Source organism: Amblyomma mixtum, chromosome 1, assembly GCF_055824585.1.
Source record: "Amblyomma mixtum isolate Tamu chromosome 1, ASM5582458v1, whole genome shotgun sequence".
Classification (NCBI taxonomy): domain Eukaryota; kingdom Metazoa; phylum Arthropoda; class Arachnida; order Ixodida; family Ixodidae; genus Amblyomma; species Amblyomma mixtum.
Window position 1 is genome coordinate 215,936,965 of NC_143012.1, and position 134,107 is coordinate 216,071,071.

The following is a 134,107-nucleotide window of genomic DNA, read 5'->3' on the forward strand; positions in this document are numbered from 1 at the left end:
AAATTTTCCCTTTTCCATTTGTACCTTGCTTTCCCCACGATATGGGAACTTTCCTCCGATTCGGCAACACTGCCCAGATGTGAAAATATGGGACGTAATTTCAAATGCAATGTATATTTAAAACGCCGCAGTATACGTGTGCTGGAGTTACCTGTCTCAGAGCTGGGAACGATGCTTGAATAAGACATCTTTGATACCGATAACCGATGCCCTCAAAAATTTTATTGCCGATACCGGTGCAAGATACCGAACCAAAATTGATTCCTGAAGCAGATACTCGATACCATATCGTCCGTGCTTGGTGCACGATTGAAATCGGCAATATTAGTGAAGCTGGTATTATGATTTGCTAAGTTAGGAAGTCTTCGGAGCAATAGCGAAAACAGGACAAGGGACCAAGAACGAGTAGACACCAGTGTTGTAGGCGTTACCGAAAAAAAGTATCGCACGTTACTTTGCCGTTACTCCATGACCATAAATTTTAATCAGTGTGTCCTCGCTATAAGAACTCAATAAAACAATTTCATAAAGCTCATATTTCACATGATTTCAACTCCACAAAGAAAATATAGCTGAACTAAACAAATTTACAGTAATTCTGGTGTGCTTTTGCTTACGAAATTACGCAGAAATTGTGTAGCAATAAAGAAATGCTTAAATTGCGTAGTTCCGGAAAAAATATATTTGCGCACATAAACAATTTTTTTTGTTCACTTGAACCTGCATAATTATCGCAAAAATGCGAATGTTTATGTCAAGGTGTTCAAGGTCACCTTCGCTCGGTTTAGGAACGCAATAAGCATAAACATAGCCGCAGTTGCAGATATAAATAAGCAAACTTTATTGTGAAAACAATGTTGATGAAGGAAGAAAGTTGGAGCGACAGTGTTGTTGAGCAGAAAATTTTTAGAAAGTTTAGTTTGAGGTAGCTCACTACTGCCGGCACAGGAACAAAGGCCCATTTCCTTCTTTTTCCTCTACTTCGGTGCTACAGCCGGTTGACTCCAATCCCCTTTTCTGTGCTGTACCATTGTACTCTTTCGGCGCCTCTCTTGGGGCCATCTTGAAGTAAACTGGCGACATTCCTGAGTTTACTCAGAAGAGGGAACTGCTTCCACAAAGAATGCGAGAGTGTCGCCTGAGAAAGAGACCTTTTGGTTGGAAAACAAGCTTACGGAGAAACTGACTTACAGATTTCTGCAAATGGTCCATTGGTGGCTGGGCATGCGTCCACTCTTTAGAGCGTTGGGTGTGTGAGTGGTTTGGGGGTGAACAAGTGTGTGAATGCGTGTTCGTGCTTTTTTTTTTAGTTGAGTGCGTCGTCAAGGGCAGGTGTTTTCTGGCATGCATGCGAGCCGCAACAAGGGTCGTCGAGAGCACCTGGAGACTGTTTATTTGTAACGTCATTTACGGCGTTTTTTTTTCCGAAAAAGAGGCGGAGGGGGACAATTGAAATAAAAAGTAACTAGTAACGTCGAAAAATGTTAACGGAAGTACGTTACCCGTTACAGTTCCTAAATGGTAACGAGTACGTTACTAAGTTACCTAAAAAAGCAACGCGTTACCGGTAACGCCGTTACTTGTAACGCGTTACCGACAACACTCGTAGACACACACAGCGCTAACTTCCAACTTTATTAGTTGTTGCGCTGTTAGCGCTGTTTGTGTTTACTCGTGCTTGGTCCCTTGTCCTGTTCGCGCCCGAATTTCAATGTTGTAAGAAAATCTCTCCATGATTCATGGAATTTTTTGCGTATTTGCGCTGTATTTGAGAGAGTTCAGATGAATCCGTCCGTACGTTTTTCTTTTCAGCTCCAGTGTCTGCACCGCTGGTTTTGTTTAAACTTTAGCATTGGAATCAAGTCATGCTGACGCTGAAACGATCACTTCCATAAGCATCTCAGCAGAGCATTTTTTTTTAAAGCTTATGTTGTTCATGCGAACCGTTCTGTGAGCACTTCACTACATACGAATAAATCTGGCTTGCGCTAAAAGATGCTACCAGTGCTTTTGGGAAAGCCGAACAATTTTTTCCCCAGCACTATGTTTAACAAACGCGACGAGTTGAATGATTTCGCGTTAAATATAAAAACAGAAAATAAAGGAATGAATCCTGTATTAGACAAAATATATCTTGTTAATCCATGCTGTTGAATTACGTTTACTTGAAGTGCTAAGAAACAACACTTTCTCAAGCCGCCGGTTTGATACAGAGCGCCGTGATGCGGCTGCTCATGAAGCGAAGCAAATGAAAAAAAAGCCTCCCTCAAACAGAAGCAAGCATGCACATTGCCTTGTTGTATTTAATGAAATCGCCTTTTATCAACGGGCAAGAGTGAAGCATAGCTACATAGACTCGTGGAGTGCGAAAAAAGCTATGAAGCACAAGTCTCGCTAGCGCCTCTTGGGAACTACGGCTTGCTGTGGCGCTTCTTTCTCGAAAAAAAAAAAAAAAGAATGCGTCAGCTGATGCATTTTACGCGCCGGCGTTGATGACTGCATTTGTTCACGAGCAGAGGAATGCGTCACCTTTCTAGTTCTGACAAAATGTTCTTCAAGCTTCGGAGCATGAAGGAGAGAGACTTGCATTTGTGTTGAGAACTGCCGCAACTTGAAGTAGGAGTTTAGGGGTGAAGTTTTCACGGCCACTCGATCTACTACATGTCAGCTGTGTTGGCTCGAAAAGTAGTGCGGTAGTTAGGATGGGTGTAAATTGGGGCACATTCGGAACGCTCGCTTTTATGCATTTTTAGCTCATTACGTGTCCGGTCTTCCGTCATGACGATGCACGTGCCAGCCCAACTCTATCCGTTCTTGATTATGTCTATTTCTGTTTCTGTTAAGGCAACCGAAGTGTCACTGATACACTTTTCAGGATGTGCTTGGGAGATTGCATATGCCTCTCTAATGTCTACATTCTTTCATTTTCACTCATGTGACACCAATGGTTCCGCTGTTCAGAGCACTGGAACCTTGCCTCTTATCATGTTCCTATGACTTAACGCGTTCTACTTCACTTTTGTCCGCGTATCTTGCTTGGCGACGAAAAGGGCAGTGTTATTTTTTTTTTCTTTGGCAGTATTTAGGGCGGATAAGTTGTCATCTACACAAATGATAAGGTACTACGCTCACGTGGTGAACACTTCAAGTCTGATGCCGAATTTGCAGCACGGCCCGATAAGACACCCTGCGTGGAATGATAAGCAGCGGCTTTGGTGAGTTATTTCCTGGCAGTGTCATATCGGGAGCGAGAGCAAGAAGGACCCAGGAGATATTGCCTGTTTGTTGCGCTAAGAATGCGCGTTATAAATAGAACCATACCATGCACCGCGTATCTGCTGGCTGCAACTGCTTTAGCCGCACCGGGTTTGATGTCGGAAAGAGCACAGCGACCACACGCGAACATACTGCATTCGTTTTCAATGAGTTTTAATGTCTACTGTAGCAATGGCAACGCCCTCTGTTCAGCTAAGGCGAGCGACCGCGAGGAAATCCGGATTCAGTGAGTTGTGTCGACAAAAGTGGTATGAAGAGTGCGAACCTTGCCCTTCAGATCACGCTTAATAATTTATTTGCAATTAAGTGTAACACTGTTAAAACTTAATAGTGGGCGGGGGGAGGGGATGAATGGGTGTACGCTACACAAACCGCGAAGGAAGAAAAGAAAAGAGTGTCCTTACCGTATGTCGTGCACACTCGAAACGATACGTAATAAGGCAGATCTTTTCAGCATACAAAAAGCCGCAGTGGTGGCCTAGTAGTTTGAGCATCCGCTTCGCATGCCGGAGGTGCCGGGTTCGATCCCCAGTGCCGCAGGGTACCCCGAGGTAGTACAGTGGGTGTGCAAGCTTTGTCTTGGCCTGGTGCTCGGCTTCTTTCGGGTGAAAAGATTAGAAAATGAACCTTATACACACCCCCACCCCTTTGTGTAGACGAAAAATACTTTGTGTCATAACGCTTTTCGGTCAAAACTGCTTTTGCGCCTTTAAAATTCATCATCATGAACAGCATATAAATACAGATCTTCTCAGACCTGTCCAGCTAGTGCAACTGCAATAATGGTAAAATGCGGTGATTTACAATTATTAAAGAAAAGCGTATATCTCTCGAAAGAAAAAAAAAAGTGTGTTAATCGCAGTGATAATAGATTCATACCGATATTTGCCCAATTATCGGACAGTTTAACATTCAGAACAGTATTCCATCTCGACTAGTTCGATGGTCGACTGCATATGATGGTTGCACGAGTATTTTCATCTTCCACAGCCATGCTCAAGTGCAGAAGACTCGCCCCAGCCTTTCTCTTTAGTTTTGAACAGCGGTTGCGCACGAACTAGTATGTGTTGTTTCCTTTTAATATCTTATCCTCAGTGGTTACAGAGCTCAGAAGAAAGAGCGCAAATGACTTGTCATTACTGTCATTACCAGCCAGGGGTGAATGTATACTTTCCCGATTTAAGCTGCACTCGAAATATTCGGTGCCCATAAACTGGTTTGGTTTGGTTTATGGGGTTTAACGTCCCATAGCGACTCAGGCTATGAGAGACGCCGTAGTGGAGGGCTCCGGAAATTTCGACCACCTGGGGTTCTTTAACGTGCACTGACATCGCGCAGTACACGGGCCTCTAGAATTTCTCCTCCAAAGAAATTCTAGCCGCCGCGGCCGGGATCGAACCCGCGTCTTTCGGGTCAGCAGCCGAGCACCATAACCGCTGAGCCACCGCGGCGGCGGTGCCCATAAACTGTCGCCGCCGCAGTGGCTCATAGGTTACGGTGCTGCTGACCCAATAGACGCGGGTTCCATCCCGGCCGCGGCGGCTGAATTTCGATGGCGGCGAAATTATAGAGGCCCGTGTGCTTTGTGATGTCAGTGCACATTTAAGAACCGCAGGTGGTCGAAATTTCCGGAGACCTTCACTACGGCGTCCCTCATAGCCTGAGTCGCTTTGGGACGAGTTAAAATAAAAGGTCGGATATGGCCGGTTGGTCCGATCGTAGGTTGGTCAGCGGTACTTCGTTCGCTCGTCCGGCGACACGTTGCCGGTTGGGGCAGCAATTCCAAACTTCTTGAGACAAAACTGATTTATTGAAGACGGGACCGAATATAAGAACTTGAAAAAGGCTGTTAAAAAAAGGCTGCAGAAAAGCGGCCGAGACTGGGACTCGGCGCGCTCCTCCCTGCTCTTTGCTCGCAGCGGGTTTTAACCCTTCGATAATTGGGCGGAGCTTTATTGAATCCGCTCTCGCCCAATTCCGACCAATACCGCTGCGATGGCACTGTTGATACATGTGGGCGGAGCCCAGTGCTCGCCAGAGCCAGGGTTGCCAGTTCCGCTTAATATAAGCGAATTTGGGCTTCTTTTTTCACCGAGTCGCTTGTAAATTTTTACAGCCGCTTGTCGCGTTTTTTGGGGGCTTACTTGCACTGTTCCTACAAATATTGTTATTTTAATGCCCATCACGCGCGTTTGTCGTTAAATATACGCGATAGTAGCAGGAGTCACAAAGTACGAAACAGTCCCTCTCCATTCATCAATAATTTGACGCCTTGCCACATGCCTTGCCAGCACTCGTGGTTGTCTATGTCGTAGTGTGTTGCCGGTGTTTGTGCAAATTGGCTTCGAAGTGCCCGAAATATGGCAAAAGAGTTTTGAGGTGTTTGCTGCCGGGACTTTCAACCGACATTAAAAATGTTGCAGCTATTCAACTCTAAAAACATGTATGGTTCCGATGTGGATGCGGAGGATTTTCCTGATGGGTCGAACACTACCGACGATGACTGTGTGTAGTTGAGCCGTGAAATTAAACATACGTTGGAAGGAGTGAACAAGAAACTTCATTCATGTATACTGGCAAACGCGCAATGAACAGGGTGCAGGCTACCGTGGGGACAATGTTAAAAAGTACATGAGTGTTTTCGATCATTCTCGTGGATATCGTCGCTGTTCAAAATAAAGTAATTTGATCACCTTCCCTTCGTATTTCTGCGATTTTTGGATACTATAATTAAACGATTTTCAAGAATGAGAAAGTTTGTTATCGTCCGCTTCTTTTGGGCTTCTTAGCAAAAGTCGCGCCACTTTTTTTGGCCTTGTTTTGGGGTGGTTATTTGCTTATTTGCTCGGCGGCATCTGGCAACTCTGGCCAGAGCCCGACTCTAGAGGCGCCAGTAAGTCCACTGCTTCGGGGGTTTCAAAAGTCGCCGACCTTACTGTCCCCCACCCCCACTTGACAGGTCATCTCTCTTCAATGGGAGACGGTCGCCGACCCCTTGGTCCCCTACAAGGCGGTCGCGGTCTTTCCCGCAGCCTTGTACAGCATCCGAAGCGCGCGACCCGCTGTCGCCTTTCCTAACCCCTCCCGACTTCAGACGGACACGTAAGGGGGGGGGGGGGGGGAATTAGCCTACGGGTGCCGTATGCTAATCCTTTATTTCTTCCGTGACATTTCAACAGAGAGAGAGAGAAAAAAAAACAGCAGCACCTGTTTTTTGGCCACTCTGGAAGCTAAGCCATGCACGCGCAAAAACCCGCTGTCGCCATTCCTAACCCCTCCCGACTTCAGACGGACACGGTAGGGGGGGGGGGGGGGGATTAGCCTACGGGTGCCGTATGCTAATCCTTTATTTCTTCCGTGACATTTCAAGAGAGAGAGAGAGAAAAAAAAACAGCAGCACCTGTTTCTTGGCCACTCCGGAAGCTAAGCCATGCACGCGCAAAAACCCGCTGTCGCCATTCCTAACCCCTCCCGACTTCAGACGGACACGGTAGGGGGGGGGGGGGGGGGAATTAGCCTACGGGTGCCGTATGCTAATCCTTTATTTCTTCCGTGACATTTCAAGAGAGAGAGAGAGAAAAAAAAAACAGCAGCACCTGTTTTTTGGCCACTCCGGAAGCTAAGCCATGCACGCGCAAAAACGATGAAGGCAGTTGCGCGCGTTGAGCGCATTGGTCAGAAGACACCTTGAGCGGCGACTTCGCGCAGCAACGATGTTTATTCGCACATATGCGCGAGCTACGCCTTCCTGCGCTTCGCCGTCTTTTTTCGCTCTCTCAAGGATATAGAGGGAGTCACTTCGTTGCATGGCTATTTCACAATTCACTATCTAGCAATCTCTTGTTTACTCCTGCGGATACGTGTCGTCAGAACAAGTACCTAGCTTTCGAGAAAACACTCTGATCGCGGCTTTTTTTTATGTTCGTAAATTGTGCAATATTTACTTCCATTCTCGACTCGCTGGGCGAAGATATTTTCCGAACGCTTTTATCGGACACAAGTTGCGAGGTACCGTGGTGCTAAATAGTTTTCGGCGATGTTTCGCTTCGTACACGGAGCAAAAGGCCCCTCGATCAAGGCGAAATTCAGAAACGTCCTTGTACTGTGCGATGCAAGTGCCCGTTAAAGAACCGCAGACGGTCGAGGTTAACCCACGTCCCTCCACTACGGCTTCCCTCATAGCCGACGTGCAAAAGCTTGGGAGCGTTAAACTCCACATACCTTATAATTTTGCGTTTGGCGCATGATAGCCTAAGCTATTTATCTATTGTAAAACGCAGTCACAAACAGATATGACGCGTAATACATGCACTTCAATCTTGTCTTTACAATCCATGACAATGCAAAACTTCCTGGCACATGCGTATGTAATACGTCAAATGCGGCAGCCATGGTCCTAAGCTTGCCGTAAACGTATCTCAGTACATTGGTTCCTTATCGTGTATTGCTAACGCTGTTTTTTTTTTCTTTTGTAACTTCGTGTCCAGACGAAACAAAGCGTTTCTTCGCGACTCCGTGATGTGTAGAGTACTTCCTTTTTTTCTGGTTTTTGGAATACGTCAATACCTTTCATTTTCACTTTATTTCGAATCGCTGTCCTTCCTGTCTACTTTTCTTTCCCTTATGACTACCCGAAAGGATCAGCTTCCTCGGACCTCTGTGAGCAAGCAGAGTGGACGTGCGAAGCTCTCGCTACAAAAAACTGACCACTTTCTTCCCTTTTTGGAAGTAAGGGTCAGGTGGTCCGCGCCAAGTTCGCGGAAAATTTTCTCGGGAGAAGCGCCGGTTGTGGTTGGAGCCCTTGCCTAACAAGTTTTCTCCACGCCATTGTGCGGAAGCCACACATTCCGAGATTACCCGGGCTTACTTCCGGTGACTTTGGGCGCAGTCTAGGAAGGGAGGGGGGGGGGGGGGGGGGAGCGTCCGTTCTTACACCTGTACCGCCACGTGACCGTCGCCATCGCCCTCGGGGGTCTCGTGCCAACGGGGAAACGTGTCATTTCTTGACACGTGCCCGTGGTGCCGCCTATTGTCTCTCTCACTTTCTTTCTCTCGCGTCCGGGCCATGACGGCTAAGGACGGCAAAAAAAAAAAAAAGGGGGGGGGGGGGGGGCGTGCAAGAGGTGCGGAGTGGAAGGGCGTGCAATCTTCTTTCCTCCACTTTTCTCTCGCTCACGAAATCTCGCCGAGGCGCCGCAGCTGGCCGCCGCGGCCGGTTGGCTTTTCCCGGTACGACGGCAGGAAAGAAAGAAGTAGCAGCGGCCGGTACAGATACGCTCCATTCGCCTGCGCCGCTCCGCTCGAGCAGCCGGTGTTCACGTGCGCGCCGCCGCGACAGGGCCCCCGCCGCGTCACGTGACTGCTGGCTGCTCTCCTCCCGTGCTCTTCTCTCCTCGCCGGCTCGTCGAGGAAGCCAAAAGCGCGGCCGGCGCGCCGGTCGGGCTTTTGCCTTTGCCTTCACCGCCGTCGTCCTACTCAGTGCCAGCCTGCTATATACCTTCTCACTGCACTGCGGCCGCCCGGGAACATGACGTCGGCCGCCTCCATCTGGATAGGTGCCCGGATAGCGCGCTGCGCCAGCGACGACATGGGATTGTGACACCGGCTCCTGCCTTAGTCCCGGGAGTAGGACAATAGAGGACGGAGGAGGCACCTGTTCCGTGCCACCGCCGTTGAGGAACCGTCGACCATCTCGCTGCGTGGCCATCGGATACTTCTTGCAAGCAGATGGGTACCCGCAGGGTGGTGGGTAGCCGTCGGCTGGCGCAGTCCCTCGTGGACCTGCTGCGTCGGCCCGCCAAGCCGGCGTTCGCGCCGTCTTCGTCCGAACAGCTGTGGTCCAAGCCGAGCCAGAACTTGACGCCGTCGCTGCAACAACCGCGCGGCGCAGCATCTTCCGAGGACGATGAGGCCGCGTCCTCCGCCGCGCTCTGGGAGCTGTACAAGGCGCCGCTGCAACAGGGAGGCAGGTGAGGACATCGCGGCTGGATAGTACTGCAGCCACTTTCAGGGGAACGGAAAGGTGTTGTCAGAGAGGCCAGTTTAAACTGTCCCTTCGTTTTCGACGCGAACCACACGCGAAAAATTTTTCTGGAGTGTTCGCTTGGGCGGGTTCTCAGGGAACGACAGTAGGTGGAGCATAAAATAGAGCACCGCAGTTCCATGTTTCATGGACTTTTTTTGCCGTGCGATCTCACGAAGCAGACTTTTAGATTGCTATGTATTCGAACGAAGCATTTGACTGGTTTAACGGGCAAATGCTCTCTCCATCATGTAGTAGGGCATCATGGCAAGCATTATTTAGGCCTTGTTTCGTTTTCGCAATTGAATGAAAGCCATATGCATTGTGATGTCGTGAAGCGCATCTTCTGTTGGTTATAAGCTTCGAAGTTCTCCGCTACCTCTGCCGCAAACCACTGGTTGTTTCGCTCAAATAGCACCGCCTCTTCTTCCCATAGCAACAGCTGCTAACTTCGCTGCCAGAAAAGGAAGGTAACTGCGTCTTTTGTTTGCCTGCAGTCGAGCAGGTGGTCGTCATTTCTTTGTTTTGTGGCCAAACGCTGACGCTCGCATCCGGCGCGCAAGTTTCGGGTTCCGCAGTCTTGACGCGATCGCGAGACGTCTTATGCAACGCTTGCGTCAGCTCCGCTTTCCGTCGTCTTGCACGAACCGGTCGTTGCCACTGAGCAGACCAGAAAGTGGCGCCCGTGCCTTGCGTCGAGACAAGGTCAGCGCACTTTTGTCCCCTCTTGCATGCGACATATATTGCCCAGACCAGTTTGGACCGCATTCGAATGCACTTGGACTGTGCGTACTTTATCATAGTTCCTTTTTTCCTCTGTAAGACATTCTGACGCTTTCTTTCATCGCGTTGCTGAGTTCCCTCCCCTGTTCACGAGACATTACAGATATAAGTTTGGCCTCTCAATGGCTGGTCATGACAGGCGAAGCAGCAGTCGACCGTTGATCTCTATGCATTCGAAAGACTTTGTGTGTCTAATACCGTTCTTACTTGAACATATGGTATGGTATAGTATAGTTTAGCGTCCTAAAGCTGGACGTATCGCCCGAGCCACGCTAGTTGCGTATCACCAGAAACCTGCTTTAATGAGCGGCTGACCAAGGGTGGAAAACTCGGCAATCAGTTAATCTTATCGGGAAGAGTTAGTGTGCGCATGTCCCAAAAACGCATTGAAAATACTTTGTTCAATTTTGATTCGTACGTGTGCCGGCTTACAGTGCAGAACACTAGTAAGCTTTATCGTTGTTTTCTTTCGTTAAATTGCGAAAATTTTTCCGAGCGGTTTATTTTTCACTAGCGCCACTGCGTACATACAATCAGAAGCTCAAGTTTGTCGCCGTTGTCGCTAACCATGTAATGGTTACCGCTGTTTGTATAGACCGCAGTTGGTGCCATTATAGCTTTGCCGTCCGTTTGTAACCGATCTTTCAGATAAGCCGTTTTTATTTTTTATCTTTGTTTTATTCTTTTTTTTTAACAGCAAGTGCAGGATTGACCTTCGTTCTCCGAAGTGGTGTTTGTAGTACGCCGTGCTTTTTTTTTTTTTTTTTTGTCCACGCACCACGGAAAGCGAACGCAAGGTCACATGCATCCATATAGCTGCCTGCCGGAGTTCGGAGTTTTCCACGCAGCTTGTTCTGCTGTTAACTTGCTTAACCGTCCGCGTAGGAGGCATTAATGGAAAGAGCGTGGCCTGACCGCCAAGGTCAGCGTTACAGGGAGCAACCCTTCCGACACTGATAAGCTGGCTGCAGACTGACCTACTTCGCGGTCTATGCAAAGTGACGTAGAACACCCAGACATCCAGGTCACATCCGCTGAAACTGCCTTCGCGCGAAGGTAAAACGGGATAGCGGTGCTTTTTATGCTGGCAGAACGAGTGATATGATCGGGATGCTGCCATTGTCCGAGTAAAAACGAGAACGCTGGTTTTTTTCCCCCGCACGATGTGGCAGGAAAAAGAAAACGGGAAAGCTAGTGGTATTGCTAACGTTGTGAAGTTCAGCTTTGGCAAAACTTCAAAAACAAGTGAGCGTGTTACTGAATTCGATACCGGCATCAGCATAGTTCTGTGTGAGGAATTCCAGTCTCTCGTATCCCATTACGTGAGATAAGTTTTGATATTTAAGATGAGGCTCCTATCGGGATTTTTGGGTCGATGTTTCGTTTTGGCCTTATCTCAAACGTGAACTGTCAAAAAAAAAAAGCAGCCAAGCACCATGTTCTGCATGATTCCACAAGTGTTCTGTCTTAAAAATAAATAAATATTCTGCAGTTATTTCACTGTCTACGCCAGTATAACAGGTGTAAATAGTGCCGTTTTTGTTTTGACAACACAAGTGGTAACAGCAGCAAACATTTCTCCTTGAAACGCATCTTGACAACTCAAGAATAAATCGGCTTTTCCCTGTCAAAGGACCCGTTCCAGCCAACAGCGTCGGCCGATTCTTATGAGCTTTCTAGATTGACAATGCAGGGAGTGGCCAATGAAAGGATGGAGGGAGGAGACTCACGCTCACACCAGCAGGTTCATGAAAATTGGCCGACGCCATTGGCTGGGGGAGGGGGGGGGGGAAAGGGGGCACTGTGGAGAAAACTCTTTGTTCTTGAGTTGTATTGGACTGTGGAAAATTAAAGCAGAATTCTTAGATCGCTTTGTAATGATGCCTGGCAATATAAATTAGGTCACCAAACATATGAGATAAAATTAGTTTGTAACAGCTAGTTCACCTTTCTTATAATCTATGCAACAATTCAGTGCGCCATATATAAGAACGATAGACGAACCCTTCACGGGTCTTAGCTTTCGCTATCACTAAATTCAAGAAGCACAGAATAATGGACAAGCTTTGCGCCCTGGGACGACAAGATAAACTGCTCAGCGAATCTGTGCTTCTGACGCCGGCGTCTTGTTACTTGCCTCGTGGGCACTTTTGGCAACAACGTGTCTGTATGCTGCGCTAGTCGTAGTTTCTATTAGGACGGCCTGAAAATTCACGCGATGGGTTCGTTTTCCTCGTTCGAATCATTGAACGCTTGATGTAAGAAATGGTTTACTTTTAGGGGTCGTCGCATCCTGTAAAATTGGTCGCGACCACGTACGCGTTTCTCAGTGGAACCCTTCCCTGCGCATTCTTTTTTATTCAGTTCTGCCATAGACAACTTTTCCTGGTATAAAACAGATTTTACGTATAAAGAGAAAAAATAGCATTGAGACTGAGAGGAAAAATTCCAAATTCAAAGGCTCGTGTCGGTTTGGCTGTCCTTGAAAAGGTGGGGCGAGTGCGTTCCTTTGTGCGATTTCATATTTATTGCAACCACACGGCCGCGCTGGAACACTCGCACAAGCAACCGTGAAAGAACCCTTCTAGCCCTCGCACCGGCTCTTCTCTCGCGACGCGTGTCAAGGATTCTTTGAATGCGCGCCAGCTGAACGAAGCACGCTTCCGTCGCAAGAGTGTGACGTAGGCAGCGAGGGCGAAAAACAGTTGGCGCGCCGCCATGTTTGTTCTCCCTGACACGGTCGCAGCCGACTCTTGTCAAAGCCACGCTTCGCCCCGCTCTTGAAGAGGCATCAGAATCAAATTTTAATTTCGGCAGGGATTACACATTTCACTTACCTTGAGATTTCTGACAGTGGCTAGGATCGCCGCGAGTCTACACCGCCGTGTGTCCTCACCGCAACGTTCACGTGCGGCTTAATAACGATTCATTGCGGGATCTGTTTAATGGCGCCGGCCCTTCTACTCCGAGGAACGGCGGTGGTTCGCATTGCAGGCGGGTTATAAATAGCTCGCAGAACGTGAATGCGAGGACATTTTCGCAAATATGGCTGACCGCCGGCTCGGCCTCTTGCGGAATAATGCGCATATAATGAGCGCCTAGCGACTAGAGCTTTTTTTCTTGAAACTTGGAAAACACCACCTAGGCGCAAATAATTTCACAAGAACAAAAGAGACCAGGAGACAACGGACAAGCGCCAACTCTCTTCTCTCGCCAACTGCTCGTCTCTTTTGTCCTTGTGAAATTATTTGCGCCTAGGTGGTTTTTTTCAAGTTTCAAGATGCAAAACCAACTAGCCCGTCAACGTGCCTTACTGGACTAGAGCTTTGTTTTCACGCGAGAGCGTCGGTATCCCCATGTCGGAAAGAATTGTATGATGTCGGCGACCGTTTGAACCCGCGCGGCCGGAGCAATCGGCCGCTTCGACAACCTAGGTGAGCCAACTAGGTCACATGACCTTTTGGCGTCGTCACAACCTGCCCACCTGATTGTGAGCAAACTGACCACCGTGGCAGGTGGCAGTTCAATTAGTGATTGTTCGCTCCATAGAGTTTCTTACTATTACCTAGAGGGAAAGCTGGCGGCGCTGCACTTCAGCCACCATGGACGCCCAAAGCATCATGGGGCGGTGAGCTACTTGTTGCGGCACAGTCGTAATTTTTCGGGAACATGGAGTGGCACTACTAAGACGTTTCATTCTGAAAACGCTGTTCGTGTGTGCGCAGACGACTTTCGCGCGAACGCAGTGGGCAAAACTCATAGTAGTGAAACCGCGACGACACACGACGCCAATAAAGGTTTAACTTTTCTGAAATGCCATTAAAAAACCTCTTATAGCATTTAAGCAACAACATATTTTTTGAAAACATATTTACTTTTAAAAGTGCGCCTGTTAATTACGAAATATTAGTTTTTATAGTGTTGCACTGCTTGGCCAATAGGAGAGCGAGTCGTCTCTTATTTTGGGCAAACTTTGCACTTAAATGCTTTTATGCTCGTTTGTTGCAATCATTAGACAAGATATTGAATGTTAGGACGTTTGTAGTTATCAAACAGCTTAATTTTTCTATTATTTTTTGGCCAAAAGTTGCAGTTCCGCAACAAGTAGCTCACCGCCCCATGATGCTTTGAGCGCCCATGGTGGCTGAGGTGGTCACGTGGGGTCTCCATGCAAACTCCCATAGAGGGGTCGCCAGCTTTCCCTCTAGGTAATAGTAAGAAACTCTACGGTTCGCTCGGGAAGAGCAACATGGTTCTCACAAGCCCCACAGGTGGCAGCACCTGCCATCCCAGGGCGGTGGCGCATCGCTTCACCGCTGCACCACTGCTCCAGGAGTGGTATGAGGACTGCCAGCGATCTATGGATGTAAAGTAGAGACTGACAAATTCCGCATATATGGACATTAACCCATTAACTCTATGGTGTCATACCCTTAAAAGGCGGAGGCTTAGTGCCCCCTCCAGTTCTTTTTGTCTCAGTTCATCCTCTCACATACATGGCTTGCACCGCGATAACATACTTGCCGGAAAGAGTCCGACAGCGGCAAAAAAACCCTGCGTCACTTTGCAGGCCTTGCTTTTAAAAATACTGTGCGTGAAAAATCATCCGGCCGTCCTCGAAGCAAGGCAGAGCACAAGCTGCTTTGAGAGTTCTTTGACAGCTCATGTTTTGCTTGTCGGTTTTGGAATAGGATTTGAGCTCTCAATGGCAAAAACGTTGACCTCGATATGGGAATGCTATTTTTTTCCTCTCGCTTAGCTGTCGGATGCTTGCTGTGGACAGTGCGGGTCCCTGACCGCTGTTTTCCTCTTACCCTTGAAATGGTAAAAGAGGAAAAGCGTTGATTTTACTTTGAGCGAGAGTAAACTTTACAGAATAAACAGCAACAATTTAAAACAAGCCCTGTCGCATCGGACTATTCGCCACCATTTGGTCCGTCCGCCATCGGGGTGCCTAGGACGGCTGGGTACTCGGATGGAAAAATCACCTATTTTGAGCAGCCAGTCCGTGGGGCTGTGGAATTGCAGGAGTTAATTAGGAAGATCTTTTTTAAAGATCAGCTTCTTCTAACGCAACACAAGAGTTGCTGAAAGGGCCAGGTTAGCCATGGAATTATTCGCCAGTAGAAAGCAAACACACATGTTTCTGTCGTTTTAACTTGATGAACTTCGGTTATTTCCAGAAAGTGAGACTGTTTTATTATTCGAAACAAGTAGGTTAGTCGAAGAAAAATTATACTCACAAAAGCGGAGTCAGTGTTTGCGAAGGCAAACCAGACGAGACATTCACATGTCAGCTTCAGCCGTGGTCTTCCCTTCCTTTGCGTGCGCTGACTCGGCCAACCGTGACGAGCGCGCTCAAACCGGGAGAACGGAAAAGTCACGGTCCGCTTTCCTTCACTCGGTGTGGGTAAAGAAAACACAAAACAAGAGACGTACGTCTCGAAAATGTTTGAAACGCGCGGAAGCCGAAACAAAGCAGTCGTCGAAGTGCGTCATGAGTACGTCACTGTGACGTTGGAACGTTGCATCTGCTGACTACGTCGGAAGGACGTATGTGTGAATGTTATTTTAAGGGCGTTGGCGCGCTCTCTTCGGTGTGTAGACCTTTGTGCAGCCTTCTGTTCATTTTTTTTTTTTTGCAAGTCGTTCCTTGAGTGCTTTGTCCTCGGGTATTTGTGCAGTCGCGTATTTAACAGCGGTGCATTAGCACCTGTACAGAAAGCTCATTTAGGCTGGCTTTAAAGGTAGTTGGCAGTGAAAGAGGACGTTCTTGTTTTCTTTCGACAATGAAAAACACATGGTTGTAATACGATGCGGTGTCGTCGGCCTCGTTTGTCAAAAAAGAGATGATCCGTGTTTGTGCGACCTCGGCATGCCCGGTGCTGTCACTCTGTCCCAGAGTGTAGCGGAGACTGTGTACGATTCAAGGCAATGAGCTGTATTTTTGAAAAGTGAGGGGAACTCATCCGCTTTACGTTTGAGCAGTGTTGGATGCTTGTCATAGCAAGGGTGACAGTGGTCGCGTCACAACTTATCTGCTGCTGCCGCCGCGGTGGCTCAGCGGTTATGGTGCTCGGCTGCTGACCCAAAAGACGCGGGTTCGATCCCGGCCGCGGCGGCTAGAATTTCTTTGGAGGAGAAATTCTAGAGGCCCGTGTACTGTGCGATGTCAGTGCACGTTAAAGAACCCCAGGTGGTCGAAATTTCCGGAGCCCTCCACTACGGCGTCTCTCATAGCCTTAGTCGCTTTGGGACGTTAAACCCCATAAACCAAACCAAACCACAACTTATCTGCTGTGCACATGACAGACGAGGCCGGGACTTCCTTACTACTTGAATTATTGCGCGTCCTTGTCACCTCTCCTGACCGTTGCACTCGTGCGTGCGTACGACTGAATTTTGTGGTATTATTTCCTTGCCAAAACGATGTATGTAGAGAAAACAAATGGAAATTGGTTTTTTATTAAAAGTAATGGCGCAGTAAGTGTCTCGTATGTCTCGGTGGACACCTCAACCACGCGGTATGGCATGGGAGGAAGGTGGGAGAGAAAGAAGAAAGAGGTGCCGTAATGGAGGGATCCGGTAAAATTTCTACCACCTGGGGGTCTTTAACGTGTCATTTCGTTTCATTCGAGCTCCGTCACGTCAGTTTTATTATTATTGCACGTGTAGCACCTCATTGACATCTTAAAAGTATACACCTGCTATTGCTTTCCTTCTGTCTGACACGTATATATCGATAATGAACTGTGATCTAGTTACCACAAAATATAATCGCGATTGCATAATGCTAATGCAGCAAATGAGCGCTAGGTCCCACGCGATAACGTTTACGCACTGAATGATGCGGCTCGTGCAGAGTCCCTGACACCCCCATCCATAGTTGTCCCTTTTTACTGTGCTCCAGTATACCATATATGGTTTGTCTGCATTGTTTTTATTTGAAAAGTTCTGGACTCAACAGTTTCGGTGGCTTGGAGCTAACGGACGCGACTGATAAATATTTGTAAATGGTCTGCCACTCAGACGCTTCGCTCGATGTCTGCACCGAACAGCGACCGAGTTTATGACACCGGTTAGTCATAATAGTGCTGTCAAACATTGCGTGTGCCAGGCGTCGATAGCTTTGCACCCAGTGGGCAAACATGCTGACCTCAGAGAGCCGGAAAGCATTTCAGACCCGAACCAAAACTTGCGCTGCATTTGCTGACGTCGCGTTTCGTTTCCTTTGAAAGCGATTACACACGAGCTGACGCAGAGTCATGCAGTTTCTCCCCGGACCAGTTAGAGCGCTTGACGTAGCATCAGCGTCGACAGCGTCTGCTGCTTAGGACCGAGCTTCCTCTTAAACAGTGTAAGCAGGCTTAAAAGTGGAGCTGGAAATTACAAGCAGGAACAAAACGCAGACCATTGCCTCGAGTATTTCATAAAGAAAAATAAAAAAAAGGGCGAGACCGCAGCGGCATCCGTGAAACGTAAACCAGATGTCCGCTTACGACATTTTGCCACTGCCAGTCGCGCGGCTCTTACATTTTTCCCTGAGCTGGCGGCCGTTCATCAGATCCCCTCTCATTCCATACATGGCATATCGGAGACGGTCTGAGCTGTCCTCTTCGACGCAGTATTTACGAACGTGCGCGACGCTTACAGGGTCCGGCTGTGTTTCCTTGCAAACGTCATGGAAGGGGCGAATGCTTCGCATACCCGGGGCGGGAGTTGCGTGTACGGTCGGGGCACGTCGTCGGCGCGCTCGCGTGCAACCTTGGAAGTTGCCGTCGCCTACTCACCGCGCCTTCCTGCGACGTTACTCTCTGTCGGTGTGTTTGTGTGTGCGTGCGCGCTGTGACGTCACAGCGGGATGGAGGAGCCCCACGGAGCAGCCATGCATTCGGCGCAAGGTCGCCTTGCGGGGCATAACTTCCCGTCGTACTCAATGAATAGCAGGGCTTTCTCGTCGCTGTCAACACGCGCACCCCGGGGGAGAGAACGGGTCCGGCTCAGCCGCGAGCGCAACTACGCAGCATTCGAGTTGCGACGCCGAAACAGTGCACAGCGGCAGCACGCTGTACGGCTGGTGGTGCATCACGGACAGCACTGTGCGTTGCCTGGGGCAGACCTCGAACGAGAACCTCGGGTGCTCCACGTTACAGCCATTCTGTTAAGTGTAACGGCATCAAGTTGGCATCAAGTTGGCATCAAGTTGGCATCAAGTTGGCATCAAGTTGGCATCAAGTTGGCATCAAGTTGACGTTTCGCCTCTGAGCGCGTATTATGGAAGTTGAGTCTCAAGTGCAACTCTTTCTATGTGGAAAGACGAGGTACGTCCCGCAATTCATTCCTCTGGGTGGCCGCAAGCAGGTAGCGTTATCGCAGCATTTTAATTAGTAGCCATCCACCCCTTATTATCTAATGAGTATGTATCAACTACATCGGTGATGGAGCATTTCGAAAGCTCCGGAGTCCTCTTGACCAACGTCAAGGTCGCGGGTGCAGAACGGTTGCCTGCAGTCTATTCGTTGCTTCGACAGCCGATGTATTTCATTTTTCTTTAACGGCCGCCGCGACCCTGTAACACTTTCGCTCATTTGCATACGCCGGCGTTATGGCGCGCTTGTTGTCTTCTGGCTGTGCAGTGACTCCCCCTCTTTCTGGCTGTGCAGTGACTCCCCCTCTTTCTGCCCTTTTCTTTCCGCCCTCCTCCGAAAGGGGGCCGCTGGAAATAACCGCGCTCCTCAAGTCTCTAAATTTAGCCTCAGGCGTTGCCTCAAAACTCCCCCGCTTTCAGCGTGGTTCCCAGCCAGGGCTGGCGGTGTGTGCTACGAACGAGTCATGTCATAGTCATCCAGTCAGTCGTCCAGGTAGACAGTGTACTCGCTATATACCTATTGTGTGTAGTGGCTTGCGTTTGTATGTGTGAATTCTAGGAGACATTCGTGTATCGTTTATTGCTTCATTCGCTTGAATCGAATGGGAACGATGCGGCAACCACTGCAACTCGGAGCGGCTCTTCGCCTCGCACCAAGGTAGGATCTGGCTTCGGACAGCGATGCTCTTTTAACGGCTGTATCTCGGATACACACTTGCCTCGCGCACGGAAGTGGATCACTATATGAATTTGGAACCGTATTTTCTTGTACAGTGCGAAATATTCCCCCAGAGAGCGCATTCAGAGTTAATCTTTCGCATACACCAAGAATGACTGCGTTCCCGTGTAGGTGGTCGCTGGAGTGTTTCGTAACTGTGGAGGCAACTGGTTCTCAATCCTGTCTAGACACTGGTATAGCCTTCGTAAGCATGCCTGTTAGTCGACAAAGTGTACACACGAAATGTTTGGAGCCGGTTGCTTTTGGGGCTCATTATGTGGTGCCTTTTTCCCCTTTCCTTTTGGACTTCTGTTTGATGAGAATCGATCATTTCTTACACGAAGACCAGTAACTAGGCTCAGTCGCCGCCATTCTTCTAGCACTCAAGATTCTCCGTGTAGCCGCTTGAGTTTTGTGTGCCAAGCGGACTCTGTCCCGCTCCCACTCTGCCCTTTCAACATCCCGTCCCGTGACTTGCAACGTGCTGCACGAGAGGGGATGACAGTGCGCTTCGATAAGGCAGCCAGAGAGCAATCCTTATCTAACGCTCGACGAGAAAACTCGTTGGGCAACGCCTTCTGCCCGGTGGCTATCTTTGAATTCTGTCTTTTTCATTTTTTTATGTGCTCGGCGCGATTTGTAGCCGCGTGATCCTCCCATTCTGTGAAGTGAAGCGCAGGACGCGTGGTCATCCTCGTGGTACTAGAGTGTCACTATCTTCTCGCGACCGGCCTTTGAGCCTGCGTGAGCGAGAATAACGGATGCATGGAGCAAGTTGGGAGCAATCTGTCGCTATCGTGCCTACTTGTCGCAGAGTTAATCGGACACCTTGGCTTCTTTTTTTTGCTCGTGCTAGCATCTTTATCAAGTAGGAATGAGATACAGAAGCGAAAGATACCCGGAGGTCCCTGCGACCGGGATGGAACTTTTATGGAGTGTTCATGGTAGTTCTTGGATATCGCATATGCAAGGACTGGAAGGAAGTTATCGCTCACATCCTGTCCCGTCATAAGTGCTGCTCCAACCGATACGTGAACCTCGTTTCGTGTGAGAACAGCGTCGTTGATGCTTATTGAGCAACGTACAGATTCAGCTCTGCTTGAATAAATTATTGCGCTTAGCGCTCTTTGACACTGTAATGTATCTCGCTGCTACTACGCGGGACAAAAATAACTATTTGGTAGCATAGGCGTCATATATGCAATATATCAGCTGTCTCTGTCCATTACTATGTCAATGTAGTTTGCTTGCTCTGTATGTTTTACTGGAATTGGCTAGCTCGCTCTTCTGCTGTCAAGTGTCAAAAACAAAAAAAGTGGTTGGGGCTTAACGTAGTTAAACGGAGTACATGTGCGAAAGCAGGGGACGCTTAAGTTTTCCCTTAAGTTCTTTAGTGGGGTTATGACCATATATGCCGAGTGTTCATTCTATACTTAACATTAATAGACAGCGGCGAGTCCTCATACCACTAGCAGTGCCGTGGCGCGGCGGTTATAACATTAATAGACAGCGGCGAGTCCTCATACCACTAGCAGTGCCGTGGCGCGGCGGTTAAACGATGCGATTAATTCCTGGTTAATGACCAGTAATTAATTTAACTGCCAGGGCATGCTGTGTTGACGCCACAAGGTTACTTGACCTAGGTGGCGCGACGCTCCTCCGATTGTATCCGAGCTTCCTCCCATTCGCTGCAGCTTACACGGCACTCCTCTGAACCACGGTGGAAGAATATAGTCTGTTTCTTCCACCGTGCTCTGAACTAACTCGAGCTTACCCGAGTAACTCGCGTTAGTTCGGAGCAGATTCTCGCCCGGGGTTGGTACGCCTGGAACAGCGCTTTCGCACTAAAACAGATTCATTCCGCTGTCGCATGCTTGCGTAAGCGTTGGAAACATCTCTGAGCATCTGTATGTTCTCTGAACATTCTGAAAACAAGAAGCACTATTCATGGCCACGTCGGATACGAAACTCAACCAGTTTCAAACTACGTACTAGCTAAATTTTAGATTCACTGTTTATGTACCGTAATTTCTGGTATAAATTCAGCACCTGGTGTGTAGTTCGCACCCAGTACAGTGTTAACCTCCTTGCCTTTCTTATTCCTGTTTATTTCTCTCTCTCTCTCATGCTATATTTGGCGATAAAAATGCAGTACTGTATGCTTTTATTGACAGCCCACAAAGCTCAAAATGGTCATAGCATGTGTAGCCCGCGGTACAGATAGGCGACAAAGCTCAAAATGGCCGCTTATAACATGTATAGCTGCGAGCTGTGTACCGAAATTTACGGTATATATCACTAGCTTTAGTCAAGCCACTATCATTGTGCGGCAACTAGCTCGCGTGGTTTTTCGGAGCACGTAGCAGTGGCAACTGTATCAGGAATTCGAGCATACACAATGGCAAAATCGATTTCAGCATGATTGCCATGTGGTGCAACATAAACCTCACCGTAATATTAGTTGGAAAGAGCACGCATTTCATCTCGCAACGAAACGAGAAGAGATAGCGTGCGGGAAGCGTTATCTTATCTTTCTGCGCACGAGATGCAGCGTTATCGTCGCACACCTTTGGCCTGGCGAGTTGCACGTAGCGCATGACCGACGCGGAACTTGACGTCAGCGCGATCTTGGGGCAGTTGGCTGATGTGGATGTGGATGTGGAGTACGCCGCTGACGTGTACTGCGTTCCCCTTAGCGATAAGCGGGTCGGAAAGCGATAAGGGCCCAAAATAAACGCGCCGAACGTGTCATTCGAGTGGGTGCAGTTCGTGCACTATGGCCGGCACGAGTCTCCATGTTTTCCTGTCTCGGTACCCGCCGCCTGGGGACGTCGATCATGCCGAAAAGAACCGTGCATTATGGGCCAATTCTTCAAATCGCATGAGGCGTTGCCGTTTAATCGGAGGTAGCATTGAGTGCTTCGGCATAAATATGACAGCGTGGCAGTTTCCTGGTAATCTTCGAACATATAGGAAGATAAGCGGCAATACTTTGGCCGATCCTTCCACACTTGACAACGGCACTGATCTGAAGCATTTTGCCTCCAGCTTTGAAACTCATTGATACTCTGCTAGTTGATAAAACGATATAAAACTAGGGCTGTACTGAGTATTTCCTTGATTTCAACTTAATCGCCACGGGGTCATGTTGATGTCATTGCCAGGAAGGGGTTGTTCAAGTTTATGAAGCCGTGTATCATGGCCCGTTTGCAACTGTGTACACGCCATTTCGCAATAGTTCTGAAGTTCAAAAATGTGTGGAGCGCGGCTTGACTGGCTTTTTTCCCAGCATGATGATGCAGTTTGGAGGTAGTTTGTTGCCCCTGGGTTGTTGCCCTATTTCTCTATTGTTTTCCTTTCCCGAAAGAATGGCATCCAGATAATGTCGCGTGTGTATCGGCGGGAATGTCAACTGCGGCGGTTAAACGGACCGCCTTCCGCTATTTTCCTCGCACAGCGTTGTTTTTAACGAGAAACACGTACGGGCAGTCGTGATAGCGCGACCATTGTTGCGGAATGCATGCTGCCTGAACCAAGTTCACCGACACCGCTGTGCTGTTTTTACTGCAGGTCGGTGAACTCGTCGCTGACAAGGATCTCTCTTTTCTGCCTCTCTGGACTGCCTGTCCGCTAAATGTGTTTTGAACCTCGGAGCTGTTTTGTGCCTGAGCATGCAGGCTTTACAGTTGCTGATCATGGCAGGACTTTCTTCCTGTTTCGTGGTGTTTTCTTCCTTTTTCCTTTCTATTTTTGTCATGAAGGAACCAAGAGGCGTGCAAGGATTAGTAATACTGTTGCTGAACGTGGGATATAAACAAACTATAGCGATGCATCGGGACGCCAATGAAGCAGCAAAAAATGGATTCTTTTTGGGGTGTTCTTTCGTATTCCCGGGGTCAATTCTTTGATGTCACGTGTAATGTGGGCTATTTCACTTCGCAAGCTGATTTCGTTCACGTCAAAAGACCACTCGCAAATGGTAATCCCCGGCTTATTCCTGGGCTGAAGCATGCACGCCTGAGCAGCACCGTCCTGAACACCTTGACAAGGTTTACTATTCTACACGATATACTGCCGTTGTACTCACACCGGTGCCGCTGTCATAATATTGCTTTTGGTAGCGCTGGGATGTACACCCCCCGTCAAAAGTATACGGCCCAAGGGGTTTGCTTGTGAGGCCTGCTGCATGCCTCGTTACGCATGCTCAGCGACCGTAACCTCTCGAACGAGGAATGGCATTACGTCCTCAACCCTCCCAAGCTTTGGAGTGCTAGATATGCTAGGGAGCCCCACTAAACAGCTTAGAAGCAAACCCCATTGGGCCGTATACTTTTGACGGGGACTGTACATGATATATTTTCTTTGGGCGTGCAGGGATAATAGTATGCAATTAAATTTCTTGGGATCTATGTTACCCAAAACATTGTGACGCCCTTCGAATCCAGCGCAGCTCGTACACTATTTATCCATTCAGGAAGTTCAGTTACGGAAAAGCGCGTTTAGTATTTGTCCTTTGCCAGCCATGCTTAGAGTTTCTGTCGTATTTCAATGTGCGCAGAATGGGCAGCTTTACGTCGGCTCCCAAGATCGCCAACGAGGACCGCGCCGACTGCGACCTGGAGCTCGAACCACAGCATGACGTCACGCGAGAAGAGCTGCTTGACCGCTGCCGCAGGGAGCTGCAGTCGCTTCCTCCTCAACTGAAACGTAACTTCACGGGTCGCTACCAAGAACAGCCCGGACCTGAGACCGTGCGAGTGCTCCAGTGGAACCTGCTTTCACAGGGTGAGCCATGAACTGTGCCGGGCCTTAGCTCATGCTAGTATGAACCAGGGAAAAAAGGGCTGGAAGAACTTGCTCCTGAACAGGTCTTTTCTTGAAAATTCTCTGCCTGCGGCGATGTCGGTCACAACATCGACTTTAATAGCCGTAAGGTTATAGGCAAAGTGCTTACGCCTTTTTACCTGTGGTTGCTTCTGTTTTCGCTTTTACTGCGGCCAAGTATGAATCATCTAGACCAGCGGGTAGCATTGCCGTATATGCTTCTGACCAAAGCACCCATCTTACTGCTACTAAAGCTCCCTCCATGACGCTCATGCCGAAACGTTGTGGAGGGGCTTTAACTGCTACTAGCGTGCAAGAGCGATGCTGGCAGTTGGAGGGCGTGCATGCCCTGGAAGGCAAAAGAAATTCAATACGCATTCGGTTGATGATATTCCGTCAGGATTGACGCCGTAGCATGTGCGTTGGCTTTGTACAAAAATAAAAGGAGCAGGCTGCCTGCTTCCGCTTCATTTTACATTTTTACTGCGTATCTCGCCACGGTTCTTCGTATGTGTCCTTAACTGACGTTGACGTTTGTTGTCTCTGCCTGACGCAGCCCTGGCCGAGCAGGCGGACGGCTTCGCCTGCTGTCCGGAGGCGGCGCTCGACTGGAGCAAACGACGGTGGCGCATCCTCGAGGAGATCCTCAGCTACCAGCCGGACCTGGTCTGCCTGCAGGAGGTGGACCACTACAAGTTCCTCAGCGCCAGCCTGGGCAGCGTCGGCTTCGACGGCACCTTCTTCCCCAAGCCGGACTCGCCCTGCTGCTACGTGCGCGGCAACAACGGGCCCGACGGCTGCGCCATCTTCTACGACCGGACCAAGTTCGAGCTGGTCCGCTGCGAGAAGCGAGTGCTCGAGGTGTTCACCTGCCAGTCGAACCAGGTGACGCTGCTCTGCGTCTTCCGCCGCAAGATGGACGACGCCGAGCTCTGCCTGGTCACCACCCACCTGAAAGCCCGCCAGGGCGGCCTCCTGTCCAGCCTGCGAAACGAGCAGGGCAAGGACCTGCTCGACTTCGTCCGCAACAACCGCGGCCAGAGGCCCACCATCATCGCAGGCGACTTCAACGCCGAGCCCAGTGAGCCCGTGTACAGGACGCTCCTGGCGCAGCGCGACCTGCCGCTCGAGAGCAGTTACGCCGTCAAGCCAGGAAGCGGCGTCCGCGAGCAGGAGCCCCCGTACACCACGTGGAAGATCCGGCGCGAGGGCGAGGTCTGCCACACGATAGACTACATCTTCTACACCAAGAACGACTTCCAGCTCGAGGCCCGCCTGGACTTCCCCACCGAGGACCAGATCGGACCTGGTCGGGTGCCCTCGCTGGCCTACGCTTCCGACCACTTTTCGCTGGTGGCGGACCTGTCGCTGCCCTTCCGAATCTCCGACGAACAGGTCAACGAACTCCTGCGCGAAGAAGGCTCCTCCCACGGCGCTTCCTAGCGACACGACACGCGCCCCAGAGTGCGCGCCTCATCACACTTGTAAATAGCCCCCTTTCCTGCCGCAGTTTGTATGCCTTGCTAGTATCGACAATTCTCCGCACGACGTACGAGAGTAAAACGTTTCAACACATCGGGACTCTGTTGTACTGTGTTTATTGGCATTTCTCGGAGTTTTTTTTGGAGCTGCGCCGGTATTCATGAGGCGAGAGTTGTTGCTGCAGACAGCAAAGGACAGATTTCGCCAGTGGGTATCGCAGAGAAGTCGGCCTCAGCCAGGGTGTGCTATTTCGCTACCCTGCATTGAAACTATTTGTGGTGGGCCATAAAAGTGGCACGGTGATAGTAAGAACAAGATAGGTAAAGGTCGAAACGATGCATGGGCCACTGTTACCGCATAGAGTGCTGCTATTTCGTTATGTGGCACACACGTGTCAACATTCTTATAGCGGTGACACTTCCAAATCCTATTGCATCCTATGTGTGATCATAGTGCTAACCTTGTAGCCTTAACTGCTGAGAGTAACGATGCTAACAATGACTTCGCAATAACTTGTCACAGCACACGGGGCCGACGGTAGTCTCTTAAATCATTGCTGTGATGACTCTTCACTGCCGCCAGTACAGAATCCTTGTTTCTGCAAAAAGAAGTAGATAGGGCATTAGGTTTCTGTATTTGTCGTGACAGAACGTGTTTGACTAGTCTGTTAATAGCCGTGGAAACGTTTCATTTAATAATGAACCATTGAATTGTTCTCGACTCCTGGCCGTCAGACAAGTACACCAAAAGATTCATGATTCATTAATGCTTTGTATCCTAAAAAAAAAAGGCTGGTAAGCACTTATAAAACCGTTATATCGGACGCCTTGTGCGCAAGGAGTGTCATCACTATGACAATTATTAGCCTCGGCGGGGACGGGTGAAAGAATGGGAGTTTTACTTCTAAGTACTTCCATCTCCGATGAGCAGTGGCATATCCCAAAGCTTACGTTTGGAAGCGCCTGCCAAAGAAGCCGCCGTCTTCGTCCACGTGTTGCGGAACTGCGTATCCCAGGTAGAGGGGTCGCCTCGTTGGGGCAGGGCCGGCAACAGGGCCAGCGTAGTCCCTGGGGCTCGAGTACACCGTGCGGAAGAGGGGTGACCGCGACGGAGCTCGGCCCAGCACGGGGTACTCCCTGTCGCGCACCAGGAAGGACCACGGCTTACGGCTGCCGCCATGCTCGGCGACCTTTTCCTCCCGCGGGGGCGGGTACGTCCACTCGGCCTTGGCACGGGGCGAAGCAGGCCGCTTTTTGCCGCAGCCGAAGTAGCGATCGCAGAGGTGGTTCATCAGCGTCACGATGTGCTCCAGGAACTCGAATATGGTGATGGCCGACACACCGATGTAGAGGCCCAAGCAGCCGCCCAAGTCGGCAAACAACTGCGGTAACTGGGCATGCGTGTGAATGCGTCAGTGAGGGGAAGTTTGAAGAGCGAAGTTAGCGTTTAATGGATGTCGGATTATGCTGTACCCATTTCCACAATAGCTTGAGGTCATGCGTACTTGTGCGTGCCAAAGTCATGATCGTTTTACAGCGCAGCTGCTGGTGTGTCTCTCTAGGCGTGAGCGTCGGTGTAACACATCACGTGTCCAGAGCGGCTGACGTCACAGGCAGCGAGGAACCGTCTAAGCGCGCTCCGCTAAGGTGGTGGTGGAGTCTTTATTTAGTTACAACAGCACAGAGTTACTCTCCTCCAACGCATTAATGAGAACGCGTAATCGGGGAGCACCCTTTGCCCGCTGCTGCTAGGACCCCGCACCATGTGCACTGTAACCTATCTAACCACCACTTAGCGTCGTAAGTAGCATGATGGCACACCATGCACCACTTGTACGTAGGGCGCCGAAATGGATGCGCAGCGGAGCGGTATGCGTGCATCACGGACGCCCTATACTTCCATTGTGCATGTGGACATATGCAAACTAGACGAAAGCATAGATTTTCGCCTGGTTCTCCAGCATGGTTCTACTTCGATTCTTGTATCGCTCCAGCTGAGTGCTCTGGAAGCAATGTGGAGGGAAGACAGAATTCTCGGAACACAATCTTCAACTTCAATAGGTGGGAAGAAAGCCTGAGTCCGGTGACCAAGGTTTTAAAGTTCCATTTGTAGAAACGCTCGTCAGTGGGCTGGGGCCACAGTTGTGCTTCAGTTAATGAATACTCTGAGACCTTACGCCGCCTTCCGGGCGAAAGAAGCGGCAACGGTTGCTGTACCACATCCTCACGAACAAGCCACCTTACGTGACTCCCGTGAGTATGATAGTGGGCGTGCTCGTAGAGAGTGCTGTCGGAAAGTGCGAATTTTCCAGATTTTTGCATCCAGCGCAGGTATCATACAAATCCAGTTAAACCAGGATTCTAGCCGATTCTCAAACCGGCAGAAGCAGGCGAAGTTATACCGTTAACCTCCTTTTAAGAGAGGCTGTTTCTGTAAATACCTGTAATTACAAGTAATCTTAAGCCTATTTTAAAGGTGGTGATCGATAAGATACGGCTGCAATTGAGCATCAAAAATCACCACCTCGTAATGCCCAACATTGGTATCGCTGTATACAGCGCTTCCCCGCGCTCATAACGCCCAGCTCGAAGCCTCTGTGCCGTTGAAAGGACGTCTTACAGCCGAATGTGGCGCGCATGAATGGATAGAAAGCATGCACGCGCATATAGCAATCCTGAAACATGTGCCGAAGTTGCTATCACATTGTTTTGTTTTTTTTTTTGTTTTTATTTAAACTTACTGCGGTCTTGCTCAAAAACACGGCAGTTACGTGGGACATGCATATAACAGCATAAAGAAAAAGGAAAACAATAAGACTAAATTATATTAAGTGCTCTTCAAATTATCCTAATGAATTCTGGGTAACTGCGTTGTTAATGAGGTTATTCCAGTCAACCATAGCTCGTGGGAAATATGAATGCTTAAAGCAATTATTTCTTGAAGTTAGCGGCGATATGGTCCAAACTCGTCTTGCTTGCAATGTAAACGTCAAGCCTGTTTCACATGCAAGCGAAAACGCTAGCGATTCCTGCCGCCGCAGCTCAGAAACCTGTTTCGAGTCGCCGCGGTGGCTAGAGCCTCCAGAGCGACGAGGTTCTAACAAGTTGGAAATTTCCGCTGGGTCGCACCGCTCAGTCGCTTGCATGTGAACCAGCCTTTATCGAAGTCCTTCATCTTGGAGGAGCTCTGCCATTGCACCTAAACTCGTTCAATGCGTCGACGCTGGTGTGGCCTGTGTACGCGATAATGCACGCTCAATAATAAGCGCATTTATGCAGAGTCTTCTGTGCAGAAAGCGGCGGAGTTGTGCATACACTTACGGGGTACGCTGGCAGGTCCCGAACGGAGAGGTAGTTCATTTCCTGTATGTATATGTGCACCCTCATGAAATTTCCCCTGGAAAAATGAAAAATAAAAGAACAAACAATCATATATAAGATCTCCGCGGGATGAAATATTTTGCTCCTCATGTCAGCAGTGACAGAACAAAACGGCGCATTAGCTGGGGGCAGCGCTATGATAGGCATGACGCAAACCACAGGCACCCACGAGTTTACGTAGTAAGGAGCTCGGCAAAATTTCGGATACGTCCGAGAAGGTCGAAATGAGGTTGCCACGTGGCATAGCGGCTATGGTGCTCGGCTGCTGACCTGAAAGGCGCGGGTTCTATCTCGATTGAATTTCGTTGGAGGCGAAATCCTAGAGGCCCTGTACTGTGCGATGCCAGTGCACATTAAAGAAACCCAGGTGGTCGCAATTTTCTGAACCTCTTCAACAAGGCGCCCTATATATATATATATATATATATATATATATATATATATATATATGACAGAAGCCAACAGCCACAGAAACCAAGGGGCACAGGGGATTTTTTTAAGTTATTTATTTTGTGGTGTTGATCAGTTTAGAATATTACTGAATATGTTATCGTTTTTTAAAGATAACTGATTAGAAAAGCAGAAGAAAAAACAACCACCTGCCGCCGGTGGGATCCGAACCCACGACCTCCGAATATATATATATATAGCGCTAAGCGGGATCATAGACCGATCTTCCAAACATTTCATTCCTGAGAAGCCTCCCTGTACAACGAATAAAATGTCGAGGGAGAAGTTTAACTTCACACATCCCACACGAGCATAGCGTGTGGAGTAATTGCTGGCGACGCGACTGACTCAGCGAGCCCGAGAGTACGGAGAGGCGCATGGGCTAGCTTTAACTGAATTTAGCGATTCGCGCAGTGACAACGTGCCCGAGAGATGGAGTTAAGCGAAAAGATGAGGAAGAGGTTCGCGCAGGTGAGGTGGCCAATGCGCTTGCTTGGCGCCTCGCTTGCATTGCGAAGACAGCGGCGACGCGGGCAGATATATAATGTGAGCAGTATGCGCTAGCGCTCTATGACCCAAAGAGCGTGCACACAGGTTTTGAAGTCATACCGCCGTGATACCTTTACACCGATGGCGCGAGCTACTTTCCGTAGACGCGTGTAGAGGCGCTGGTGCACGCAGCGTGAACCAATGGGGAGGGGTGTGAATATGACAGATCAGTGACGACGCGACACGGATATGGTGTGAGACATCGTAAACACCAGGGGATGCTGTGCGCTAGCACCCTGTGAATTAAGCTTTTGCTGAGTTTAACGAGTTACGCAGCGATAGCGTAAATATTGAGTTTTTCTTTTCTTAGAGGACCATCCGTGCTTCCGCCCAGGTACAAGAGTGATGGCGTAGTTGTTCGAACGTCTGTCTCATGTGTGGTAGGTGGTGGGTACAATATTTCTGCCGGAAACCCACTCGTTTTCCTACAGGCACAAGCCTACCCTTGACGAAATGGCGTCCGGCACTGGGGCGAAACGCTTTGGAAACCGGGTCTTTGACCCCGCCTCGCGCAGACCAAAACACATGTCAGCAATGCATGATGTTGTTGGAGCAATCTCCTCCTGAGCGATCAAAATCGATCTACATCACTGACATAGCAAAAACAACGCGACTCCAACGATAGCGAAGACGATGTTCTATAAACTAGCCGAACCTTAGACCTTATCTCAGTAAGAACGTGAAATCCTTCGACGGTAGTTCGTCTGGTTTGATTTCTAACATGGAGGAGAGACTGGCACCGCCCTAGGGTTGGAAAACGAGGTAAAAACGTTTCGGAACTAAGTACTTTCTCCAGAGTCCGGAAACGTGGGGACCTCATTTTTCAATCCTTGATTGGTGTCAGTCGCTCCTCTATATTAAGGCAAAAGCCATTAATGCCTCATCGTTGTCGAGAGAAGGTTGTCAGCAGAAGGTTGTCAGCAGAGGTGTCACGCTTTTTCTAGTCAGACCAGAAAAAGAATCTTTGTGCACGATGAGATCCGAACTGCACACCTTCCGTTCCGAAGCCGAGCGTGCTAATGGCTACGCTACTTCCAGCCAGCGCATATGTAGTTCTCCTTGTCTAGGACGCTGGAGACTGTTTGCAGAAAGGCGTCGAATCAGACGGATTCCTCTCAAACGCCCTTCAGTGTCTCCAGCATTTAAGATTCGCAAACAGTTGTGTACTCAATTAACATCTTAACCACACATAAGTGACACAAGCAGCAACACCGCTCTTAAAGGGCAACTCCGGCGATTTTTCAGCCATTTTAAGTTAATGGCTGTTTTGTGTTCCTAAGAACCTCCTGTAATGTGTACGATACAAGGTTTTCAAAAGCAAACGTAAAATAATTTTTAAACAGCAAAAAACGCAAAACTCGAAACCGAAACCGCTAAACCGAAACCGGGGAGGTGCCTTCGTGCGGTATTGACTGTGACGTCACGAGCGGGTTCGCCGCGCTTTGAAGTCCCCGAAGATATCACAGCTACCCTGAGCCGCGCTGTCGACATGACTGAAAGCGCGAAGGACAGCTTTTCCGAGACCAGCGAGTCTTTATAAGACGACTCATTCGACGATTTTGGACTGGACGAGTCGCCTTTCAGGTATGATCCACCGCCGCGCGAGCCAGCCGAGTCACACTACAGGCCGCGTCACTTGCAGCACGGAGACGGTCTGAACTCGGAGAAGTGATTACTTGAGTCATTTCTCGTGCATGCATTTGTGACAGAGTCGTCAGAACAAAAGTTAATGAGATGCTCCCGCCGGCAGCTGTTCGTGTGGCCAGTGCCGGCCGACCCAGCCTGATGAAAGAATCTGCTGCCGGAACGTTGTCGCGGTGCACAACGTCCTTACAGGGGCATGCATCACCAACAGTCCTCTCTGCGAAGCTTTATCTCGACGGCGAGCTTTTGGAAGTGAGTTCACGCCAGCTACAGTTCTACAATCCAACATACCGCTTCTTCTTGACGGCCGCGCTTCGTTCAGCTGGCCGCTGCGATAGACGGTTGTACTAGAATAACGTTGGCACAGAATATGCCTTCAAGCGCCACTTGAACGAAGCCTTAGCGAGTCCAAAGCTCTCTTTGAAGTACACGCTGTCTTCATAGCATTTTGGCGCGAAATATTCCGAGCACAAGCGGGAATGCTTCCTCGGAGACCAGTTTACACGGCGGACAGCTCTCACACGCTTGTCGCGAAGGTTCTTATCGCTAGGAAACCTACGCTAGATCATGCCCGTTGTCACAGATCAAGAATTTGTGCACCCCACAGCACAACAGAAGTTGCCGTGACCCATCACTCTGCCGTACACATCACATCAGGCACGTTGAGATGAAATTGTGCGTGAAATTGCACAGGTGGTCGAAATAATTCCGGAGAGCTCCACTACGGACCTCTTTCTTCCTTTCTTCTTTCACTCCTACCTTACGTCGCGTTTCGGGTGTCCATTACTGCGTCATGTTTACTTTCCCCAAAACCAATTTTCAGTTTTCCCCTGCACTGCCAGCGCCAGCACGCGCCCAACCAGCTTGACACGCCGCCCCGCCAGTGACGTCACAGAACAGGGTGGCCTGTAGAAGTTGCTCGACCAGTGGGTGCCGCTCGCGTCGAGGAGCGCTTGTCTTGAAAATTCGCTTGCGGAAAAACTACGCCGGTTTCAGGTGCGAAATTTTACATTAGGTATCAGGCTATCATAAAAAATTCAGACTTAAAATTTCATTTCAATTGATGCACATCGAAAAATCGCCGGAGTTGCCCTTTAAGGCTTTCGCCTCACCGCCCTTTAGGTCAACAAAGTGCCCTCCTGAATTTTTTTTATAATCTGAGCCTATATGTGTGTTCAGATTTCGACGTCTCGTTCAGCCACGAAGCAGAGAGACAGAGCAGTTCCCCGCATCTCGGAGGCCGACGGACCTGAAGGCGACCAGCTCGTCCATGAAGGTCCGATCGTCGGTCGCGTTGAGCACGTCCTGCCAGTGGATGCCCGCATCTTGCATGCGCTTGTTGAGCAGCGGCCACCGCTTGATGGCCCACGACTGCTGGCGGAAGTTGGGCCACTCCGACTGGGAGGTGGTCAGGTCGTACCTCACCTCCCTGCGAGCGAGAACACTCCGGGCTGCGCGGCCTGACGCTTCTGTCGCATGCACATTTCAACTACGGAATGAGTTTGCATGTAGGACTGATAGAATATCTTTATATGTCGACCATGTGCTTCGCTCCCTGTGCTCGAAGGTGCCAGTTAAGAAAGTCTGCCGCAATGGCACCGCTTCTCCAGATACAAGCGACGCCATGAAGCACCGGAGATTCAAACCAGCTATCGCAAGCGGGACAGACGCGAAAGATCGTCAATGAAGAGCCATCTTTTTTTATATGAAGTATGCAATGCCCGGTCTTGGCCACTCTGCTTCCCCCCCCCCCCCCCCCCCCGCTTACTGCCGACAATTGCTTTTAGTCATTATTCTTTTTTCACCGGCTTCGACTTCGCTACATTCTGCCCGAACAATAGGACGATCTTCGCGGCACGATAATAGTACATTCAATGTGCGATAGCGTTTCTTTAATATTCTGGTACCACCTAAGTAACCTATAGCAGCCACCTCCACGTACTGTCTTGCGCAAAACCTCTTAGAGTATTAATTATTGAGTAAAGATGTTGGCATAACTTTAACAAGCAACTTAGACTGAAAATGTAAACTACACGTCGGCTTCATAGTGCAAGGGTGTCATCACAACAGTGAAGGTAGTCATACAGTAGACTGTGGCGGACAGAAGACGATAGTGAAGAAGGTACTAAAAAACAAAAAGAAAAAGGAAACAAGCGCATGTATACTTACACGCATTCAGGAAGGCACAGTGTCTTGCATTGCTGCCCTCCGCTGGACGAAGTGTAGCTGCGGAGGTAGCGAGTGCGGCAGCGAGCTGCAAGTGGCAGCCATGTGTACCAAGCTTACCGCTCTGACATCGAAACTCCCAAATAACTAAACTAACATGCGGCAATCACCGCTGCTCCACTGATTCTCTTGTGTTATTATATCCCGCGTTCTTCGTGTGTGATTGCGCGAAGGTAATGTAGCCATAAACCCATGAGTGTCTGCCAAGAAGGAGATGATGATATTTTTGGGGATGATACGGTTAAATGTTGAAAAAGCTTAGCACCTTTTTTGTTATTCCTGTTGAACGTTGTTGCCGCCTTTGCCATGATTGCTGTTTCGAAAAGCAAATGAAGAAGGAGAAAAGGAAGGGACACTAAGGCCGTCAACTGACACCTGAAGGAGCATATACACCATTCGCCTGTTTCGAGAAAAGAAACAGCGTATGAATGCGCGAACCTATGGTTACTGCATGCTACGACGCCGACTCTATTGGTGAATGTCTGCTTTGCCCCTACCTCTGCAAAACGTCTCTGTCGTGCCGCCTGTTGTAGCTATAGCCTAAAGAAAGATCATTATCGAACTACATCGCTCACAAAAGAGCTGCCACCGTACCCTGAGTGGCGTTGCAGAGGTCGCAGGAGGCCCGACTGGAACTAGAGAGCTCGTCGAGACATCCGCAGGTTCGAAGCAGAGCGGCCTCACGGCACAGCGTTTGGCAGAACTGCAAACCAACCAACAACAGTGAGTACAGAAGGCGTCGCAGGACAGCCATGCGAACAAGGAAGCCCACTTGGGGTATATAACAACAGTACGCCCTTTCGATCAATCATGGTCATTGTTGCGCATGCTTTGTTTTTTTTTTTGCAGATCTCAGAACGCGAGTAAGCCCGTACGCACAAAAGTGCACAACATTGCATGTGTGTAGACACTTTAACTGTTTACCACTTTAAAAAGCGCTCAAGCATTCTGGGCTTTGCTACGCATGCGCAGGAAGCGCCCACTTTGAAATCCTCCAATCGGATCGCTGCTGCCACAGCTCGGAATCAACACGGTAGTGCCCACAAAGGTAAAATTTGAAGGGGAAAAGGGACAAAAAATGCTTCCGAGTGAAGCAAGAACAACGCTTTACATACTCTTATCTTTGTCCACGCTTCAGAACGGTTTAAGGTGGGAGTAAGACCCACTAAACGGTGCATCATAGTATGCTCTGTGGAATGGAACTGAAGAAACTTATGTTGAAGGTATGAAATGTACTGAAGACATGAGAACTCTCCTAACCAATGCTCTAAAATCACCACCACTTAAGAAATTACGAGGGTGGATCAAACGTTAAGGCAACAGGAAATCTCATCGGTAGTGTCGTATTCCTTCTGTTGCCCTCTCCTTGACCGCAGCAGAAGGCCACAGCTTACCGCAAAGCTGCTAGAAATTGTGGGCAAGATGGCTGCGCTCGCAGAAATATGATCAAATTTAGAACAGCGCAGTGGTATCAGGTCGTTGAGTCTAAAGGGCACTCGACCAGCAAGCATACGATGTTAATGTCGCGAAGAAGAAACGTATCTGTGTGGGGTGGCTGCATATTGGCGAAACAGATCTCAAAAATGAGCAACGGTATCATTGCCCGAGCACACTTGTTGATGTGTTTGTGTGTATCGGAGCACCTATGAGAATCCTGCTCTAAATCAGTGCAAGATAAAGAAAACTCTCGTCCGTCCTGATCACCTTATAGACCATTTCGTATTTAGCGGTGCCCTAAAGGCTCACTAGTAACGGCTGAGAAGCAAACCGTGTTGCCTGGTTACTTTCGGCAAATATAGTGCTGGTGGTATATGCTATTTTGTACCAGTGTATACCTGCGGGATGAATTTTATAAGTACATAGCTCTTTTTTACCTTTTTGAATCACCCTCGTACTTCCTTTCTCGAAAGAGCCACTTACAGAATAATGGTTCTCTGTCGTGCGCCGAATGAAACCATAAATGAAGATTGCCGACGATTGTCCACAGAATTGTCACATGAGGGATCAAACATGATTAGTGCAGACGAAACCCTTATAGCAGTAGAGAAAACTGCTCGAAGACTTTTCGCCGAGTTCCGCGTGAAGAAGGTACAGCGGCAGCTGTATCTCGTCTTCCATGATAGTGGCCACTGTGAAGTTCAACTGGTCCACGTGACAACACGTAGCACATCCCTGAGACCACACTACCCAGACCTTGATGGTCGTTACTAGTATGAGCGACAGAAATGCATGTGACTCCAGAGTTGTGGTGGAACAATGCTACGCCTCCTCAGTGAATCGTTATCAGGCATTTGGGACAACTGTTAGCTAGCGCCGCTAAGCATTGCACCTTGTGCAGCTTCTATGGGAGAAGTGCGATTCTGGTATAACTAATCGTACAGATAACGGACTGGCGGGTTTTTCCACAGCATTTTAGTTCTACAGAGATCTTCAGCATACGTCAAAACCTGTGGCCTCTCGATGTCTCGCGCAAGGTTTATCCCAAAATCATTCGAAGTTTAACCTATGGGGTACGACGGAAAAGAAAAATACAGAGCCGTTTTGGGGCGAGAAAAACTCGATTTTTGACGAATTTACAATTCCGAAGTCTTTTTTTTCTTCAGCAGCTTCGAATAGAGCTTGGACTGGGCCTTCTATTGTTCAGAGCGGTGTTTGTCGAACCAAACAGGAAAATTGTCCAAAACTGACGTTATCACAGTAATAACGTGGTACCAATTCTGACGCTGCCAGGCAATAACCTACTTCGTCCGTACCAGTTCACACGCTCGTATATATCGCGCCATAGACGAATGATCTGACGCTATACATCGCGCAGATAAAGGCGTTCTCGGAGCTTACCTTCGCTACCACTGCGTATTTGTTTTTTTTTTTTTTGAAGAAAGAATGCAACCGTTAGCTTTCTGTCATAAGCCATGTGTCACAAATTAGGCCTCTGTCCTGGATTCCTGGTGGCAGCCTCGTGCCTACAGCCAAAAGAGAAAACCTGTGCTGTGCCCTAGAACACCTCGGCCATCGCCCGCGGTCGGAGAGCAATTTCCTCGGAGGCATCAGTGGTCAGTTCCGAAGTCATGCCAGGTACTGTTCCGGATCCTGAGGACGGCTTGTTTGAGCGACAGGATGTGATCATCTGATCCCTGGGGGAGGGTAGTCAACAGAAACATTATACCGGTTAACCTACCCACCTCCCGAATTCTTCCTCGCTATCCCCGTATAGCCCAGGCGGGCGTGAATAAGACTACCTGAGGGTGAAAGCTTCAGCTTAGGTTACAATAACATACGACACCAGTACCTTTCGGAGAAAGTCGCATACGCAGCTGTTGCTGCGGAGGTACAGACTGGCACCCTCCTACAGTTTGTGTGTTTGTTTGTCCGCTGGTCTGTACTTTTGGCTGAGCTCTAATGGATAGACTCCCCACTTCGTCCACTTCAACGCACCCGAGGTGCCATTTTTGCTTCATCCCACCCTGCATGCCAACTCCCGGTTCTTGAGCGTTTAATCCCCGTCTGTTCGCTTCTCTTCTTTCTATCCGATATCAGATTTTCTGCAGGTCACCCTTTTTTATTTCGGCCTAGCTCTTTGCACCTCGTTTTTCCACGACGTCTGAAACATCGATGGAAAGATACCATGCGCAAAAAAAAAAGAAAAGAAAAACAGGCATTCACAAGTGAGGACAAGAGAGGACGAGCCCAATCCAGTTCGCGCACATAGGCGCCGAGAATATCAGCCAGGCACCGTGCTTATTCTCAATTTTATTCAGGCTGTGTGTAATCCTGTGGACATAAGGAACTACTACTCGACTTTTGTTATCCGTATCGGCCTTTTGTTTAAGAGGCGCCTTTGACAGCGTTTCGACAACTGCCAGCACGACCATATCAGGAAAACCAGCCTCCCTCAGCCTTGAAATCTGCAGGTCGAAGCTCTACTGCGTGACATGTGTGCGGGATTATATGAGAGCATTCTCAAAAATCTGTTTAGCAATTGCCCTTTTAACTGTTTTCGAGCTGGCGGAATCATAGGGCAGCAGGTGATTTCTTGAATGGGTGCAGAAGCGCTTGACCCGTCTTGTACTCATTTGTGAATATCTTTTTCTGGCGCGACATATCTTTCCACATAGTGATGAAACAACTTGCCCCACAACGCATCCTGCTGAAACATCGATAACCGGCCTACGTGAAATTTCTAAATGAGGGAAAAAACAGCCACGAAATGTGACGAAATGAAGGAGACAACTTCGTTCCTTCTGTTTCACCTCGTATTTTTGTGTTTGGCGCCACCCCGCACTTCCTCCTCTCGTACCCCTTCCCCTCCATTGCATCTTCCACTTACGGACCACATAAATGCAAGGAGTGCACCCGCTGGTCCTGTGTTTTCGGGGCGTTGCGCAGCTTTTAGGGACCAAGCGCACCGCGCAGCGTTGGAGGCAACATCACTCCTCAGGAATCATCAGCGTGTCGGCGAACTTTTTAGGTGACGGATAAGATCAAAACCGTTCTTTTCCTGATATAAAGGACACGTTTCGTGAGGCGGTGCAATAATTTCCCCGTCGGGCCTGCCCCTATGCCACAGCTGGGAAATCTCGATTTTGTTTTTTGCTAAACAGTCTCAATACTAAGACACATTTTCGCGAGCACTGCTCACGTCGAACGTGTAGATGGAGCGCTGTATGAGGTCGTCCAGTCCCACTTCTTTAAGGTACGGCGTGATCTTGCTGTCGTTGAAGCTCATGCTGCATCCGCGGTATGGCTCGGGCAACCGCTCGATCTTGCGCTGCGTGGTAACCAGCGAAATAAAATACGACATCATTAGCAGCGGTTGTGCCTTTAGCGGAACTGACTTCATTTAATTCAGTTCATTTCATTTATTTGTCCCTTAAAGGCCCGAGGCACTACATGGGAGGAGGGGGGGGGGAGGGTTCAGGTTAGTGTGTTTGCAAAACAGAAGGAAAAAATGAAAGAAAAAGAACAAAAAAGTCAACACAATAACAGGCGATCTAAAAGCAGTGATAAAGAGAAACAATGCAAAGGCAGGCGCTCAAGATACGGGACAAGGTATTGCTGATACTTCAACGTCGTAGTACAATTTGGGCAGTTTCAAAGGGCGTGCAATGCACAGCGTCGGAAAACGGGTCAGTGACTATATATATGAACGGTGAGTGACCAGTTTTTCACGAAATATACTTGACGGTCAGAATATGTGATGATAATATCAGGGGCTGGCACTCAAGATACGGGACAAGGTATAGCTGATACTTCAATGTTATAGTACAGTTTGGGCAGTTTCAAAAGCATGCAATGCACAGCGTCGCAAAACGGGTGAGTAACTTTAAAAACGATGAGTGAGCAGTTTTTCACGAAATATACTTGATGGTCAGAACATGTGATGATACTATCAGGGGCAGGCACCCAAGATACGGGACAAGATATAGCTGATACTTCAACGTTATAGTACAGTTTGGGCAGTTTCAAAAGCATGCAATGCACAGCGTCGCAAAACGGGTCAGTGACTTTATGAACGGTGAGTGACCAGTTTTTCACGAAATATACTTGACGGTCAGAACATGTGATGATAATGTCAGGGGCAGGCACTTAAGATACGAGACAAGGTATAGCTGATACTTTAACGTCGTTGTACAGTTTGGGCAGTTTCAAAAGCATGCAATGCACAGCGTCGGAAAACGGGTCGTTGACTTTATGAACTTTATGAACGGTGAGTGACCAGTTTTTCACGGAATACTTTACGGTCAGAGCATGTGATGATACTATCAGGCAGGCTGTTCCAAAGTGTTATAGCGTCGGAGAAAAACAAGCTACTCATGGCGGAGGTACGCGTCTTAACGCGTGCGACGGGATGACGGTGGCTTAGGTGCGATGGCGTTCTTAAGGGTACTTTAAGCAAGGGATGTGTTTGTCTAATGACATCACTTCCTTCCATCCAATGGGAACGCTGTGGTCTAATGACGTCACTTCCTTCCAGCCAATGGGAATGTTTGGGCCTAATGATGTCACTTCCGTCCAGGCAATGGGCGAACTTTTTACACTACGCAATTCGACACCATGGTGCTTCTAATGGTATCTCATTAATAAAGGAGGAACGCAACGAGCAGGATTAGATTTTTCCAGTAGCAGTGAAACGAGGCGATAGAGAAGGAAGAGCAAACGCAGTGCACCATTCTGATGCTGATGTAGCTCTTGCTTCCAGGCGTAAGAGTGATTCCGCCCCGCTCCAGGCTGGGAAGAGTGCCCAGCGGGTGGATGAGAATCCGCGCACCGAATTCCGGAGAGATGATGTCCAGGTACTCGCTCCGCTCGATGTTCAGCGTCAGGCGCATTCCTGCAGCGAATGTTGCGGGCATTTAGCCTTATTCCGGCAAGCAGGCGGCACACGTAGGGTTGAGAATACAACTGTGCCAAGCTTCATGAGGCGTTTCGGTATAGTGAGGGAAAAGAATCATTTCTGCGCAGCTTGAAGAACGATGCAAGCTGGCACATCCGCGAAGAGCGAAGAGCCTCTTTCCCCAAAGGAAACGGATATTATTGCCTTATTTGGTTCCACCAAATGACCGGAGTGCATAGCGCTCTGGTACACAGTGATAATCCTGCAGAGCACGATGTGCTGCTTAGTGTAAACGTGCTATATACATGTATGTGCAGGTGGCACGCGGAAAGGGGCTCAGTATAGTGTGGCAGATACACGAAGTCACACTGTCTTTCATATAATCACGTTCCCAGTACCGCCGCTTCACTCCAGTTTCCCTATACGCATCTGATTGACGAAAGGCTATCACCCGACTTCCAACGCTTCGGGGTGCGCCGGACGCTCTGCAGATTGCAGCTGCTGGTCAAAGGCTGCTAAGCTTGCTCAAGACTCGAACAGCAGTGACCATAATAGCGTCCAAAATGTGTCTTACCCAGGGTGGGCCCCGTCTTGCGCACCTTCAGCATGGATTGGTTGGCCAAGCGGATCGTCTGGCAGAGTCCATATCGTGGCGAAGGGTACGCCTCCACACGGAGGATGGAATGGCTGAAAAAGTTGGAACACCACTCAGTCACTTACCGCTGCCTGAACGTATTCGTGTACGAACAAGCGCATCTGCAATTCTTATTTAGAAATTTTCTCCCAGCGTGAGGAGAAAAGCCAAAGCCGATCTAAATCATATGATCTGGAACTGCCCGCAGTCCCTACCCGCGAGTCGCTTCATTACCGACTCTGATCATTGGGAGGCTCTATTGCTCAGCCCCGACCCGGGGACACAGATCAAGCTCCTCCAGCTGGCTGAAGACGCCGCCGCTGCCCAAGGGATAGCGGCCGCCGTTTAAGCGGGGGGCGACTTCGGGTCGCTCCTCTATATCCGCTGGAAATAAAGTTCCACCACCACCACCCAGCGTGCATGTCATTCTACGAGTGCTGTATCTTTAACTCAAACACTTTCCTTGGTTATTCGACGAGTGCACCATGACCTACAGGTCTAGAAAGAACGGGGGAGAGGGATGCAGGAAAAAATAAAAGGAAGGAATGGGCACTGCAACACTCCCAAAGCGAGTCTTAGGGAGGTCTCTAGTGTCCACGCCCACTTAAAGGGAAGCTGTTTTTTTGATAGAATTCCAGGTTATTCAAGAGGTTATTGTGTGAAGCTCCTATAGATGTAGCACGCCAAGTAATTTTGCGCTGGCATTCAGAATGGCGGCGCAATCGCCCATTAAAACCACGACGATGTTCGGGCTTCTCCTCACTTTATTGGAGAACTACGGGGAAACTCGTGATGACGTCACTGTTGCCTAAATTTAAGATGTCCGGTGCCTTCACATACATGCATCGTCCAATGCCGCCAAACAATGTTTCGTGGGGTTCACCTTCCTTAGCTTTATTATTTATTTATTTGTGGCGCGAAGCGTGCCGCGCGGCATAAAACGGGGTGTTAGTCACGAACGGTAGAATACGTTACAAAAACGCATGAAGCCCGGTTGCGTGTAAAAAGTAACATAAGCTTCGGGCGTAAATGTTTTTCGTTACCCACACGTTCAAACTAGAGTCATTGTTTGCAGACAGGCCTGCCTCTTGAAGAACTTGAGCGCGCACCAGTGAAGTTCCTGGTCATGTGGTGTACATTGGTGTCGGAAGCGGGTGCTTTGCAGTGTGGGTTTCTACGTGGACACAGGCCACCACCCACCGCGGGTTCGAGCTTCGCGCGAGCCAAGGGCCCCGATCAGCCGTCACCACACACACACACTGGGACACCGATGCGGTGCACTCAACCTCCGCTGGGAGGAGAGCGATTCGCCGCAAAGAAATAGGCCTCCAAGTTCACAAAGGAGACGTTTATTCACATCGTCCTCCAGCTGATACACACACACTCAATAGTCACCCCGTCCCGGGGGCGCGCGAGGAGCAAGGCTCCGCTGCGCGCACGAAGCGACTCGAGTAATGCGCACCGCTAGCACGCCGCTGCAGGAGAATGTCCCCGCGGCAGTGCTGTGATCTCTCTCTCGTGTCGACCGTTGGGCCGGTTGCGAGAGAGAGTGGGCATTCAACGCAAGGTACGCCTGTCAGAGGTCGCTGGACCCCGCTGGACAGGCTCGAGCCGCTGCAGGTCAGAGGACACGTGCGGGCGAGCTCGAGTAAGCACTGGTCCGAACGGCAAAGGCCGGCACGGACAAACAGTAACGTACGCACCTTACGCTGTCTCGGAGGGATCTCTCTCTCTGGGCCCCGCTCAGACGGTCGCGCGGCGCGCGGCCGCCCAAAGCGGGGTCCCGAATTCCCGCCAAAAGGCGCCAATGGCAAAGGCCCTTGGGGAGCCGGGGCGGAGCTGTGGCTAAATGACAGTGATTAGTCACCCAGCCGCCTCTCCACCGCCTGAGGCGGGAGCAAGGGAAAGAGGAGAAACAACGCGGGAGGCCGGCTAGCCGCGCAAAGGCGACGGCAGAAAGCCAGGATTCCCACATCCCCCTCTCCTTAAATGCCCTCCTACCCATCGGCAAAGCACGCGGCCAAAATAAAGAAATCAATACACAAAAAAATAAGCTACACTTCAGTTCCAAAATAAAGAAATGAATACACAAAAAAATAGATACACTTCAGTTCCAGCCAGAACAATGTAAAAAAACAAAGGAAAAACAAGGCAAACAACACTTGCATACGCTTCAGTAAATCAAAACAGCTTGCAGATTATATACACGGTACACAAGAAGATGTGACTACAACTGTACAACTATGTTACAGGTGGATGCCAGCCTCAAAGTTCGGTGGCGCGGCCCAGTGGGCCTGTCGGCGACTCACCGCTCGCAGACTTGAAGTTGAACGGGTTGGGAGGGCCGACGACTGATGGCGGTCTTCTTTCCGTTGATGTAGGGTGCGTTGATGACGACGGGGCCGCGGCAGAGCACTGACCTCGCGCCCTTGGACACGACATCACGTTCGGGCACAAGAAAGTTAGTGCACCCCTTTCACGCCGGCTGAAACGGGCGAGGACGTTCGGCGGCGTCCAGATGTGTAACCTTGTCCACAGCGAGGGGTCCTTCTCATCCTCGCGCTCACGCAGAAGGACACAACGGCACAACTCACAGGCGTCGCCTTGGCTCATGGTTACGCTCGCACACAGTCACAGCCACAACCACGCATACACCGGCAAGTGCGCGGACGCCGGTCGGCGACAACGATCCCCTCATCAGAAGCGTCCAGAGGCGCCGCGGCGAGGGTCAAAGGGTGCACTTTCCGCCCCCCATCGCCCCAAACGCCCCGCCAACTTCCCCTCCATGCGGGCCGCACAAAACTCGCACCGCGACACACGGCTCCTTAACGAGCCAACCACCCACAGTCGGGCCGGAAATGAGAAAAGGCGCGCTGTACAAACGACACCTAATCCAATCTATTCCTTCTCGACGATAAGAGCAAGCACGAGCGGGCTGAAGTTTGCCTATGTACATCTGGGTACGTTAGAACAAAAACAGACGAGCCAGCAGGAAACGAAAGTGGCTAGAAAACTGATTAAAACAAAACAAATAAATAAATAGATAAACACACAAGGCTGGAACTGAGCATGATGCAAAAACAAAAAAATAACACACCGTGCTTCGCCTAGGTAGGGCCTGACGAGAAAGCTCGCCAGCTAGCTGAGGCTGCGTGCCTTCGGTTGCGGAAGAGTCCGCCGTCCGGCATCAATCACACCGGTGACCGTCGCCTCAGATTGTACCGGTGCTCCGTACGCTTGCGTTCCGCAGCACCAGTTGTGCCTTTGCGCTTGTCTTTGATACCAATGGGTACCGGCGCAAGCTCGTCAGACCGTGACGCGTAGGCCTTCAGGTCTGCGATGTGGGCACGGCTGGTTTTTCCCGTAAGGGGATCCTCCAGCAGGTACGCGAGTGGCGACCAGACTCTGACCACTCGGTACGGACCAAGCCACTTAGGAGCGAGCGAGGCTGAGAACCCCTTGCTCGCATCACTAAGAACGTGGTTGCGCTTCAGGACAAGAGCACCCACCTGGAAAGTCAGGCGGCGGTGCTTGCGGTAATATTGAGCCTTCTGTTGGGCTCTGGCTGCCGCCAAACTCTGCCTTGCTCTGTTGAGAGCCCGACCAAGCCGGTCCCGAAGCGTCGACGCATAAGCAGAGCAGTCTGCCCGCGTCTGCTCATCCCCGAGCTGGCTCTGCACGACGTTTGACATCGGATTCGCCAGCTCCCTCCCGAAATTGAGGAAAGCGGGAGAGAAACCAGTTGAGCGATTCTCAGCTGTTCGGATGGCGAACGCAAACTCGCTCAAATGGTGTCACAACTATCGCCCACCAACCGGCTGCCTGGTGCAAGCCGTCGAGGCACAGGGGCCGCTTTACGCTCCCCTGTGGCCTAAAAGCGAACGTTGTGCAACATTTATTTTTTTGAGGTCGGTCAGCCCGTGCGTGGTGCACGTGTGTCGGTGCGTCAGTACTCCAAAGGAACTCAGGGGCTGCGGGTGTAAAACAAATATTTAATCGCATGCAGGGAAACACAAAAACAGGTAAAAACAAACAGAGGAGTAGCCGAAAAACTATACAAAACGCGACAAGCAAGAGAGACAGACAATACAAAGAACACACAAATCCAATTACAGAGAACAAGAAGGCGTACAGGGCATGAAAAGAAGTAATATACAAAAAGTTAAATAGGAAAAAGAACAGAAAGTCCGACGGACAATTCACATACGGGGGCTGCGGCGATGACTCTGGTTCGGGTGGTTGTGGATGCGACAATGGCTCGACGGCGGCGGGCCTTGTGCGATGGAACGCGTGCCTCGGCGCGGTAACTCGGCCCTCCACGCCCGCAAACAAACCACCCAACCTCTTCAACTGCCTATTTCCTCCCGACTGTGCCAACCACTCTCCGCAACCTGGACGGGCCGGCCGCTAGCATACCTCCTCCCTTTCCCTCATCATTGTGGCGCTTTTGTCAACGCGTTGACGACGGGGCAGAGGGGACGCATGAACCAGCTCAGCTCCCTCAGAGCGCCGCGCGGGAGAGCAGGAGGGAACGCAAAAGGTCAGTCTTCCGTGACAGGCGTCGTCGAGTCGGCTATGCCTGCATTCTCCACCTTAAAAAAAACAGCGCGCCTGTACCACCGCTCTAGAACATACCACTCCTGGAATTCCAGTGTCGGCTTCGTTCCCCGATGGCTGAGCCCCGAGAGAATTCCTGACCAGAAACATTCCACTGGTCTGTGACACAGCCCCCCACTAAAGAATATTATACCATAATATTTTGCTAGGCACAGACCAACGCCAAATTGCTATCAACAACGAGAACATGGAAAAAAGGTTTTAACCGTTCCGCGTCACAAACACACACAAAAAGCAATGAGCACTCAAAAGTGGCGTACATGTTACAACCTACAGCCATACAAGCGGCTATTCAATCATTTGACCACCGCACAGTCATGACAGTCTCTTCACACACGCAAGAGTATCTGCACTCGATCTCGCGGACGCTTGTCAGTTCACGCGCACCGCACTGCACTCACTGTCGACGTCCTCATGAAGTCCAATTCGGGCATCACATGACACGTGTCGCATCGTAACAGCATACGGCTGAGCTTACATTTATATTATGACACAACGTCATCACAGTGGACACAGTCAAGGGTATACAAAAGATCACTGCATGTAATCAAGACAGCGGACACACACACACACACAAAAAAAACTGACACTAGAAGGGTGTGACAGCAATCTAAACAACCCGCCTGGGCCCATTAGTCTACCCGACTCATGTAGTCTGCCCCGACGTTATCACTCTCTGAAAGCCTTCGTGTGTGGCCTCTGGGAGTGGTCCGCTGGCAGGAGCCGCAGGACATGACAAAACGTTTCGCGTCGGCCTGCAGTCCCGGCCAGAAAAATTCACTTCGAACTTTGCGCACTGTTTTTCTGGGGCCCTGATGTCCTCCCATTACATTGCCGTGAGCGTGTTCGAGCACTGATGTCCGAAATTTCTTGGGAATGACCACTTGAATGTTTTCCCCTCCTAATTTAGACGTGAATTTGCGTTGGAGAACTCCGCCTTGGAGGAAAAACTGGTAGCTGTCTCCTTTTCTGCTGTGTACCACCCGATCCACTCGGTCAAAGCATGCCCGCAGCGTGGGGTCACGCTTCTGCTCTTGGCATAGGACTTCGCTGCTTACGTTTTCAGAGTTGACCGACACTCTCAGTCCCCTTAGTTTTCCGTTCTCCCGGGCCTGCCCCCTCATCACCACGGCGTTTGCCTGGTCATCATCTCTGTCTGCGGAAGCTGCTCTCCCCTTTTTCTCGGTGGCGTCCGCCTCCGCAGCGCTACCACTCCCTCGTGGCTCTAACCCTTTTGAGGACGGCATCTTCGCAGCCATTGCTTCTAGGTTCCAACATGGATCTGGGTCGGCGGCATGTCTGGCTCCTTCAACGTTGCCTAATACGAGGTCATAAAGGGGATCCTCCATACACTTCGCACGGAGCCGTCCCTTGATGTATGGGGTGTCAACGTCGACCCAAGCCTCCGGAAGCATGAGAACCGACCGATCGAGGAGGTATACGGGAGATTTGAATCCTGTGAGATCGGCATCTTCGACAAGGCTCCTCCTCACTATCACCGTGTTGCACCCGGTGTCTCTAAGTACGCGAACCTTTTGGTTGCCAACCAAACCGGTGACTACAGGAAGCTCCTTACTCATAGTTAAAGCCTTATCAGTCAGACCGACGCTAACAACGGGAACCTTTGTCCCATCTTTTAACTCGATGTATCCATCCTCGATACATAACGATGCCGATTCTCCAGCGGCGTCTTTTGGCTTCGTCGAGCTCTTCTGCCAACACTTCCAGCTAGTGTGGCCTGTTCGCCCGCACTTGAAACACTTCGGAGGTGGTCTGTTGCCCTCCATTCTGCCAACGCGGCAATTTTCGGGTCGGTGGCCGAGGCGTGAGCAAATGAAACATTTCTGGATTTTCAAATCATTCGGCTTCGCAGCCGACTTGCTCTCGTATTTCATTTCGCCCCTTTTATCAGAGCTGGCTCTAACTGACGGCTCTTTCTTTGGCGCTTCAAGTTTTGAAAAATTTTCCCATGCGTGAGCGTCCACGTACTGCTCCGCTCTTTCCACCAGTTCTTCGAGGGTAGGGTCCTTTTTCTCTTTAAGAAAGAGCTCCAGCGGTGTCGCACAGCTTGAAAGGAACTGGTCCTTCACCATCAGCTCAAACAAAGCCTTATACTCCTTCTTGGTGCTGGAAAGCTCTACCCACCGCTCGAGGAAGTTCCTCAGCCGAGTCACAAACTGGGAGCATGTTTCTCCATTCATGGGCGATGCCCCCTTAAACTTCTCTCGGAATCCTTCCTCCGTCAGCCGAAATCGCAGCATCAGAGCTTGCTTCAGCTTGTCGTAGCTCGTACAATCGGGCGCGGACATTCGGCTAAAAACGTTTAGAGCCTCGCCGCTCAAACACAGGCTCAAATAAGTGGCCCATTCATCCCGTGGCCAACCTTGACTCTCTGCCACGCGCTCAAAACGCCTCAAATAGGCATCGAGGTCATCGCGCTGCTCATTAAAAATAGGCATAACTTTGTTCCCTTTAACCGCCCCTCTCTCTTCCGAGCCGGACCTGGAGTCCGTTTCAGAGACACTAGCGGGTTCCCGCCTCAACAACAACACCTCCTTTTCCTTTTCTAGCAAAGCCATTCTTATATTGGATTCTTCTCGTTGCCTCTCCAACTCCTCATCTCTCATACGTGCTTCGCGTTCGGTTTCCTCCTTGCGCCAAGTGCGTTCTGCATTTCTCTCCTCTCGGCGCCTAGCACGCTCCTGTTCAATCCACGAGAACAGTTCTTTCCCGTCGAAGCCGAAGCTTCTTCCCTGCTCGACCAATTTGTCAAACTCGACCTCTGCCATCGTGCTCAGGAAACAGTGGATATCTAACCACTAGCACGACCCTCTCCTTAGTCCCTTCGGAGCCTCAGCCCCGACACGCGGCTGACCGGTCCTGTCGCGGACGCCAATTATTGTCACAACTATCGCCCACCAACCGGCTGCCTGGTGCAAGCCGTCGAGGCACAGGGGCCGCTTTACGCTCCCCTGTGGCCTAAAAGCGAACGTTGTGCAACATTTATTTTTTTGAGGTCGGTCAGCCCGTGCGTGGTGCACGTGTGTCGGTGCGTCAGTACTCCAAAGGAACTCAGGGGCTGCGGGTGTAAAACAAATATTTAATCGCATGCAGGGAAACACAAAAACAGGTAAAAACAAACAGAGGAGTAGCCGAAAAACTATACAAAACGCGACAAGCAAGAGAGACAGACAATACAAAGAACACACAAATCCAATTACAGAGAACAAGAAGGCGTACAGGGCATGAAAAGAAGTAATATACAAAAAGTTAAATAGGAAAAAGAACAGAAAGTCCGACGGACAATTCACATACGGGGGCTGCGGCGATGACTCTGGTTCGGGTGGTTGTGGATGCGACAATGGCTCGACGGCGGCGGGCCTTGTGCGATGGAACGCGTGCCTCGGCGCGGTAACTCGGCCCTCCACGCCCGCAAACAAACCACCCAACCTCTTCAACTGCCTATTTCCTCCCGACTGTGCCAACCACTCTCCGCAACCTGGACGGGCCGGCCGCTAGCATACCTCCTCCCTTTCCCTCATCATTGTGGCGCTTTTGTCAACGCGTTGACGACGGGGCAGAGGGGACGCATGAACCAGCTCAGCTCCCTCAGAGCGCCGCGCGGGAGAGCAGGAGGGAACGCAAAAGGTCAGTCTTCCGTGACAGGCGTCGTCGAGTCGGCTATGCCTGCATTCTCCACCTTAAAAAAAACAGCGCGCCTGTACCACCGCTCTAGAACATACCACTCCTGGAATTCCAGTGTCGGCTTCGTTCCCCGATGGCTGAGCCCCGAGAGAATTCCTGACCAGAAACATTCCACTGGTCTGTGACAAATGGTCTGCCCAATCCTTTTGACACTCGGCAAAGGCCGCCAGCATTGGCTTGAGCGTTCGGTTGATTCGCTCGGTCAAATTGGACTGGGGGTGGTAGGGTGAAGTGGTGTAGTGCTCGATTCCGAGGGAACGGCACGTGTTACCGAACACCCGAGCGGTGAAATAGGACGCATTGTCCGTGATCAGTCTTTCCGGAAAGCCGAACACGACAGAACACATCCTGGAGTTTATCCAGCACCGCTCGTGCTGACACTTTCCGAAGGGGGTACAACTCAACCCATTTGGAAAAGTGGTCAGCGACTACCATCAGGTAAATGAACCCCTGCTTGCTCCTGGGGAAAGGCCCCATCAAATCGCAGGTGGCCATCTGCCACGGACGCACACTGTCAATTGGTTTCATCATTCCAGGCGGCTTGCCGCCCCTTGACTTCACCGCTTGACAGACATGGCAGGAACGGCAATAGCGGAAAATGTCACGCTTCATGCCGGGCCACGTCACCGATTGACTCAGTTTTGCAAAACCTTTGGAGCCACTCAGATGACCGGCCAGTGGTTCGTCATGAGAGAATCGCAAAAGTGCGCCTCTCAGACTTTTGGGGATAACCACCTTGAACGGGTCGATGGACTCGTCATCGGTGGCTATGTACTTCAGCACGAGCCCGTCATTGTCCAGCAAATATGAATCCCCGGGGTTCGCCGCGACGCACGCTGGCTTCTGCCCCCCTGCGCCCGCTACAATACCAGTAGCGTCACGGCGCTCCGTCTCCCTGAGACCGTCGCTCATTACGCGACAAAAGGGGTCATTTTGCTGGGCTTTCAGTAGCTCTTTACGGCTGAAAACGATTCCAGTCATCCCAGAGGGGAGCGTGGTCTCGTCCCCACTCAGGTTTGCAGCCAAAATTTCCGTTCGCGTCGGCAACTCCGAGGCGCTCACGAAGAGCTTCGCCTCTCGTCCTCTTTGCGAAGCGCTGCTTGCCTGGTTAGCGGAATGGGTTAACCCGTTTCCGGGCTCCCCCTCCTTGCCGCCCGGCGGCTCGTCCGCTGTTTCGCCCCCTCCGCCTACAGGCGTCAAAGCGCCGCTGGCGAGTGGGGCACGGGATAGCGCGTCAGCTACCACGTTTGTGCTCCCCTTTCGATACTGCACCGAAAAGTCGTAATGCTGTATCAGGAGAGCCCAGCGCGCCAGCCGACCCGCAGGCTCGCGGAGCCGCATCAGCCAACTGAGCGCACTGTGGTCTGTCTGCACCACGAATTGCGTTCCATCAAGGTAGACGTCAAATTTGCGCAGTGCAAACACGATGGCGAGGCACTCCTTCTCGGTCACGGAATAATTCCTCTCCGAGGGCAGCAAGGAGCGGCTGGCAAAGGCCAGCGGTTGCAACACGCCATCGAATTCCTGTAGGAGAACTGCTCCTAAACCCAGATCGCTCGCGTCAGTCTGGACTACGAACTGTCTGGTCAGGTCGGGTAGCCTGAGCTGCGCTGTCTCGGCAATGGCACTAGACAGGAGGCGAAAGGATCGCTCTTGCTCGGGCCCCCATCGCCACGCTGCAGTCTTTCCCAAGAGCTTGGTCAAGGGTGCCTGCACGCGGGCACAGGACGGTGTTGCGACGCAAGGTAGCAGATCCCACCGCTGCCACCAGTTGTTGCGACGCAAGGTAGCAGATCCCACCGCTGCCACCAGTTGTTACGGCTCGAGGTAGCGTGGCCGGGATGAGGGAACAGTCTGAACTTCTAAGTTGGCGATTACAAAAACAAGCAGATTTAATGACAAGAAACTGAGACACTTATTTACAAAAATTTACAAAAAGAAGAACAAGGAATCAAAAGTTAAGAGTTCATAGCGTCGAGCGTCTGGATGAGCCTGTTACCCAAGGCTCAGAGCCAATGGATGAACCTATAACCCAAGGTTCAGAGCCACACTGGATGAACCTATTACCGAAGGTCCAGAGCGTTCGTGCCCACTTTGGTCGCAGTTTATATAGCCCAAGGCTCCGCCCTTTCACCAGGCGACATTCCATCGTGGCACAAAAGATCGCCACCACACGTCACAGACGCAGCTGGCCAAGACACCTGTTGAGAGCCCGCACGTGGAAACTGGCAAGGAAGAGGCTAAGTCCGCATTCCTAAGTCCGCATTCCGCATTCCTATAGCATTGTGTCGTGTTGACGTCACAGCCGCAGCTGCGCAGGCTTCCTCTGATTCGTTCCGGGTTTTTTTTTTTTTTTTCAAGATGAGGGACACCCTTTCTTCTCCTGTCGTCGGTTGCTTCTCGAAGGGGAGGTCGTTTTCGCCGAGCAGAGTGTGGGAAGAGCCTCGTCGGCCACTTCCCAGAAAGTCGCCCTTTTCTGTGAGGTCATCGAGGGGTCAAGTTGAAGTCAAACGACCCGTCAAAATTGCCGCTACGTTTCATCTCGGGTCTCAAGATGAATCGTAACAGCTACCTCCCCCGCCAGACGAGTCTCGGCGAGTAGCAGTCATCGCTGCTGCATGAAGAGACGACCTGCAGAAGCGTGCCAGAAGTATGCCGGAAGCCCTCTGCCGCTCGCAACGTGGTCTTCTATTACGCCGGCCAAATTCTTTGAGGCGTCTCTGAAACTTCAACCACATGCGCAAGCAAGCACTCAACTTCCCTCCGAGCAAACCAGTTCCAAAAGAGGGTGCTATAATCCGGTTAGTATAGCCGTTGTGAATAGCCCACACTGAAAACTCCCAGGACCCACGCAAGCTGAGAAAAACCGAACCTGCTACTGTACACCCTCACTTTCAAAAACGCACGAATAAAACTATTAGTAGCAATTTTGGTTCATAAAGAGCATTCCGGAGTGCTAAAAAAAAGAACAGCTAAGTCCGCGTCCCTTCCGGCATGTACTTAAACAAAAGTAAACAGCTCCAAAAGCTGCATAACTGAGTGAAATTCACAAACTTTACAAAGACCACTCAGCATTACCACTAAAAACTGGAAACTCGTTTGCCTTCACCCCTGTCGAATTTTTTTCAGTAAGTCAATGCACAAAAAAAAAAAAGAGGCAAACACTTATTCCCCGAATTGGACATTCTTTAGCCGCGCCCTGCGAGGTCGTGGTCGGATGGCCGGTCTACAAGCAGGTGCTTCAAGAAAACTGCGAAGTTGATTGGTTCCGCCTCTGCTCGACCTACTGCGGAGAGGGTGCCTCCTCCATTTCCTTGTCCCTGCTTGCCGCGACTCCCTCCGACTCACGCGCTCTCTGCGGCGACCCTTTGTGTGGCTGTGGAGCCCTATTCTTCGTAACGCAAAGCATGCGTCTCGTGTCCAACGACCACGCCGTCTGTCGCTCTTTCGGCCCGCAAGGGCAGTCACCTGGGCTTTCATCGTGCCCATCCGCCTTCGGGAAAATGACACTGTGGGTTTTCCCTTTCCCTCAACAGTTCTCGCGGTGCTGTCCCGCGTTAATTTGCCGGCCCTCGCATCAGCATCAACACCTGCACTGGCACTTCTCAATTGCTTGTCGCGTTCGCGATGTTTCTTCGATGGACAATGGTGCTTTCGGCCTGCAAGGGCAGTCACCTTGGCTTTCCTCGGGCCCAGCCGCCTTCGGGAAAATGACGCTGTTGGTTTTCCCTTTTCTTTCACAGTTCTCGCGGTGCTGTCCCGAGTTAATTTGCCGGCCCTCGCATCACCATTAACACCTGCCCTAGCATTCCTCATTCGCTTGTCGCGGTTTTTCCTGCGTAGCGACGCTACTTGGGCTTCGCTCACAGTGCCAGGCGGCGGCTCAACTGACGAATCGTCCACTCCTGTGGTTTCGTCTGAGCACCCAAGCTCATTTTCCGGCTGTCTCCCTATCGGAGCAGCATCCTCCTCATTCAGGGCAACATAAACAATCTCGTCTGTACGGCACTTTTCCGGGAACGTTGCGCTCTTCCCTGGCGCTTCACGGCTGCCGTCGGGCGATTCCCGTTCACTCTTTGTGTCGCTTAGTACAGCCTCAACTTTCTGACCGCTAGTGCTCGCCAGCTGCACCAGCGGTGTCCCTTGTCTGGTTCTGTCATCGCGTGCACACCGAACCTCACTGCATTCTTTCTGGCGCGGGACCTCAGTCTTATCTGCCAAAGCGCTTTCTGTCTCAGGGTTAACAGTAAGCGCGTCACACCTTTCGTTTTCCTCGCGAAGCTTTCGCCTTTCTTGTTCTTTCTCCACACGGAGGCTTTTCTGCGGAATAGCCTCACACCTCTCGCCTGCCTCCTTGTTGAGAAGAGGTACCACTTGCTGGGGACAACCGCCCGACCTCTTGCTCAACTCCATTTCTAACTTACTGAGCTCAGCCTTTAGCTTCAGTAGTTTTGCTTCATTCTCACGTTCGCGCTGACGCCACTTTTCCTCTCTTTCTCGCTCTTCCTGCTGTCTGAGCTGCTCTTTTTCCTGCTCTTTCTTTTTTTGTTCGATGAGACTCCACTCTTCAATGAGCTCCTCATCATCTGCCCCCAAATCAGTAATGGCCTGAATTATCATGGGTTTTCGTGCCAAACCCCTTGTCTCAATCCCCAATTCCTCACACAACAGCAACAGGTCCGACTCCTGCAGTTTCTGTAGGTCCATGATAGTTCTGAGTCTGAGCTATTTCCAAAACAACTATGCAAAAATACCAAACCTGTAAGATTTAAGCACAGGTGTCTACCAGTTCTAAATTTTAACCCTCTCTTAGAACCTGGTCCACATCAAAGGAAAAGCCAAGAACTCACCCACACACGTGATCATGACCCAAGACAGCTGCACTCTCGCTGGCCGACCGTTGTTGTCGCTTGTGGCTTCAGATTCTCATCGCTGATCCACAGTTGTTGGGTCTTCGTATCTCACCACTCTTTGTTCCACAGATGTCGGGACTTCCAGGCCTCGAATCCCAAGGCTTCGGATCCCACCGCTGTTCACCAGTTGTTGCGACGCAAGGTAGCAGATCCCACCGCTGCCACCAGTTGTTGCGACGCAAGGTAGCAGATCCCACCGCTGCCACCAGTTGTTACGGCTCGAGGTAGCGTGGCCGGGATGAGGGAACAGTCTGAACTTCTAAGTTGGCGATTACAAAAACAAGCAGATTTAATGACAAGAAACTGAGACACTTATTTACAAAAATTTACAAAAAGAAGAACAAGGAATCAAAAGTTAAGAGTTCATAGCGTCGAGCGTCTGGATGAGCCTGTTACCCAAGGCTCAGAGCCAATGGATGAACCTATAACCCAAGGTTCAGAGCCACACTGGATGAACCTATTACCGAAGGTCCAGAGCGTTCGTGCCCACTTTGGTCGCAGTTTATATAGCCCAAGGCTCCGCCCTTTCACCAGGCGACATTCCATCGTGGCACAAAAGATCGCCACCACACGTCACAGACGCAGCTGGCCAAGACACCTGTTGAGAGCCCGCACGTGGAAACTGGCAAGGAAGAGGCTAAGTCCGCATTCCGCATTCCTATAGCATTGTGTCGTGTTGACGTCACAGCCGCAGCTGCGCAGGCTTCCTCTGATTCGTTCCGGGTTTTTTTTTTTTTTTTCAAGATGAGGGACACCCTTTCTTCTCCTGTCGTCGGTTGCTTCTCGAAGGGGAGGTCGTTTTCGCCGAGCAGAGTGTGGGAAGAGCCTCGTCGGCCACTTCCCAGAAAGTCGCCCTTTTCTGTGAGGTCATCGAGGGGTCAAGTTGAAGTCAAACGACCCGTCAAAATTGCCGCTACGTTTCATCTCGGGTCTCAAGATGAATCGTAACAACGGGATGAACGACCGATAAAAATTGGCCATTCCCAGAAAACGGCGCAGGCCGCGTACGTCCTTGGGCGCGGGAAATTCGAGTATGGCTCGAAGTTTCTCCGCATCAGGCTCAATGGAGCCCTCGCCCAGCGTGAACCCTAGTAACTGAACCCGGGTCCGCGCTATTTGGGCTTTCGCAGGATTCAAAGTCATCCCAGCAGCCCGTACCCTCTCGAGCACGTCGGCAATGTGGCCTAAGTGCTCATCGAAGGTTCGTGAATAAATCACGATATCGTCCAGGTAGCACATGGCGTGGGACCATTTCGCTTCCCCCAGGACGCGGTCCATGAGCCTCTGAAAAGTCGCAGGACCATTGCAGAGACCAAAGGGCATACGAGTGAACTCAAACAGCCCTCTGTGGCACGTGAACGCGGTCTTGGACCGGTCAGTGTCAGCCATCTGGACCTGTAGGTAACCTTTGGAGGCATCTAGCGTGGAAAAGTACCGCGCGCTGCCCAGGTTTCCTACGATTGAGCTGATCGTCGGGAGCGGATAGGCATCCTTGCGAGTCAGCGCATTCAGACGGCGATAATCCACACACAAACGGTGGCTGCCATCTTTCTTAGGCACCAACACCACCGGAGACGCCCAGGCGCTGGACGAGCGGCGGATAATGTCCGCCGACAGCATCTCATCCAGCAACCCATCAATCACCTGCCTTTTCGCAAGGCTGACGGGTCTAGGGTTGCACTTCAAAGGAAGCGCGTCTCCAGTGTGGATCTTGTGGCTCACTAAAGTGGTACAGCCAGGTTGATCCGTGAAGAGCTCATCGTACTGACGCAATAGCGCTGTCAAACGAGCCTTCTGTGTGTCATCCAATGTTACCGCACTGGCGGCCAGCGGATGTGGTGCCTGGTCGTGCCGCGCCGCTCGGTCCCAATGGGGAGGCTGAACGACGGAACGCTCGACACAAGGGCGTGGCCCTGTCCGCTGAGCGTGGCACTCTCCGAACGCCTTCACTGCGCAGGCAGATACTGACGCCGGTGGGCTAATGAACGGCTTAAGCTGGGAAAATGGTCCGTCGCGATAGCCGCCATTCGCAATGTCCACCACGATCCCGGTTTTCAGGAGAAAGTCCCGTCCGAGAATCATGGGCACACTGAGCCCTGGGAGATGGATGAAACGCGTGCGTCTCGTCCGCTCTCCCCACCTGACAGTCAGCCTCGCGGCGCCAGCCGAATGGGCTACGCCTTTCGCAAGGTTGAATGCCGTACGGCAGTCCCGCAAGCGCACAGAGTGCTTTTGCAAGTGGGACAACACCTCTTCACCGAATAAGGAAGCGCTGGCTCCCGTATCCAGTAACGCCGAAAATTCGCGGCCAGCAATGGTGACCGGAATAAACGGCGCGTGCGCATTAGCAAGGCAGCTTGCTCTGTACGCAGAGGGAATTAGCAGAGATTGGGCCGGTGGTCCCTTTACGACCGACCCCCGCCGCCGTTTCCCTGCCTCGCAGGAGGCCTGGCTACGGTGCATTCTCTTGCTAAGTGGCCCCTCTCTTGGCAGCGGAAACAGCGCACACCGCCGCGAGCTTGGTCGCGGGACAATGGCGCTTCTCCCTGCCTGGGTCCGCCCGCTGCACGACCAAAGGGTCGGCCGAGTCGGGTTTCCCCCTCCGCTGTGCGTTGGAGCGCTTGGCGCCCATCAGCACGCGGCTCGGAAAACGGTGCAGCGCAGGCTGCCCGTCTCCCGTACGAGTAGGGATCGAGAGCTCTGTCGCTCAACTCCCATGCCTCGTTTTGCCCGCTAACAGCTGCACAGGCAGGTTGTGCGGGTGGTCGCCGGTTGGGTAAGGGCAAGGCCCCTCTCCATGCACAGCGTAGCTCAAGTGCCTCGCTTGCCGGCGGTGGCGGACGATAGGCGCGCGCGGCGAGAATGTCGCCTTGAATGCGCTTTGCCTCGGCGGCCAGCTCCTCCAAATCTCGGAATCGGCCGCCGCGCAGGTAAGCCGAAAAGGTCGGATGTGCCTGCCTGATCGTCCTTTCGACACGCTCCTCGTTCGAGGCTCTGGGCTCGGCGATTGAGAAAAGGTCTTCCATCGCACGAACATACTCTTGCAGCGACTCATCCGGAGCCTGAGTACGGAGCTCCAGCTCTCGCCGCATCCTACGCTCGTAGTCAGCGGGCAGGAATTCGCGCAGGAATGCTGCACGGAACTCCTCGAGAGACGCTGCCCGGTGGCCGGAAAGCCGATGCCACCGAGCTGCCGTGTCAGTCAGCGCTGCGGGGATGATGTGTGCAAGCACCACCTGCTCAGTGAGACCCATAGTTCTCTGATAATGGGTGAGGGACTCAAGGAAATCCCGGGCACTGAGTAGGTCATCATACCCGCGGTATGTTGGCATGGGCAACTTGACCGCGGGGTGAGACAACTTCGGCGTGGCCAAAAGTGTCCCAACAGCCTCTGACAGCGACTGGATCATCTGGGCAGCACTGGCTAGCAGCGCCTGCGCCCCGGCCTCGGTGGAGGTTTGGGCGGGCTGCACGAACGAGGGAGGCAAGGCTCCTAGTTCGATGAGCGGCGCGGTTTCCGCAGGGAACCGGGCCAGCGCCTCGCCGTTCCCAGAGCAGAATTGACTGCTCGCGGGGCACGGCTGCTGCTGTTCGAAACTGCCGGTTGCGGCAGCGTGACACGAACTGCTTTCGCACGGGGCGGAAAGCGTGCACAGCTGAGGCATGTGACCAGCGGATGCACCGCAGGGTGCTTCCGATACAGCTCCGATGGGAGCCGCGTGGTCGACATTTTGGGTTGTGTCGCCGTAAACCCCAATGGGGGCCGCGGCCAACCACGGTGTCTGGCTATTCGAAGGAACAGCAGCCAGCGGATCAAACGACGCTACAACTCCGTAGGGAGCCGACATGTAGCTGCCGAGTGCCCCGCTGGGGGTAGACATGGTGCGCAAGCGTGATCGGCAAGGCGACCTGCTCGGCTAATATGTCATCAAAGGCGTAAGCGCCAATGACTTAGCACGTTGGGCGCCAGTTGTGGGTTTCTACGTGGACACAGGCCACCACCCACCGCGGGTTCGAGCTTCGCGCGAGCCAAGGGCCCCAATCAGCCGTCACCACACACACACACTGGGACACCGATGCGGTGCACTCAACCTCCGCTGGGAGGAGAGCGATTCGCCGCAAAGAAATAGGCCTCCAAGTTCACAAAGGAGACGTTTATTCACATCGTCCTCCAGCTGATACACACACACTCAATAGTCACCCCGTCCCGGGGGCGCGCGAGGAGCAAGGCTCCGCTGCGCGCACGAAGCGACTCGAGTAATGCGCACCGCTAGCACGCCGCTGCAGGAGAATGTCCCCGCGGCAGTGCTGTGATCTCTCTCTCGTGTCGACCGTTGGGCCGGTTGCGAGAGAGAGTGGGCATTCAACGCAAGGTACGCCTGTCAGAGGTCGCTGGACCCCGCTGGACAGGCTCGAGCCGCTGCAGGTCAGAGGACACGTGCGGGCGAGCTCGAGTAAGCACTGGTCCGAACGGCAAAGGCCGGCACGGACAAACAGTAACGTACGCACCTTACGCTGTCTCGGAGGGATCTCTCTCTCTGGGCCCCGCTCGGACGGTCGCGCGGCGCGCGGCCGCCCAAAGCGGGGTCCCGAATTCCCGCCAAAAGGCGCCAATGGCAAAGGCCCTTGGGGAGCCGGGGCGGAGCTGTGGCTAAATGACAGTGATTAGTCACCCAGCCGCCTCTCCACCGCCTGAGGCGGGAGCAAGGGAAAGAGGAGAAACAACGCGGGAGGCCGGCTAGCCGCGCAAAGGCGACGGCAGAAAGCCAGGATTCCCACAGCAGTGAGGGCATTTTTGCGGCGCAGGAATCTTGTCACTTCGCCACTGGTTGCGAACTGCAGGCGTAAGGGCCACTCCGACACGCAGCAGCCTCAGGGCTCATTCACACTTGCGAGTCGCAAAGGGCGTGCGACTCGCAGTCGCTTGCGACCAAGCAGCAGCTCGACAACACCGTTGTTCACACTTGCAAGCGCGACCAGCGGGTCGCCTTCTCGTTAGATTCTCGTTTGAAGCGAAAACTCTCGGGAATGACGTTGTTCGCGCGCTTTCGAGAGTTTCGTCTGCTGTGGCCGCGCCTCCTGTACTCGCGCTCGATAGTCTAAACTGCTATTCGCAATGTAATACAACTACCCGAGCGAAGATTAGGTTGTCGTGACGGTTTTGATGTGCACCGAGGTCGTACAAGCGTCACGATGACAGAGGCGCGCTTCTCTGTAGGGCCGGCCTACGAGCCTGCAGTACGCCGGCCGCCGCGGCGTCACAAAAATGCGCAAAATTGCTTGTTCGCGTTCATACCAAGCCCTTGGGTACAGGAATGTAAAAAATGAATCATTTTTGAAGATCGCTGGCCAGTACCGAGTTGCTGGTAGAAGGGATAACAGCGACAAAAGCAAATTTCTTCCCAGAGCCGCTTTGCTGCTGCTGCTCCATGCGGCTCGACTGTTGTCTGCTAGCTCCGCTGCTGAAGGCGTCGCGGAAGTCGAGCATGTCTTGATATTATTATGATACAAGGTCCACGATAAAGTGGTGACGAAAGCAGCATCTTAATTACTAGCGCTGGCCAGGATCCGAAGCGCCCTCAGTTGCGACATCGATATGAAACCGGCTAGGCTTAGCGACGACTACGGCAGCCCGCTGGGAGCAGCGCAGGTCGTCGCCCGGCGCGCCCGCGAGCGGTGTCGTTGCCGGAAGCTTGGCTCGCTCGCTGATTGGTTCAGAGGTTTGCGACTCGCAGTCGCGAGGCTGAAAAATCGAGCACCGAGCGACTGGCCCGCGACTGTCGCTTTTCGACCAAGGCGACCGTTTGCGACTGTCGCTTTTCGACCAAGACAGTCGCGCGACCTCTGCGACTCGCAAGTGTGAACGGGCCTTCAGAGAGACCTCCTCCACCCGTAATAGGTTGGGGGGAAGGGGGTAGGTACACGGGGGAATAAGAGCACGTGTACGCTGCCTGAGGGAGGCTGAAGATGTTAGATGTGTCAGAAGTGGATCTGGTGGCAGGTGGAGTTTGTGGAATGTCAGTCACACGAGATATCATGTCAGGTGCGATGCTGTGGACATTTGTGCGGTGTTGAGAACGGGGCCACACAACCCACCGCTGGAACCAGTGTTAAAGATGGGGCTTCTATCCCACCGCTGGAACCAGTGTTGGAGACGGAGGGGTCCTGGAGATGACTAACTCGTTTAGCCCCGCAGGTACCGGCTCCGAATGACGTTGTCGGACTGCGCTATCGAGGAAACTGTACAGAAGGGTTTATTCTACATATTTACAGATGAGAATCGAATCGAATGCAATGCAAATCTCCGATCACACAACAACATCCCGTTAAATACGGTTCGCGTTCCCTAGATCCCTGACTGGGGAACTTGGTTCGAATAACGTTGTCCAATCGGATGGGCCATTGATGACGCTGGCGGTACCACCCACGGCAGGGCGGTGCTGATGCCCTCTCGCTCTCTCACAGCTCGGGGGATGAGAAGGGGAAGACAGTCATCAAACACAGATGCGTCACCTTGACCACTGCCGCAAGTGTTCTGTGCGTTGCCTCCGTGGGAAAGCAGAATCCCGCAGTCTCCTCGCAGGTGGTTGAACCTTCTCGAACTCCCCCGCCGGATGGCCGAAGCACGAGACTCCTTCGACACAGCGTCTTTCAATTAGCAGCCTCGCTCAGCGTGACCTTGCGTAGCATCATCCAGTCCGGTGACCCGAAGGCCGACTCGGCCAACGTATACCGCTGCTTCCGCCGTGCTGCTGTGCATCTCTGCTTTCACCGTTGCCGCTGCTGTCGCCGCATCTTTGCCTAACGACGACACTCGTCTGACAGTAATTTCTCCCAGGTCCGTGGGACACAGCGCCCTTCGATCGGTTCGGTGATTTGGAGTGCAACAACCCCGTCCGTCGTCGTCAATGCTTCTGCCGCCGGCGCCAGGCCTCGTCATATCCCTTGCTTTGCGATGAGTCACACCCGGCTCCAGGACCACGTTGTCCACTCTTAACAGCTTGTCCGCGGCCCGAAAAATCTCGAATGGCCAGCGTTCACGACCGCTGGGCAGGAAGAGATGAGGCCGGAGTCGGGTGGAAGGGCTGGTTTCCAGAAATGGCATCCAAGCTCGAACATTCAACAAAGAATGGCATCAGTGGACTGTTCCACGAGACAGGGCACTGACCCACAAGCAAGCGCTCGGAATTTGCCAAAGACCCACCAGGCTTCCCACAATGACAACAAATGTTTACTAAAACATGACTGAATTTTGGCGTAATTTTGGTGCCGAGAAAGCGCAAAATATCCCCTTTGAAATCGCCAAAGACGGACTGCTTGGACCAAGGTTAAAATCAAAAACCCACACACAGTAGGTGGTCCTACCAAGTACTCCTGTCTACAACAATCGGCTGAATCCATTAGCATTTCCGTGCGGTTTTACGTTTTACGCGGGGGGGACAAAACTGTCATAAGCACGTTTGAGACGGTGGTCAGTCTCAAATATGAACTTCGCGCCGTTCAAGTAACTCTGGTAACCCGACAACATCTGTGCCGCCTAAACCAAACGCGCGCTCTTTGTCTAAAGCGCTTAACGCTTTTCTACATGTCAGCCTGCGGCTGACGTACTGAACATGGTGCTCTTCGTGGCCGTCGCCAACTTGACTTAATTAAAATAGCACCCAGTCCTCTATCATTGACGTCACACTGGACTAAAAACTCTTTACCATAGTAAGTGGTCTGAAGCAAAGGTCTGGACCCGAGCGCTTCCCCCAGACGAGTTTTCTCTTCGGTCATTTCAGTGTATGTCAGTGAGGCTCCCTTTGGTAAGGTGTCAGACAATTAAGGGATCAAATCTCCGTCTACGCGACTCTAAGCGTAGTTCTACGCGAGCTGCACTCCTGTGAATGCCGTTATCTCTTGGTAGCATGTGAAATCGACACCTGTGATTTCTAACTCGGTGACACCATAGCCTTTCTAACTCAGTGACGCCATAGCCCTTGTCTAAGGTAAGGAAAAAAAACAGTAACCTCCGATCAACTTGTTTTAACTCAAAATTAGCCTTTCCCTGCCTGATTTCATAAACACACACAGAAAAAAAAAGAGGAATAAAAAAAAACGAAACAGCTACTTCGAGTCGCCACGCGGGGGGGGAAAGCTGACTCCCCGCCGCCGAGTTGAAAGGATTAGTCTTTCAGACGCGCCCGCCGGGGTCGCGCTTTGACTGATTGTACTGCGGTCAACTCGTGACAAAAGGCTGCAGAAAAAAACGATCCCCGACTCTCCCTGTCGTTTCCGCGCCCCCTCGAGGCTCTCCGAAAACCTTGGTGGCTCCTACAATGTCGATAACCGACTCTGGCCCTGGACAACGAGCAGTGACGAGCGCGAGAAGGTGCCTCTTTCTCTCGCCCCACGCAGGAAGCTCGGCTACCCATTCGCCATGCGCGCTTCCTAGAATGCGGTGCCAAATGTGAAGGACGATTCCTTTTCAAGTGCGCCCGCCGAACACGCCTGCATGTGTCGTCTCGGTTGTTCGACGCCTGCGTTCGCATGCGCTGAGTGCCGCGCAACCTTGCGGTTTCTGATCTCTTGGGCCGCTTTGCCTTTTTCCTAACTGGCTTTTTGTCCGGACGGCGCGGTCTAGTCTTTCTTGCAGGCCGATGCCCCTTTATGCACTTCGCGCCAGTTTTGCTTGGAAAACGCGCTCTTCCCTTTTCATTACTGCAGTCAGCCTTCGAACGAGCTGCACGCGTCGCGAGATCATCAACTGCAGCTACAAGTTTACGAGGCGCAACGCGGGAAGGCTTCGCCTTTCCTTCCACCGCATTTATTTTTTTCGCACCTGTCCGCGCAACCGAATTTAGGGCTTTGAATTTGATTCGTTTTTTCTTGGTTCTTGCCCTTGTTCTTTTTCTGCGCCTAGACTGTGTCGCGTGCGTCTCCTGATGACAACTAGCTATCTCTAGTTTTTCCGTCGCACCTCGGAAATTTTCATGAAATTCCAAACTGGCCTCTGTGCCTTCGCAGCAGAGTGCCAGCTCCACGCAGCTGACAGACGGACATGAAACTGCCCCTGAGATCCCCAACTTATTCCCTCGGGAGTTGTCCTCTCCAGCTTGCCTGTCGCTCTGCGCGCCATCCTCTGCATTGCAGTGCTCAGCTACAACTGAGCCCGCCTGGCTATCGCTCTGCGCGCCATTGTCTACATTGCAGTGCTCAGCTACAACTGAGCCCGCCTGGCTGTCGCTCTGCGCGCCATTGTCTACATTGCAGTGCTCAGCTACAACTGAGCCCGCCTGGCTGTCGCTCTGCGCGCCATTCTCTCTACTGCAGTGCTCAGCTACAACTGAGCCCGCCTGGCTGTCGCTCTGCGCGCCATTCTCTGCACTGCAGTGCTCAGCTACAACTGAGCCCGCCTGGCTCTTATGGCTATCCTTTTCCTCGGTAGCCTCGCACTCTTCTTGTGCCAGTATTACCAAGGTAGCCTCTCCGGAGCCTTTGTCACTGAAGCCACTGTGACATCCCAACTCGCTCTTACCGCGGTTGTTACTCTCAAAAGGGGTTTCCGCTGTTTCCACTTCGAAATCTTTTCCGATATTAAAAACTCCCTTTTCGCGGTCCTGCCGGTTTGACGCCTGTATCAACTCTACTGAAAGGGTCGCGCTCGTAACAGTCCCGACAAAGTTGTCCGTTGCCACTCCTGCCTCACCTGGAGGAGAATCCTCGCACTCGTGTCGTTGAGACGCTATCTCGGAATGCTCTTTCTTAGCATTACGTCCAACTACACTGGACACGGTCTCGGATTCTGCGGCATTCCTTGGACTACCGCACCGGTTGAACGCGTTCTCTGCCACTTCCCTCGTGGTGTCGCGATTTACCAACGCGGCTACGGTCACAGACTTTTCGGGTCTTATCTGCGGACCTATTTCATAAGCATCGCTTGCTCTTTCAGGACTTCCGGCTCTCACACTACCGCCCTTTCTTCGTATTTCGTTTTGAAGTTCTAATATCTTTAGTTTCCTTGTTTCAATTTCAACCTTCCACTGTTGCCGTTGCCGTTCCTTCTCTTTTTCCCACTCTCGATCAGCTTGCTCCTTACGTGCTTTTTTCTCCCGATCGGCTTTCTCTTTAGCCTCCTGGTCGGCTTTCTCTTTAGCCTCCTGGTCGGCTTTTACTTTGCGGGCTTTTTCCTTTTCCCCTTGTACCAAATTCCACGTATCTACCAGCAACTGATCGTTATGCTTGACTTGTTTAAGAATGAATTCGCCCAATTCAATTTTGGTTAGTTTGCTAGGCACTTCAACCGACAGTTCCTCGCATATCAACAGCAAGTCCGACTTGTACAACCTCATTAGGTCCATGACAACGCTTTCTCCGCTCTGGCTCTGCTAACCCAACAATGCCTTGAGAATAACCCCTCTCAAACGACAAAGCCCTGATTCCCAGTCAAGATTATTCTCTGAATCTTAAAGCCTGGCGAATCCCATAGCAAAAGCCAAAACGCTCACCCGTGGAGAAAGTACGATGTCGCACGGTCCATCCCACCTGCTGCCAACCAGTGTTGAGAACGGGGCCACACAACCCACCGCTGGAACCAGTGTTAAAGATGGGGCTTCTATCCCACCGCTGGAACCAGTGTTGGAGACGGAGGGGTCCTGGAGATGACTAACTCGTTTAGCCCCGCAGGTACCGGCTCCGAATGACGTTGTCGGACTGCGCTATCGAGGAAACTGTACAGAAGGGTTTATTCTACATATTTACAGATGAGAATCGAATCGAATGCAATGCAAATCTCCGATCACACAACAACATCCCGTTAAATACGGTTCGCGTTCCCTAGATCCCTGACTGGGGAACTTGGTTCGAATAACGTTGTCCAATCGGATGGGTCATTGATGACGCTGGCGGTACCACCCACGGCAGGGCGGTGCTGATGCCCTCTCGCTCTCTCACAGCTCGGGGGATGAGAAGGGGAAGACAGTCATCAAACACAGATGCGTCACCTTGACCACTGCCGCAAGTGTTCTGTGCGTTGCCTCCGTGGGAAAGCAGAATCCCGCAGTCTCCTCGCAGGTGGTTGAACCTTCTCGAACTCCCCCGCCGGATGGCCGAAGCACGAGACTCCTTCGACACAGCGTCTTTCAATTAGCAGCCTCGCTCAGCGTGACCTTGCGTAGCATCATCCAGTCCGGTGACCCGAAGGCCGACTCGGCCAACGTATACCGCTGCTTCCGCCGTGCTGCTGTGCATCTCTGCTTTCACCGTTGCCGCTGCTGTCGCAAGCTGTCGCCGCATCTTTGCCTAACGACGACACTCGTCTGACAGTAATTTCTCCCAGGTCCGTGGGACACAGCGCCCTTCGATCGGTTCGGTGATTTGGAGTGCAACAACCCCGTCCGTCGTCGTCAATGCTTCTGCCGCCGGCGCCAGGCCTCGTCATATCCCTTGCTTTGCGATGAGTCACACCCGGCTCCAGGACCACGTTGTCCACTCTTAACAGCGGGCTTGAACCCACTGAATGAGTATAGGCACCGGGTAAGATTTACAAGCAGCATGTATGGCCTGGGAAACCCGAAGGGTACCGCGGACTTTCATTAGATGCTTCACGGCTTCTTGTGAATGGGTACATAGGTGCACCTGGTTATAAGGAGGGCCGTCAGGTAAAGCTGCTATGGCATTTAATATCGCTTGCAGCTCCAAAGAAAGAGATGATGCAGTGTCAGTAGAGTAGGTTTGTCGGCCGTAGAGTTGAGGGTGTGTCGGGCTTATAAAAGCAGTTGATCCTCCTGTTGGGGTTTTGGCGACCTCTGTGTAAAGAGTGCAGCTGCCATGTTGCGTAGAAAAACCTTGTAACGGCGGTGAGAACTCCGACTTCTTATGACGAGCAGGCTTGTTTGATGTGATGTGACAGTAGTCCCATGGAGGGGGTTGAGGGGCGAACATCGGACAAAGAGAAACTTTCCGTGCTCTATTGGTTTGTCTCTGGGTAAATAAATCTTCCAGTGTGTTGAGCTGCGCATACTCCTGCAGCAGACAAATAGGAGTTGCACGGGGTAGGCCAGTAATGACTCGCATGGCTTCGTGGTTGAGTGCTTCAAGTGTGCACCACTGTCGTTTAGTAAGTTGTTGGAACTGAGTCTGGTATAGGAGCCGAGGTTGAAAGACAGTATGAACAAGGGTGTTTCCATCCAGGGGTGTTTCTCTAGCTTTGGTTTTCTTCCTTAAAAGTAACAAAAAAATTGCCGCCGTTACTTCCTAATGCAAAATTTGAGCGCCGCTCATCAGCTGTTTCAACTTTTCGATAGCTTGGGGCAATGAATTTGAGCAAGACATGTATGTACAATTACAGACAACTTTTTTTTTCGCACATATTCCTTACTCAAGAAACATTCCACTAACAGTTCTTGATTGTCATGAAGGAAGCTTTGTGGTCGGAGAAATAGATGGATATATGCTCGACTTGCTGCACCAATTCCTGGTTCTCAAAGACGTGGTCTATACAAGTATTTCGCGATGTTGTCACAGCCGTGGGAGGCGTCACGAGCGAGAGGAACGGGATGTTCCCCTGCATAAGTGGTAAGAAAATCCTGTTTGTCTTTATATGTACAATAAAGTCCCCGCCCAACCTGCCCCCTTGGCATGTGGCAATTAACGGTTGATCCCGAGAGCTCGCTCATGCAGCCCACATCTCTCTCTCATCACCTCACGTACCTATAAGCGTGATTCAGGCGTCCACTGACCCAGGGAGACAGTAATGCGCACTTCCTTCCCTTAAAATGATCGGAGTGTAAAACGTTGTGAACGCCAACTCCAATGAACGCCAACGGCCTATGGCTTCAGCGCTGCGTTTCTGGCACAACGTTGTCAACGCCTGCAGCCCACATCTCTCTCTCATCACCCCACATACCTAAGCGTGATTCAGGCGTCCACTGACCCAGGGAGACAGTAATGCGCACTTCCTTTCCTTAAAATGATCGGAGTGTAAAACGTTGTGAACGCCAACTCCAATGAACGCCAACGGCCTATGGCTTCAGCGCTGCGTTTCTGGCACAACGTTGTCAACGCCTGCAGCCCACATCTCTCTCTCATCACCCCACATACCTAAGCGTGATTCAGGCGTCCACTGACCCAGGGAGACAGTAATGCGCACTTCCTTTCCTTAAAATGATCGGAGTGTAAAACGTTGTGAACGCCAACTCCAATGAACGCCAACGGCCTATGGCTTCAGCGCTGCGTTTCTGGCACAACGTTGTCAACGCCTGCAGCCCACATCTCTCTCTCATCACCCCACATACCTAAGCGTGATTCAGGCGTCCACTGACCCAGGGAGACAGTAATGCGCACTTCCTTTCCTTAAAATGATCGGAGTGTAAAACGTTGTGAACGCCAACTCCAATGAACGCCAACGGCCTATGGCTTCAGCGCTGCGTTTCTGGCACAACGTTGTCAACGCCTGCAGCCCACATCTCTCTCTCATCACCCCACGCACGTAAGCGTGATTCAGGCGTCCACTGACCCAGGGAGACAGTTATGCGCACTTCTTTCCTTAAAATCATCGGAGTATAAAACGTTGTGAACGCCAACTCCAATGAACACAATAAACGCCAACGGCCTATGGCTTCAGCGCTCCGTTTCTGGCACAACGTTGTCAACGCCTGCAGCCCATATCTCTCTCTCACCACCCCACGTACCTAAGCGTGATTCAGGCGTCCACTGACCCAGGGAGACAGTTATGCGCACTTCCTTCCCTTAAAACGGTGCAACGTTCTCAATGCCAACACATGCAGTGCACGTCTGTCACTATCGGCACATAGCGTAAAGCACGATTGCGGCGTTCACTGTTCCAAAAGGGCAGTTATGTGCATTTGCTTTCCAAGCTCCCGCTCCATTGGTTTCGCAGCTTAAAGCGCGAGTAAGGTGCCCACTGCTGGTTACAATGGGGACGGCGACGCCGCGAAATGCAGAAACGGGCACCTAAGAGCGTCGCTCTAAAATTTTGCTGGATTAGTAGCGCCGCCAAACTGGCGTCATCGCTGCGGCCTCTGCCCATCGCTGTGCACTGCAGAGAAGCCTGAACGCAGACGCGGCTTTATTCGGCGATTCACAAAAAGATTTTGCATGTTTTACTTCCAAGTTTGACACATTCGGCAACTTAAAACTTCTCAAATTCCAACACGCTTTCAGTTGCCCTTTTATGCAAAAGGCGCCAGCATACCCGTGTCAAGGCATGGTGTTTTCAACATCTGTACTTCCCTTATCCGTACGAACTAGTACTACTCGCCCGAAGTTGCATTTTACCACCCTTTATTTTTTATTGCGAAAGCAATATTGCTAGCACTTTTCTGCCGCCGGCGGAGGTCGTTCCTTCGCTGTCACGTGGCACGACCACGTGACAGCGTGACGTCACGACCAGAGGAGAGCAGGGGCCCCAATTCGTCTCTTCGGCCGTAGTCGTTCCTTCGCTCGGCGCGGCGGCTACCACGTGACGGCCTCCTCGGCCCGCCGCGTGAGGGCGCTCGCTAGGAGAGGATACACGGGGCGCCGGAGGCGCGCTCCGCTTAAGCCAGCGTCCGTTCCGGCGGACGTGGTTGTTGCGACGAGCGTCTTTACTCTCTCTTTTACTCTGTCCTCTTATCTTTCAACTCTCTTCTATCTGCACGTGGCAGCGGTGGTGGCTCGGCTTGAGCTAGTTGGCAGGCCCGTGCACGTTTCCTTTTCATCCTTCTCTCAGTCGCAACCAACCAACCGCTCCGCTTAATCATGTCTGAGGAGTTGTATGAGGCGTCGCTGGAGCGACGTGCTGCGCGCAAACGCCGGCGCCGTGCCGAGGAGGCAGATGAAGAAAGGCAAAAGCGGTTGGCTAAGTAACGCACCTATGCCGCAGAATGGCGAGCCCGGCGGCGTTCTACAAGTTCTCTTTCTTTCAGTCGCAACAACAAGGCATCGCACCGAACGGGTGGTGGCGTTCCTCCCTTCCTTTACGGTGCGGTTAGGGTGTCCACCGAGATGACAGAGAATTACTGAGCCATTTCCTTTCCTCAAAAAGCCGGTAGCCACGCGTGACCTGTAGACGCGGCGCACTGCGTTCCTTCAGCTGGAGGAGCTGCGCGCTTTCGCAACCTACCAGGCTTAACCAAAGCTAAGCCCCGCCAATTTTTATGCGAAGCATACTAAAATAGCCCAACCCAGCTCCTCTAGCGCGGCGGTGTCGTTACCATTGACCTTTCGTGACCTCCATGTCATACCGCGTGATGCGTGACGTCACAGCAGATGAAAAACGGGGGCCCAACCAACACCACCTAGAAGACTTCTAGGTGGTGTTGGCCCAACTCGCGCCGTCGCGCGAGGCGTCGTGACCAAGGATGACCACGTGGTGCGTGACGTCACAGCAGATGAGAAACGGGGGCCCAGCTGGCGCCGTCGCGCGAGGCGTCGCGACCAGAGTCCTGGTCGCGACCAATGTGTTTCCTGCTTCTGCCGCTAGGTGCGCTGTAGTGAACACGTGATGCTGGAGCGGCGGTATACAAGGGGGTGCGCCAGCGGAGGAAGTCGCAATAGCTCTCGCTGCCGCCGATCCAAAATCGAAAACGGTTATTACAGACTCTCGCCGGGCCTGTGAACATTATCTTGCAGGCGAAATATCACCTCTGGCCTCGCAAATTCTAAGACGCGCTCTCGCCGATCCAACTCGCACAAAAGTGATCTGGGCTCCTGGCCACCAGGGTCTACGAGGCAATGAGGCCGCTGATGCGGCCGCCCGAGCGCTCACACACCGGGCTCCTCATCCTAGCTCTCATGGCTCAGAAGCTCATAAACCGCTTCTGCGGTTCCGCGAAATCCTAATTTATTATTGCGACAGCCACCGTCTCTACCCGGCACCTGCCAAGGGGCTGAGTAAGGCGGAGGAGCGAACTCTGCGGCGCCTGCAGACAGGAACCCTTCTCTGTCCTGCAATAGCAAAACACTTCGATCCGAACACAGATGGGCGCTGCCCGCACTGTGGAGAGATCTGCGATATCTTTCACATGGTGTGGGCATGTACTCAGAATCCTCACCTTCCCCCCTCCCCCACCCCCACCCGAGAGGCATGGGAGACTGCCCTCCTCAACTGCTCCACACTGGAGTCCCAAAGGGCTCTGGTCAAGCGGGCGCGAGACGGGGCCTCGTCATGCGGTGTCCCGGACTAAGGATACCGACCATGCAGCAGGGTTATTTATTTTTTTTAACCCTCAAGCTCTCTTGATTAAAGTTTTTCACCACCACCACCACCTCTGCTAGGCATAAAGTGAGGAGGAGTATCTGTTCTCGCTTCGGCGAGCGCGGCTTCGGCCGCTTCTTTTTGAGCAGCGTCCGCTCCGGCGGACGCAGTTGTTGCTGCGACGCGCGTCTTTTCTTTCCTTTTTCTCTTTCGTCTGATCTTTTAACTCTCCTCTATCTGCACGTGGCAGCGGTGGTGGCTTGGCACGAGCCAGTAGCAGGCCCATGCAATTTCCTCTTCATCCTTCTCTCAGTCACAACAACAACAACTCTGCTAGGCGTACACGGGATAGAGATGCCTCCTGGAGACAGGGCTGCTCGTTGGAATGAGAAGCAAAAGTTGCGGCGTGCTACAGAGACTGATGAAGAGCGTGAAGAACGTCTAGCCAAGCGGCGTGCTCGATATGCAGCTCGGCGACAATATGCTTCGCATCTGACTAGGCTTAACCTAAGCTAAGCCTCAGCCATTTTTTACCCGTTCAATAGCCAAAGCGCCAATATATTGCGGTGTGTGTGTGTGTGTGTGTGTGTGTGTGTGTGTGTGTGTGTGTGTGTGTGTGTGTGTGTGTGTGTGTGTGTGTGTGTGTGTGTGTGTGTGTGTGTGTGTGTGTGTGTGTGTGTGCGTGGTGAGGGGGACAGTATCAGGCATTATAGCGTAGAACACTCAGAAGCACGACGGCAAGCTTACACGTGTGCATCAAACGCCACGACTGGTTTGCTGTTTGGCCATAGTAACAAGCGGAGATCACGGTATGAGATCCGCATTGCATCGCGTGTTTTGCAAGAAACTGAAAATGTTGGATATATAGCGCCCAAATATTGAAGCTGGTAGACGACGACGACAAAGAGCGATGGCACGAGTGGGAAGAGTAGAAGAGGACAACGAAGTTCAGACTGTGTTCTCGGTGCCGCTCGCAGCTGTTCTTTTCTATTTGTAAATATTTGTAAATATATTCTTTCCCGCAACATATTTGGTGGAGGTGCGGATTTCCCCTACGTCTACCGACGACGGAGCTCCGCAGCGGCCGCCAGTTGTCTTCACTCATCATGACCCAAGACGCCTCCCAGCAAACCTCAGCCCCGGCCATGACATCACTCGTTCTTTCTCCCCCTCGTGACCCTGGGACATTTTTTGGTACCGACAACACTGACGTCGACGACTGGATCAACATGTACGAACGAGTGAGTACCTACAACCGCTGGGATCCGATCCTTATGCTCGCAAATGTAATATTCTATCTAAAAGACACCGCCCGGGTCTGGTATGAGACCCACGAAGACCATCTGGCCAGCTGGGACATGTGCAAAAAGAAACTCCGCGAATTGTTTGGATGGCCGCTCGGCCGAACGCTTGCCGCTAAGAAGGACCTCACCTCCCGAGCTCAGGATGAACGCCACTAGGCGCGACGAGAGCGGACGCACCTTACTTCGGCTCCCGCGATCTTCGCCCGGACCGCAGAAAATTTTGGCGGAACCTTGGATTATTCAGCTCCATCGTGTGTCGCAAGCCATCAGGACCAAGTAGACACCAAGTGTGCTCAGGTGGGATCATGTTTCGGCATTTTATGCCGATTATTGATTTCGCCCCGAGCAGCTGTTGCACTAAGCCTAACCCGTCGCCGCTGCAACGGGAATCCCCGAGCCGCCGCCCAGCTTGGCGACCTCCGCTTGTCGGGGATATGACCCGTTAACTGCGTCGTGGACTGAAATCATCCCGAAAGAACCTCTAGAAAATGACCCGCCTGCAGAAGAAATTAGTGATGAGCATCTTGCAGCGTGGATCACTCTTCACAAAGGTGGCCACCGCTCCAAGCGAGACGCCGCCTCGAACGCTAAAGTGACGGCAAGAAAACAACTGCAGACCGGCGGCGTCCGGTCATCACCTCCAGCCAAACTTTCCTGGCGACCCAGTCGAACACCCAAATTCGACAAAGAAGACATCATTATTGTGGTCAAGCCACGCATATCCATCGACCTACGGGCAGCATTCCCACCGGGCGAACTTGGCCACGCCTTGACCGCCTATGTTGGCATCGACGCGGCTCAGCAGGCCTCGTTCGTGAACTGGCCCCTGTGGGACCAAAACCTCTTCATTTGCGCAACCCAAGACACCACCATCGCTAACAAATTGGCCAGGGAATTCACCCTTTCTTCCAGCAAAGGTCAGGTTCCCGTGCAAGTACACGTAAAATTGAACGGTGAAGTGTGCCGTGGCATTATTACCGTCAACGAGCGGGAGACCAGAGCAACGCTCAAAGGCAAGATTGTGTGGAGGGACGGGGACATTGCCTTCGTCCGAAAACGGAAAATCTTCGATAGCGCTCATCACCTTCGTGGGTAGAAGAGTGCCGCGCTTCGTCCGCTATAACACGACTATCACACCGGTGCGAGAATACAAGCGCACTATTCCCGCCTGCTACCGGTGTGGTACCATTGGCCATCGTGCGAACATCTGCCCCAGGCCAGTGGAAGAAGGATGCGGCCATTGTGGACCGAATGTCGGGACAACGGCCGAGCGTATGAAACCTCATGACTGCAAGCCATCATGCCTCGTGTGCGGGGAAGCCCACCTTACGGGCTCCCAGGCATGCAAGGGCAAGTTCCGGCGCCTCCAGGTGGTGCAGCGACCCTTCGTGGTACGCCCGCCCAAGGACACTCCGGTGCAACGTCAAAAGTCATCGCCGGGCACCGTGCCAGGAGGTGCTTCCGGCAGCCCAGCTGCGGGATCGCGGCGAGAAGACGGCGACGCCCGGCCACCGCCAGCCAACCCGAAGACGCCACAGCAGCCACCGAAGACGCCGCCGCAGAAAACCGACAAACGTCAGATCAGGGCGCCCCGGCCTTCCAGCCTGAGGACTTCCCGGATCTCGGAGGCGCTACCCAGCAGAAGGCCTCCAAGAAATCACAGGGCAAGGTTGATGGTCGACCTAGGGTCGTTTCTCAGTCCTCTCCTCCCCCTCCTCATTCCTCTCCCGAACTCATCGAGATGCGCCGCGAAATGGCGGCGCTACGCGAGCAAGTTAAACAGCTCGCGGCTGAAAACGAAATTCTCCGCATGGGAAAATCCACAACGTCGCCACTGGCACGCGAAGGTGCGCCCGCCTCCGAGAACCCGGAGCCCATGAACGAAGGGTCTGTTCCCCAATTTAATGCGAGTCGTCTGGACGCTCTAGAAAACAGTGTAGCTGAAATTTATATTCAGCTTAGCGGTCTCGGCCAGCTAATTTCCGAAATTATGAACAAAACTATTGCCGAAACCACCCAGAAGGTGACCCTCGCGGTCACAAGTACCATTAAAACCTGGATCAACGATTCCAACCGCCTGGGGCGTCGCCCAAGCCACACTAAGGAGCGTCCATCCAAATTCAACCGCCACATTGATCTGAGCGAAATTAGCGAGGACCCCATCGAACCTTCTTTGCCTCAGGGCGCCGGACAGGCTGCGATGGCGGCTGGCCCAGCTCACCCCGAAATTCATCATGGCACAGGGCACTAAGCGACCCCTCTGTCCCCCAAAACAGCAGGCTTTTTCAGTTATTCAATGGAATTGCAGAGGTCTCAAGGACCGAAAAAAAAAGAGCTCATCTTCGCCTCTATCTCAAGAAGTTTAATCACCCAACTGCGGTAGTCGCCCTACAGGAATCTGGGCGGCAGTGAAGCTGTCGGGATATAATATGTACCAGCGTGACCCCTCCACCTGTCTGCTTGTCCACAAAAGCTACACAGCGCAAGAGGTCGATCTCGAATTAAATTTGCCCTACTCGTATGTAATGGTCTCCGTCCTCCCCCTGAAAAGGACTGACCCCCTCCGTACACATTCTTAATATTTACTGTCCCCCTAAACGTAAGAACATAATTTTTTCCGACATTTTCAGTAAGGCACTGAAGGTGGCAGGGCGCGACCCCCTTCTGATTGTGGGTGATTTCAACGCCCCCAGTCGGATGTGGGGTTATCGCAAGGAGGAAACGCGTGGCAGAAAGCTGACGGAGCTTATCTCCACGCTGGGCATCACCCTCCAAACCGACCCTGCAGTCCCAACCAGAGTGGGTAACTCCGTCAATCGGGACACGTGCCCTGATCTTACCCTCACTCGGAACATTCAACACGCAGAATGGATCAACACCGAGGACACCCTCGGCAGCGACCACTGCCTCATAAATATCATTCTCTACACCCGTCCCCTCAAGCGACCCCTAAACCAGGCACGACTCCCAGACTGGACGGCTTTCCGGCAGTCCTTGCCCCCGTACAGTCTGGTACAAAACGGCTATTCCTCTTGGGCCCACACCCTTATACAAAATATTCGCAAACACGACAAGCAATTTCAGCTTACAGATAGAGTGACGGATGTGGATAACCATCTCCTTCATCTACGGGAGGCGCGTCGCAGTCTTACAAAGAGATGGCGTCGCCAGAAACACAATCGGAAGCTCCAACTTCGAATTCTCGATATCACCCAGCAGGCGGCGGACTACGCGGCCCAGCTTGCCGACTGCAACTGGGTGGATCGCTGCAATATAGCCGCTAGGCAAATGTCTAGTTGCAACACATGGAGACTTTTCCGTAGTCTGATCGATCCCACCCAAACACGCACCGAAACCCAAAAACACCTTCAAAGAGCTATTCACAACTTTAAGCGCAATACGGACCAGCTGGCACAGACATTGCGGGATCGATATCTGTGCCAGACACAAGACCCCCGGGGGTCGGAGCATTTCTATGCAGGCAGAGAAAATCCTGATCTCGATCGGCGATTTCAACTCCATGACCTACGGGCGGCTCTTGCCAAAATGAAACGAGGCACGACTCCGGGTCGGGACAAGGTAACGGTCAAACTTTTGGCCTACCTACCCGATCCGGCGTACGAAGCACTCTTAGAATACATAAATGCCGTCTGGGAAGGGTACCACCCTCTACTCATAGAGTGGAAAACTGCGCTAGTCACCTTCATCCCGAAGGCCGGCAAACCAATCAATACAGACAACCTCCGACCCATTTCCTTAACATCTTGTGTGGGCAAACTAATGGAAACTATGGTTCGAGATCGGCTCCCAGAATACTTAGAAAATCGCAACACCTTCGCGGATACCATGTTCGGTTTTAGGCCGCATAGGTCATCTCAAGACATACTCCTCCAACTAAAACATGAAGTGCTTACTCCTGTCGAGTGCCCCCATAACGACAAGATAGTCCTGGCCTTGGACCTTAAAGGATCATTTGATAATGTTAAGCACAGCGTCATTCTCGCCCACCTCAGCGAGACTGACTGCGGCACTAACACCTTCAATTATATTAAACACTTTCTCACGGATCGGCAGGCCTTCGTCCGCATCCAGGACGAAGAGCACGGCCCGTACAGTATGGGCAGCAGGGGTACACCACAAGGCGCTGTACTGTCCCCTCTGCTCTTTAACTTAGCAATGCTTCACCTACCCTCTAAATTGGCCGATGTCGAAGGCATCCAGCATGCGCTGTATGCCGACGACATCACTATTTGGGCCACCCAAGGTAATGTGGGTCACATGGAGGAATGCCTGCAAGCAGCCGCTGACATAGTAGACAACTATGCGGCGTACTGCGGACTCCAGTGCTCCCCACAGAAATCAGAATTCGTGCATATTCGGCCATCGCCGAAGTGTGCAATCCCCATTTCCCTCTCCCTCGCCAGCGGCCCCATCCGTGAGGCATCGGAGATCAGAGTTCTCGGACTCTTTATTAGTAGAACACGTCGCGCAGATACAACACTGGCCAAGCTGCGTAAGGTTGCAGATCAGGTGGGCCGCATGGTCCGTCGGGTCTCCAACAAACGCGGAGGTCTACGAAGCACACATGCGTTGCGACTCGCACATGCTTTCGTTACGAGTCGAATACTCTATTCGACCCCCTACCTTCACTTACGCAAGCAGGACGAAGATGTCTTGGAGGTTACCCTCCGTAAGATCATCAAAAGGGCGCTCGACCTTCCGATCTCCACCTCCAACGCGAGGCTCCTCGCGCTGGGAGTGGTGAACACCTATCGGGAGCTGCAAGAAGCGCACCTCACGAACCAATACACGCGTCTTGCCCAGACCGTGCCCGGTCGTCGCCTTTTGGACCAACTACACATTCAACACAACCATCACACAGAGGAAAGGGTACGAGTGCCCGAAATGTGGAGATGCGCCATCCACGTTCGAGCCCTTCCTACGAAAATGTCCAAAGAAGACCATAATGGTCGGCGGCAGGCGCGGGCGGATGCCCTCCACCGCCATTATGGCAACAAATACGGTGTATTTTATACGGACGTGGCCGGCCCGCACCGCTCTAGGGGGGGATGGTACACGGCCGCGGTCATACACCAACAAATACAGGTGGACGGGCTCACTTTCAAAGCTCCCAGCGCAAGTCACGCTGAGGAGGTAGCCATCGCCCTGGCGGCCTCTCACCCTCAGGCGCAATATATCCTCTCAGACTCGCAAAAAGGAGCTTGTCGAAATTACGAGCTGGGTTGGGTCTCCGTCACAGCTTATCGAATACTTCGGAACGCGGCACGGGACCAAGATCCTACGCTCCGCTACTTAGTCTGGACTCCGGGCCACCAAGGCCTACCAGGTAACGAGGCTGCAGACGCAGCCGCCCGCGCACTCACTTCCCGGGCCCCTGGCGATGACCTTACCGATTCGGATCTGGACAACGAACCCCTTTTAAAATTTAAAGATATAGTCAATCACTATCAAGACTCTCACCGCAAGTACCCGACCCCCCTCAAGGGGCTGGGAAAAGCAGGTGAGCGTCTTCTGATAAGACTTTTTACAAATACATTGCTGTGCCCGGCAGTCATGAAACACTTCGACCCCTCCTTTTCTGGCCTCTGCCCATACTGTACAGAGGTGGCTGACACCTACCATATGGTGTGGGCATGCCAGAAAAATCCTTCCCTTCCCTCACCCCCCACCCCAACCCAACCCGAGAGGACTGGGAGGCGGTCCTGCTCGGCTGCCACGACCTTCCGGCCCAACAGGCCATGGTCAGGCGTACCCGAGTGGCGGTAGAGTCAAATGGGGTCCCGTAATAGGGACCCCACCTAGTATTGTGAGGGGGGTGGCGCACTAGGGGCCACCTCCCAAACTACCTCTCTGTATAACCTGTAATAAATGCTTTTCACCACCACCATCCCGAGCTCAAACATCTACGGAGTCCTATGGGTCGTACATTCAAGATGTGCTGGCCCTCTGTCACAAAGTTGACGCCAACACGCCCGAGTCTGACAAAGTCGGCCACGTGTTGAAGGGAATCGCCGACGATGCCATCAACTTGCTCGTATACAAGAACCGCACTACAGTCGACGGAATTATTAAGCAATGTCGACGCTTCGAGGAAGCCAAAAGCAGGCGTATTAGCCAGCCGTACACACGCCTCCCCAACACGGCGGCGACTTCCTCATGTGAAGACCTGCGACACCGGGAAACTCCAACGCCCCCAGAAAATGTGACCCGCATCATCCGACGCGAGCTCGAAGCTATGTCCCCTGCCCCCCTGCATCTACATGATGGCGACAACCGCTTGCCTACCATCTCTCTGGTACAAGCTGTCGTCCGCCAAGAGCTTGCAAACCTTGGTTTCCAGCCCGTCAGTCCTGTACGGTCTTCACCACCACCCGAAATCACTGCAATTGCTCCTGGACGACCTTCGTACTTCACTCCACGTCGGCGCAACCCTAACAACTGGCGGACTACCGACGACAGGCCCATTTGTTTCCATTGCCACCGCAATGGCCACATCTCCCGCCACTGTCGAAATTATTGGTCCCGTCGCAGCACATACCGTCCTCTCAGCTCCCACCGCGACGACGAACAGCCCAGCCACTACACGCCCCCTCCAGCCCAGCACAGTGCTACAGTCGACGGCCAGATTCCCCGCTCCAGCCGCTCCCCGTCCCCCCTGCGTCGACAGTCTCGTTCACCCCAACGCCGTCGCTCCTCTCCTGGCCCCTACGGACGCTCGCAAGCGGAAAACTAGACGCTGCAGTGTCTGGAGGTGATGCTGCAGTACAGCCCCAGTCCCAAAATCCTGATTAGCCCTTCGCGCACACCATAATTTGCTCGCCATTCATGTCGATGGAGTGCCTGTGAGAGCCCTGATCGATACAGGCGCGCACGTATCCGTCATGAGTTCAACCCTACGACGCCGCCTCCGAAAAGTACTGACCCCTGCACCCAAAGCCGTTCTCCGCGTTGCCGACGGCGGAACGCCTCCTGTTGTTGGACTATGCACAGCCCGTGTGACCATATCCGGCCACCATAGATCCGTTCTGTTCTCTGTTCTGGACCAGTGCCCTCATGAAGTCATTGTTGGCCTCGACTTCCTGTCTGAGCATTCAGCCCTCATTAACTGCGCCACTAATGTTGTTCAGCTTGACCTTCCTCTTTCTGCTGAGTCGCCGTCCCCAGTTATACACCGTCTTTGTGCTGTCGACTTTGTCCGTCTACCGCCTCAAGCCGCAACTTACATTTCTTTCTCATCTGTTCCCCCTGTACCTGATGGTCACTACGTAGTCACTCCGGAACTTGACGTCGCCCTGACGCGCAGCATTGCGCTTCCACACACTGTATTTACAATGGCGGCCAACCGAGCGTACCTTCCGGTCCTGAACTTTGGTTCATCCATCCCACCGCTCCCGCAAGGCATCTCAGTCGCCACGCTGTGCCCTGCTGCCGAATGTGTGATATCAGTGGTGGACAGCTGCTTACCTTCCACTCAGCAATGTCGGTTGCCTGCGGCCCCATCAACAGAGAACCCAACGGACGACTACGCCGACATGATCGCTTCTGACCTACCGCCGATGCAAGCTCGCGATCTTAGGTGCCTCTTATCATCTTTCCACGACAACTTCGACTTTGATAGCCGTGTTTTGGCTCGGACCTCTGTGGTGACGCATCACATAAACACCGGTGATTCCGCTCCTCTCCGCAGACGTCCGTACCGAGTGTCCAGCGCCGAACGCATCATAAATCAAGAGGTGGACAAGATGCTCGCAAAAGACATCATCGAGCCCTCGTCAAGTCCTTGGGCTTCACCAGTCGTCCTGGTGAAAAAGAAGAACGGCAGCTGGCGCTTCTGCGTTGATTATCGGCACCTCAATCGTATCACAAAATAAGACATATATCCACTCCCAAGGATCGATGATGCATTAGATTGCCTCCACGGCGCCAAATATTTCTCTTCAATTGATCTTCGATCGGGGTACTGGCAAATTGCCGTTGATGAAAAGGACAGCGAGAAGACCGCCTTCGTGACGCCTAATGGCTTATACGAGTTTAAAGTCATGCCGTTCGGCCTCTGTAACGCCCCGGCTACCTTCGAACGAATGATGGACTCCCTTCTTCGCGGCTTTAAATGGTCCACTTGCCTCTGTTACCTAGACGGTGTTGTGGTTTTCTCGCCTACTTTTGCCACGCACCTCGAGCGCCTCTCCAATATTCTGACAGTGCTTCGTAACGCCGGACTTCAGCTGAACTCATCGAAATGCAAGTTCGGTCATCGCCAGCTCACTATTCTCGGACACCTCATTGACGCTTCTGGTGTACGCCCAGATCCCGTCAAAATTAAAGCTGTGAAGGACTTTCCTCTTCCAAGGTCGTCGAAAGATGTGCGCAGCTTTGTCGGCTTGTGCTCGTATTTTCGTCGTTTTATCACAGATTTCGCCGGCATCGTTCGTCCCCTCACCGATATTCTTAAGAACGACACCCCCTTTACCTGGGGCCCTGCTCAAGAGAACTTATTTTCATCCCTCGTCCATTTGCTGACCACCCCGCCCATCTTAGCACATTTTGGCCCGTCGTCTCCCACAGAGGTTCTCACCGACGCCTCCGGATATGGAATCGGCGCCGTGCTAGCCCAACGTCAACAGGGTCAAGATCGAGTCATCGCTTATGCCAGCCGCCTACTTTCAGCCGCAGAGCAAAATTACACCATTACTGAACGCGAGTGTCTTGCCCTTGTCTGGGCAGTAGTTCAATTCAGACCCTACCTGTTCGGCCGTTCATTCGCTGTTGTAACTGATCACCAGCTCTCTCTTGGCTGTCTTCACTAAAAGATCCCACCGGTCGCCTTGGTCGCTGGGCTTTGCGCCTCCAAGAATACTCATACTCCGTCGTGTACAAGTCAGGGCGCCATCACCAGGACGCTGACTGTTTATCCCGATACCCTGTGGAACCACCTGACCTAGAGGACGCTGAGACCCTGCCCTGCCTCTTAGCTATCTCTGATCTTGCCGATATTGCCAACGAACAGCCCCACGACTCATCTTTCCGACCTATATTTGATGGCATCCGTTCTGCAAACCGATCTCCGTCTCTGAACCTTTATGTGCTCCAGAACGGCATATTGTATCGCCGCAACCTACGCTCCGATGGCCCTCCGCTCCTGCTCGTGATACACCAACGTCTACGCTCTTCTGTCCTTGAAGAACTGCACGATCTGCCGACAGCCGGTCACCTTGGCGTGTCCCGCACGTAAGCTCGGGTGCGGCATCGCTTCTTTTGGCCTGGTCTCTATCGTTCCGTCAAGCGTTACGTGGCCGCTTGCGACCTGTGTCAACGTGTTTGTGTTAGTGTTTGAAGTTTATTTCAGGCAGACGTGATACAAATGTACAGGTCTGTCTAAGAGGCTGACAAAAAGGCACAGATGCCTGACGAGTGTCAGCCTCTCAATACACGCAGCACCTCAGCATACGGTGAAGGAAAAGAAAGGAAAATGTGGACATGAAAACGGTTGCAGGCACGGAATTATAGGTGAAAAAACGAAAAAAAGAACATGCAGCGATACAAAACGTGATGCAAAGGTAAGAAACTAGCACTCAAAAAGCAAGAAATGTACGAAGTCAAGTCTTTTCTACTATGACATTAAGTAGGCATTCAACTTCTTTTTGAATACCCCTATGGACGGTGATTGATTTACAATTGTCATGATGGCTGGGTGACGATTTAACAAATCGGGTAAAACAAAGGATTGCTTTTGCATGCCATAATTTGTACGTATTTTACATATGTTGTAAGCTGTGCACCTTGTGTTGTAGCTGTGTTCTTTCAGCAGATATTTTCGGAAAAATTCTGTTTCATTAAGCTTGACTGCGCGGAATATGGCAATTGCAGTTTTTCTGTTTACCGGGTTTTCGATAGTTAGCACAGTGTTCTTCTTGAAAAGTGGGGCAGAATGAGTCCTGTAAGGTGCATTTTCTATAATGCGTACTATTCGTTTCTGTAATGTATATAACCTATCTAGGTTGGTTTTTGTTGTAGTTCCCCAAACGGATAAACAGTATTGAAGGCGTGAATGCACTAGACTATAATACAGCTGAATTTTCAGTTGTTGGGGTAGCAGGTTTCTTAACTTATTAATAATACCAATAGATCTCACAATACTGGTTTTTATGCTGTCGATATGATTTGACCAGTTCAAGTTTTCTTCAAACAAAACTCCCAGAAATTTATGAGAAATGGAGCGCTCGATGGTCTCACCGTTATATTTTTGCGCTATGTTTTCATCAATATGCTTACCACGAGGGCGAAAAACAATGTACTTTGTTTTCTTAATGTTAAGTTCTAATTTCTTTATTCTTAGCCATTCAGAAAAGTTCTTTAGCCAAATGTTAGCTTCGCGCTGAACATTAGATAAGTTTGAACCAGAAAAAAATACGTTAGTGTCATCAGCATATAGTATGATGTCTGCTGTTAGGGGCACGTTAATAATGTCATTTATGTACAAAAGAAAAAGGAGCGGACCGAGAATAGACCCTTGTGGGACACCATATTTGATTTCTCCTAGTGCGGATCTCGATTTAAGTATTTCTGTGCACTGTAGTCGATTACTTAAATAGCTTTTCACTAGGTTAAGTGCAATTCCCCTTATGCCATACTCACTTAACTTTAGCAATAAGATATCGTGTTTGATAGAGTCGAACGCCTTTTTAAAGTCAAGAAATATTCCTATTGTGAACAGTTTATTCTCAAAGTTGCTGACTATTTTTTCTTTAATGCGTAGTAGTGCTGTTTCCGTACATTGTTGTTTTCGAAACCCGTACTATTTATCGGTCAGAATGTTATTTATATTGCAGAAACTTAATAAACGTTTATTTATCACCTGTTCGACTACTTTTGAAAAAACTGGCAAGATAGAAATTGGCCTGTAGTTGTTAATGTCATTCCTGTCACCCCTTTAAATATCACGGATACTTTCGCGATTTTTAATTCGTCTGGAAAGATACCATTTGATAATATCAGATTGCAGATGTATGAAAGGAGTTTACTAATGAATGCAGCAACTGTTTTGACAGGCTGCGCTTTTATACCGTCGATACCACAAGCTGCCGAGTTCTTTAACTTGGAAAGAAGATCGCATATTTCTGTCCCATCTGTAGGTGTGAAAAATAAAGACCTGCTTATACTAGCGGAGATATACGATCTATACGTAGGGTTGCAAGTGTCCGAAGCACTTGAGGATCCACTTTTCAAGAAATGTTGGTTAAACTTATTCGCGAGTGAAACTCCGGTGTATATTGTTCCGTCATCGCTTATCTCAGAAACAGGGCTTTCTTTTTTATGAGGAAGCAGTTCATTTAGAGTTTTCCAGACCTTTTTGGGGTCATTAAGAATAGTACTGAATTTGCTCTCATAATAACTTTCGCGTGCTAATTTTACATCCCGGGTCAGTCTGTTTCTTACCTTTTTAAATTTTATTAAGTACTCCGGATTCCTTGTCTTTATAAAAGCAGCAAAAAGTCGTTCTCGCTCTTTTATTCTTTTTAACAGCTCGTTGTCAATCCATGGTTTTCTGCATTTCTTATTGCATTTAGTCTCTCTTAAAGGAAATGCCTCCTCATAAAGCTGTTTGAATACTGTAGCAAAACGGCAGAACGCCTCTACAGGATCTGTCATGTTGTAAATGCAAGACCAGTCTAGTTTGCTGATTGATCTTTCAAAAATAGCCATCGTGCTCCCGTTTATTGCTCTGTATGGTGGTCGCGCGTCATGTTCGCGTTGTCGGTGTATTTTTGTTTCTGGCTTAAAAAATACAAATATCGGCATGTGATCACTTACTTCTGATATTAGGACACCCGACTCTAGACCAGCTGTTTGCGTCGTGAAGCACAAGTCAAGTAGGGTTTCAGATTCATTCGTTACCCTTGTAGGAACAGTGATAACATTTCCGTAGCCGAAAGAAAAGAACACATCTAAAAATGCCTGTGCGTGATGCTCCAAATAAAGTAGATTAATATTAAAATCCCCAGTGACAACGACACGTTTGCCAAGATGTGAATAGTAATCAAACATGTGGTCAATAAAATCAAGCAGCTTAGATTTGACTCCAGTGGGTGGCCTGTAAATAACGACAAATATAGTGCTAGCACATTCAATCATCAGTGATTCGTAGTCATCAAGCGTAACCGTAAACTCACGAATGACATCAAAGGAATAGTTTGATTTGACATAAAAAGCTACACCTCCCCCTGTTTTGTTTTTCCTGGGCAGTGAAACACATCTATATCCTGGGGAGTGCACCGCATCAGACTCATCACGAAACCATGTCTCAGAAAAAGCCATAATATCAAATTCGTGGTTTAATTCATCTAGGAGCAAGCAAACAGATTCATGTTTACTTTTTAGGCTTTGTGCATTCAAGTGAAACATAGAAAGCCGGTTGTCACGACGAAATGATCTGCTTTCTTTAAAGGATTGCGTGTCATAGTACTTGCATTCGCGAGAAGGGATTGTCATTTTGAGCACAAATAAACCAAGAAACTGGCACAAATGACTGCCTCTACCTTATTTTATCGAGGTCTTCCATCGTGACAATTCTGATAACCCGAGAGCGGGCGGCACGGCGTACGAACAGTCTACCATTCCTGTGCCACGCAAATTCATAGTCCTTTTCATCTGCTCGTGCCTTCATGTGCCAGAAAAGCTTTTTGTTTTGTGCTGTGAGGTTTTCATTGGAATAAATGTTTTTTCTTGATTCTTTCAGTGCAGCTTTTTTTTCGAGCCAAGCGTCTCTTGTTCTACGGGAAGTAAAGCGGACAAGAACGGGTGGAAACTTCACATTCCTGTCGGTACTAGCTTTCTCAGTATCGACATCAGTTGCATCAGCTCGTGGCTTCAGGGGAAGGCAGTGGGCGGATTCAATGTCTGATCCAGAGAGAGGCGGAAGCTGCAGATCGTCTGCGATACGATTAAGCTTTTCTAGCAGATTTTCACTTTCATGTAAGGGAAGACCATGTACTTCTAGATTGAGCCGTCTGCTGTACTGATCGATGTCATTTACCTGCTGCCGAAGCTCATGAATTTCTTGATCATTTACTTTGACCTCCAGCTTCTCCACACGTTTACGTAGGCTTGCGATGTCCGCATTTTGCTGCTTCATCTGAATGATGACCTCGTCATATTTTGAAGACATCTCGTGCATTGACTGTTCGACATTTAACACTGTGTCCTTTATTTCCTCCAAGGCATCTACTTTAACTTTCATTTCGATTAGAATGGCAAGTTTGCGGTGAATCTCTAAAATTTCAGCTGAAAGGTTCGGCTCAGCTACCTCGTCATCGGCTGCGGCACTCTGACCACTTCGGGCCTTGGCTGTTTTGCAAGTGGCACATTTCCAGGAATTTAGGGCCGCCTCGGATTTTTTTCGGTGCGCAGTTAAAGATACTCCCGAACAGGCGCCCACATGATAACTGAATTGACATTCCGAACAAGACAGGAAAATTTCGTCGTCGCCAAACGAGTTGTTGCATATGAGACATTCAGACATGTTTATAAAAACAGGCGCGCTCAGCAGCAGCGGCAACCACACACCCTCTGAGTACAAAGTCAACGGGATCAACCTGTAAGATATGAAGGGTTGTCTTAGGCGAGCGCCAGGAACATTCGGGACCGCTGCTGCTGAGTGTATGTGAAGCTGCTGTCGATGTAGGCCCTTTTTGTAGTGGTCCTGATGTGACGTGGTTATGAAGTGGTGATGAACGGAACAGGGGCGTTGTCTCCTGTTAATCGGCTGGATCTGGGCTTGAGGAAGGAGCAAGTCACGTGCTGGTGATGATGTGAATCCTGTAAGATATGAAGGGTTGTCTTAGGCGAGCGCCAGGAACATTCCGGACCGCTGCTGCTGAGTGTATGTGAAGCTGCTGTCGATGTGGGCCCTTTTTGTAGTGGTCCTGATGTGACGTGGTTATGAAGTGGTGATGAATGGAACAGGGGCGTTGCCTTCTGTTAATCGGCTGGATCTGGGCTTGAGGAAGGAGCAAGGCACGTGCTGGTGATGATGTGAATCCTGTAAGATATGAAGGGTTGTCTTAGGCGAGCGCCAGGAACATTCGGGACCGCTGCTGCTGAGTGTATGTCGGAAAAGGCCCTCCACTTTGCCTGCCGGTCTTCTGCAACCCATCGACATACCTCCGGAACCTTTTCACCGTGTTGGCCTCGACCTTCTTGGCCCATTTCCGACGTCCCTCTCCCGGAACAAGTGGATCGCTGTCGCAACTGATTATACGACTCGGTACGCCATCACGCGTGCTTTGCCGTCCAGCTGCGCTACCGATGTCGCCGATTTTCTTCTTCAAGACGTCATCCTTCACCACGGCGCCCCTCGTCAACTGCTCACTGACCGCGGTCGTTATTTTGTATCCAGAGTAGCCCACGTCATTCTTCGTTCGTGTGACACGCAGCACCAGCTCGCGACAGCTTACCACCCACAAACCAATGGGCTTACGGAAAGGTTCAACCGCACGCTCACCGACATGTTAGCCATGTACGTATCGCCAGACCACCGAGATTGGGACGCAGCCTTGCCTTATGTGACATTTGCATATAACTCTTCCCTTCATGACAGAACAGGCTATTCTCCTTTCTACCTTTTGTTTTGTAGGCATCCCACCTTGTCTTTGGACACACTCATGCCACCTTCTTCAGTCCCCACCACTGCTTACGCTCGGGACGCCATCTCCCAGGCCACGCTGGCGCACCAAATAGCACGTAGTAGGCTCCAAGCCTCTCAAGTTTCCCAGAAGTCAGCCTACGACCGCCGTCACCAGGCCGTCGAATATATATGGATCACTCGTCCTTCTCTGGACGCCCTCTCGCAGCGTCGGTCTCTCCGAGAAGCTCCTTTCGCACTACCGTAGCCCTTTAAACAGTGATGCCACGGCTGCTGATTTATCAGTAGATCTACTGATTTTTAAAATTTTCTGCTGATTCAGTGATAAAGCGTTTGAATCTACTGATTTTCTTGCTTTTCTACTGAAACGAAAGCAAAAGCTGTTACTTTTTCCAGTTGGTTATATTAACTCTATGACTTTTTCAGTACAGAACTTGTATTAATGTGATGCCACCTAGAGAGCGAAAAAAAAAATGCCGTTGGCTCCGAGGTTAACATCATTCTTTCCTTCCTCCATGGTTAACATACATTCTTGCGTTTCCAGACTCTCAAACGTGGCGCTACCTCTGTCTTTGAGCAAAGTGGGGGAAAGGTGAGGCGGTGAATTTGTGAAAGTGGGTGCACTACCGTACCACACAACTATGAAGCCACAAGTCCACAACAATGAAACCAAAACTATCGAGCCAGAACTAATGGCGCAGTACATACCGAGTGTGGCAGGTCACGCATAAAGTTCATCGTGCGCGCTCATTAAGTAATATCTGTATGTTTTGAGTTCTCGATATGTTAGTGCTAATTATTTAGTGATTCACTCGTCGAGGTTATGTTTATTCCACTGCAGCACGGAGGCCTCTCCCAGCGATCTCCCAATCACCCCTGTCTGGAAGATACTATACTCTAAAGATTTCAGGTACTAACTACCATCTGACGCCTTTGAATACCATCAGAGGGCTTGACTATTTTTCACTTCGTGCTTGACAATGGCTCTCTGGATCCCCGGGTTTTTCAAAAGTATCGCCAAGAATCTCGTGGCCAATTTTTGTACTATTTCTTAGAAGCTACAATACAGCAGAGTACTAATATAAGCGCTGAATTCGTGGGCTCATAAACTGAGTACAAAAATTGAAATTAAAAATCTACTGATTTCTACTGATTTTTTGCGAAAAAATCTACTACTATTTTTTTATGTGTCGTGGCAACACTGAGCCCTTACCGTGTCGTGCGCCGTGTTACCGACGTGAACTATGAAATTGCTCCCCTTGAAACCTCGCCATCGTCCTCTGGCGCCACCACCGACATCGTCCACGTCTGTCGCCTTAAACCTTATCACGACGCTCATACGTCGCCGCCCTAACGCCGAGACGGCGTTTCAGCAGCCGGGGGTATTGAAGCGGGTAGACGACGACGACAAAGAGCGATGGCATGCGTGGGAAGAGTAGAAGACGACAACGAAGTTCGGACTGTGTTCTCGGTGCCACTCGCTGCTGTTCTTTTCTATTTGTAAATATTTGTACATATATTCTTTCCCGGAACAATATGAACGGCGCCATATTTCTGTGCCGGAAATGCCTAGCACGCAGTTGACAACTGATGTACAGCATTCTACGTCCTTATTTCGCCTTCGGCACTTATGAAATGCGGAGTACTCACAGGATGTTTGTGTTAAAGGCCGTGAGGGAAGCTGAGGTGTTTAAACACCAGGTGAGGTGCACTATTACTTTTTCCAGCTATTTTCCACAGCAAGAAACCGAAGTGTTCGTACGGTAAGCGGAAGCTGGCTTTATTTATACAAGGCAGTAAATTTCTCGAACGCCACTTCGACGGAAACTGCAAAATCGAAAAATTGCAACAATGAGTACTGTGCGTACCTTTCTTTCTGCCGTCAAAGCAACTACCGAGAAAAGCAATAATTGTGCCATTGTGTTCTGGAGTGAAATTATAGGTTTAGGAAGCCGTAAAGTTCGTTTTAGATGTATGGCTGGTGAAGTCATTCGCCCTGTCACATGCTCATGATACCTCGTAATTCACGGCCTATTTTGGGTTTGTGATGAGATCACGCAAATGTGAACGACCTCCACTGCGTTTGCAGCGTCCACGTCCCCCTATAGAAGGCTGTCGCCTGTACATTTGCTGAATTTATATTCAGTTATATTCAGTAACAATCCTTGAGTCCGATAGCCGCAGCGGTGGCTCAGTGGTTATGGTGCTCGACTGCTGACCCGAAAGACGTGGGCTCGATCCCGGCTGCGGCGGTCGAATTTTGATGCAGACGAAATGCTAGAATCCCAGTGTACTGTGCAATGTCAGCGCACATTAAAGTACCACAGGTGGTCCAAATTATTCGGAGCCCTCCACTACGGCGTCTCCCATAGCCAAAGCTGCTTTGGGACGTTAAACCCCATAAACTGACTAAACCATATAATTTACACTAAACCATAAAAGGCGCTCTAAACTTCATGTTCCTTGCTGATGCGTGTGGCAGGAGTATAACTGTCTTGCAGGGCTAAACTGGAGACCATAGTTGTCATGCCTATCATAGAAGACCTTTATAAAAAAGGAAAATCACGTTTAGTGCGCTGGGAGTACAACGTAATATTCAACTCAAGATTTGGCTGTGCAAAGGAAAGCTTTCCTGAAAATATCGAGAAGGAATATAATGATATGAATATTCCTTGATAGGAATATTCCTCGGTATAAAAATGCGTTTGACAAAGCACGACCAGGTAAGGCTCAGAAAACATATAGCTTATTACAGATCTAGGGAATATGCAAATGACTTGTAGCGATTTGTTATGTTAGGTGCGACATACTCGGACGTTCAGTCAGTGACAGCAGGCGTTAGAGATGGTTATATTCTGCACCACTTCTGTTTTCATTGTTGATGACGTATATAACAGTGCGCCCAAAGTCATGAAAAACCATCTTTATTTCGGCGGCGCAACTGTTCTTCTTTTTCATTTTAGTATTCGATTAGCTCAGTTCAAATCGCACTCACATATATAATCGAATTACCAAAGCGGCTTTGTGTTAATCAATTGCCACTAAACGCAAAGAATATTAAGCTTGCCTTTGATAAGAACTTTCGCCTTTATTTTCATGACGACGATACAATTTATGGTTTATGGAGGTTAGAGACGCCGTAGTGGTGGGCTCCGGAAATTTCGACCACCTGGGGTCCTTTAACGTGCACGAGCTTCTAGAATTTTGCATCCATCGAAATTCGACCACCGCGGCCGGGATCGAACCCGCTTTTTTCGGGTCAGCAGCCAAGTGCCATAACCATTGAGCCACCGCTGCAGCCTGACAATCTATAAACACTGTGAAATGCTTAGGTGTGCTTTTTAACTAAAATCTTTCGAGGAATGAGCGAGTAATCGTGTATTACAAGAAGTATCACGAGTGGTACGGGCCCTAAGAAAACTAGGAAACAATATACCGAAAAGGCTCAGATGCAGCTTGTATTTTTCGATGATCTGATCTCACCAACAATACTGAATGCCTGCCTGCAGCATGACTCAGCTACATATAACTGTTATTTGCTTTGATATAAGCAGCTACGGCTCTGTAAGGACAGAATTATTCTCCCAATGCCTGAGATTATGACTCAGTGCACAGGGTCATCCACTCTTATTCAAGTGAGGGCATGGCCGCACAGGGCGGAGCTCAAGTAAGTCCGAACTGGCCGCGCTTCGAAGCAAACTGAAGTTTTAAGGTGGCGGTTCCACTGCCGCCATCTTGCGAGTAGTTCATATTCTGCCACCAGGCTACGACACTGATCCATCACTGTGAAAGTGTCTACCCGTCTTGCCCCCAGCGACCCGAGACTGGTTTTGGTTGAGTTGTTGAGATACGTGTCCGGTCCTTTCTTGACCCGTGCACCTGTGCTGCGTGAGGGTTCTTTTGTTGCTGCGCCTGCCTTCAGAGGATTACAAACGAACCATGGCAAGCCCAGCTGCTAGTCCTCGTCGTGCGTGGGGGGAGGTGTTGGCTGGGGTGGTTCCGCATGCTTCTTTCTCTGCCTGTCCCTTGCCAAAGCCAAAGAGAGTGGGGCGAGCCGGGGCAAAGAGGGTACCGTCTTTGTCCAAACGGCGTCAGAGGTGAGGTGATCCTTGTTCGGGATAAGGATGCCAGCACGGGAACAGAGGACCGTTTCCTTCTCTCTCTTGTTTAGCCTTGGCTAAATAGCCGCAGAAAGCTGTACCGTCGATGTTACTATCTGGAGGGCCTCCTTTGAGGGAATGTGCCGTTTCGTTCTTGAGTTTTACGCGACTACAGACTTTCCTGTTTCCAATGTCGTGACATATATTAGTGGGAGCAAAGAAAAGAAAAAATAATGCTGCCCAGCCCGCATCGCAAAAGGCACAACGTCGACACAGTGGAAAGTTGGGAGAGTTAGTGATAACTGTCGACATAATTGCTCAGAGCAAATTAGTAAGTAAGCGAAAAGAGGAAGCGGACGCCAAAAATAAGGAAGGTGTGAAATAAAGAAAATTAATTATGTTTATGTCCCATGTATATATTTCTAGCGTTTTTTTTTTTTTCAATGAACCTTATAGTTGAAATCGGTGCCTTTCTTGTGTCCTTCCTTCTGCCCTCGTCTTTTGCGCGTTCAATCACTTCGTCACTGTTGATGCATAGTAATATTAGTAGTAGTCGGAACACTCCTGGTCTGGAGTGTAACCTGCTAACTATAGCGCTGAAAAAAAATATATTTTTTATCAAATGATATTGCATCTATGATAAGAAAACTATAACAAAGACAGCTATACAATTTAGTCAACGCTCAGCGTATGCCTGTCCAACCTTATAAACTATGGTTGGTAAAGAAAAAGGCAGAGAGAAGTGGGCAATTGTCAATTTCTGTTTACCCTTGAGATGAATCGACATTGCGCAAGAGACGTGAAATTGCTATTGAGAGGGTTAGCACCGCAGGGTGTTGGAATGTGTTTACCTCAGAAGCAAATATTCGTCGTACATGCGGCGGCACCTTGCAACCAATTCCGATCAACTTCGACGGAATTTTGCCAAGGCTCACAAAAATGCAGTATACAGATGCATACCATTCACGAGGCGGACTCGAGACTTTTTTATAGACATTGTACGAAGAAGAACGGGTGGGGGGGGGGGGGGGGGGCGAGGTGTGCAGGAATGCTGCCAAAAAAAAAAGGGGTCGGCTACAAAGCGATAGTTCTGTAGGCACTTAGGGCGACCCCCTCCCCTCTCTCGTTTGGACCCTCAACTGCGTGCTCTTATTCATTTTAGACGTACGTCTTTCTTGTATCCAGTTTGCATCATTAGGTTCCTTATTCCCTCCAGAATTTTCCATCGCGTGTTGAAATGTATATCTTTCTAACCTTGCGTCGATTTGCCTCGATTTGGTTGGGTCAAAGATTGAAAAAGTGCGCCCGCGTATGTGTGTGTGTATGCGTGCGTGGCCACGCGCGCGTACCTGGAAACTGTAGGAACAGCTGCTATTTTCACACCGTCTATTGTCAGGAAATTATAGCCTCGTTTACATGAACCCGACTTCGGCGGGTCGAGCCAGGAGATCGAGTTGAGCAAGGTCAGCCCAACTTGACTGCATGTTTACATGAACTCGATTTTAGCGAGTCGCGACCGGTTCAACAGCAGCGGCACCAAGCGTCGAACGGCGCAGCGGGAAAGGGCAGTGGCAGCCGGGAAGATTGCGGCATGCACGGCTGCCTCGCAGGCGCTACACTAACCCTACTCAGACCGGTTTACGTGCTGTCTGCTGTTGGGGTCGAGTGAGTCAACCCACCCCCTGCAGCGGAGTTGACTGGACTCGCTCCCTCGACTCCCGGACCCGACTCGTTTACATGAACCCAGTAACCGGTTTTCAGCTCAAATCCTCCACTCAACCCGTCATGTAAACACCGCTTATAACGTGCTTGTAATCATTTTCCGAGAATTCCTTTTCCTGCGGCGCTAGTCTACCCCGCCTGCAGGAGGGGCGCGCAGCAAGGGGAGGGGGCGGTCCTTTGTGCCAGTTCCCGAAAAGGGGACTTCTCAGCACTATAGTCGGTTACAACAAAAGAACGAAGCGGCACACGCAACTCAGACGGAGCTCTCCAGCCAATCACGTCGATTTGTGTGGCTGTGCATGCAGCCAAGTCTGCGAAAGAGAACGAAGGAGTCGGCGCTTTGTCCCCGTGTCGCCGACGGTGGATGTCCTTTGTTCGGGATAAGGCTAAAAGAATAATAACGCAAAAAGAAAGGAAGAGGTTTTGCTGCCCCGGCATCCGCCATCGTCTCTAGGAGCACCTGAGCAGGAGCAGGGGAAAAGACAGGGAGAAAGGCGAAGGTACTAGTAGGTGTGGTGCCCCCGTTAATTGTCTCAGCTGCACTGGCCACTAAAGGGGGAGGGGGGGGGGAGAGGGCTGGGCTGCTCACCTTTCGCATAGATCCGCGCGAGAGCGTCTTTTTCGCAAAAGCGCTGAATGCTACAGGTGGGGTCTTATTCGGCAACAGACGGTCGTGGCAGCTTCAGTCTCCACTAGGGTGCCTCGATGCGCGCGCGCTCCGTTGAGGGTGAAGACAACTGCGTCGTCTGCTACGGCGGCCGCCATTGCCATGCCCACTTCAAAGGCGCGGGGCGTGCTCCAACAGGCTTTGTGCACTTCCTGCTGCAAAAGCGCGCTTGTCTTCGCTACCAAAAGAAAACACAACTGCGTTTCGCGCCTTTTCTAATGAAGTGGCAACAGAATAGGCTTGTAAGGGACAACTGTCCAAATATTTTAAGATTTGGACTGTCGTTTCTCCTCGCACACGACGACTCGGGTGCTGGATTGGAAAGAGTTCATAGAGCGCACTAGGAACCTAACTGCAGGATTAAAATAAATAATAACCGCAATATCGTAAGCAGGTAGATTGCATTCAATCACTCAATTGTTCAAATAATTAAGAACGCTCCAATAAGTGATAGTAGGTACCAAGAAAAGCCTATGCAGAATGCACTGAAAAAGTGAAGCTTTATTTTCGCATGGATGACTAATCGACCAAATTCACTTTTTCTCAGCTGTTATAAAATTTTTAGAAGAGTACAACTAATTTTATTTGTAACAAGCTCAGGGGCACAATTATGCCATGTGTACTATAAGCGGCTTTCCGCGCATCTCATATCGAGCAATGAATTCAGGAAGGTGGCATCACCGATGTGAGCTGCAGTCGGCAGACTGTTACGGCTGTCGCTAAACGTTTTAATGCGAGTGCAGCTCTCGCATTCCTTGGCTCGTTGTGCGAAAAGCCCGCCGTCGCCGTGGCAGGAATGCGTGCCAGGAATGCGCGGCAGGGCTCCCTCCCTGCAATTAACCCAGGGGGGGGGGGGGTTATGACGAGTGTATTGTCACCGCGGGGGTGACAATGCACAAGTTTAAACCTGTCTGCATGGTGAAGGAAGGAGCGAGCAGACACGGGAATATTCCTGCAGCTACCGAGTGCATTAAAAGGAAAATCCCCGCGCCCAACATCAGCTGGCCTTCAGTTTTCGGAGAGCGAGGTTGCGGTGCTATGACGTCTTCACCATCTGAAGTTCAATCACTCGCGTCCACATCATTACGAGAGACAGCAAAGTGTGGCCGTAGGCGGCAGAGCATGGTCGTCTCGCTTTGTCGCGACCTCATAATCAGCAACTTTCAGAACCTCGCAAAAATTACGTAGCCGCACTAAACATTGCAGTAGCATTTCGCCGCAACCCTACATTCAGCGACAAGTAACGCTCTCGCATTTATACATCACAAGGATTGCTTAAGTGCCCCCATAATCGAAATGGACTACACTTTTCCTTTACTGTGAAGGAGAATTGTTTGCGCCATTGTGAAGAGATTTCATATTCATTGTTTCAAGTTAAAATGCAGTCAGTGAGTCAGAACAGCAGGCGCACCAAAAACAGGCCTCAAACTTTTTTCAGCGAGAAAGTCTCATTCAAAGGAAAATACTCGAACAACGCCTTTTTTTTCTTTTTTGCAGTCCATCTCGTCGAGTGAATGCGGGCATTTTTGTTTTCTTAGAAGGTGCGGAACTTTCCGGGCAGTGATACTTGTTCTGTGAGCAATCTAATTTGCTCCCAAATTCGCCACACAATCCCTGTGCACCAAGTTGCTAATCCCCAGCGGCACTTAATTTCAGAGCGATAATATTTACATTTCCCTGTTCAGACCTTCCACACGTTCTCTCAATAAAAATAAATTGCGTACCTCAACGGCACGCACATGCGAATCCTATGGCGTACGAAGGAAAGTTTTACTCATGCTGCAAATGCACGATGTGTTTGTCTGCTGCCACTTGTCGCGCTTGGTATTTACTGTCCAAAGCAGCCTTCTCTTGGGGTTCCTCGGGAACTGAAATATTCTCCATCCATTTCTGGAGTGGTTGGTGCACTGCGGCACACAACAACCCGGCATTTTTCGATGTGCGCCCGGTCAGCACCAAGAGAAAAGGCGACAAAGCGAACGCACGTGTTACGGCCGCCGCGCCGCCGCGAGAAAGGGCATGAAAATGGCCGCCGATGGACTGTCACGGCCGGCGAGGCGGCACTCGCCCTCCCAAAGGGTGACTCCACCCTAGAGGGGGCGCGCGCGCATCGAGGCACCCTAGTCTCCACTGCTGTCGCGGCGCACCTGTGGTGACCGAACAGAAAACTGTTCGGTCGACGCGCTTGGCTGGGCGGTCTCCTTTGATGGGCATGTGCTGGTTCGTTCTTGAGTTGTACCCGACTTATATACCACATGGATTCATTTCAGCGGTGGAACATAGCGCCCTCTGAACCACGGCATTCGTTTGAAAGAAGTGCGAGTCTAGTTCAGGAAAACTGCACCTGCTCCATGGTTAGTGCTGAAATAGTGCAGCTGCAGCCGCCATGGAAGCAGATGATGGTTTGCGGGTTGTGATAAACGGCGGAGACTCAAGTAACTTTCACTCGTCGACAAGCTAGAACGCTGCTCGAGTTCTCGAAAGAAACGGATCGAGGCTGGTTCATGGTAACATGTTATTGTGATGTGCGGTTTGCACATTTCTTCATGAGATACGAGAGGTTGGCTGCCGCTGATGTAGGCTGTAAACAGCTGGCTCCAATTCATTGGCATCGCAAAGGCTAGCGACGACCAGGCCTGCACTCGACCATCCGTTTTGGAAGCAGACAGTGCCAAACTGCGCTCAAAGTGCCGGAACTAGCGGTACACACCCGCCGCACCGCCGCTGCCGCAGAACTTTGCCGAACTAGTGCATTGAGTGCAGGCGAATCGAGCGCTCTCCAACTTCCCCTCCACAGCGCTATCCGGAACAACGAACAACCGGCAGCACGAAGCGAAAGCCTGTCTCTTCCCTTTCCTGTCGCTTTAGCAATGCCAAAGCTGTCCTCGAAAAATAATACGACGCCCAGAATGCGTTTCGTAGCGTCAGGTGAAAAAAATTGGCAGTGGCTTAGCTCCACTATGCCTGGATATACGTAGCGTCAAGTGATCCGGTGTTTCGGCCGCACGTTTCGCCTTGGCTGCTCGACGGCAAACTGCCAGGCGACAACCTCGGGATCGGAAGAATTTACATTTTCAAGTCTTCTGCGCCGTTTGGCAGCGGCTCGACTCTCCTTAGCTTACCAGAGCTTACATGTTGAGCGCGACCGTCATTTCTCCGCGCACCCTCCTCGCGCATGCGCAGTAGCGCGTGGGCAACTGTCGTAAACACGAGCTCACGCGTCGGAGAGGAGCGCACGCCGGCGGCGCCGGCAGCGAAGAGCTCGCACCGGCGGACCTGCGCCTCTCGTGACGTCACGCGGTTCTCGCGCTGCGCATAACAGGCGGCGCACACTCGCGCAAAACTCGGCTCTGATCCGCGTAGTGTGGCTTTACTAGCTTTACGCTACAAACAATCCAGCAAAGCAATATGGCGGAAATCTGCTTGGAAGTTCGACACACACTACATAGGGCAAAATCGAGGGAAACGTGCGAACATCGTAGAGGTATCGTTCCCTCTCGTGAACACCTCCTGATTGTAAATGTTTAGCAGCGCCACACTCGTTATTTTTTTGAACTGTGATTATTTAGTACACGTGCATGTGTGTAGATGGCGCTACTTGCTAAATTTATCTAGAGTTCCTGTATATGCTCCCACCTTTGGTAGCATATCCAGTAACTCTAAATTTATCTACATTTATCGCATGTCGCTGTGTTATTGCTATTATTGTTTGTATCCTGTGGACTTTGTTCTTGGCAATTGTTACAAGTTGATTAAAGGAATGAGAGACCGACATTTTAAGAGTATATTTGCCAGAAAAAAAGAAGCCGCGGAACGTTTCAAGAGCTTGTGTCCTTCATGAGAAGAACAAAAAAGGTAGCTAAAATCAACTAGACATTGCGCATTCCCCAAAAGCCGTAGAGTAAAGGCGATGTTTAGCCGCGTAGAGCGAAGTATTAAGTTTCTTCACGCAAAATCTCAAAACTGCCACGCGCTGGTTACCTGAACAATTTTGCATCCCGTTTTTAACTATTTCGAAAAAACGCTAATTTTGATCAGGAATAACTTTTAAACTAAACAAGGCAGACGGATGAAATTTTCAGAATGGAAGGGCGATTAGACGATCTCAAACTGTACAAAAAGGCGCCGCAATGCAATGCATATCCCAAAAGTTATTGCAGATTACATTGTTCTGTTTTCTATGCTTTTCAAACATGTGTGGCTAATAAACTAATCTATACACGTACTTCTAAATGCTTAAATATGTTGATTAGCATCCGATCTCAAAGTATCTCGAAAGAAATTTCTCTAGGTGCAAGAGGTTTTTCACAATTTTGCATTTCCTGAGACAAGTTGAGCTCAACTGCCAGTTTTCATCTTTGCGTTTTCTTTTACAGTTGAAACAAATTTGCAGCTACCGTTAAACAAAATGCATCTTTTGAAAGCAGAGAAAAGTAGCTTTTCGGAGATATCTGAACCATATTTATGAAGCGAACGAGCGAGGTACAGTCGACGTACAAATATCACCAAAAATGGTTCCCGCTCACCGTCAGAGTGGGACCGCCACCTTTCGCGTCGTCTGCCGCTTCGTTTCCATGCGCGGCCGAGCCGGGTGCACCGGAGCTCGACCACGCGCTTGCGTGTTCCCTATAGGAGTGAACGACCCTGTACAAATCCATTGCGACAGTTCAGCTTTAGAAGCGCAAACTTGCGATGTGCGCTCATACTGAAGTGACGAACAATATTGAAACGCACCGTAAACAATTCATAATAAATTGAGACAGAGGATGTGGTCGAGTAACAAGAACAACTGAAAGATTATGCCTCATGCACTTTGATGCCAACAGACTGATGACGTCAGGCGTCACGCGCGGCGGTGGGAGAATGGAAACATAAATAGACGTCACGCGCGTTCATGCGAAGAATGAAAGCATAGACATACGCTTCCGCTGCCACATCAGCATACTACTCCTTTTTAAGCCTAGCTACACAACCAACAAACATTATCTGTAACAGTTAGAATCACAGCGTTCCACAGGGCGTCTAGCTGCTGAAGATCTTCTCACTTGAGTCACTTCCGAAGTAGACTTCGCGGTACTTGGGGACATTGGCGGTAGACGGACGTGGCAGTGGGGGATGAATCTTCCGCCGCCCGCCATGTCCATGCTCGCGTCAGCTGATTTCGGTGGCGGTCATGTAACCCGCCATTGGCCATGCGCAGCATGTCAGGTATGTCACTGGGCCCTTCACTGCGATGACCGTGGCTGCCTTCCAGATAGCGCTTGTCTGCGTCGTTTACTTTCCGTCCCGTGTGTTCCCTGTGCGCTATTTTTTACATCTTCCAGAGAGGTCCTGGCTGGAAACTTCTGGCATGCACCAAATCACCGGCCGCATGCACTTTACCTAAGGCAGGTACAACGGATTCTCGCACACGGTTCGGATGTTTAACTTTTCTAGCGCCGAACACAGTCTACGCTCCATCATAAACTCTGCGCGGCTTTTGCTCCTCACCAAACGCGGATTCGGGTGTTGTTTCCACGAGAAATGCGATATTTTGCACTGCGTGGCTGTCCCCAATTGTTCCTTGAGCTCTTCTTTTACTTCCCTTACCATTCGCTCAGCTCTACCATAACTAGCTGGATCATTAGGTGCAGTATACACCGGTCTTACGTCGTTAACAGCAAGAACGTGTTCATTTCATCACTTGTAAAGATAGGCGCGAGTGAAGAGGTTGGGGTGGGCGGCGACGTGCATGGTAGTGCCGCTTCAAGTCTTCTGGGTAGCAGGGAACAATAGGAGTCAAAATTTGCGCCCCCCTCCCTGATGCCATTTGTGGGGGAGGAGGGAGGCAGTGCCCCCCGCCCTCTGTGCACGTTTATGGTTGTAAACGCTGTTCCGTTATCGGAGACGATGACATCGGGGACACCGTTCGTGGCAAATAGCCAGCGTAGTACAATGACTGCTCCTGAGAGTGTAGTGACGCGGGAGCGGAAGTGTTATGTTTATGTTTTCATTCTCACGCCGTCGCGCATGACGTTTGACGTCATCAGTATGCTTGTATCAAATTGCTTGACGAATAAACATCCAGTTGTTCTTGTTGCACGAACACGGCTAGTGTCTCAATATATTGCACAATTCATAAATGCTACGAACTTGAGGTTAGCTATTGTAAAATTCCAAAATTAACTAATTACGTGGCAGTCTGTGAAGTGCCAAATATCATGCCTTTAATTAAACTATAAGACATTATTTATGAAAGAAGTACGTTCCCCCCAATTGCCGACATTCAAAGGAAGTTTTGAAAACAGCGGTTTGGTTTTTACCACCCAAAGAGGATGGGCTGCTCCGTTTTTTTTTGCCTCGTTCTGTATTAGGGACTGGTGTGGGTGTGGTGTGGTTGTTTTTTTTTTAACATTGTTCGCTTTTATCAGACAGGCAGACCGATTTTTTCGACATCATGGGTACACAATGTAAGGAACGCGGGCAAAAAATTCGCTGTGGTTTGACCAATGGCCATCCGGAGTAGAATTGCGGAAGCAACGGCGCGGCAATCGCAGCGGCAGCGGCATCTCAGGGGGCACTTTGACTGTCTAAAGTGCGTAGAGGCGAAAGCGTTCTCCCCACCACCTTGACTGCCTCGGTGGCACTGGTGACGTCACCACTGGAGACGTCACACATAATTAAGTACTAATTACTAAGTAATGACAAATTACTAAATAATGGCTAATTACCGATTAATGACTAAATATTAATGAGCTGCTAATTAATGACGCTTACGCTTCGCCTTTAGCAGTGGAACGCGACAGAGTGTTGTAGCACTGCCAGGGAGTCCGCGATACCTTGCCCTTTGAACGCAACGCTGTTAGAGGAAAGGAAATGGCGCAGTAATTCTCTGTTATCACGGTGGACACCTGAACCGCACCATACAGGAAGAGAGGAAGTGGGAGTGAAAGAAGAAAGAGAAAGAGGGGCTGTAATGAAGAAAATGAAAATTGTATTTGAGGAAAGGAAATTACCTAGTAACTGTCTCACACTCGCTTCTAGCGCATGCGCAGTTGGGGCTCTCCGGGGCTCCGCGAATTCGCTCACACCTACCGTAGTGTTGCTTCCGCAACAAAAGCGCAAGTAGCGGGGTTTGAAGAGGCCCATGTTCTAAAAACAAGCTACAGAGGCCGCCGCGGTGGCTCAGGGGTTATGGTGCTTGGCTGCAGACCCGAAAGACGAGTGAGAGGAACGGAGTGTTCTCCCGAATAAGTGGTAAGAAATTCTTGTTTGTCTCTTTATCTACATTAAAGTTCCCACCCACCCTGCCACTCTGGCAGGAGGCAGTTATTAAGGCGGAAGCCTTTAATGTCTCATCGTTGTAAGCAGCAGTTGTCGACAGAAAATGTCACGCTTTTCAATTGGTGGAAACGGTTTTGACGTCACAGTGCGCGAATTTCAAACGGGGCCAATTGCCCTTTGGCTAGTAACCATACAACCAATTGAAGGGATCGTATAGTGATGCTCCAAGTAAGTGGGACTGAGCTTAGTTAATTGCGTAATTACCCAATTAGCCTAATTAGCTTTACTAGTCAGGCCATATAAATAAATAAAAGCGATTAAGAAATTGGTCGAGCTCAGGAATCGAACCCCGGTCTTCGGCGTGAGAGACGAGCACGCTATCCACTCCGCCATGCCAGCTCGATGGTTTGGAATGAACAAAGGCGCGTCTAGTGAATACGGTGTCTTCACTCACTCTCATCCTGCTCCATTCCCTTCCGGCGAGGTTTAGGTGTCCACCGACAAATGAGAGACAGATACATTTCCTTTCCTCAAAAACCAATTTACTGACGAGCGAGGCGTAGAACCGAATGGGCGATGGCGTTCTATGGACTCCTTGGCAGCGTTGCAAGACGCTTTCGCGTTCCACTCTTAGGGGCGAAGCTTAACATCTTAACCACACATCAGTGACCACACTTTAGGTCAAAAAAGTGCCCCCCTGAATTTTGACGGGTGTCCACCGAGATATGTGAGACAGTTACTGCGTAATTTCCGTTCCTCAAATACAATTTTCATTTCCTTCATTACGGGCCATCTTTGTCTTCTTTCACTCCCACTTCCTCCCTTCCTCTACTGTGCGGTTCAGGTGTCCACCGAGGTGACAGAGAATTACTGCGCCATTTCCTTTCCTCAAAAAGCGTTGCGTTCAAAGGGCAAGGCATCGCGCCGAACGGGTGGTGGCGTTCCGTGGATTCCGTGGCAGCGCTACAACACGCTGTCGCGTTCCACTCCTAAAGGCGAAGCTTAAGCGTCATTAGTTAGCAGTTAATTAGTATCCAGGCATTAATCAGTAATTAACAATTACTTAGTGATTTGCCATCACTTAGTAATTCGTACTCAATTATATGTGACGCCACCAGTGCCACAGAAACAGCGAAGGTGGTGCGGAAAACGCTTCCGCCTCTACCCACTTTAAGGCCCGTTCACACTTGCCCAAAAATCCGGCGAGCGAAGCGGATTCGCTCGCCGCAAAAACAAGGACCTGTTCTCACTTGTTCACGCGCGAGCGAGGCGGATCCGCCGCGCCGCTGCTGTTTCTCGCCTTTCCACACCGCTTCGCTGATAGCGGCATACACAGATATAGTGAGAAAAGAGCATAAATTTACGCTGTATGCGTACCATAAGCGTATGCGTGCTTACGTACGTTAAACGCAGGCGCATTTTCACTTTTAGTGCAGCGTATGCTAGCACAGACGCCAAAATAGAATTTACCTATAGTGGCGCCATCTGGTTGTCAGGGCGGGAACCATTACTGTCAAAGAACCGACTCTGCTGTTAAGCCTAGAAGCGGCAGAATCGTCTCTCTGAATAAAAAAAATAAAGCAAGTTTATCACTTATACGTCTTCGTAGAGGCGAGATGAGACGAAGCGAAAGACCTGTGCCGAATTTCTGGCCAGTGAACGCACTGGAAAAGGCAGCAACAACGAGAATTCAATCCGAAGCGACGGGTCCGGCTTCGAAGAGCGCCGCCATGTTGGTCGCCGCGCGGCGGAAATGGGTCCAGCCCGATCGCCCTCGCCGCGCCGCTTTCCGCGTCGCTCGGCGTCAAAAGCGGCCGAATCCGCTTCGCTCGCCGGATTTTTTGGCGAGTGTGAACGGGCCTTTAGACAGTCAAAGTGCCCCCTGAATTTTTGGTTGATCGCGAGAGTTCGCACACCGTTGTAAGCGCTAACGCATGCAGCCCACATCTCTGTCATCCCCCCACGTACCTATAAGCGCGATTCAGGCGCCCACTGAACCAGGGAGCCAGTTATACGCACTTCCTTTCCTTGAAATGATCGGAGTGTAAAACGTTCTCAACGCCAATGAACAAATTGAACGCCGACGGCCTATTGCTTCAGCGCCGCGTTTCTGTTACAACTGATGTGATCGGGTGGTCGGGACCAGGGTCTTTACCGCATTAGGGCGAAGCAGCCAGACTACGGAGGGAAGCCTTCGGGAGGAATAGTGAGCTGGAAGGTTTATTTTACATTTTGTACAGTAGCAAGTAGACCAAAGTCGGAAAATGGGGGAGGATGATCTGGCACCCCAGAGATTGCTGCTTAAATGCAGTTCACATTCCCCAGGCACCCAGCTAGGGAATCTGATCTCTGGTTGAGCGTCCAATGGGCTGCTAGCGTCTTCTTAAGCTCCGCCCTCCCCACGTGATCGCGCACACCACCTGAGAACACACACACACGGGCAAGGAGGAACTTGGCGTCTCTGAGTCGCGAACTGTTTGACCAGGCCCAAAGGTCGTTGCGGCTGTGTGGTGATCTTGATCGATGGGGACGCGAGCGCTGACCGCTCACACCGGTGACCTCTTCAGTTCGGGGGAAGGGACAAATCAGCCGTGTCGCCCCTCTGCTTTGTCTGCTGCCCAGGGCGCACGCGGGCATTGAGTTAGCGGTGCCGCCGCTCCGCCGTCGTCGCCACTGGGTCTCGTCGGTCAGTCCACGGGCAGTCCGGGAGAAGCACCGCGCTCAGCCTTCCCGGCGAAGGGATTAGACGCCTTTGTGTACGCCGACGCCGTCGCCAGAAGCTGCCCCACGCAGTGTCTCTTTTGTCTCCCCCGAACAGCAGCGCTTTCCGTAGCAGTAGCCTGATGACGCCGGACTGGCTCGCCTGTTTCCGCTGCCAGTCCCCAGGAGCGCAGTTCGGCACCAGAGCTGCAGTCAGCATCGCCGGCGAAGGGATTATAGCCTTTGTCCGCCGACGCCATCGCCAGAAGCCGCCCCAGGCACCCTTTTCCTTGCATCTTCTCCGAAAAACAGCACCGCTTTTGGCCGCATACCTGATGGCGCCTGACTGTCTCGCCGTTCTCCGCTGGCTGGGCCTCCGATCATTACAGTCCGTCCGCCGCCAAGAAGACGTCACGAAGTGGTTGCAGCTGATCGGTGCACCACGAACGTACGTCAGTGTCCGAGTCCTTCTGCTCGACAGGTCGGCCAGGAAGCCCTGCACATCTTGCAGGGGTCCTCGAAACGGAGCATTAGTGATCAGGCCCACGCCAAGCCCATACCTCCAGCAGGGCAGCACACGGCCAACCTCAGAGAACTGCCAGGTTTTCGGATTAGGTTAAACAAAGGCTGTACATTTTGATACACACCCAGCCCTCGCTCGAAAGCGCATGCCTGGAAAGCTGGCCTACCGGACCTAGTTGAGCCAATTTTGTGTTTTCTTTTGTAATGGATGCCACTCGCTTCCGAATTTTGATCAAAGAAAACCGCTCTAACTAGACGACAAAAGGAACAAAACGGTGACGCTTCAGAGATGCAAATGCGGAGAAAACAATCCAAACTGTTTCTCTCGGGAACTTTAAGCACTTCCGATAGGGCCACGGAGAAAACACGTGCTGAGGCCCTCGCGTTGTAGTTTTCTCGCCCTCTTTGTAATGGAATTCAATTCGTAATTACCACTAGAATTACGAACGTGCTCACTTCCCCTCATTTGCATGACCGCATAGTGCCGTCACCTTTGCTCCACCTGGCAAAGCTTTCCTCAATATCGGAGCCCGACTCACATTAATCGGTCTAATCCTTAAACAAAGAGACTCCAGGCGCTTATGCCAGTGTCCTACAATGGCCCGTCATTCCAGCATTTCCGCGTGACAGCGGACGCTGCTATTCATAAGCACTACGTGTGCATTGTCAAACAATTAGCATTAAAAGAAATGCCAGACCACTGCTGCAAAAGTTAACAATGAGCATCCAAACACTACATGTGCTCAAAACTTTTTCGGCAGCAGCAAAAAAAGAGAAAAAGCAAAAAGCAGAGACTCTTTCTTGGAATCTGCTAACTACCCCCGTCGCGACGCGAAGGGTCCTATTCTTCAGCCGCGCTCGGCGCGGTCGCAGACTGACAGTAGCTTCAGCCGCCGAGACCTGACAAAAGCCGAAGGGCTCACGCGCGCGTTCACCTCTTCGGGCTCCAGACGCCACGCGACGCTGATTTGTTCCGCAACCCGGCCGCGCGTCTCCCACGCCCGAGCAGGACCCGAAAAGAATGCGGGAGGGGAACGATCTATGAAAGCAATGCCTACGAGCATTCCCCTCTCGATTCAAGAATGGCCTGCCACTGAAAGGCGTTCTGCTGCGTTCTTTAGCGTGGTAGCTGTGCATGCTTCCCTGGGCCCTGCTGCAAGTTTTACGCGGCCTGCAACCGCAGGGTCGCCACAATGGGTCGGGTGGCCTTCGCTTTATCTGAACCCTTCCTGTCATTCTTGCCTTTGTGCTGTGCCTATTGCACCTGGCGTGCCACGGTGACCGCCTCGGCCGATTACACTGTTGGCCGGCCTTTAGCTTTACAGTGTCCTTGGCCCGTACTTTGTCTGTTCTCTGGAGAGCACCCTTTCGCTTGGCTCTCCCTGCGCGCGGCCGCCTTCTGAAAACTGCCTTAGCAGATCGGCCGGTGTTGATCGGCCCTGCGCGCCTCTCTTTCTAGCGGTGTCCTCACCCTCCGCGTCTTCTCTCTGACGCAGCACCGAGCCGCATTTCCCACTTGATTTTAAACAATGGGCTCGTGCTTTCGGCGAGTCACTGCATGTCACAGTATCTGATTGTCTCATCGGCACTTTACTCTTTCCTGAGCATAGATCGCTCTCCTGAGGTTTGCTGTTCGAGCTTACGACACTAACGCTCTGGCCTGCAACTGGACCTGAACCATGCTGTTCGCCTAACGTAGCGTTTTTGTCCTGTGTGCTACCCTCTAGATCGCAGCAATCAACCTCACTTATCAACAGAGCATCTGCCTCAGGGTTAGAGACGGCCGCCTTCTTCCCGGAAAGTGCCCGCTCCTCTAGGCTCAAAACCGCCGCGCTGCACCTTTCCTTACTGCTAGCAGTGCCTACATTATCCCCCGAGCCCTCACGGCTTGCGGATATGCACTTTTCGCTAGCCTTAGTGTCCTGATTATCCCCCGAGCCCTCACAGCTTGCGGATCTGCACTTTTTCTCATTGCTAGCCTGAGTGCCTTCACAATCCCCCGAGCCCTCGCGGCTTGCGGATCTGCACTGTTCGCTAGTTTCTTGACCGAAATCATCAGTCCCTGCTGCTGAAGTAGCCTTTCTTTCTAGGACAAAGCCTGCCCTATCTCGGCACCTCTGAGCAGCAGTCGTGTCTTCCAGCGACTGAGCGGTGCTCCTAAGTCGCTCTCCGACACTCTCGTGGTACACCTGACCACCGTCAATTTTTGTTTCGAGATCAACCTCTGCGGGAATTCCAAAGTACATGAAAAGCGCACTTTTAGCTTTTCCATAATTTCCCGCATCCTCGTTCGACAGGCGCGCCAGTACGTTGGCAAATTCACACGGGAGGAAAGCCAGCAGCATAACTGACCAGTAACCCAGGTCCAGCTGCTCCTCCGTACATGTTCCTTCAAAACTTTGAAGAAAAGTCCTGATTTCATCGCCTGTTCGGAAAACACTTAACCTAGATCGAATTGTTTTCATTCTTACGAGGTTAAGTTGACGTGTGATCTCCCGCAGCTCCCTTTCCCGCTCTTGTCGAGCTACTTCATCCCACTCTCGCATCTTTTGATCGAGCTTCCTCTTTTCTTCATCCTCTCGCTTCTTTTGTTCCCGTGCCTTCTCTAATTCCTCCCGAATGTACTCCCAACATCTGACTATCTCCTCCGCGTCTGCACCGCTTGCCTCAATTGCCTCAATTAAGAGCGGTTTCCTACGGATCGACCCACAATCAATGCCCAATTTCCCGCATATCAAAACCAGGTCCGGTCTGCGCAACTTTTTCCAGTCCATGTCTGCTCCCCAAGCGACGGCTAGTCTCTACTAGTGGTCAGAGAAGATTCCCAGGCAATCTCTGGAGCCACATTCCATTACCTAGGTTTACAATCCCAAAGATGTACAACCTGGCAAAACTCAAAAAGAGACAAGACCGTGCACTTACCCATACCGGAGCCAGGACGCCGCGCAGACCATCCCACAGCTGCCAACCAGTTGATGTGATCGGGTGGTCGGGACCAGGGTCTTTACCGCATTAGGGCGAAGCAGCCAGACTACGGAGGGAAGCCTTCGGGAGGAATAGTGAGCTGGAAGGTTTATTTTACATTTTGTACAGTAGCAAGTAGACCAAAGTCGGAAAATGGGGGAGGATGATCTGGCACCCCAGAGATTGCTGCTTAAATGCAGTTCACATTCCCCAGGCACCCAGCTAGGGAATCTGATCTCTGGTTGAGCGTCCAATGGGCTGCTAGCGTCTTCTTAAGCTCCGCCCTCCCCACGTGATCGCGCACACCACCTGAGAACATACACACACGGGCAAGGAGGAACTTGGCGTCTCTGAGTCGCGAACTGTTTGACCAGGCCCAAAGGTCGTTGCGGCTGTGTGGTGATCTTGATCGATGGGGACGCGAGCGCTGACCGCTCACACCGGTGACCTCTTCAGTTCGGGGGAAGGGACAAATCAGCCGTGTCGCCCCTCTGCTTTGTCTGCTGCCCAGGGCGCACGCGGGCATTGAGTTAGCGGTGCCGCCGCTCCGCCGTCGTCGCCACTGGGTCTCGTCGGTCAGTCCACGGGCAGTCCGGGAGAAGCACCGCGCTCAGCCTTCCCGGCGAAGGGATTAGACGCCTTTGTGTACGCCGACGCCGTCGCCAGAAGCTGCCCCACGCAGTGTCTCTTTTGTCTCCCCCGAACAGCAGCGCTTTCCGTAGCAGTAGCCTGATGACGCCGGACTGGCTCGCCTGTTTCCGCTGCCAGTCCCCAGGAGCGCAGTTCGGCACCAGAGCTGCAGTCAGCATCGCCGGCGAAGGGGATTATAGCCTTTGTCCGCCGACGCCATCGCCAGAAGCCGCCCCAGGCACCCTTTTCCTTGCATCTTCTCCGAAAAACAGCACCGCTTTTGGCCGCATACCTGATGGCGCCTGACTGTCTCGCCGTGCAGCCCTGGGTCAGCACCCAAATTAAGAACGCCACAAGCTGCGAATCCCATCACCTCAAACGTAAGACAGCCTTCCGTCAGGCAGCGGAGGAACATGGTTCAGGCTCGGCAGCTGGTGGGTCGGTGCGGCCCCTCACTGGGGTTGCGCCGGCTTCCGGCCAGAGCTATTCCGATCACCCTTAAATAAATACGACAAGATGGCTAGCAGATGTAATAGGAATGCTAAAAACTTTGAAACATTCCAGATCATCCAATGGAACTGCAGGGGTTTCAGATCTTGGAAAAAGCGGTCACACCTCCAGCTTTACCTGCAGTCCCTAGGTGACATGCCGGCGCTCACAGGTAAGGCCGTGAATACGGACAACCTGAGGCCCATATCACTGACCTCATGTGCGGGCAAGCTTATGGAGACGATGGTACGGGATCGCCTCTCTCCATACCTGGAGAGTAAGGGCTTCTTTGCAGTCACCATGTTCGGGTTTCGCCCTCACATGTCTGCACAGGATGTCCTTCTCCAGCTGCACAGGGATGTAATACGACCCACAACTATGCAACACAATGACAAAGCCATCCTCGCCCTTGATCTGAAAGGGGCTTTCGACAATGTGAAACACGGAAGCATCCTGGCCAACTTGAGTTCTACCGATTGTGGGGCTAGGACCTACGCGTATGTGAGAGATTTCTTGTCTAATCGCCAGGCCTTTCTTCGGATTGAGGGCGAGGAATACGGCCCTTACATGATGGGAACACGGGGTACCCCTCAGGGAGCAGTGTTATCACCGCTCCTGTTCAACATTGCTATGATGCGCCTCCCAAGCCAATTGGCCCGGGTGGAAGGCATTCAACACGCGTTATATGCAGATGATATTACAATTTGGACCACTCAGGGGAGCCTTGGAGACATGGAGGACCGCCTTCAGCAGGCTGCTTCCATAGTCGATGCGTATGCTAATGACTGTGGGCTCCAATGTGCTCCAGCGAAATCAGAGCTTCTGCATGTCAGAGCGAACCCAAAGGATAGGACAGCAATACACATCTCTCTGTCAGGAGGTCCTATTAGAGAGGTGGAGGAGCTCCGTATCCTGGGCCTTTTCATTCACCAGAGACTCAGACCGGACTCCACTATTGCGAAACTCAAGAGAGTAGGCGAACAGGTAGGGCGCATGATCCGCCGCGTTTCCAACAAGCGGGGTGGTCTGCGGGGCAGGGACGCGCTTCGGCTCGTCTATGCCTTCGTGACTAGCCGGATCCTCTACGCCGTGCCATATCTCCGCACTACTAAGCAAGACGAGGCGCGAATAGACGCCATCATCCGCAAGGCAACTAAGCGAGCCCTGGATCTCCCGGTGGCTACCTCTAATGCCAAACTCAAGGCATTGGGGGTGCTAAACTCCTACCAGGAGCTGCGAGAGGCCCACCTCGTGAACCAATACACGCGGCTCACGCAGACGGCTCCTGGGCGCCGCCTGTTAAACCGCTTACACATCCAACACGACTGCACTCCAGAGGAGGCGGAGCGTAACCCAGTACTATGGCGCCATATGCTCTGGGTCTCCCCGCTCCCCCGTAACATGGACACCGACATGCATGAAAACAGACGACAAGCGCGGGCTCGGGCTCTTGAGAGACAACACGGCTCCCGACCCGGTGTATATTATGTAGACGTAGCAGGGCCATCGCCCACGGGATTTTACTCGGCCGCTGTCGTTCACCAGGAAATGCACGTTGATGGACTCTCCTTTCGAGCCCCGAATTCAATGCGGGCCGAGGAAGTAGCGATAGCGCTTGCTGCCGCCCACGCCAATTCGAGAATAATCATCACGGACTCCCGAAAAGCATGTGAACATTACTTGGCAGGGGAGATCTCCCCCTTAGCTGCTTGTATTCTACGACGGACTGCCACTGATCCAACACCCAAACGAATCATTTGGGCTCCTGGCCACCAGGGCTTACGAGGTAATGAGGCCGCTGACGCGGCTGCCCGAGCGCTTACTCACCGGGCTCCTCATCCCAGCTCTTCTGGCTCGGAGACTAACCAGCCGCTGCTGCGATTCAGGGAAATATTAACACATTATAGCGACAACCACCGCCTTTTCCCGGCCCCTGCAAAAGGGCTGAGTAAGACGGAGGAGCGAACTTTAAGGCGCCTGCAGACAGGTACTCTACTCTGTCCTGCAATAATAAAACATTACGATCCTAACACGGATGGGCGATGCCCACACTGTGGGGAGACCTGTGATATCTTCCACATGGTGTGGGCATGTACTCAAAATCCCCACCTCCCCCCTTCCCCTACCCCTTCCAGAGAGGCATGGGAGACTGCCCTCCTCAACTGCTCCTCGCTTGAGTCCCAAAGGGCTCTGGTGAAACGGGCGAGAGACGGGGCCTCGTCGTGCGGTGTCCCGGACTAGGGACGCCGACCATGTAGCGGGGCCACTCTGTGGCTCCCAAACTCTTTTTTTACAATATAAAAGTTTTCACCACCACCACTGGTGGTTACAACGAACAACCACGAAGGCGACGCCGCGGAACGCAGAAACGGGCGCCAAAGAGCTGCGCTCTAAAATTACCAGAGTACAGAGCAAGTAGCATACAATTTTTTTCCACATAAAGATATAAATACTGAGAACTATATAAATCAGAGTAATATCGTCAAGTGCGTTGTGTAATGAAGTTAGTCTGCAGCTTAGTGACTGGGTCCCGTGTTAGTTCGTGCTTTAGAAACATACAAAGTGTCATTATGACTTGTGTTGTAAACGTTAGTATTTCCTGTGAGGTTAGATATCCCTTGAATCAAATTTTTACGGTTTTGTCTTTTTGCTGTTCATTGCTAAATGGCTTCGTGGTGGCAGTGCGAAGGCTGCTAAAAAGTGGTTCAGTATGAGCTAGGCGCGGTGGTTACGATTTGCACGAACTTTCTTTTGCATAGTAGCAGGTCAGTGGGTTAGTGGTGTTAGTTCCGGTGCTACTGCCCCAAACCAGGTAGCAATAGTAAATATGCGATAGAAATGGTCAATTGCATTAGTACCTCAATGGATTGTGGTAAAAAAAAAGCGTAATTTTATTACTATGCGAACAGCTCTCGTAACTTTTTTGGAAATGAATTTGACGTGATTATTCTATGTACTTACGTATGTTAGGTGTTCATCAAATATAACTCCAAGGTTATTTGTGCAGGAAACAAGTTCAGTTCTCGAAGTGCCAGTGACGAGGTCACCGTCAACTTTGGAGTTCTTATTTTTTCTTAAAAAACACGGACTTAGATTTAGTACTATTAACATTAATGCGCTGAATGTGTTGCATTTATGTAATTTATTTAGGGCATGATTGCAGTGTGGTACAAGCTCATTTGTATTACAGTATGGAAAAAAAAGGTTAGCATCGTCAGTATAAATAATTAACTTAACAGCATCATTAATACTAGTAATGTCATTAATGTAAATATTAAACAGTAAGGGCCCAAGCATAATTCCTTATGAAATCACAGAATTCATTTCGATTATGTTAGAGGTATGAGTGTTGATGATAACCCTCTGGCGGTGATACTGTAGATACGTTTTAAGTAAATCTAGAAATATTCCTCTAAAGCCATAAAGTTCCAGTTTATTAATGTCTCATTATTAATGATACTGAACGCTTTAGAAATGTCAACGAAAGTATCTAGGGTTAAAATCTTGTTTTTTATACCCTACAAGATTAGTTCTTTTTGGTTAAAAGTGCCAACTTTACCGAGCGAGGTTTACGGAATCCAAATTGAGAATTCGTCAGTACGTTATGTTTTTCACAAAAAGTAGTTATTCTGTTGTTAATTAACTTTTTTATACGTATTGAAAACTCTAGAAGTATAGATATTGGTCGACAGTCCTCCGACATGTCTTTGTTGTCGCCACCTTTAAGAGGACACACAGTTTCGCTAGTAGCAGTGCTTTAGGAAATTTACTTTCCCTAAAGCAGATATAACAGATATGCTCAAGGACAGGATCTGTGACATATATAACATATTTAACAGGTCCAATTTGTATACCATCGGAATCTCGGGATATGGTATTACGGAACATTAGAAACGTGTGTTGGATTTCATCAGCACTGGCTGGTGTCAGGAATGCGCTATCACAGTTCCTATCTCCGAAGTAATTTAAGCTACGTGACTCATAGGGACTGTCAGCTAAAGTTTTGAAAAAGGAATAGAACGAGTTAGCGAGATATCTTCCCGATTTTACACCATCGGGACATCGTGTCTCAATGGTATACGAGGGAAGTACGCGGTTTGCTGTCAGTGTTTTGCTGCTGATTTTATTTGTTGGTTCTGCGCTTTTCGTAGATCACATGTTATGTTACTGGAACCTTAATGTTGCGGCTTCTATAAATGCTCTTTGCTCTTTCTTCCCTACACATGCATAATGTGTGTAGTCAGGGGCCCAGTCGACTGCAGTTTACTATCCGTCCGTGGTGATTTCATTTTCTATGATCGGCGACAAGTCTCCATGAAATACAAAATTATTTTGTAGTCGCTCAGCGCAGTATGACATTATACTAGAGGCGTCGTAGAAACATGCAAGAAATAAGTTTCGTACGCTAAGCATCGCAATTTCTGAAAGTACATGGTCGCACGCCGGCCATATATCGCCGGCCATATCTCCATGGATGCATAATGGTCCGAGTAAACTACGACTGAGTTACTGTGATAAAATTGGCATCACAATTCAAATGACTCCGTGGTAAGCACTGCGGTATGATTGCGCGTGTGCCCATTTTTTCCATGCCTTTAACGCGTGCGCCAACGTGTGTGGGAATCTGGCTTTCCGCCGTCGCCTTTGCGCGGCTGTGCCGGCCGCCCGCGTTGTTTCTCCTCTTTCCCTTGCTCCCGCCTCAGGCGGTGGAGAGGCGGCTGGGTGACTAATCACTGTCATTTAGCCACAGCTCCGCCCCGGCTCCCCAAGGGCCTTTGCCATTGGCGCCTTTTGGCGGGAATCCGGGACCCGTTTTGGGCGGCCGCGCGCCGCGCGACCGTCCGAGCGGGGCCCAGAGAGAGAGATCCCTCCGAGACAGCGTAAGGTGCGTACGTTACTGTTTGTCCGTGCCGGCCTTTGCCGTTCGGACCAGTGCTTACTCGAGCTCGCCCGCACGTGTCCTCTGACCTGCAGCGGCTCGAGCCTGTCCAGCGGGGTCCAGCGACCTCTGACAGGCGTACCTTGCGTTGAATGCCCACTCTCTCTCGCAACCGGCCCAACGGTCGACACGAGAGAGAGATCACAGCACGGCCGCGGGGACATTCTCCTGCAGCGGCGTGCTAGCGTCGCGCATTGCTCGAGTCGCTTCGTGCGCGCAGCGGAGCCTTGCTCCTCGCGCGCCCCCGGGACGGGGTGACGATTGAGTGTGTGTGTACTGCTGAAGGACGACGTGAATAAACGTCTCCTTTGTGAACTTGGAGGCCTATTTCTTTGCGGCGAATCGCTCTCCTCCCAGCGGAGGTTGAGTGCGCTGCATCGGTGTCCCAGTGTGTGTGGTGACGGCTGATCGGGGCCCTTGGCTCGCGCGAAGCTCGAACCCGCGGTGGGTGGTGGCCTGTGTCCACGTAGAAACCCACAACTGGCGCCCAACGTGCTAAGTCATTGGCGCTTACGCCTTTGATGGCACCTTAGCCGAGCAGGTCGCCTTGCCGATCACGCTTGCGCACCATGTCTACCACCCCCAGCGGGGCACTCGGCAGCTACATGTCGTCTCCCTACGGAGTTGTAGCGTCGTTTGATCCGCTGGCTGCTGTTCCTTCGAATAGCTAGACACCGTGGTTGGCCGCGGCCCCCATTGGGGTTTACGGCGACACAACCCAAAATGTCGACCACGCGGCTCCCATTGGAGCTGTATCGGAAGCACCCTGCGGTGCATCCGCTGGTCGCATGCCTCAGCTGTGCACGCTTTCCGCCCAGTGCGAAAGCAGTTCGTGTCACGCTGCCGCAACCGGCAGTTTCGAACAGCAGCAGCCGTGCCCCGCGAGCAGTCAATTCTGCTCTGGGAACGGCGAGGCGCTGGCCCGGTTCCCTGTGGAAACCACGCCGCTCATCGAACTAGGAGCCTTGCCTCCCTCGTTCGTGCAGCCCACCCAAGCCTCCACTGAGGCAGGGGTGCAGTGCGCTTAGTTGGCTGATGCGGCTCCGCGAGCCTGCGGGTCGGCTGGCGCGCTGGGCTCTCCTGATACAGCATTACGACTTTTCCGTGCAGTGTCGAAAGGGGAGCACAAACGTGGTAGCTGACGCGCTATCCCGTGCCCCACTCGCCAGCGGCGCCTTGACGCCTGTAGGCGGAGGGGGCGAAACAGCGGACGAGCCGCCGGGCGGCAAGGAGGGGGAACCCGCAAACGGGTTAACCCATTCCGCTAACCAGGCGAGCAGCGCTTCGCAAAGCGGACGAGAGGCAAAGCTCTGCGTGAGCGCCTCGGAGGTGCCGACGCGAACGGAAATTTTGGCTGCAAACCTGAGTGGGGACGAGACCATGCTCCCCTCTGGGATGACTGGAATCGTTTTCAGCCGTAAGAGCTACTGAAAGCCCAGCAAAATGACCCCTTTTGTCGCGAGGTGAGCGACGGTCTCAGGGAGACGGAGCGCCGTGACGCTACTTGTATTGTAGCGGGCGCAGGGGGGCAGAAGCCAGCGTGTGTCGCGGCGAACCCCGGGGAGTCATATTTGCTGGACCATGACGGGCTCGTGCTGAAGTAAATAGCCACCGATGACGAGTTCATCGACCCGTTGAAGGTGGTTATCCCCAAAAGTCTAAGAGGCGCACTTTTGCGATTCTCGCATGACGAACCACTGGCCGGTCATCTGAGTGGCTCCAAAGTTTTTGCAAAACTGAGTCAATCGGTGACGTGGCCCGGCATGAAGCGTGACATTTTCCGCTATTGCCGTTCCTGCCATGTCTGTCAAGCGGTGAAGTCACGGGGCGGCAAGCCGCCTGGAATGATGAAACCGATTGACAGTGTGCGTCCGTGGCAGATGGCCACCTGCGATTTGATGGGGCCTTTCCCCAGGAGCAAGCAGGGGTTCATAGACCTGAAGGCCTACGCGTCACGGTCCGACGAGCTTGCGCCGGTACCCATTGGTATCAAAGGCAAGCGCAAAGGCACAACTGGTGCTGCGGAACGCAAGCGTACGGAGCACCGGTACAATCTGAGGCGACGGTCACCGGCGTGATTGATGCCGGACGGCGGACTCTTCCGCAACCGAAGGCACGCAGCCTCAGCTAGCTGGCGAGCTTTCTCGTCAGGCCCTACCCAGGCGAAGCACGGTGTGTTATTTTTTTTTGTTGTTGTTGTTTTGGCAGCATGATCAGTTCCAGCCTTGTGTGTTTATCAGTTTGTTTGTTTGCTTGAGTCAGTTTCTAGCCACTTTCGTTTCCCGCTTGCTCGTCTGTTTTTGTTCTAACGTACCCAGATGTACATAGGCAAACTTCAGCCCGCTCGTGCTTGCTCTTATCTTCTAGAAGGAATAGATTGGATTAGGTGTCGTTTGTACAGCGAGCCTTTTCTCATTCCCGGCCCGACTGTGGGTGGTTGGCTCGTTAAGGAGCCGTGTGTCGCGGTGCGCGAGTTTTGTGCGGCCCGTATGGAGGGGAAGTTGGCGGGGCGTTTGGGGCGATGGGGGGGCGGAAAGTGCACCCTTTGACCCTCGCCGCGGCGCCTCTGGACGCTTCTGATGGGGGGGTCGTTGTCGCCGACCAGCGTCCGCGCACGTGCCGGTGTATGCGTGTTTGTGGCTGTGGCTGTGTGCGCGCGTAACCATGAGCCAAGGCGACGCCTGTGAGTTGTGCCGTGTGCTTCTGCGTGAGCGCGAGGATGAGAAGGACCCCTCGCTGTGGACAAGGTTACACATCTGGACGCCGCCGAACGTCCTCGCCCGTTTCAGCCGGCGTGAAAGGGGGGCACTAACTGTCTTGTGCCCGAACGTGATGTCGTGTCCAAGGGCGCGAGGTCAGTGCCCTGCCGCGGCCCCGTCGTCATCAACGCACCCTACATCAACGGAAAGAAGACCGCATCAGTCGTCGGCCCTCCCAACCCCTTCAACTTGAAGTCTGCGAGCGGTCAGTCGCCGACAGGCCCATTGGGCCGCACCACCGAACTTTGGGACTGTCACCCACCTGTCACATAGTTGTACAGTTGAATTCACATCGTCTTGTGTACCGTGTATATAATCTGCAAGCTGTTTTGATTTACTGAAGCGTATGCAAGTGTTGTTTACCTTGTTTTCCCCTCGTTTTCTTACGTTGTTCTGGCTGGAACTGAAGTGTATCTAGTTTTTTTTGTGTATTCATTTCTTTATTTTGGAACTGAAGTGTAGCTAATTTTTTTTGTGTATTGATTTCTTTATTTTTGGCCGCGTGCTTTGCCGATGGGTAGGAGGGCATTTAAGGAGAGGGGGATGTGGGAATCTGGCTTTCCGCCGTCGCCTTTGCGCGGCTGTGCCGGCCGCCCGCGTTGTTTCTCCTCTTTCCCTTGCTCCCGCCTCAGGCGGTGGAGAGGCGGCTGGGTGACTAATCACTGTCATTTAGCCACAGCTCCGCCCCGGCTCCCCAAGGGCCTTTGCCATTGGCGCCTTTTGGCGGGAATCCGGGACCCGTTTTGGGCGGCCGCGCGCCGCGCGACCGTCCGAGCGGGGCCCAGAGAGAGAGATCCCTCCGAGACAGCGTAAGGTGCGTACGTTACTGTTTGTCCGTGCCGGCCTTTGCCGTTCGGACCAGTGCTTACTCGAGCTCGCCCGCACGTGTCCTCTGACCTGCAGCGGCTCGAGCCTGTCCAGCGGGGTCCAGCGACCTCTGACAGGCGTACCTTGCGTTGAATGCCCACTCTCTCTCGCAACCGGCCCAACGGTCGACACGAGAGAGAGATCACAGCACGGCCGCGGGGACATTCTCCTGCAGCGGCGTGCTAGCGTCGCGCATTGCTCGAGTCGCTTCGTGCGCGCAGCGGAGCCTTGCTCCTCGCGCGCCCCCGGGACGGGGTGACGATTGAGTGTGTGTGTACTGCTGAAGGACGACGTGAATAAACGTCTCCTTTGTGAACTTGGAGGCCTATTTCTTTGCGGCGAATCGCTCTCCTCCCAGCGGAGGTTGAGTGCGCTGCATCGGTGTCCCAGTGTGTGTGGTGACGGCTGTCAGGCCCCTTGGCTATCGCGAAGCTCGAACCCGCGGTGGGTGGTGGCCTGTGTCCACGTAGAAACCCACACGTGTCAGGCAAATACTACCCCGATCTCATAAAAAGTTCTGAAAGCCTCACCTCTCATCGAAGCAATTGCGGGCGTTATAAGTGCACTGGACGACGAGTTCGTTGGCCTTGTGGCCGAACTTGAGCAGCTGGTCCTTGGTGACGTAGAAGTTCATCCACATGTCGCTCAGGTCCATTGTGCGGCTGCTCTTCAAGAACTCGTCCACCGTCTTGTAGCAGAGTTCGCCTTCTTCGTCATCGCTGCCGCCGCCGCCGCCGCCGCTGGTGGAGTAGCCTTTAGTCGTCGGCGAGAACATATCTCGCGGCTTGGTGTGGGACGCCTTCGTGGCGCCGTTCGGCGACGCGGTCGTAGTGATCGCGGAGGGGTAGCCCGCCCTGGCCGCGATGTCCTTGAGGTAGTCCTCGAAGGAACTCTTCCGCATGATGTTCAGGTTGCACACGGTTATGGCCGGAAAGTGCAGTTCGTCGGCGTGCACCTCCTCGGTGGCCGTCATGATGGGGTACGAGAAGTAGTTGGAGGTCAGGAAGCTGATGTGGTAGAGGAACCCGCCCACCGCCACCACGACCACGATGATCCAGAGCATTCGGCGCAGACGTTGGGTCGAGGCTATGCGGTTGAAGCCGTGGGCGGTGCATCGCTCGGCGAAGTGACGATTCAGGGAGCTAAAGGTATCGGCCGCTTCATCATCTTCGTCATCCGTGCCGAGGCGCTCGACGGCCTTCATCGCCACCTTCGCCAGCTTGTTGCCCCGGTGGCGAACCTCGGACATCCGTTGGAGACCAGGCTTCGCAAGGCTCTGTAGCGACCTCGTTTCCGAAAGGGCACTCAGTGTGTCACGCGTTGCGTACGCCCGCGTGGCGTGATCCCGTATAATGAGATCCGGAGACGGACGCAATCGAAGTAATGCGGTCCGTCTTGCAAGCACCGGCGACTTCGTGCGGTGGAACGCGTATTTGCACAGAGGAGCGTGCACACTGCAGTCGTCTCTCCAGTGGAGACGTTTGCACAGCCTCTTGTAAACAATGTCGAACGTTGCCTTTTACGTTAAAGAGGACTCTTACTGTAATACGTGCGCCTTCATACACCATGTTTCACATAATGGAAGGGCCAATTTTAGGCGCTGCAAAGGCGACTAGCTGCGCATGTGCAATGGTTGGACCTCACTCCCTGATGTGCATGCCGTGTGCGGAAGCTGACTTTTTATTAATTGGAGAGCATTACCTGGCTAGGTACGCGACATGAAATATTTTCCGCAAAGTTTGTCCGCACGTTCATGTCGTTCTATAAAGATATATGAAAAAAAGTTTGATTGGAATAGGTAGTGGGTGAAAAAATCTCGCTAAATTTCAAATTTAGTAGATGTGCAGTAATTAATTAATTAAACGCCAAAAACACAGACATCGCAATAGCCATGGACGTCGATATAGCACTTGGATGTCCGAATAGCCAATGCGTCGATATAGTATGTGGACGTTTTGCTTTCACATTGCTCCAATGCGGGTCGCCGCAGTGATCTGAAAACAAAAATTCAAAAAATAACCAAAAAGAAAAAACAACAAAAACTATGGAGGCGGAAAAAGAGCACAGAGAAAGGCTCTGTAATTTTTCCATCGGTTCATATACCCGATACCTGTACCACATCTAACGTGGATGTAATGTGACTAAAAGTCTTCATTTTTGCTGTAATGCAGCACAACTGTGTTTGTAATCAAATTTCATTACGCTAGCTAGGAGTTGTGAACAATAAGTCTTCGACTGCCCTGAGACCGGTACAATTTTGTGCGTAGTTTTTCACTAGTGCTCACAATTCTGTGTGGCCTCGTGAATCACTGGCAAGACCATACAGCAATAAAATCCCAGCACAGGTATTGTTTCTTCAAATCACAGGAAGAAATGTTCCTGTGATTGTTTTACGAGAGTAGCGAGTATTTAAAATCAGGCTTTCATGAGTTTTCAAAAGCAAACGAAGAGGAGCACATAAGAGCTGTTTTTCACGTAGATTATGCGGCCAGGCGGACACAAAGCGAGAAAAGAAATTTCGTTGTTCATCTTCTAATTAACTAACACAGTCAAATTGCTTTTCTGGCACTGCATTTTGCGTTTACGTTTGTATTAAAAACTTCGAGTCGGTAGTATTCCCGGGCTATATTCCTTTTGACCAGTGTTGTAGGCGTTACCGAAAAAAAGTAACTAAATACGTTACTCGTTACGCTAAGAAAAAAAGAACGTGTTACCGCCCTATGTTACCTACAAAAAAAGGTAACGCGTTACCGTTACCGTTACCGAAAAAAAGTATCGCACGTTACTTTGCCGTTACTCCATGACCATACATTTTAATCGGTGCGTCTTCGCTGTAACTGTAACCTATAACTCGTCTTCTCTGCAAGGCTTGTTTTTCAACCGAAAGATCTCAAACCCCGACGACGCGCTCATATTCTTCAAGCGAATGGAAACTCCGGATCGTCGCATTCTGCTTGCAACAGAGTCTAGGAAGGAAAAGGAGGGAGGCCGTCCTTAGTCACAGTGCTGTGGGGAGTGCGTTGTTCCTTGTTCTGGCTAGGAGAGAACGGGGGTATGGCTATGACGGGAGAAAGTTGGAGCGACAGTGTTGTTGAGCAGAAAATTTTTAGAAAGTTTAGTGTGAGGTAGCTCACTACCGCCGGCACAGGAATTAACAAAAGCCCATTTCCTTTTTTCCTCTACTTCGGTGCTACAGCCAGTTGACTGCAATCCCCTTTTCTGTGCTGTACCATCGTACTCTTTCGACGGCTCTCTTGGGGCCATCTTCAAGTAAAGTGGCGACATTCCTGAGTTTACTCAGAAGAGGGAACTGCTTCCACAAAGAATGCGAGAGCGTCGCCTGGGAACGAGACCTTTTGGTTGGAAAACAAGCTTACGCAGAAATTGACTTGCAGATTTCTGCAAATGGTCCATTGGTGGCTCGGCATGCGTCCACTCTTTATAGAGTTGTGTGTGTGAGTGGTTTGGGGGTGAAGACAAGTGTGTGAATGCGTGTTCGTGATTTTTTTTTTTAGTTTAGTGCGTCGTCAAGGGCAGGTGTTATTTGGCATGCATGCGAGCCGCAACAATGGTTGTCGAGAACACCGGTGGATTTTGTTTATTTGCGACATCATTTTCGGCGTTTCTTTTTTTGTGAAAAAGAGGCGGAGGGCGACAATTGAAATAAAAAGTAACTAGTAACGTGACACCTCACGTTACCGAAAAATGTTAACGTAAGTACGTTACCCGTTACAGTTCCGAAATGGTAACGAGTACGTTACTAAGTTACCGAAAAAAGTAACGCGTTACCGGTAACGCCTTTACTTGTAACGCGTTACCGACAACACTGCTTTTGACAGAATTTTCAAAGCACTCCCGCGTTCAGAGATACTACGCGTCTCCAAACTTCCGACTAAGTCCGCGTATAACTGCGCTTGCATGGCGACAACGGTTGGCTTGAGCCTCCTCGTGTAGAAGGGCACCTGCGCATGGCGTTCCTTTTGCCAACGGTGTTGAGCAATACGTGAAGCTGATAGCCTTTCACTTGTGACTTCTGCGTAGTGAAATTCAAGTCATGCCACACGCAACAACTACGCCACACCAGGGAGGACCAAGTTGTGCTCAGATCGTCAATGTCGTGCATGTGCGGAGTCAAGCTTTACATCCATCACTGCGGGGTGCCTGATGAGTGATAGTGGCGAACAAAAATAGCTATCCAACAAAATAATGAAGCTGTGCATGCAGTCTATGGCAGGTACAATCAAGACAATTAGTTGCTAAGTACTGCTAGTTGAAAAACATCTTTACTGTAGGAACGGTAGGAAGTTCTTTACCCAGTGTTAGAAATATATTTTCAATGTGTTTTATAGTTATGATTCAAGGCTTTTAATGATGTTTAGAAGATTTATTAAAACAATGTTAATTTGGAACGTTAAACTGTCCTTTGGTTACATAATACAGGCATTTTTTTTTACTCTCTACAGATTTTCGTTTTAAAAACGTAAGAGATACGTCGGTGCGGTTTGTGCATGGCGGTATGATCTGTGATATATCTCAGTAATTAGACGGTCCAATACTAAAATTAAACAATTAAATTTTTTCATTTTTATTCAAGGGGCAAGCTTATACTGCAAAATTGAAGGCTGTCAACATCGAAGGTTAGCCGAGCTTTTAAATTTCTTTATCACCAATGTGGTTCAAAGTATCGAACTTAAAAATTATTGATTTCAAAACTCTTCGAGTTGGTTTTCCCGCGCAGCATATTTATAGAACGGTGTCGCTGTGCGTAGTATCTTCGCTAAAATCAGGTTAACTGTCTCTACGTCATAAGATGCACCAGCGGTGTCTGTATTCGCTGCATTAGAAGTGCGAGCGCCCCCTTTTACCAATGTGCAACGCAGGAAAACAAACTCAACAAACTCTGAAATGTGTAATTTTGACATTCGATATTTCGAGACACACCACCGATAAGAAAATTAAAAACTGGGCTCCCCTTCAGTGTGAAAGGTCGTCAGTCTTACAATATGCTTTTGCATTCTGAAATCGAACATAAAGTTGATTAGTGAATTTAAGTTAATTATTCGCCTGCACAGACCGCACCGTCATATCTCACATAGTTCTTGAAATAAAAATCTGAAAACATTGAAAAGAGTTACCCGGTATAAGATTATACTAAGAATTAAAGGTCAGGATTACAATAATGAGTAATTTTAATGTTAAAGGGAGGTTTTTGGTGCAAGAAATAACTACGGGTTGGACTCACCGGTTTCAACTAGAACACATCGATTATTCTGTGCCAAATTCTACTTTTGAAAATCGATTTTTACTTTAAAAGGTCAGTTTTGTGGCATGCATGTCGCAGTTAAGTATATCACTGGCTTAGGGTCGTGTATTGAAGCAGTAGGTTTTTCCACTTCAAACAAAGACCCTGACAACTTTTGGGACCTAAACAGACAACCGACAGCGCGAGACCATGCATGAACGGCACGAAAGTGTGATCTGCCTTCCGCGAACCAAGTTTTTAGAGCTAAGCTTCCACTAATAATGTTTGTCTGTCACGGCCGGCATTTCTACTGTTCGTTACAACTGTACGACACCCTTCTTCAAGGATAGGTATTAATATGAACATGCCTGAGTTAAATAGTGATATATGAGCTGCTATAGTTATAAATAAAAATGATCAAGATCAACTTTACGCCAGTTTTGATCACATAAGGACACAATGTATATTTCATCGAAAAAGACAACAATAATTTGTACGCAGAAAATAATCATGAAAAAAAAAGTTGTGTTCATAAGTAAACGCCGAAAAAATATGCCGAATGATCAAAAAATTCAGGGGGCACTTTGACTGTCTAAAGTGCGTAGAGGCGAAAGCGTTTTCCGCACCCCTTTCGCTGCTTCTTTGGCACTGTTGGCGTCACATATAATTGAGGACTAATTGCTAAGTGGTGACAAATCACTAATTAATGATTGATTACTAATTAATGTCTGAATACTAATTAACTGCTAATTAACGACGCTTAAGCTTCGCCTTTAGGAGTGGAACGCGACAGCGTGTTGTAGCGCTGCCAGGGAGTCCACGGAACGCCACCACCCGTTCGGCGCGATGCCTTGCCCTTCGAACGCAACGCTTTTTGAGGAAAGGAAATGGCGCAGTAATTCTCTGTCATCTCGGTGGACACCTGACACCTGAACCGCACCGTAGAGGAAGGGAGGAAGTGGGAGTGAAAGAAGACAAAGAGGGCCCGCAATGAAGGAAATGAAAATTGTATTTGAGGGAAGGAAATTACGCAGTAACTGTCTCACATATCTCGGTGAACACCTGTCAAAATTCAGGGAGCACTTTTTTTTACCTAAAGTGTGGTCACTGATGTGTGGCTAAGATGTTAAGCTTCGCCTCTAAGAGTGGAACGCGACAGGATCTTGCAACGCTGCCAGAGAGTCCATAGAACGCCATTGCCCATTCGGTTCTACGCCTCGCTCGTCGGTAAATTGGTTTTTGAGGAAAGGAAATGTATCTGTCTCTCATACCTCGGTGGACACCTAAACCTCTCCGGAAGGGAAGGGAGGAGGATGGGAGTGAGCGAAGACACCGTATTCACTAGACGCGCCCTTGTTCATTCCAAACCATCGAGCTGGCATGGCGGAGTGGATAGCATGCTCGTCTCGCACGCCGAAGACCGGGGTTCGATTCCCGATGTCGACCAATTTCCTACTGCGTTTTATTTCTTTATATGGCCTGATAAGTAAAGTTCATTAGGCTAATTGGGTAATTAAGCAATTAACTAAGCTCAGTCCCACTTGGAGCATCACTATACGATCCCTTCAATTGGTTGGATAGTTACTAGGCGAAGTACAATTGGCCCCGTTTGAAATTCGCGCACTGTGAGGTCACGGTCGTTTCGACCAATTGAAAAGCGTGACATTTTCTGTCGACAACTGCTGCTTACAACGATGAGGCATTAAAGGCTTTCGCCTTAAAAGTAAGAAACAAAAATTCTAATCCCTTCATATAACGCTGTTTGTTGCTTTGACGTTAAGGATACGTTTCAGTATAACATATAACTTTGCTACAATTTGCATAACATTTTTATAGCATTATTTTAATGTTCTATGCCACCTGGGCTAGCTGTACGGAAGTTCTGTAAATTGATAGTTCAGTAAAAATTCCTAATAAGTGATTAACACACTGCATTTCTTAGAGCTTCTTGAGGAACTGACAGTTTTTACTTACTGCCTCACATAGCTTAAAGCGCCATTTCATTTCTTTCATTCTGAAGAAAGCTCCTATGCGTTCGTGTCTTCGTGGAACCAAGGTGTTATTTTATCATCAAGCGCAAAATCACGGAACAAGGCACCTCCACAGCCAAGCAAAGAGCGAAATACTCAGTTTTACTGCAGCATGTCGTGCACACAATACCGTCTCGCAGCCACCGCTTCCAGCGCTAACTTGTGGCGACACCTTGCGATGTCTCGCTAAACCCCCTACCCTCTTTCCTACCCAGCCCCACCAAAAAAAAAATGAATACTACAAAACATAAATGACAATGTGACTCTTCTTTAATGGAAGGAGTGGAATGTCGCGTAGTTGACAAAAGATTTAAGCACACTTCGCACAGTTCTGTTTTATAATGGTTGAACAACTCCCGACAAGATGTCGCCACTACCTCTGTGGCTGTATGTATAGCCTAGAGCACCGTGGCCTAGAGCCCACATCACGATGACGTCATCGACACCTCAGCACAGCCGAGCAGCCACCTGAAATGGCAGCGGTCGCAGCTGTCGTGAAATTTATTGCACTCAGGAATCGTGCGTGCATTAATTAGTACGCGGCTCACGTATCTAGGTGCATGGGGCCGATGTAATTCCCGGTCCGGATACATCGTAGGAAGCTCGGTGATGCTCTTCGAAGCAAGAACCGCCGTATTAGTGCCGATACCATCACGGTTTCATTTCTGTCCGGTGCATAGTTTCTGTTCCTCCATGGTCCGGTGCAATCATTGACAACTTATGTTGCGGTTGTTCTCTCGCTTGTCATGCTTTTCTCTCGCTTTACAAGGCAAATAATATAATATTCCCTGTTTTCAAGACTGCGGCAGCATTTTCGTTGCTTCTGGGCAAAGCGAAGGATGGCGCCTGTGTGGCTGCGACTTTGTACGTAAACCAGATTACATGGGTGGCAGCCTAATCTGATGAGTCATTATAGAGGGAAAAAAAAACTTTACCTTCAGGCCACACATTTTTGAGAAAAACAAAGCCGACATATTTGCTGGCGGAAACTGGTGCGTATAGATTCTGGTGTAGGTGTATATACCTGTAGGTATGTACACCCCCCGTCAAAAATATACAGGCCAAGGGGCTCGCTTGTGTGCCCTGCAGCATAGCTCGTTATATATTCTCAGTGACCGTGATCTTTCGAAATAGGAATGGCGTTGCGTTCTCAATCCTCCCAAGGTTTGGACTGCCTGATGCGCCAGGCAGCCACGCTAAAAAGCTTAGAAGCAAACCCTTTGGGCTGAATACTTTTGACGGGGCCTGTACATGCATATGTAGAAAAAGTCTTGCTTGGGTTCGGTTAGCGATATACCCGAGAATGGTTCAGACGTCTTAACTAACTGTCTCTAACGTCTAAACTATCTCCTCACGTCTGAATCATTGTTGTGTGCGCGTGTGCGCACGCACGCACACACACACACACACACATGCATACATACGTACATACATAACGAAATTAGAAGACATACATACATACATACATACATACATACATACATACATACATACATACATACATACATACATACATACATACATACATACATACATACATACATACATACATACATACATACATACATACATACATATTCGTGCCAATAAATGTGCTTAATAAATAATGTGGTAGAACGCGCAGGTTATGACCGCGATGCACTCCTCAAAGTAGAAAACCACCCATCCGATCAATCACAAATGTCAACCTGGTACGCACTCATTGAGCATCGGTTCCAAACGTCGAGGCCATTTTGAAAGAACACCATGTAATTCTCATGCAAAGTGATCGACTCAAGCGCGTTTTCCAGCAGCCGTGTTCTCTACCGCCGTGGCAAAAACCTCAGTGGCATTCTAAATTCATCTAAAACAAATCCAAGTGTGGCAATTGGCTCACATTCATGCAATAAATCGCGTAGCAAAGTCTGCGCGCAGATGCATACGCAATGGGTTCCAGCATTGCATCGATCTTTAATGTGAAAATACGGGTAACTACTCATGCAATACCAGCAACATAATATACATGCTTGAATGTTCAATCTGCAAAATTCAATATATTGGCCAAGCAGAAGCACCGTTCACATATCGTTTTAATAATCAGAAAGCTCATTGCAGGACACTATCTAACCTACCTATCTCTAAGCATGTAAACAACAATAAGCACCGTTTTAAAAAATTCAAGTAACTTTACTGGAATCAGGCCTCAAGACCCACTATGAGCGTGAAGTTCATGGATTATTTCTGACACACAAGTTTAAACTGTTTCTTGCGGTCTGAATGAAAATTCCGGTAAGCGGACTTGCCTCTCGCCATAACCTCATTACTTTATTGTACCATGCCGTGCCTAACCTACAATGATCTTCATTTCTGCCCTCTTTCCCACTGCTCGCGCCGTTTTCTATTTTTTAGTATATTTCATCTTGCCGAAACCGCATCACATCTCAATACCATACCCCAGAGCCTTTCGCGCATTTAATGTAAACTGGTATTCATCTGTGTCCTCTTCTAATTTTTTTCCGTTGCTGTTCACCTTTTCTGTTGAATCTGAGCGCACAACCAACGTTTCACAATGACGCGATTGCAGTGACCCTTCACGGCGCTTCAATCATTTTTGACTGCGCTGACTAACACTTATCTTTAACTGTAGATTCATGCAGAGGTGTTTGCTGCTACGACCCTCCAATCGGAGCCTTCCCTTAACGCGCAAGTATATTTATCAAAGCTGTGTCTCTTGCCTGTACTATATCACTCTGGCGAAGGTCAGTCCCTGGCCGTAACGTTGGGATAAAGACAGCTGTTTTCCGCGGTGTGTAACGCTTCAAACAGGTAAACATTTATTGCGGGTCGACGTTTTGGACAGGCTCTGTCCGAAACGTCGACTCCCAATAAATGTTTACCTAAATGAAGCGTCTCCCAATTTCGCATTTTACCTCTAGCTACCAAGTACATCTATCTTTTGTGCTATAAATAAAGCTATATATAAAGGCAAAGCTGGGTCCATAAAATACAATCAACGGACACCGGAGTCCAATCTGTATCACATAATATGATCAGTAAAGGGTGGTTCTTTTCTCTTCTTTTATTGATGTACAGAGATGTTCCTCCGTTCTTCTTTTATCCAACGAAGTACTGAGCCAGTAGGAAGACAGGGACTCTCGTCGAGTACTGGTATAAGTTTTATGTACACAGACGACTATTTACAAGGAGTATGTACATGACAGCATGATGTCTGACCAGCCGCCCCGTGGACCCACTCCACGGCTACTCGAGAGCACGGTCTGCGTGCCTGGCTCCGGTCGAGACCAAAATCTGTGTCGCGATGGCGGCAGAGCATCGCGCGCCCCCGCGCTCTCTCCCCACGCGAAAAGAAAAAAAAGCAAGAAGTTGAATTATTCTTAAAGGGCCCCTGCCCACCCCCGGGCAGCAGACACTCTCTACCTCTCTTTGAGCGAGCCTCCTCTCCTTCCATTCTCTCCTCGAAATTCTTCTCTCCCGCTCCTCGTCGAGTAGGCTCGGCAAGGCAAAATCACCCCTTCCTTCTCCGACGTAAGCCGGAGGCGTGGTGTCTGTGGAGTGCGTCACAGGGTACGTCATGGCCCCGCCTTCAATAGAATTCTTTTCTTGGTTTTTGCTGCTGGGTCTGTTCGAGGGGAGGGGGGGGGGCGCTGCGGGCGCGCACACTGAACGATCTAGAGGCGCGATCGGCTCGACCACCTAGACTTGTTAGCGAGCGCATCCTTTCATACATCTGTTTGTCATTCCCAGTTAGCGAGCCACCTTTTCATTTTTTTAGGCCTCCCCACCGCTTCACGAGCGGAGGGGCGGAAGTCGGTTCTGTTCGAAACACACGGGGAAGTGCGGGCCCGGCAACCGCCCGTTTGCTTTTCTTCATGTGTGTTTGTGTTCTGTGTGTTTGTGTCTTTTCTACGCTCCGAAGCCCATGTCGTTCATTGGAGTCAAGGCGTACGCAAGATGTATGAAGGATAAGCGGTGTCTGTGCGGAGCGGTCAAGTGGGCGAGCGAGGGAAAGGCTCTGCTGCACTACTAATTAAAACCTTGTTTTGGGGGGCTTGCATAGAAGAAAAAAAACTGAGTAGGGAGCGCGCACGCAGAGCGTCTCGTGACGTGATCACTGCGGGGGGGGGGGGGGGGGGGGGGGGGCGAACCAACTCCCTCAGTGTTACTATTTTTTTTTACTTTTTATGGCTAGGGTTCAAGGCTGTCGCCGCACGCTCCCTCCGCAGTTTTTTCTTGTTCCTTCATGCGGGTTTGTAGGTATGAGCCAGAACAGAAGGCGCTGCGGAAAGCATTGTGCAGACGACGCGACGCCAAGGCTACGCCCAACCTTCTCCCGTCAGTCAGAACGATGCACCAATGGAGTGCCTTTAGCGAAAGTAACCCCCCATGACGTCAACGGGGTTCAGAGTAGTGGGGCGGGCCGTTTTTGTTGAAGGAAAGAACGAGCGGGCTTTGATTTGAATTTTCGCAGCTTTTCGGGGCGCGCATGGCTCTAGTATTTTCCAGAGGTTATCTTCGATGCCTCATCTATGCAGTGGGCTTGTTTTTCAAAAATGTCCGGACCCTGGGCAGTGGCCCTCAAAAATATTTTTGAAAAACAAGCCCACTGCATAGATGAGGCATCGAAGATAACCTCTGCAAAATACTAGAGCCATGCGCGCCCCGAAAAGCTGCGAAAATTCAAATCAAAGCCCGCTCGTTCTTTCCTTCAACAAAAACGGCCCGCCCCACTACTCTGAACCCCGTTGACGTCATGGGGGGTTACTTTCGCTAAAGGCACTCCATTGGTGCATCGTTCTGACTGACGGGAGAAGGTTGGGCGTAGCCTTGGCGTCGCGTCGTCTGCACAACGCTTTCCGCAGCGCCCTCTGTTCTGGCTCATGCCTACAAACCCGCATGAAGGAACAAAAAAAAAAAACTGCGGAGGAGCGTGCGGCGACAGCCTTGAACCCTAGCCATAAAAAGTAAAAAAATAGTAAAACTGAGGGACTTGGTTCGCCCCCCCCCCCGCAGTGATCACGTCACGAGACGCTCTGCGTGCGCGCTCCCTTCTCAGTTTTTTTTCTTCTATGAAAGCCCCCCAAAACAAGGTTTTAATTAGTAGTGCAGCAGAGCCTTTCCCTCGCTCGCCCACTTGACCGCTCCGCACAGACACCGCTTATCCTTTGTGCATCTTGCGTACGCCTTGACTCCAATGAACGACATGGGCTTCGGAGCGGAGAAAAGACACAAACACACAGAACACAAACACACATGAAGAAAAGCAAATGGGCGGTTGCCGGGCCGCGTGTTTATTTTTCAGCGCAAGCCCAGCCAGGCCAGTGCTCATTGGCTCGCTCTGCTGTTTACGTCACTTCCGCTCTAATTAGTACGCAAGCATTAAAAGTAAATGGCTGTTCTAAAGAACTATCTAAACAAACGTTTCATATGCATACAAAATATAATGAATCTTTGAGAAACTAGATTTGAACGTTTAGTTTGGTCACGTGACATGACGTCACTTTTGTCAACAGTCAAAATGGCCGCTTTAAAGGTCGTCGCGGCAAGTAACGGTAGAGTGTCATGGTTACAGATTCTAGAGCACTGTATCAAGGTGTTTTCGGGCAGTTGTACGCAAGTGGTTCCAAGACCAGTGCAAGCCGCCTAGTTGGATCCAGGATACTTGCCTCTGAATGGTTAAAGTGCGCCGATTCCAAGGTGCTTTGCAAGCCGCGCGGTTGCATTCTAGATATGCGTATTGCAAACCGACGTAGGACCTACGCGGTGGCGATGTAACGAAGCGTTTGTGGCCGCGTTGCAAGCGTTTCTAATTCCTGTGAGGATCACCACGGACAGCGACGAGTAACACCTCACCTTGCTCATCTTGGAGTAAGGAGGCTACTCATGGTGAATTTCCTGTGCGTGCATAAGCTACGCAGCACAGTGACAGTGTCCGAGAAGTGAGTGGTTGCGGTCGGAGCAAGTGCTTCTCCGCCGAGGCAGAGAAGTGCGCACGTGCGAAGGCTCACTACGCATGCAGTGTGTTCCGAATGCTGAAATGAACTTGGCGTTGTGCAGAATGGTGGTTGCATTGATCGCGACCGAAGCGAGCGTTGTTATACGCATATCTCTTTTGCAATAACTGTCAGCAGGGAGGAAGCCTGTTTACATATTACAGTGACAAATACCGTGCACTGCTAGGAAAACGCTCGTCCCATCCTGTCTCTTCTCTCGTGATCGTCCTTTTTTGCGCCTTCCCTTGGCCAATTTTTTTTCTATCACAAATGTAAAACCACTGCTGTGTGCTATTTTGAATAACTCACTAATAATTTAAAATATATAACCTTAGCTATTTGAAAAATGTGATTTTGTAATTATGACGGTTGTTAGCAGCTTGTACTGCAGCCTGGCTTGTTCCACTCAGTGTGTTCGACCCGATAGAGGATTCGTGTGCAGTGTGCAAGTTAGCCTGAATGCAACTACTTTGCGCATATATTTATTTATTTGGAACACTGCCAGCCTCTGGTTAAAACTTTAGCAGAGGGGCATTACATGTATCATAGTAAAGGATAACATTTCTAAAAGCGGCTGTGCAAAGGACATATTTATATGCCGTGATATTACTTGAAATAGAGGAAAGTTCTCGATGACCACATTATGCAGAGCATTTTATTGGTTTGCCCAAGTGAACGAGTCAGTAGGCACTTTATTTGATCAATGTATTTTAATATTTATTATACCTAAACGGTCCTAAGTGGCAATACCTGAACGGTGAACTTTGACATGGTGAGGAAAGTAGGAGCTTGATGAGTTCGCAATGTACTGATAAGGGAATAATTACTCATTAGCATCCAAGCGCAGCCATACAGCTGCAAAGAAAAGCTTTGTAGCTCTTTTTGTAGCCGTATGGCCGTGCTTGGGTGGATGCCAATGAGTAATGACTGCCTTATTAGAAATCATTTCAACCTTGAGGGATTCGCCTAAAATATTGGACCAACACTGCTCCCATTTCGAGCTCGCCCCATCATATGCAAGCCATCCCGGTTCGCGCACTTGGTAGGGCAGCTGCCCCGGTGAGGCAGCAGTCCCGGGTTCGAACCCCAGACTAGGGTAACTTTTCCTCTAACTACAAAGTTTCTGTGGAACCTGAGTAGCTTTCTTTTGTAGCCGTATGGCTACGCTTGGGTGGGTGATAATGAATTACTCCCTTATTACAAACGTTCTCCACACTGGGGGATTCCTCAAAAATATTGGACTTGCATTGTCATTAACTGCATGGATTTCTACAGTGACCAGTTCGAAGGACAAGAGGTTAGCAAGCATAGCTTTGCGAGATGGAAGACCATTCTAGCCTTTCGTGGCAAAAACAAAATTGAATCTTGAAATGCAATGGCATAAGCTAAGGAAGGGACAGTGCTTGTACAGCTAGTGCAGAAGGAACCATGAGCAGGAAAACATTAGTTGGTTATGTGACAGTAAAGAGCAAAAAAAACCTGCAGTTTCTACATGAGACGAAGAAATTAGAAGATTCATCTTTAGTGTTGTGACGCTGGAGCTTCTACAATAGTCTGAGAGAATAAAACAAGCAGCTCAGTTCTGAATTCATCCCAGGATCTGCGAATAATTAAATTTATGCCATATGGCATAACAATATTCTGCTGATGCCGCACAGGAGTTTTGAATGCAAGCAACATGGAAGACGGTGATAAGGACATGCTATGGTGTAAATATCCTGGGCTGTGGGTAGTTGTATAAGTTGTATAAGGTAGTTGTATCAGGAATTGCTCCAAAGCGACCTAAACAGGATTGAAAGCCGGTGTTCCACATGGCTAATCAATCAATCAATCAATCAATCATTTTTTATTCAAGACAACAATACAAAACTATTGTCTTGGGGGACGTGACAAATGGCGGAAAAGTGCCTGACGAGGTCACGCCACCCTGTGGCAAGCAGCGGTTTGAGACTCATGCACAGTTTCAACAGAGCTTACATGCAGAGAAAAGTCTTAGATGAAACTATCCCCCAACCCCCTTATTATATTTTTTTTACAGTGCAAGAATATGTACAGAAACGGAGGACAAGAATAAGTGCAGCAACTTCTACTAGCAATACATGTTAACAAAACACTTCCAAACATAAAATACATGTAAACTATCGAACTTGAAGCACATGAAACATAAAATTGAAACAAGAAGAAAAACATGAAAACATAACACACTAGTCTTCCTTTAAGAATAATCCCTTCAGTGCTTTCTTAAACCTGCTTAATGAAAGATTTTCGGTTAATAGGTCATGAATGACGGGATAGTTGTTTAATAAATCTGCTATCTGACAGCTTAATATTTGATGTCCATAGTTTGTTCGAGCTCGGGGCTTGACTATGATGCTCTTTCTTAAATCGTACACACTTCTTTTTTCCTGGTATTTTGTTTCAAAGGCAGATTTATCCAATCGGTATTGGCGGTAAACTTCCAGGCTTAGTCTGTATTTGTAGAACTGAGGCATTTGGAGTATTCCATGCGATCTATAGTAGGGCGCACAACTAGAGGACAGCTCTAAGTTACTGATAGCGCGTATTGCTCTTTTTTGTATTGATAGTAGGGAATCTAAATTTGTTTTCGTCGTGGTTTGCCACACAAGAGAGCAATAGCTAAAACGTGAATGTATAAGGGAGTAGTACACCAGTCGTTTGATAGAAGCTGGCAGGTAACACCTCAGTCTGTTTAAGATGCCTAAGGCACGAGAGAGATCAGTTCTAAGTGTGTGGATGTGAGCATTCCATAAGAGATTTTCGTGGAATGTCACACCTAGAAATCTGGTAGTAGAAGACTGTTGTATGTCCAGGCCGTTAAATTTTAAACATGGAATTGTATACATTTCAGTACCTTTGGAGCGAAAGAGTACATACTTTGTTTTGTTTATGTTTAATGCGAGCCGGTTACTTCCCAGCCATGAGGTTAAGCCCAACATCCAATTGTTTGCCTCCCTGAACAGCGCATCTAAATCCCTACCCGAAAAGAACACATTGGTGTCGTCCGCATATAAAACCAAATTCGAGGCACCCGGTATATTTACAATATCATTAATATAGATGAGAAATAAGACTGGCCCTAGGATGGACCCTTGTGGTACACCATACAACAGAGTGTTTGTCTCTGAACATACACCATTGATGACAGTATACTGCTCACGTGAAGTTAAATAACTCATGAGGAGAGTACCAGCTATACCCCTGACACTGTAATGCTGAAGCTTTTTTATTAGTATATCATGTTGTACACTGTCGAACGCTTTTCTAAAATCGAGGAATATACCCAGAGTTAGTGCCTTGTTTTCGATATTGTGCAGAATTTCATCTTTTATTCCAAGTAGTGCTGTTTCTGGCGATTTGTTTTGTATGACGCTCAATGTAACAAAATGCAAATACATGCAGGTATCACGCAAGCGCACTAATATCGACTACACGTATTCACTCAGTTCAACCATCCTCACTAAAGCCGAATCATACCGGTATCTTGGAATCCATATCACGAGCAACCTCACTTGGTCCGAGCACATCACGAAGATTGCTGCTGATGCATCGAAAACACTCGGCTTTATCAGACGTCACCTCAGTTTCTCCCCTTCCATTCGCAGCCTAGCCTACAAAACTTTCATCCGTAGCAAACTTGAATTTGCATCCCCAATATGGAACCCACATCAAGCCTACTTAATAGCCAGCCTAGAAGCCGTCCAAAACCGTGCAGCCCGCTTTATTTCCTCCAACTATGACACCCGCTCTAGCATTACCAAAATAAAATTATCTGCCGACATCGAGCCTCTCGCACATAGGCGTAAAATTGCCCGTTTATCATTATTGCATAAATTGTACTATTGTTTTCCCTCACTTCGAGACTCCCTTCTGCTCCCTCCCCTCCGAACATCACGCCATCTTTTCAACTCCATGAGCATCCCAAGACTCCATGGCTCCTCAAACGCATTTAACAAGTCATTTCTGTCTCTTGCCATTGAAGAATGGAATTCACTACCCGAATGTATTGTCACTGAACGCGATGCTCTTAAATTTCGCCAATTGCTGTCATTTCACTTGAAATCCCAATGTGGGTAACTGTTGCCTTTGCGTTTTATTTTTATGTTATGACTGTTTGATCTACTACTGCACCTGTCTGCCTGATTTATAAACGTGTATTTCTTTTTGTCTCTTCCCCAAGCAACGAATGTTTCACTGTATACTTTTTTATCACTGTTTCACTGTATTTTTTTTGACCTAATAATGTCATTACTTGTTTCGATGTTTGCCCCCCCCCCTTCTTATGTAATACCCCTTCAGGGGTCTTTAAGGGCCAATAAATGATGATGATGAAGGATTGTAAGGTGAGACCATGTTACATTGTCAGCCAGTTCGGGTATCTACTGAGATATGTGACAGTTACTACGTCATTTCCTTTCCTCAGAAACCAATTTTTTTTTTCAGTATGCAGTGAATATGCCTTTCTCAGTAAGGCCTTAAGTAGGCAAGATGTAGTTATCCTGAAAGTAAAAAACGTTAGTGCATTCTTAACAACATTAGCAAACAGGCTAGTCGAGAGCATCCGAAATAGTGTTCTGAGAACTGAAATACTGTTATTGATTGCAGAGGGCAGACTCCATAGTCGTCAATGAAGGCATGTTAGGAAACACTGAAAGGAAGCTCATATTGTATTTAATAAAACCTCGGGCCCAAGGGCAATGCCTTGGGGACGCCCGAGATTGCAGGAAAAAAGCAGGACACGTAAGAATTAGTATGGGAATTCTGTCGACGGCTGGCTGTTAAAGCTTGGAATCAGTTTATAGCAACTGGATTCAAGTTATAGCGTGAGAAATTACGCCTATTTTATATAAATGAGGGATTTTATCACACGCTCTTTCAAAGCCCAGAAAAAAAAGCATTAAGGGGGATGTTGCCGTTGAGGGAGAATGAGAGCAAGTTGGCTATCGCAGGAATGCTTTCTAAAGCCTTGCCAATTTGGATGAAACAACTTAATTGGCCACAACATTATAGCACCACAAGAGTATAAATTATGTTTACAATTGGGCGCACATGCCAACGGCACAAATTGGGTCATAGGTGTTGGGTGATGATTGGCAAGACACATACAGGGGCGAAGCTATGATGAGACAGGAGGCTA

At 50.4% G+C, this 134,107-nt stretch overlaps 3 protein-coding genes across 5 annotated transcripts; 1 reads left to right on the plus strand and 2 right to left on the minus strand.

Moving 5' to 3' along the window:
* The first annotated feature begins 8,541 nt into the window (after positions 1-8,541).
* cu (NADP/NADPH phosphatase nocturnin) lies at positions 8,542-25,572 on the plus strand. 3 transcript variants are annotated; one of them, XM_089563253.1, is made up of 3 exons: positions 8,542-9,245; positions 23,726-23,952; positions 24,548-25,572. In XM_089563253.1, the coding sequence occupies exons 1-3, from the start codon at positions 9,004-9,006 to the stop codon at positions 25,432-25,434; spliced, it is 1,356 nt and encodes a 451-aa protein (XP_089419379.1). In that variant the 5' UTR covers positions 8,542-9,003; the 3' UTR covers positions 25,435-25,572. The 3 variants fall into 3 exon arrangements, with proteins under 3 accessions (XP_089419379.1, XP_089419393.1, XP_089419388.1); XM_089563267.1 differs by lacking the exon at positions 8,542-9,245 and adding an exon at positions 18,243-18,402; XM_089563262.1 differs by lacking the exon at positions 8,542-9,245 and adding an exon at positions 18,897-19,107.
* Positions 25,573-33,931, minus strand: LOC149370807 (uncharacterized). The gene is made up of 5 exons (XM_089563276.1): positions 33,666-33,931; positions 32,746-32,925; positions 28,794-28,869; positions 26,424-26,863; positions 25,573-26,071 (listed from the first exon to the last, which is right to left on the minus strand). The coding sequence occupies exons 2-5, from the start codon at positions 32,826-32,828 to the stop codon at positions 25,990-25,992; spliced, it is 681 nt and encodes a 226-aa protein (XP_089419402.1). The 5' UTR covers positions 32,829-32,925; positions 33,666-33,931; the 3' UTR covers positions 25,573-25,989.
* On the minus strand, positions 33,672-117,678 carry LOC149370808 (acid-sensing ion channel 4-A-like). The gene is made up of 6 exons (XM_089578734.1): positions 116,221-117,678; positions 40,631-40,743; positions 39,890-40,053; positions 38,362-38,490; positions 34,298-34,425; positions 33,672-33,750 (listed from the first exon to the last, which is right to left on the minus strand). The coding sequence occupies exons 1-6, from the start codon at positions 116,937-116,939 to the stop codon at positions 33,672-33,674; spliced, it is 1,332 nt and encodes a 443-aa protein (XP_089434860.1). The 5' UTR covers positions 116,940-117,678.
* Positions 117,679-134,107: the final 16,429 nt, after the last annotated feature.

Excerpts from the sequence above, each read along its gene's own strand:
- cu (XM_089563253.1), top strand. The coding sequence starts at position 9,004 with ATGGGTACCCGCAGGGTGGTGGGTAGCCGTCGGCTGGCGCAGTCCCTC. Across the intron at positions 9,246-23,725 it reads CCGCTGCAACAGGGAGGCAG|AATGGGCAGCTTTACGTCGG; the intron begins GTGAGGACATCG and ends CAATGTGCGCAG. Across the intron at positions 23,953-24,547 it reads GTGGAACCTGCTTTCACAGG|CCCTGGCCGAGCAGGCGGAC; the intron begins GTGAGCCATGAA and ends TGCCTGACGCAG.
- LOC149370807 (XM_089563276.1), bottom strand. The coding sequence starts at position 32,828 with ATGCAAGATGCGGGCATCCACTGGCAGGACGTGCTCAACGCGACCGAC. Across the intron at positions 28,870-32,745 it reads GACGAGCTGGTCGCCTTCAG|GGGAAATTTCATGAGGGTGC; the intron begins GTCCGTCGGCCT and ends TCATTTTTCCAG. Across the intron at positions 26,864-28,793 it reads GGGACCTGCCAGCGTACCCC|TTACCGCAGTTGTTTGCCGA; the intron begins GTAAGTGTATGC and ends ACGCATGCCCAG.
- LOC149370808 (XM_089578734.1), bottom strand. The coding sequence starts at position 116,939 with ATGTCCGAGGTTCGCCACCGGGGCAACAAGCTGGCGAAGGTGGCGATG. Across the intron at positions 40,744-116,220 it reads CGCAATTGCTTCGATGAGAG|CCATTCCATCCTCCGTGTGG; the intron begins GTGAGGCTTTCA and ends CAACTTTTTCAG. Across the intron at positions 33,751-34,297 it reads GGTACGGTGGCAGCTCTTTT|CTCGCTGCCGCACTCGCTAC; the intron begins GTGAGCGATGTA and ends TGCCACTTGCAG.